Here is a 121,179-nt window from a genome sequence, read left to right on the forward strand (position 1 = left end):
CTCTCCTGCAAGCAGCCTCGGGGGCCCAGACAATTTGGGTAACCAGGATCTAAATGGGGTTTTAGATGCATTCATATAGAGGGTTTTCAAAAATATTTATTTCTTTGGCTGCACTGAGTCATAGTCAGGGCACTCAGGATCTTCAATCTTCTTTGTGGTTGGACAGCTCTTAGCTGTGGTATGTGGGATCTAGTTTCCTAACCTGGGATCAAACTCAGGCCCCCTGCCTGGGGAGCTCAGAATCTTAGCCAATGGACCATCAGGGAAGTCCCAATATGAAGAGTTTTGATTCTGGGTCTGAAACCAAGGGAGTTTATGGGCTAGTTTGAATTCATCATTTCCTCTGAAGCAGAAAAAGTGAAGTGAGCTTGCTCAGTCGTGTCTGACTCTTTGCGACCCCATGGACTGTAGCCCACCAAGCTCCTCCATCCATGGGATTCTCCAGGCAAGAACACTAGAGTGGGTTGCCATTTCCTTCTCCAGGGGAACTTCCCGACCCAGGGGTCAAACCCGGGTCTCCCGTGTTGCAGGCAGGCACTTTACCCTCTGAGCCACCAGGGAAGCTGTTTTCTCCCAAATCTTGCTGAATTCCCAACCTTTAACACAGCTTTACAAAAACATTGTCATTACTTGTTTACTAGGCAACTCCTAAAAACCATTTGTATTGTGGTTCATGAAGCCAAGGATCTCAGAACCAAAGGGACATCTAGGGGTTCCAGGTCCCAACCTTCATATACCTTTATAAAGTAAAATCTGTACATGGGTGTGTGTGTGTGTAATGAAGCAAATAGGTCTCTTCTAGGTTCTAGGTTACTGAATTAAATAAAATCCTACAAGATATCTTGAATTTATACTTACTGCAACAGGTGGCCATCTGAGAGATACAGGTTCTTATGTTCCTTTCTTCATTTCTCTACTCTCAGTTCAGTTCAGTTCAGTTCAGTCACTCAGTTGTGTCCGACTCTGTGACCCCATGAACCGTAGCACACCAGGCCTCCCCATCCATCACCAACTCCTGGAGTCCACCCAAACCCATGTCCATTGAGCTGGTGATGCCATCCAACCATTTCATCCTCTGTCATCCCCTTCTCCTCCTGCCCTCAATCTTCCCCAGCATCAGGGTCTTTTCAAATGAGTCAGCTCTTCACATCAGGTGGCCAAAGTATCGGAGTTTCAGGTTTAACATCAGTCCTTCCAATGAACACCCAGGACTGATCTCCTTTAGGATGGACTGGTTGGATCTCCTTGCAGTCCAAGGGACATTCAAGAGTCTTCTCCAACACCACAGTTCAAAAGCATCAATTCTTCGGCACTCAGCTTTCTTTATAGTCCAACTCTCACATCCATACATGACCACAGGAAAAACCATAGCCTTGACTAGATGGACCTTTGTTGACAAAGTAATGTCTCTACTTTTTAATATGCTATCTAGGTTGGTCATAACTTTCCTTCCAAGGGGCAAGCGTCTTTTAATTTCATGGCTGCAGTCACCATCTGCAGTGATTTTGGAGCCCAGAAAAATGAAGTCAGCCACTGTTTCTACTGTTTCCTCATCTATTTGCCATGAAGTGATGGGACCAGATGCCACGATCTTAGTTTTCTGAATGTTGAGCCAACATCTTTAAGCCAACTTTTTCACTCTCCTCTTTCATTTTCATCAAGAGGCTCTTTAACTCTTCTTCACTTTCTGCACTAAGGGTGGTGTCATCTGCATATCTGAGGCTATTGATATTTCTCCGGGTAATCTTGATTCCAGCTTGTGCTTCTTCTAGCCCAGCATTTCTCATGATGTCCCTCTACTCTAGGTACACCTAATCTTCTTTGGTCTCAATATTTTATGGTCCAAAAGAGATACTTCCTTTCTCATTATAACATATAAATTATACCAAAAATGGGGGAACCCCATGCAAAGCCACTTTAAAGACATGAAACAGCAGGCATAAATTCAGGGAAGGTTATTATATCCAACAATATCCCTCTGTAGAAACACCTCAAGATCTTGGTATGTTTAAGAGAGAAAAAAGAGAAAGGCTTAACTTGAAAACAACTGAAATATCTAAAGAGTTATAAAAAGTGAGCGAATGTTTATTTAGTAATAAGAATACTGAAGACACAAGCTACATTTTCTTGAATTTTATTCCATTTTAAGGAACCATAGCTACTCAGTCAATACTAAATTACCCAGATATCCAAAATTGTTTTTTGAATTATTATTCTTTAATGGCTGGATAGTATTACCCTCAAAATTCTAATTCTGAATATTTTACATAATGAAGATGAGGATGGAGAATTTACTAAACTCCACATAATATTTACAGAGAAAGTAAATTTAGTATGTGTATACTGAATTTGACCTCTGAAACCATTCTTACCTCTTTCATACTGTCTATATAATGAAGAATGAATTTTCAAGGCTTCTTGTTATTAGAATGGAAGGCCAAGGAGGTAACATATGAAAAAGAAGAGTAAATATTGTTTGATCTCAGGAAGAAAGTTACACCCTCTTCCAAGCTGAAAAAAAATCTGTGAACTAAGGATGGTTGTGATTTATTCAAAGCACTAACCGATTCTCAGCACCCAAGACAATAAACATGGGAGAAAATGAAAATTAAGAATATTATCAATTTATTAATAAGTTTATTACCAAATAAACTTAAGACTAAAGATATTTGGATCAGTCTAACTGAAATATTCATTTTAAAAGAAGGTATTTGCAGAACATGGTGTTACTTAGAAGAGGAAAGACCTTTCATTCTCAGCATGGTACACTTATTCTTTCAAAACACATTTTGAATTAGGCAGTACTTTCTGTTTTGCTTGGTAGAATTGTTCCATGTGAGAAGATCAAGGAAGGTTTAGCTTAAATATATAAATTTTAAAGAACCCATGTTTCAACTATTGAAAAGTCCCACCCTAAGGAAAGTTTCTGCCCAGCTTTTTAAGCATAGGCAGTTAGATTCCATACCAAAAGATAAAGAAATGTGGAGTGTCTGAATAAGTTGACAATATCTGTAATCTAAATGTGAGATGTGGGTATTTTGCTTTGCTGCTTCTTCTTGCAATTTGGGCAAGAAATTTGAAATAGAAGAAAGAAAATTGCTGGGAGAAGATTTATAAAGGGGGACCAGTTTATATTTGCTGTTATAACTAATTTTTCTAACTAATATTTCCCCTCCTGTGCTTTGCAACTAATTGACCTTTAAGCATTGGTTGGTCTTTTAAAAACTGGTTACAAACTTGTGACAAAATTGCAACTCTTAGAAAATATTAATACATTCAAACAGTCAATTCTACATTCTGGCGATAACAAACGTTGCGGTGAATGCTGGAATCTTAAAAAGATTTTTCTTTCTGGAGCAATGCATTTAGCCGGATTTCCGGTGATTAAATGGGTCATCTCCAACAAGAAATGACTGATTGCTCGGGGCATGAGATTTTACTCTATTCCATCGAAGTGACGTTCAGGTGCAGAAAGCTCCACACATGTGACAAACAGAAGTGAGAAAGGAATGAAATGTGAGACGTTGCATTTCCCCACGTGGTCCTTCAGCCCCCTGAAAAAACTGACCTCCGGCGTTGCAGAAAACGGAGGAAGGAAGCCCAGGCAGAGAGAGCAACGTTGGGGATCTTTGAGGGTTCGGCGGAGGCCTGCCCCCTGCCACCGAGGAAGGGCGTCCCAAGCGCTGGTGACCCAAAGAGCTCCACGGGACAGCCGGACTCAGGCGCAGAAGAGCGCGAGGTCTGGCCTCTGCCCTACGGCCGGCGCCCCGGGGAGGAGGGCCCGGGTCTCCTCGGGGACTTGGAAACTTCGGGGCGCTGGATTCCTTTGGCTCTCCTCCTGGGATTGGACCCACTGGCGAGCCAGACTGTTTTCCTGTGCATACGGAGAGAAAAAGCTCCCCCTAGACCTCGTGGGACCTATGCCTCTCTCTTCCCGGGGATGTCTCATGCCGCCCTCACACCTTTTTAGTAATGGGCCTGCGTCGCGGTGGGGCAGGGAAACTACGAGCTCCTGGAAAGCAGGATGCGTGACTACAAAGTGCCGGGTTCCTGGAGCTGCGGGCAGAGGGCGGGCAGAGCAGGGCGGCTGGTCTTGCTGGCCCGGTCCGCTCCCTGCGTGAACTTTGCCAGATGCTCGCGACCCGCGTCCTGCTCCGCGTCCGGGCCCCTCCTTCTCCCCAGCCTCGAGCGCCGCTAACCTGCAGAATGCAGGGCAAAGCAAGCCGGGCCTTGGGGCCCCAAGGCTGTGCAGCTCAAGGAAAGCTGAAGGAGGTTGGGGGCTGGGGCGGGGGTACCAAAATCGGAGCGAGGCCGGTGCAGCCATGACTGTACTGGGCTGGCGTGAGACTCCCAAGGCAGGAAGCCTTTTATAATAATTCCTTTAAATGCTCTTAACTGATAAAGACATAAATGATAAAAGAGAAGGAAGGAGGAGCTCACATTTGTCAGCCAAAGTTAGAGTAACGAGCCTTTTGGCCTGAGCATCCTAAGTTAAGTCTCTCATCACTGTCCGTGACAGGTAATGAGCACTTACTGTGCAGCAACTCTACTGATGCTTGATATGCATCATGCTAAGCCCACGCAGGGTCTTCAAATGTGAGCTTTCCCCACGTTTTCAGGAACACTGCAAGGTAGCTGTGACATAGATGGTTTTCAAAAAGTCTGGAGAGCTTCGTGACCATTACAAAGGCGTGATCTCGCACAGAAAAAGGTTGTACAATTCTACCTGCATGTCTGGAGTCAGATCTAGGTTTTGAAACTTAGGAAAAAAATGGACCAAAGTCAAAGGCTTGGTGCTGCCTGTGGAAAGACCAGGAAGACTCCAAAGGCCATTTCTATCATGGTTATTGTTCATTAAAAAAAAAAAAAGTTTGAACGTGTAAAATTATTTCCATTTAGTCAAAGAATTACAACTACAGCTGAGTAAACCCGCAGTCAATATATGTATTCATATCCTAAGGAAAAATACAGAAAATCGGTGAAACAGTGATTGTGAAAGGTAGTGAGTGGTTTCCTGTGCCCGTAGTGGGTAGCCAGCATGAGTCTGTGTATTGGAAAACACAAGAAAGCATGCTTAACAAGAAGGAAGACTACTTTGGAAATGTTTGTAGGTGAAAATGTTGAAATTGTCAGATGAAGTCTAGCATTATCGTCAAGGAAGACACGGAGCAGGAGGATACAGATGCAATAATATTTCCCGTATAAGTTTAACTCTTCTAGTAATCCTGCCTCCCACCCTCACCCCCAAATTCGCTACACTACAGTGGCAGCTGACAGTGTTTGGGGTTGTCAGGCAGAGGTAATCGAGCTTCAGAGCTCTTTGCTTAAATAAAAGTTGATTAGTAGATTCCCGAGTGTCCCAGGATGGGCACGTTGGCAAAAAGCTGGGAGGAGAGGGAGACTCGCACACTGCCCAGCTTTCCGTTGCTTCTACTGCCGTTTACTGTCGCCCTGCCAGCTCCAAGGCGGCAGCCGCGCTCCCATCTCCAGAGCTATTGCGGCTGTTTCAGGGTTTAAGACACAGGAGGAATTCCAAGTCCCTGAGCACTGAGAGTTTCCCTGGCTCCAGCTAAACCTGGCTGGGAGAGGAAACAACACAGCCGCCAATTTGACCCTGCCCGAACCGAAGTGAAAACACCTCTTGCAACCACCCCCCACACACACACCCACACACCCACCCGGTTCTCGTCGGGGGAAGATGCAGGATCTGCCCCATAGGCTGCACCCCACACACTTCCCCCGGCTGGGGCAGGTGAAGTCTCTGAAGAATTTGGAGATTGTTGCGGCACCGCTGCTGTTCCGGCCCGCAGCCGGCGGATGGGGGCGTATCGCTCCCTGGAGTCTCGCAGGCCTGAGCCGCAGCTGGGCGGACGCTGGGAAGACAGGTGTGTGCTGCCCAACCCCGGAGCACCGGGAAGCGTCTGGGAACGAGATAGGAACGCCCGGGGGCTAGTCCGTCGGGAGGAATCATCTGGCATTCAAACAGCTCCCGGGTCTGTTGCTGCAGATCGGTCCGCGCCGCGGGAGCCAGAGGAGAGCCAGGCCAGACCCGCCAGACGCGCACGCCACCCAGCGCCGCCTGGCGCAGGTCTCAGCCCGGCGTTCCTTCCCTCCATCAGGCAGAACACTTGGCGCGTCTGTTTTTGTTCTCTAGTGTGGGCCTCCACAGGAACCGCAATGCGGTCCTTACCTCCCTTTTCTCAGCTTCTGGAGCGGTACCCGGCACACAGAAGTTCAGTAAAATAATGGTTCGTTCATTTACAAAGTATTTGTTGAGCGCCCACTATGTGTCGATGTGCCGAGTAAGGATACAGAAGTGAACAACACAGACAAGGCATCTGGCCTTAGCAAGCTTTATTTCCAGTTGGTTGAATTAATGAAAAAAGGATCAAGTATCAAGAGCAGCTGCAGCAAAGATTCTGCCTCTGAACAACCTTTCCATTGATCACCTCATAAAGGACAGGAAGGGAAAACAGGACAAAGGAGATAAACACTAGAACCATCCGCTCCTTAGGGTCTCTAGGAATGATTGAAGAGATCTTCTTTAATGTATTCTGTGGGCAAATTCACCGACTTTCTCGTATTTAGTGCTAAGGTCTGTATCTTTGCCTCCTCCAGAACTTGTATATTGAAACCTAGGGTCCAATGTGATGGGTGGAGCCTTAAGAAAGTGGTAGGTCATGAGGGTGGAGCTCTCCTGAATGGGGTTGGTGCTCTTATAAGAAACACTCCAGAGACCACCTTCCCCTTCTGCCATGTGAAGACACAGAGGAAAACTGCCTATGACCCAAGAAAAGGGTTCTCAACAGACATAATTCTGTCTGTAGTCTTGATCACGGACTTCTCAGATTCTAGAACTGCAAGAAATAAATGTTTGTTGTTTTTAGGCCACCCAGTTTATGGTATTTTGTTACAGAAGCCCAAATGGACTGATGTTCAGTATATTTTCCATACTGAAGACAGAACTCTGTCTTTGAGTTTTAAACAAAATCTATCATTTTAGTCTCAAGGAAAACTCAAAGAAGACAAGTATTAATAAGGTGAATAAAAAGGGAGATGAGTATTCAAGCAGTCCAATGATTAGAAACAAAAAGAATGGTAGGCTTAATTTACACCAAGCCTCATTTTCCCTTCTCACAAAGAAATATTTTGAATTTAATTCATGTGAACTAGGGCTTCCCTGGTGGCTCAGACAGTAGAAAATCTGCTGCAATGTAGGAAACCAGGGTTCAGTCCCTGGGTCTGGAAGATCTCCTGGAGAAGGGAATGGCTACCCACTCAAGTATTCTTGCTTGGAGAATTCCATGGACAGAGGAGCCTGGCAGGCTACAGTCCATGGGGTCACAGAGTTGGACACAACTGAGCAACTAACACACACATGTGAACTATCCACTGTTTTTTTTTTTTTAAACATAGATCAAGATCTGCCAAGTAAAGGAATTCAGTTCAGTTCAATACAGTCACTCAGTCGTGTCCGAGTCCTTGCGACCCCATGAATGGCAGCACACCAGGCCTCCCTGTCCATCACCAACTCCCGGAGTTCACTCAAACTCATGTCCATCAAGTTGATGATACCATCCAGCCATCTCATCCTCTGTCATCCCCTTCTCCTCCTGCCCCCAATCCCTCCAGCATCAGGGTCTTTTCCAATGAGTCAACTCTTCGCATGAGGTGGCCAAAGTGTTGGAGTTTCAGCTTCAGCCTCAGTCCTTCGAATGAACAGCCAGGGCTGATCTCCTTTAGGATGGACTGGTTGGATCTCCTTGCAGTCCAAGGGACTCTCAAGTAAATGAGTTCGAATCATAAAATAAGTACATCCTGATAAGCTTGCCCTGAAGGGCATGTCGTTATTTGATAATACTCAGTACTCTTCTCCCTCTTAAGCTACTTTAGCTTTGAAAAGACCTGCTGGTCTGTGTTCTGTGCATAAGTCTTATTTATAAAGGGGACTGAGTGACAACACAGAGAGGTCAGTGCACTGCAAGAAAAGTTTAACGTTTCTCACAATTCCCCTAGAAACAGAAGGGACAGCTCATCACACAGCCACAGAACAAACACCAGATTTTTATCATGAAGCAAAGGCAGGAGTGTGCAATATGTTTAGGCCGGACATTTTATTAGGGTTCTTATGGGAAAGGTAAGGTCAGGCAGCATGAACAGTTTAGGAATGGCTAGTTTGAAGAGTGTCCTTGAGTTTTAGGCTATAGCTGAAATGGGAGAAAGCATTTCAGGACGCAGCCGAGAATAGGCTTTTCTGTGTTGGCACAGAAAGAATTCAGCAAGAGGCAGTGACAGGTAAGGAAAAAGTTTAGTAGTATAGGAAATCATGTGAGATTTACAAGCAGGCAGGTGAGGGAGTGCTGCCCAAGAGCTTAGTAGGCTACAGTTTTATAGTCAAAGGAAAAGTGAGGAGGTGGAGAAGACCAGCTTACTCATTCTTAAGTAGATGTCAAGCTCCATCATTAGTTCCCTCTCCACATCAGATGGGGAAGTTTCCTTGTCCCTACATGGTCAAAATGGGATTGTCATGGCACAATCAAAATAAGCAAAAAAGTGGTGACATATACTAAAATATGGTAAATCATCTCAGGTTTCAATATAATGTCACCTTCTCCTTATATTTTCGTTTTTAGTGTATGCAGAGGAGCATGTCCTAGGAATCATTAACTTACTGCCTTTGCTGGGCAGGATATGGGTCTCATTCCACCATTGTTTTATTTTATTTTTTTCTTTTTTGGCTGTGGCACAGGCTTGCAGGTTCCTAGCTCCCTGATCAGGGACCGAATCCATGCCCTTGGCAGTGAAAGCGTGGAGTAGGGGACAACCAGGGAATTTCCCTGGAGGATTTTTTATTTCCTTCATTTGCTTTGTATTTTATATTTTATTATATTATTATTATTATTTTACTTTACAATATTATATTGGTTTTGCCATATATCAACATCAATCTACCACGGGTGTACACGTGTTCCCAATCCTGAACCCCCCTCCCACCTCCCTCCCCATACCATCCCTCTGGGTCATCCCAGTGCACCAACCCCAAGCATCCTGTATCCTGCATCGAACCTAGACTGGAGATTCATTTCTTATATGATATTATACATGTTTCAATGCCATTCTCCCAAATCATCCCACTCCACCATTGTTTTATTGCTTTGGGTCATGAGACTTATGGCTCCCTGGCATGGTTTTGTTAAGCAAACGTGCTTTCTTGAGTGATCCTTAACTTATGAGGGTCTATCATACATTTTTTTTTCTTTTTCAAAAATAATATTTACTTATTTACCTATTTGGCTGTGCTGGGTCTTAGTTCCAGCACGTATTATAGATCTTCAGTTGCAGCATGTGGAATCTTTAGTTGCAGTATCCAAACTCTTAGTGATGTTATGTAAGATCTACTTCCCTAAACAGGGATCAAACCTAGACTTTCTGCTTTGGGAGTTCAGAGTCTTAGCCACTGGACCACCAGGGAAGTCCCATCCCATACTTTTTTCTTTACTTATGTTTCCCTAGTGGGATTACTTATTGAATTGCTGTACTTTGTCCCTTTATTCTGTTCCTATGATGGGGTGGTCCTTATTGCCTGGCACCTAACCCTGTGGTGATTAAGGCACAGGAATATGGGCCAGATAGCAAAGGTATGATGGCTCTGGATTCATTAGTTTACATATCAAGGGCATACATCTTGTTGGATCCTTGGCACTCCCTAAGAATTAGCTAGCCCTGATGGAGCAGTCTCTTCCCAGCCACAAAGATTATTTAAGATGTCAAAATGTCATACAGAAAAATTTTAAATATGATTAATGCAACTGGGGTAAGAAGAAGGGGCAGAAGTTTCCTGTGGTCTTTTGAACAGTTTGCCCCTGTGTTCTGGGCAGCATACTTTCTTCTCTTTGGTGCCAGAAAATTACTTTGGAAACTGATTGGTTTGGGTGAAAGAGAGATGAAATCAAATGATAAATGCCAAAGAATAGGTTCAGAGAAGTAGAATCCAATGAAAGGATGAAGTTATCAGCCAGACTTATGGTGGGCTGTTGAGCTAGGTTTACACCATAACCAATTCAGTCAGTATAGCAGAGGTTAAATGGACTTCTTGAGCTTAGAATTTGAGACTGTAAAGCCTTTCATTTGTTCAACAAATCATGTTTTCCAAAGATCACCTCCATATGTTGTCCAACATTGGAAAGCAGGCCCAGCTGGTATTGTTATCCTGACTTGTTTTTTTCATGGTAAAGACTGCTTTATTGATGGCAGTTAGTACAAGTCAATAAATACTGACTCAAAGAACTCAGTTGTGTATCAGATTTACTGGTCCACACAGAGCTAAATGGAATTGAACCAACTGATTGCTGGGAAGATAAACTGAAGTCAGTCCTGCTTTTTGGGAAATGAAACCACAGCCAGCTGATATATGGCATCTGCTGTTTCACCAACTATAAGAACCATGGTGGTTCTATATAGGAGGGCATCAGCTATCCTACCCTTCAGATGCACTGGAATTCCATGATCCTCCTGAAACAGCTTTTGTTTTGCTGGAAGCTTATTTCCAAACTGCCTGCGTAAAGCAGTACTTATGGTCCTCTTAGTAATCTAATGGAGAGATAGAAGATTCCATAGCATCTTGGCTCGGCTACTGCTCACCAACCGTGATAACTGACCATCAAGAACCATTATTCTGAGTCTAAAGCTGAGCCTCCAATAAGTAATTTGTCCAAGGCCACATAGTTAATAGAAGAGCTCTTGTTAACATCTGGGTCTATTGTTCTATTCAGTGCTTTGCCCACTATTCATGAACAGTATAGTTCTGTTTCAACAAGGACATTTAAAAATTAATCATAAGTATTTATTGAGGAATCTTTAGTAAAGTGTTCAGTACTGTGTGAGGGCCTGTGGGAGTGTGATATTTGCTGGTCCTTAATATGTTCAGTGTTGACAAGTACTTGGTTTGTCCCTTCTTGGCACTATTTATATAATACAGAAGTCATACCCACTCCAGACATGCAGACTGGTGTTGCATTCTGGCTCCACCATACTACATTTGTAGACCTGAGCTGGTTGTTTAACTTTTCAGCCTATTTGCTTATCCATAAAAAGAGCCTAATACTACCACTTAATAGGCATGTCAATAGGATTAAGTAAAATATATACATGTAATTATTATTAACTATAGTTTTGGGTAGCTGAATTTGATTTCACAAGATAGAAAATCAGGAATTGATGACCCAGCAGTTGAATGGGATTTTTTTTTAAAATGTGAATATTCACAAATTTTCATGTTATCCTTGCACAGGGGCCATGCTAATCTCTATATCATTCCAATTTTAGTATATATGTTGCTGAAGCAAGCACTAAATGAGGATTTCTGTATTAAAAAATGTGCATTGAGAAGACTGCTCATATTAAAAATGTTTCTAATCATTATTAAATGTACAATGTGTAATGAGAGATAGCATTAGAGTATGAACTCACCAAATTCAAGTATTTTATAATATTGTGTTAATTTCTACTGAACAAAAACAATACATGTATATATATATATGTGTGTGTTAGTCACTCGGTTGTGTCTGACTTTTTGCACCCCCATGGATTGTAGCCCACCAGGTTCCTCTGTCCATGGCATTCTCCAGACAAGAATACTGGTGTTCATAGCCATTCCCTTCTCCAGGGGATCTTTCTGACTCAGGTATCAAACTTGGGTCTCTTGCATCGCAGGTAGATTCTTTACTGTCTGTGCCACCAAGGAAGCCCTATATACATACACCTATATATATTCTTTTAAAATATTTGTTTATATTTTTATTTATTTATATAAATATATTTTATATTCTTTCCCACTATGATTTATCACAAGGAAAACTTTTAGATCAAATTATACAAGGCATTTCTCTTATTGGCCATGGATCCCTGAATCTCTTGCCCCCAGTGTTGCCTTAATCATCTCTTATTAAATAAATAGCTCCCATAAGATCATTTAAAGTTTTTCACTATGCTCTGTATTCCATGATTTCCTCCCTTGTATCACATTAGAGAGAGAGAGAAAAAAGTAAAATTCAGTAATGTTTTTCTTTCTCCATTTTTTCCTATCCCTATTTATCCATTGTTTTATAATTAACACAAAAATCATTTTTCAAGTTCAGTTCCAGAGGATGAGATGACTGGATGGCATCAGCAACTCAATGGACATAAGTCTGAGCAAACTCCAGGAGATAGTGAAGGACGGGGAAGCCTGGCATGCTGAAGTCAGTCCATGAGGTTGTAAAAAGTCAGACATGACTTAGCAGCTGAATAATAACAAAGTTCAGTTCCAACCATTTCTCTAAGTTGAAAATTTAAAGAGATCATGCTATTTCCCCCCTTTTCAGCATTTTAAAGTCTTAAAGAAAAGTTTTGAGGCTGTTTCCTCAAAGAATATATAAAAAGTATAATTTATGCTTCCTAATTTCAACTCACAAATAGTTTTTATTCAATTTTCCGAGAAGAACAAATAAAATCAGTGTGGTATAATGTGATGGAAGTGTCTAGCTGAGAATTTCAACAACAGAACTTACTTTGGAAAGCTTCCCAGAGTAAATAACACTTCAGAGAGTCAGTACAAGATTGGCCATTTCCTCTTGCCCTGGGACACTCTGTGCTTATAGAATGTGCTTACCATATTTTGTCCTAATCCTCCTTCTCTCTCCTTGTCAGTTAGGATGATCTTGTCTGTGGGTATTAGAAATGGCAACTGAAAGTTGTTTAAACAATAAAGGGACATTATTTCCACATAACAGGAAGTCTGGAGGCAGTTTTTTGAGGGTGGGTTAATTCCACAACGAACCAGTTTTTTTCCCCTGTCTTAGTTTTGTCATTCTTAGCCTGACTGCCTTCTCCTCATAATCATAACACACCCGTCTCACCATATATATCACAGAGAGAAGTTTCTCAGACTTGGCACTACTGGCACTTTGGGATGGATAATTCAGCGTTGTTGCACATACAGCATTGCAGGATATTTAACAACATACCTGGCCTCTACCTAATAGATGCCCTTAGCACCCACCTCATAGTTGTGACAAACAAAAACATCTGCAGATATTGCCAAATATTCCATGAGGTCAAAATAAACCCCGAAAGTTCCATCTTATGAATAGTGGGAAGTATGTGCATGTATTGTTTGGAATTCTTCAGTAAGGAGGATTTATCTCTTTTTACCCATTTATTTATTCAAACATATATTTGTATCAATATGGATTCGGGTATATTTATTTTATTTTTTTGGCTACAATAGTACACTATTTTGTTGTTGCTATTGCTCCAGCCTTTCCACCTTAGGTTACTGGGGTCTTTTTCAAGTTGACTGCTGTGTCCTTTTGATACATTTCCTTCCTTCTTTTTCATTTTTGCTCACTTCCTTCCTTACTGGTAGTATGAATTAGGATCATCTTGCATTTTCCCTGCCCAGCCTTATAACTGGCTATTTCTCCAAGGATCCTGGGTTCCTTTTATTGGAGAACAGTATTTGGAAACTAAGATCTGGTGTGAGTGTCCTGCTTGCAATTGGGGCGTCACTGCTCCTAGCTTCTCTCAGCAGGTAGAACTAGGAAACATATATATGTATACTAACACCTGTGTACAAACATATCTATGATTATTTTATATCTGTTTGTGTATATAATGAGCTAAACAGAGTTAATTCTCTGATCTTTAACTCTAATTCATTACCATAGAGTTCAGTCTATCTGTTCTCCGTTGATTATCTGTAACTTCTTTATCTGATAGTAAGAAATCTGGCTCCCATTAGCTACTATCCATTTACTTATTTGTTCAACCTCAGCATACATGCAAAGCATATTCAGAATTATTAGCCTATATTCTTATGAAAAACGGATGTACAAACCAGAGTACAATGTTTCTACGGTTCTTTTTGTTTTTGACTTTACAGTCTCCAGTGGAGTACATTTTTTATTCAGAATGTTAATACAGAAAGAGAGCCCACAAAAATTTTTGCCCAAGAATCCATATCTTAGCAGCAGCCTTGTTCTGTCTCACTAATCCCATTATAACTTTGTGTGCATATTCTTCCACAGTTTTTCCTTGTTCAAACTTAAATACATATCTGCTACTGCTAAGTCACTTCAGTCGTGTCCGACTCTGTGTGACCCCATAGATGGCAGCCCACCAGGATCCCCCGTCCCTGGGATTCTCCAGGCAAGAACACTGGAGTGGGTTGCCATTTCCTTCTCCAGTGCAGGAAAGGGAAAAGTGAAAGTGAAGATGCTCAGTCGTGTCCGACTCTTCGTGACCCCATGGACTGCAACCTACCAGGCTCCTCCATCCATGGGATTTTCCAGGCAAGAGTACTGGAGTGGGTTGCCACTGCCTTCTCCATACATAATACATAATACATATACACTGTATATGTATTATAAATACATATACAGTCATATAAATACATGTATATGTACATTAGTTCTACAAAATATTTTGGTCTGGAAGTGAAGCTTGAGAAATACAATGTTTGATGGCTCCCACGGTAAAGCATCTGCCCGCAACGCGGGAGACCTGGGTTCGTTTCCTGGGTCGGGAAAGTCCCCTGGAGAAGGAAACGGCAATCCACCCCAGCACTCTTGCCTGGAAAATTCCAGGGATGGAGGAGCCTGACAGGCTCCAGTCCATGGAGTCGCAAAGAGTCGGACACCACTGAGCAACTTCACTTCACTTCACTTCCCGATCCCCATCCCCGCCACAGGTAAACTCTAAAACAGTCAAGGTTAGGGATCATCCTCTTAGCCAGTCATGGTAATTCTAATCAGGACTGCCCCTGGCTGTATGGTGTGGAATCCCTGAAAAATATGTTTTTTGTGTTACCTCTACGTATATGAATAAACCAGAATAAAAAAGGTGCATGAAATAGAGTGGAAGCTAAGTTCAAAGTTCACGATGTAAAGAAAAGATGAAGAGCACAAAAATTAGCTACAGTGAGCAGAGACTATGAAGTAGACAGAGAATGGAGGGAACTACACAGGCTAGCTGGAAACAAGAAAACATAAGAAAGAAGTAAGCCTCCATGAAAAGATGCTCAAGTTTGCTAATTATTAGAGAAACTACTGCAATGAAGTACCACCTCACACCAGTCAGAATGGCCATCATTAAAATGTCTGCAAATAAAATATGCTGGAGTGGGTGTGAAGAAAAGGGAACCCTCCTACACTGTTGGTGGGAATGTAAGTTGGTGAAGCCACGATGGAAAACAGTATAGAGGTTCCTCAGAAAACTGAAAATAGAATTACCATATGACCCAGCTCACTCCTTGGCATATATCCAGACAAAACTATAAAAAGATACAGGCACTCCTATGTTCATAGCAGCAGTATTCACAATAGCCAAGATGCGGAAACAACCTTAATGTCCATCAACAGATGAATGGAGAAAGAAGATGTGATCCATATTTACAACAGAGTACTACTCAGCCATAAAAAGAATAAAATATCTGCAGCAACATGGTTGCAACTAGAGATTATCATGTTAAGTGAAGTAAGTCAGAGAAAGACAAATACCATGTGATATCACTTATATGTGGAATCTAAAATCACACAAGAGAACCTATCTATGAAACAGATTCACAGACATAGACACAGACTTGTTGCCAAGGGGGATGGAGCTGGGGAGGAAGATATAGTGGGAGGTTGGGTTTAGCAGATGTAAGCTATTACATATAGAGTGGATAAACAACATGATCCTACTGTATAGCAGAGGGAAATATATTCAGTATCCTATAATAAACCATAATGGAAAAGTATTTTTTAAAAAAGAAGGTATGCCCTGGGATTTCTTTGGAGGGAATGATGCGAAAGCTGAAGCTCCAGTACTTTGGCCACCTCATGCGAAGAGTTGACTCATTGGAAAAGACTGATGCTGGGAGAGATTGGGGGCAGAAGGAGAAGGGGACGACAGAGGACGAGATGGCTGGATGGCATCACCGACTCGATGGACGCAAGTCTGAGTGAACTCCGCGAGTTGGTGATGGACAGGGAGGCCTGGCGTGCTGCGATTCATGGGGTCGCAAGGAGTTGGACACGACTGAGCGACTGAACTGAACTGAACTGAACTGATGTATATGTATAACTAAATCACTCTGCTGTACGGCAGAAATTAACATAACATTGTAAATCACCTATATTTCAACTTTTTAAGCAAGTCTAAAATGAAACCTAGTTTAAAAAGATAATTAAAAAAGAAGTATGCCTCAATCTTGCATAGTTTTCTAGTTATGGTTCTATTGTCAATTCATGTTTCTTTGTATAGTGAACTGTACATTTCTGAAAGGAACATTAGCAATCAAAAGAGTCTAATTAAAACACACAAATTTGAAAAAAGAATGAATGAAAAGATTCATTCATTGAAGGAAATTAGCCAGTGTTCCAGGAGTAAAGGATGTGATGGGAGCAATTAGGAGAGCCTTTCAGTCCACAGCCAGACTGTGAGATCCATTCTGAGTATGAGTTTGAAAAATATATTAAAGTCAGATTTCAATCATTTGGGAAGATTACTGAGACAGATGGATTTCTTCAGAGTTTTACAATCTGGCTTTTATTCTCACAGATTCAGAAACCTGAGCTGCCATTCTACCAAGTCTAGACCATCTCTTAGGTGTGGACACACATTAACCAAACACACAGAAATTCATATGTTAAAAAGCCAGTATAAATTTGTTAATCTATGAGGATAATAATAATTGCCAAATTGACCAAATACTTTTGTTCACTACTTAGAGCATTATGTTTCTATAGGCAAATCCATGTGAAAAGCCAAATTATTACTGGAGGACTACTTAGTAAGTGAAAGTGAAAGTGAAGTTGCTCAGTTGTGTCCGACTCTTTGCAACCCCATGGGCTGTAGCCTACCAGCTCCTCCCTCCATGGGATTCTCCAGGCAAGAGTACTGGAGCGGGTTGCCATTTCCTTCTCTAGGGGATCTTCCCGACCCAGGGATCAAACCTGGGTCTTCCGCATTCCAGGCGGAATTATTTCCTCAGGGCAAGAATTCTTAAAAAGATAATTTTTTTCTTCAAGCTTTCTCTGGAGTCTAAAGAATATTGTGACCACATTGTCAAAAATAATATTTTTCTCTGATCATAGTTTTATAGCCAGAATTTAGACCAGACAGTGCTCAAGTTGGTCCTTATAACAAGAGCAGATTGGTCCCAGCAGGGATTGTCCCTCTAGGGAAGTGAGGGTCTTAGTTTGATCAGCCCCAGGCTGTTAATTACAGAAGGAAGTCCTAGACATAAGGGAACTTTAGTCCATTTTCCTATCCTATTGTCAATAAATATCTAATATTTTAGGCCATTTTTCTTGTCACAGCTATAGATTGACCAGTCGAAAAAAAAAATCTGTTTTTCCAAGGGGTTCCCAGGTGGAGTGTGGAACCTTAGAATGAGCAATTCCCATATTAGCTCAAGCAGTATGTACCAGATGTCTGCACACTCAAACCAAACCAAACCACAACTTCACCAGGCAGGAGTCACACTCCAAATTCGTCTGCACTCCCCAAGAATGGGCACAAGGGGCCGCTGCTGGTACCAAAGCTCTGGTTCCTCGTGGAGTCCAGTTGAAGGAAGGAAGTCCACTCTGGGTCCCTTCGTGGTCGCAATAACTGTTGACTAAAAAAGATGTACCACTTGAGAGTGGCAAGTTAAGTTTTACTGGGGACAAAATGAGGACTGCAGCCGGGGAGGCAGCATCTCAGATAGCTCTGAGAGACTTCTCCAAAATGGCAGTGGGGGGAAGTCAATATATAAGATTCTGGAGAAGGTAGAGTTCAATACCACAAAGCACTCATTTTACAAAGGTTTTTTGTTAGTTATAAGAATCAGTAGGAGCCAGGGCTATTAAGCTATATCACTCCGAGGCATCGCTTCCATTCTAAGGCCATACCTGTTGAAGAGCCTAGATACTTAAGTCCATGAGCCAGGGCCATTGAATAATTGGAAGGCATTACAGAAGTCAGAATAGTGCACCCCATCCAAAGATGTCCACATCCTAATCCTCAAACACCTGTGAATAAGTTAGGTCCAGGGTCCTCAACCCCCTGTTATGAACCAGGCACATAATGGGAGGTGAGTGGGTGGGCCAGCGATCAAATCTTGAGTTACAGGGCAAAGGAAAATTGAGTCTGAAAATGGAGTTGAGATTGCTAATAGGTTGAATTTAAAATAAAGAATCCAGCTTATTCAGGTGCAAACAACGTAATAATCACAGAGTATTTTAAATGCAGAAAAGGGAGGCAGAAGAGTCACTGTCAGAGTGATGCTATGTGAGTCAATTGGCCATTGCTGGCTTTGAAAATGAAAGGGGGCTGTGAGCTACGGTATGTGGGCAACCTTTAGAAGTTGGAAAAGACAAGAAAAAATTCTCCTCTAGAGCTTTTAGGCAGGAACACAGTCCCGGTGACCCTGTGACTTTAGCCCCAATGACAGACCCATGAATTTAGGATTTCTGACCACCAGAACTGTAAAATAATAAATGTGTGCTGTTTCACATCACCAAGTTTATGGTCATTTGTTATAGCAGCAATAGTAAACTCAAACACGCACCTTGCCAAATTTGATCTTTCTGACATCCATTTACATATTTCAGAAATTTCCTTTCCTTAAATACCTTCTTTCTTAAGAAAAATAATACAGTAACTTGGTGTAAACTTTTAGTTAAAATCACAATTCAGACAGGCTTCTGTAATTGGTTCATGCTGGCTAGGCTTAGCATGTTTATTATTTAGATATTTTTTTGTTCCGGAGGATCTTCTTGGGAATGTTCCGTTTCTTGGTCCTGGGTGTAGGGTAAGGGAGTTAGAGAAGACGAGGTTCGGAAAAAGGAGACCAGCACTTTACAGGAATAGATCACCTTTAATGAGGCAAGAAGGGGCATCAGTCAGATTAGTGAGCTACTGCACTAACCCAAGAAAAGAGTAAGTATATTACAGGCTGCTGCTGCTGCTGCTAAGTCACTTCAGTCGTGTTCGACTCTGTGCAACCCCATAGATGGCAGCCCGCCAGGCTCCTCCATTCCAGGGATTCTCCAGGCAAGAACACTGGAGTGGGTTGCCATTTCCTTCTCCAATGCATGAAAGTGAAGAGTGAAAGTGAAGACGCTCAGTCATGTCCGACTCTTCGAGACCCCACGGACTGCAGCCTACCCGGTTCCTCTGTCCATGGGATTTTCCAGGCAAGAACACTGGAGTAGGTTGCCATTTCCTTCTCCATTATACAGGCATATATGTGGAAATCTACTGTCTTAAGGGGGCCTGTTCTTCTCCAGGGTTGTTCAGAGTTGTTATCTCTTAAATGGCTGGGGCAAGGAATTCTGAAGATTGGGCAGAGGTTGGGACCAGCTGGGAGCTGGGCGTAATCAACCTTAAGTAAGTGAAGTCGCTCAGTTGTGTCCGACTCTTTGCAACCCCATGGACTGTAGCCTACCAGGCTCCTCTGTCCATGGGATTTTTCAGGCAATAGTACTGGAGTGGACTGCCATTTCCTTCTCCAGGAGAGGATCTTCCCAACCCAGGGACTGAACCCGGGTCTCCTGCATTGTAGACAGACGCTTTACCATCTGAGCCACCAGGTACTGTAAAAATTTTTTTCCTTTGTTGTGAGAGTTCTTTGTTTTGCATAGAATGGTGGGGAGGACGTGGCGGGGAGTTTTGAGCGGTGTAACTTTCCTTCACTGGGAATCTTCAGACTGATTTAATATCAGTGAGTTCAAATTATATGTGTAGTAAGGACTGAGAAAGAATATTCCTAAACTTATAAAGGAAATTTAAGTATCAGAGAAAAAAAAAAAAAGCCGCGAGCAAACTTACATGGCTTTTGCATCCAGATAAGCTGGGGTATTTAGATATTTTAACAGCTTTCGTAAATTGCTGCATTCCACCAGAGATATCCTAAACTAGTTTTTCAGTTCAGTTAGGTTCAGTCACTCAGTCCTGTCAGACTCTTTGCGATCCCATGAATCACAACACATCAGGCCTCCTTGTTCATCACCAACTCCAGGAGTTCACTCAAACTCATGTCCATCGAGTCGGTGATGCCATCCAGCCATCTCATCCTCTGTCGTCCCCTTCTCCTCCTGCCCCCAATCCCTCCCAGCATCGAAGTCTTTTCCAATGAGTCAACTCTTTGCATGAGGTGGCCAAAGTATTGGATTTCAGCTTCAGCATCAGTCTTTCCAATGAACAGCCAGCACTGATCTCCTTTAGGATGGACTGGTTGGACCTCCCTGCAGTCCAAGGGACTCTCGAGTCTTCTCCAACACCACAGTTCAAAAGTATCAATTCTTCGGTGCTCAGCTTTCTTCACAGTCCAATTTTCACATCCATACATGACCACTGGAAAACATAGCCTTGACTAGATGGACCTTTGTTGACAAAGTAATATCTCTGCTTTTCAATATACTATCTAGGTTGGTCATAATTTTCCTTCCAAGGAGTAAGCGTCTTTTAATTTCATGGCTGCAATCACCCTCTGCACCATTTGATTTTGACCTAAATCAAATCCCTTATGATTATACAGTGGAAGTGAGAAATAGATTTAAGGAACTAGATCTGATAGAGTGCCTGATGAACTATGGACAGAGGTTCATGACATTGTACAGGAGACAGGGATCAAGACCATCCCCATGGAAAAGAAATGCAAAAAAAGCAAAATGTCTGCCTGAGGAGGCCTTACAAATAGCTGTTAGAAGAGAAGTGAAAAGCAAAGGAGAAAAGGAAAGATATAAGCATCTGAATGCAGAGTTCCAAAGAATAGCAAGGAGAGATAAGAAAGCCTTCCTCAGAGATCAATGCAAAGAAACAGAGGAAAACAACAGAATGGGAAAGACTTGAGATCTCTTCAAGAAAATTAGAGATACCAAGGGAACATTTCATGCAAAGATGGGCTTGATAAAGGACAGAAATGGTATGGGCCTAACAGAAGCAGAAGATATTAAGAAGAGGTGGCAAGAATATACAGAAGAACTGTACCCAAAAGATCTTCACAACCAAGATAATCACGATGGTGTGATCACTCACCTAGAGCCAGACATCCTGGAATGTGAAGTCAAGTGGGCCTTAGGAAGCATCACTATGAACAAAGCTAGTGGAGGTGATGGAATTCCAGTTGAGCTATTTCAAATCCTGAAAGATGATGCTGTGAAAGTGCTGCACTCAATATGCCAACAAATTTGGAAAACTGAGCAGTGGCCACAGGACTGGAAAATCTGAGTTTTCATTCCAATCCCAAAGAAAGGCAATGCCAAAGAATGCTCTAACTACTGCACAATTGCACTCATCTCACACACTAGTGAAGTAACGCTCAAAATTCTCCAAACCAGGCTTCAGCAGTACATGAACCATGAACTTCCTGATGTTCAAGCTGGTTTTAGAAAAGGCAGAGGAACCAGAGATCAAATTGCCAACATCCACTGGATCATGGAAAAAGCAAAAGAGTTCCAGAAAAACATCTATTTCTGCTTTATTGACTATGCCAAAGCCTTTGACTGTGTGGATCACAAGAAACTGTGGAAAATTCTGAAAGAGATGGGAATACCAGGCCCCCTGACCTGCCTCTTGAGAAACCTATATGCAGGTCAGGAAGCAACAGCTAGAATTGGACATGGAACAACAGACTGGTTCCAAATAGGGAAAGGAGTACGTCAAGGCTGTATATTGTCACCTTGCTTATTTAACTTATATGCAGAGTACATCATGAGAAACGCTGGGCTGGAAGAAGCATAAGCTGGAATCAAGATTGCCAGGAGAAATATCAATAACCTCAGATATACAGATGACACCACCCTTATGGCAGAAAGTGAAGAGGAACTAAAAAGCCTCTTGATGAAAGTGAAAGAGAAGAGCGAAAAAGTTGGCTTAAAGCTCAACATTCAGAAAACGAAGATCATGGCATCTGGTCCCATCACTTCATGGGAAATAGATGGGGAAACAGTGGAAACTAGTTTTTGGTTCAAGCCAATTCAATTAAACCTACATTTATGGGGTCCCTCAAAGATGATTTACCTTTGAACTAATGAAGCCTAAGCTGATGCTCCTGACTTGCAGGGCCACTGAGAAAACTGAGGGATGCTGGGCATTTAGACGCTGGAGTTCTGGGTAGGAAGCAGAAACCAGGTTGTACACAGGAAGTATTTCTATGTGGCATTCTGGTAAACTGCCTGAAAGTTCACAGAAGGAAGGGACCTGAATCTCCTAGCTTCTAGTAATTTGTCGTAATCTCTTTTTGCATTGTTTCGCAGTCACTTCATTCCAAAAGAACTCCATTAAGAACCTATTTGGCTTGTTAGGTTTTGAGGCCAAGTGAAAGTGTCAAAGTCGCTCAGTCGTGTCCGACTGTTTGCGATCCCATGGATTATACAGTCCATAGAATTCTCCAGGCCAGAATACTGGAGTGGGTAGCCTTTCCCTTCTCCAGGGGATCTTCCAAACACAGGGATCGAACCCAGGTCTCCCGCATTGCGGCTGGATCCGTTACCAGCTGAGCCACAAGGGAAGCCCTTTGAAGCCAAAATTAACTTTATTTCTCTTTCCAAACACAGGAGAAAGAACAGAAGTCAGGAAGTCGTATAGTTTAATACAAAGCCACTGTGCTGCTTTGGAAGCCTGTAAGATGGGAGTAAAGTTAACCCGAACAAGGGACGGTTTCCCCATCCCACCCCTTCTCCGTGAATCCTAGCTGCCACAGACGCACGAGCCGCGCGGGCTCTAGGCCGGAAATGACGAAAACCTCTCGCGATACTCTCCCAACTGCCGCGAGACTTCGTGAGAGTCAGTTCCCGACTCCTTTTTCAGTGTGCGCAAGGGCTATCTCCTCCCCGCCTCTTTCCTCCGCTACCGCGGGGAGGGCCGGAACTTCCATGCGTAGGAACTGGTTTGTACAGCAGAGTGTTGCCGGCCGGCGTCAAGAAGAATAGGGTGCTATCTTCCTCTCACCGTCGCCGCCGCGGAGCGGAGCCGAGTCCATCAGATCAAGGAGCGCGGTGACCGGGAGGGTTGGGTCTATGGTCGCTCCGCGCTCCGCTCCGCCGGCTGGTGCTTTTTTATCAGGCCAAGCTGTGTTCCATGGCAGGGAACTTTTGGCAGAGCTCCCACTAGTAAGTGATCTTCCGTTTTCTCCGGGCCTGGCTCTTGGAGGTGCTGGGTGTACGGGGCCTGCGACTCCTTTTGGCCTGGATCTCGGCCCCTGTCCGGAGCGCCGCGGAGGCTCCAGGGAGGCGGCGGCCGGAGGCGGGATGTGCTTTTTCTTCGGCGACTCTCCTCACCGCGCCCCGTTGGCCGGGTTTTGGAGTGGTAGAGAATTTCTTGGCGGGGGAGGGTAAGAGGGATTGCGTCTCCGGAGGAGGAAGGTTCGAGAGTTTTAGCTTCTGATTTTTGGTTTAGCTAGGCCGAGGTTGGGGGCAGGGGAGAGGCGGGGCTGGCGAGGGTTGGGATATGGGATGGACACAGGTATGGGAAGTGTGACAGTTCAGAACTGTGAGGCTGGCTTCTCAGGACAGTTGTGGTTCGATCTCGCCTGATATTTGTAAAGTAGGTTGGCATCAGTAATCGTTTATCATTCTTCTGTGTTGAGTGGATTGTTACTCCAAGGAAAGGAGGGAGTCAGGCTTGTTTCTGCTTATGAACCGCATTCTGCCACTGTCTTTAAGCCTATATGGTTTTTATGTTTGTAAGTTATAGATCAATTGCTCTCAACATTTGTCCATTTCGTTAGTCTGTGTCTCATGTTTTGTTTTAAAAGTGTATTTTCTAGAGACTTTACCAATATCTTTAACGTGTTTTCCAGAATAAGTTTTTGTTGACGTCTGTACCGTGGAAGAACTAGAGTAATATTGAAAGCATTTCTCCCTAAATACATTTGTGTAAGCAGATAGGACGATGGTGATGGGACTAATTGAACTTTGGGTAGGCTGTACAGTGTATAGTTGAAAGACACAGAACTTGATGATACCTTAGTGTAAATACTTTTTCATGCGAAGAGAGCATAAGTAAATTTTGAGTGTGAGGATGGATTCCTATATTATTCAATTGGTATTTTAGCCGTTTGCACTAGAAAAAAAGAAACAATGGGCTTTAAAACCTATTTTCAGAAAAGCAGGTTTTCTTGCTGTAAGTGGTTCTGTGGAGATGAATGGCTATAGAAGCTTTACTTCCGATCATATTTAATTTGCACTGTATTCACTGACTGAAATATTTGCTTGGGCAAAATTAAAATATGGAAAATTTCTGTAGTGAAGTAGTAGTATTCTGGTTAACTTTGAAAGAAGCTGAAAAAATTGACAGGGAGCCAGTTGTTGATTATCAGAAGTTACAGGCCTTTTTCAACTTAAAAAAAAGAAGTTTGACCCTTTGATAAGTCTTCTCATTATGCTTTCATTTACTGTTGGCTTATTAAAAAGGGGCCAGGATGTATTTTATAAAATCAATTATTTTTTCACTTTTCAAATATAAAATTAAATGTGCTGTTTTTAAAACTGTCCTTGCCTTCCTAATCAAATAGTCCTGGAGGAAGGGGCCACTTTATCTTACTCAGATCCCTTGGGAATCATGGAGTCCCTGATCTGCAAAAGGTAACAAATATGAAAGACAAGACAAGCAATTCAGGAAAAACAAAAAGATGATGAAAGCCATTGTTTTAGGTGATTTTGGTGAAAGAGGAAGATTGATATGATTTTTCATGGCTTAAAATCGCCCTTTAACATTAACTGCTGCTAGCAGCAGTTAAAAAATGGATAAGATTGCTGTTATCAGCATGGCAGTTTTTGTTTCCTTCAGTAACATAGGAAATAATGGTGAATCTTACAATCATGTGTAATTTTAAATTTGAGAATATGTGGCGTTAACTGGTTTGTCTTCCATGCTGTGTGCTGTGAAGAAAAACAGTTGTTTGTGGAATTTATCTTTTTAAATATTTGAAATGACTGTGGAGAAGAAATGGATGATTTTGAAACAGAGACACTGGTAGTATTTTTCAGGAAGTTAAGTAGAACACAATACATTCTTTGACCATGATGCAGTAAAACTAGAAGGACACTAGACATTTGCTGGTTGACTGAAATAATGACAAAAACTAAAACTACAAAACCAACTCTGGATACTTTACTATAGCAAAGAGAGCATTTAAAATACACTTACATATTATCTAGGAAATAGTATAATGAGATTAATATGTATTCATATCTTTGGGATGTGGCCAAAGCCAAATTTATAAGAAAGTTAACATCTTGAATAACTGAAAAAGAATAAAAATTATATATTTTACTTCAGAATATTAAAAAGGAAACAGTGAAATAAACCTAAGAAAAACAGGCATAATAAAGGTAACACTGATATTGAAAAGGAAAAAAACCGTCAAATTATAAGAGCTGCCTCTTTGGAAGGGAAAACCAAAACAGTAGACTAAACTATGCTACTGAATATAGGGGAAAAGGAATGGTCAGTTCAGTCCCTCAGTCGTGTCTGACTCTTTGTGACCCCATGGACTGTAGCGCTGCTAGGGTTCTCTGTCCATAACCAACTCCTGGAGCTTGCTCAAACTCATGTCCATCCAGTCGGTGATGTAGGAATACAAAATTAGGTAGGAGAAAAGTAAGTAATCACAGATGTACCTTTGGGTTATCTTCATTTTCAAAGTAAATTTTAAAGCCAGAACAAAGTTATCAGAGAGCTACTTCTTTAAAAATTGCTCCAGGCCCACATTATTTCATAGGTAAATTTTTACCCACTTTCAAGACGATCTGCCATTAAAGTTGTTCCAATTCACATGAAAAGTTTTCTGGTTCTCTTGAGGCCATGGTAACACAGATAAAAATCTAGCAAATGTAGCAACAGCAGTGATCACTTTTGAATATTGATGTAAATGTAAATTACTATCAAACAGAGTCCCACATTACATTAAAAGTATAAAAAATGACACTGGTTTTATTGTAGAAATTAGTCAATATTAGGAAATCTGTTAGTAAACAGTGAAGGCATTAAAAAGACCTAATAAAATTCATTTTTTTTTCAACATTCATTCTTGACTAAAGCTCTTACTAAAACAGAAATAGGATGGTAATGTCATGAATACATATCAGAGCATTAATGGTGAAACATTAGGAAAATTAGGATGCCTCTTTAAAGTTGTTCTGAATGTGCTACTATTAATGTCATTAGTAGGATGCTCGTGCTTGTGCTTAGTGACGTCAGTCGTGTCTGACTGTTTGCGACCCGGTGGACTGTAGCCTGCCAAGCTCCTCTGTCCATGAGATTATCCATGGACAGTTCATTCATTCTCCAAGAATACTGGAGTGGGCTGCCATGGCCTTCTCCATGGGATCTTCCACCATTCAGGGATGGAACCCGGGTCTCCTGCATTGCAGGTGGATTCTTTACTCCTGAGCCACTGGGGAGGCCCAATTAGTAGGATAATGAAACATGACAAAATGATAAATACAAGGAGATAAAATTAACTAGAAAATGTAATTAATTGAAACATTATTAGAAATAATAAAGGTTTGATAAAAATGACCAGTTAACAAAATTTAAAAATTGAAAACTTTCTTTTACTGTTGATGGAAAAAAATAATTTACAGTGTAACAGAAAATATAAACTACTCAAGAATAAATTTAAATGTGTAAGACTTATAGAAGTAGAACATAAAGATTTTAATAAATGAAGTTTGAATGCTAGCATTGTAAGGGTATAATTTCTCCCTAATTGACCTTTAAATATAATGCAATCCCAAACAAAATTTTGTATGAATTTCCTTTTAGGGGATGTGATATAATGATTCTAAAGTTTGTGTTTTAGAATAATATATAATAGAATTGCCAGAAATCTTCTGAAGAATAGTAGCAAGAGGTTTTTTCCATACCAGATTTTAATTACTTGATTTTGTATGTTTTAAATTTGGAGAAGGGACTGACAACCCAGTCCAGTATTCTTGCCTGGAGAACCCCATGGACAGAGGAGCTTGGTGGGCTACGCAGTCCATGGGGTTGCAAAGAGTCAGACATGACTGAGCAACTAAGCATATATGTTTTAAAATAATATGGTTTCCCCTGTGGCTCAGAGGGTAAAGAATCCACCAGCAATGCAGGAGACAGGAGATGCGGGTTCAATACCTGAGTTGGGAAGATCTTCTGGAGGAGGAAATGGCATCTTACTCCAATATTCTTGCCTGAAAAATCCCATGGACAGAGGAGCCTAGCAGGCTAAAATCCATGGATTGCAAAGAGTCAGAAATGACTGAATGACTAAGCACAATATATTTTAAAATAGCATGGCATAAGAACAAGAAAAACAAATTAAAAAGAAGAAATTATAAAGATCCAAATATAATGATAGAATTATACCCTGAAATTCTGATGACATTTGAATAACCATTTAACAAAACATTTAGCTGGATCCTTACTTTATACCCTATATCAGTTTCCAGATGGATCACAAAACCTGAAAGAAAAACGCCTTAGGGGTATTAGAAAATATGTAGAAATGATGTTGAAGCTGAAACTCCAATACTTTGGCCACCTGATGCGAAGAGCTGACTCATTTGAAAAGACCCTGATGCTGGGAAAGATTTCGGGTGGGAGGAGAAGGGGACGACAGAGGATGGGATGGTTGGATGGCATCACCGACTCGATGGACATGGGTTTGGGTGGACTCCAGGAGGTGGTGATGGACAGGGAGGCCTGGTGTGCTGTGGTTCATGGGGTCGCAAAGAGTCGGACATGACTGAGCGACTGAACTGAACTGGAAATTTTTTTGTAAGTCATTTTGTGTCAGGGAACGCCTTCCCGTGTGTGACAAACATAAAATCAAAGTAAAATGTAAATAAATTTGAATAAATATATGATTCAAATTTCTGTATCACAAATCATTAAATATTGAGAAATCATGCTAAACTTGGGGAATGTCTAGAGCATATTTGACAAAGAAATGATTTTTTAATCCATAATATACAAATTTTAGATCATAAGACTATCTGAATCATAAAAAAGATGACCATAATTCTATTAGAAAAATGGTCATGTAAGAATTCAGTTCAGTCGCTCAGTTTTAGAATTACAGTGTACCAAAGAACTTTATTAAATCAATAAAGGTTTTACCTTAGAAGTAAATTTAAATAAAACAGTGAAATACTAATTTGCCTTAAAGTTGTAAATTATGTAAAAGATAGGTAGTGGGAAGAAAGGACAACAGAAGACTGTCTAAAGGCTGTCTGGCTTCCTTATCATCTCAGGACTCTAAATACTCTAACAGCTGTCCAGTGCTGGTGATTCCAGTGGACTGTATCTCTGTAAAAAAACACAATTTTGCCTTTTTATAATTCTGTTTGAGAAAGTTGGAAGTTTAATTAGCTTTCCAATCAACCAAATTTCTGCATTTGAGTCATCATATTTTAAGTGTTACTGTGGCTTCAAAGCAGAGAAGGCAATGGCACCCCACTCCAGTACTCTTGCCTGGAAAATCCCATGGACGGAGGAGCCTGGTAGGCTGCAGTCCATGGGGTCGCTAAGAGTCGAACACGACTCAGCGACTTCACTTTCACTTTTCACTTTCATGCATTGGAGAAGGAAATGGCAACCCACTCCAGTGTTCTTGCCTGGAGAATCCCAGGGACGGGGGAGCCTGGTGGGCTGCCATCTATGGGGTCGCACAGAGTCGGACACGACTGAAGTGACTTAGTAGTAGTAGTGGCTTCAAAGAAGCTATTGTTTCTGAAGTAGTGGGTTTTGATTGAGTTGGCTGTTTTTAAAAAACTGTTTGGATTTTAATTGTGATGCAAAAGTTATAGTAACGAACATTTGGTTTTGTACAGACATTATTTCCACTCTGGTGGATAAGCTCAAGAAAGGTCATATCCCAAACTAGTTGTGTATAAAATTTGCTTGTTTACAGTAGGAACAGCTTTGTTTTGAATAGGTATCTTACCTAGCAATAAATTAAGCACATTTCTTCCCTTGAAATTATTGTTAATTCTGTCTGTAGATCAACAAAGTTAAAAGGCCCAAGTATTTTTTAAAAATACTGTGTAATGAACTATTAAAAGATTTTAAAACTTTAAAAAATAAAAGGTAGTAACCTGTTGGGTCAAGTATTTTATGACACACTCATGTCTCTTGTGTGAATGGAAACTGCTGTGGGAGGCCAGCTGACAATGCATATCTAAATTACCAGCAAAACTGACCCGTTAGTTCTACTTTTAAGAATTTATTCCATATATTAATCAAATATACAAGGGTGCATTACAGATGTTCCTTAGAGCATTACTTGTAATAGTGGAAAAAATAACTTACATGCCTATCAATAAGGATTAACTAAATAATGATCCATCATCATGACATGCAACAGTTTAAAGGGATGCTGAATAACAAATTCACTGACATAAAACTTTCAGGACATAGTGAGTAACAAAAGCATGTTGTAGAGTATTTTGTGGGATCATGTCAATTGCCTGTCTATTTAAAAATAGACTAGGCAGGAGGAGGAAAATATTAGTAAAATAAATTCTGAAGCAATAACATGAATGGAATTTGTGAAGTGGGATACTCTAGTTAGTCATGAACAACTGAAAAAAGATGTACTTCAAATCTTAGGCACCATCGGATAGTTTCTTTGTCACTAAGAAAGTGTAAATATTACTGCCTATTAAAATGCTAGGCAAGAATAGTGACGAGATGGGGGTGGGGAGAGACAGATCAGTAGACTGAGAAGGAGGGGATAAAAGAGCAGATTTTTTTTAGGGCATATTTACATTTATTAGTGAGATCATTCTCAGTATCAGTGTTCCAAGAAATGTGAAAAATACTGTTTTTAAAGGTTACTTGTATTCTGTACTTCTCACAATATTAGCAGCCTGTTCAATCTTAGAATATTTTATATAACTTTGTTAGTGAATTTTCTATGAAATGTCTGAATCTTTGCCTTTTTTAGTTTACAATGGATTTTGGATAAACAAGATCTGTTGAAGGAACGCCAAAAAGATTTAAAGTTTCTCTCGGAAGAAGAGTATTGGAAATTACAGATATTTTTTACAAATGGTAAACTTCCCTTTTAATTGGTTGAAATGGTGTGGTTGGTTACCTCTGAATTAAATGTTTTTCTGTAGTAATTTGTGATGTACTGTTTTAGTCCCTATTTTACATTTTTATTTGCATGTATCTTCTTTTTTACAATTTATATATCATTTTAAAAGTAAAGTCTTTTGTGAATCTTACATGTCAGAGACCCTCAAGACAGTCCAAAAGTATTAATTTCCCAAAGCTTTTATAATGTATCATTAAACTTAATTTAAGACTGGCTAAAGCAGAGTACTTTGAGGATAAATGATTATTTGGATTGGCATCCCTTATTGGTCGTTCCTGTCTTACAAATATGCTTTAGGATTTAGTGTTAGAAGGTCCTTGTTCTGCCACACGATAGCTTTGTCACAGAGTCTTTATTACTCTCTGTCCACTCTTATTGCAAAACTACCTCTCTGTTGTTTTGAGGGTTCATTTTGGGTTTTTTATCAGCTTTATTAAGTAATTGTTATAATGCTGACAAGTGTCTAATGATATCAAAAGCATTAAAAACACTTAGCAGGTAGAAGGGAAATAATCATTCAATCTCCTTGATTCAAGAATAGTTTTTACTGTGAGATAATTTCTGTTTGTTATTGTTTATGTGTAGCTATATATTTTTAAAGAAATTTGCAGCCCTAGTAGTAGACCACTGTGATCCAAGTAGAGCTGTACAGCATGTATAGGTTTTTCTCTTTGTTAAAATGAATATAGTCATCATTTAACAAGTAAATTATTGTTAAATGTTAATTATATCAGAAATACATTTAACTTTATTTCTCTTTTAGTTATCCAAGCATTAGGTGAACATCTTAAATTAAGACAACAAGTTATTGCCACTGCTACGGTCTATTTCAAGAGATTCTATGCAAGGTAGGGATGTGTTATTTTGGAAATATTTTATGTATATTTTAAATCCTTATCTAATGTTGATGACCTTATATAAGTGAATTATGTGTTTGCCAGAGTTATTTTTTCCCATATAAATATTTTCTATATGAAATGTTTTCATGTATGTTTTCTGTATGAATGACATTTACCTTCATTTAATCATATTTTAGGTATTCTCTGAAAAGTATAGATCCTGTATTAATGGCTCCTACATGTGTGTTTTTGGCATCCAAAGTAGAGGTATGAAATACTTTTCTGTTCTTCATCAAAGTACAGTCAACGTATATTGGTTAATCTATTCCAGTTTTCACATTACCTGTGTAAAAATAATAACAGATGGTGACTTATATAAAATACTGAAATTTGTACGGGATCAAAGAAATATCTTCTGCCTCTAAGACATTTATTGTTTGGCACTAAGGCGCATTGCATACATGCTATAGCTTGTCTGCTGTAAGCTGAGAACGTTCTTCCTTTTCCTCTGCCTGCGTCCTGAGTTCTGCTGTTTTCCCTTCTTGCCTCCTGATTGGCTGCCTAGTGGGTTGTGGGGAAAGCAGGCATTGGGGTGGTTATAGGTATTATATGCTTTCTAACGAAGAATGGTTTGGGTGAGGGAAAGAGAAAGATCAGAACTTTCAGCTAAGACCAAATCTCTGTTCACCTTACTTAGCCTTTACAGTATTTTTGAGAGAGTTCAGCTAAAATCCAGATAACAAGGCAGATATAATTAACTGGTTTTTATAATAATCCATTGTAATCTTTAGTAATATGAATCCTTTATATTATATTTTTATTTTTAGATGCTGTGTTTAGAATAGTAATTGTATTTCTGAATACTGAATGGAATTTAATTGTAAGTGGTAATTTAAGGAGGTAGAACCAACTCTGTTTCTAAGTTCTTTAATGGAAAAGAAGGTGTTTATAAAAGGCCTGTGTTATGGGGTGGCTTTTCCAAATATTACCATGTAATGGAATGTATCTGAAGGACAACCAGTGTGGGAAACTAAGACAGAAATCTTTATAAACTTCGTGTAGATTAACTAGAGTTTTAATTTGTCTTCTTTGTTAGATATCTTTTGTTACATGATTTACTGAATAGAACTCTTATAATAATTTACTAAGTGAAAGTTTTTGCCTGAAGAATTTTGGGTAGAATTATCCTGGAAGATGATGTATTCTTTCATATTTGGTTATAGCATTAAAAAAAATCTTTTAACTTTGACCAAATCTTTCTATGTTTTGTCCAGTTGTGTGAGAACTGTATTGAAATGTCATTTAAGAAATGTCTCAGGCATTTAAATTTCAGTTTCATTTATTACGGCTTGAAGTTTATATGAAACATATACTACAGGCATACATGGGTTCAAACACAATTAGATAAGGATGTAGGTTGAAGGTTTTTGGACAGGCTCTCATAGTTAGTTTCTTTTTTTGACTAAGGAACCAATTCTTGATTTTTAAGTTTTAAAATGAAGCTTTGGGGAAATCGCTGGTGGTCCAGTGGTTTGGACTCCATACTGTCACTTCCGAGGGCCTGGGTTGGATCCCTGGTCAGGGAACTAAGATCCCGCAGGCTGTACTGTGCAGCCAGAAAAAAAAAAAAGAATACAGCCTTTTAACTTTATAAGGTTAGCTACAAATTAATTAAGACTATGTAAGGTAGATCACCTCATAAACCTTTTAGTTATTTTTACAGCAGGGGTATATTAAGTTCAGAGAATAAATAGGAACTAGTGTCCAAAGTCTTAAGGCCATACCATGGAAAGGAATTTGAGTCCAGAAAACTGGCACTGTCACTTTAGGGCTTGGTTTCTACTTTGGTGGTAGTGGTGGTTTAGTAGCTAAGTCCTGTCTGCCTCTTGTGATCCTATGGACTGTAGCCTGTCAGGCTCCTCTGTCCGTGGGATTCTCCAGGCAAGAATTCCTGGAGTGGGTTGCCATTTCCTTCTACAAGGGATCTTCCCAACCCAGGAATCGAACCCAGGTCTCCTGCATTGCAGGCAGATGATTTACCAACTGAGCTATTTACTTTGGTACCTTCCAATAATAATAAATTATAAAATTATTTAAGCATTTGTGTTTAAAGTAATTTTAAAGAAAGGTCATAAATTTAGATGTTTAAGTACATCATTCCTTTGCAAACATCGGAGAAACATAGGAAATACTCTGTTTTAATAGACTTCAGATATACTTAGGTTCATTGGGTTACTGTGTACTTATTTAGTCTCATTTACTTTTCTTTGTCTAGGAATTTGGAGTAGTCTCAAATACAAGATTGATTGCTGCTGCTACTTCTGTATGTAAGTGCAAAAATTATATCCTGCTTTAAAATTGTAATTCTGAAGAAGGCTGCATAGGACATAGATGTTTTGCAGTTTATGAGAGCTATGAGAGATTAGTTGGATCTATTAAATCTCTTGAGGTGAGGTTATTACTTTGAATACTAAAAATGGATAGTTACTGTTGATCTAAAAACATCAGTTCTGTGGCTCTTAATTGTATAATTAGGGTAAAGAAAATATTTATTTTTCAGTTTTATTATACTTTATTGCTCCATAATGACTAGCTATTGTGTTACTTTTGTGGGTGAAATAAACTATTTCTTTAGCAATTGTAATTATGTCTTTGATGGAGATTATGTGTTTTTCCTCCATATGGGAAAATATGGTGCAGGGAAATATGCTGACTCTTTAGTCCTAGAGCTGATTCTAAGCACCAGTTTGGGTCTAAGCAGCAGCTATGTAACTTTGAGCAAGTTGCTCCACCTTTTGGACTTAGTTTTTTATCTAAAAAGATGGGGTTTATCTACCTGTGAGTGATGGAATTAAAGGAAATAACATTGTGAAGTACTGTACACAAGGTAATAACAGTGTTATCTTATGCTCCATCTTCCTAGGTTAAGCCAAAAGATATCACCTAACAAAAGCTAATTTTTTTTTTTTTTTTTCTCCTGTGATCTTACACAGAAGAGGCAGAAGGTGTTTTAAGTTTCTGAGCCAAGGTTTCATATTATGGGGTCATTCCCTTTTCTGAAAAGAGTGTATTAATATAATTGAATCTTTTCCATGTCATGTCTTATTTTGAGGATAGAAGAGTAATAATCAGTGTTGCCATAGAGTTTAATACACCAAATATATCCCAGTGATGAAGTATTAAATTGTCATCTGGAAAATCAGTATTATTAAAAAATTGAAAATGACTGCAAGGAAATCTACCAGAATATTAGCAGTGCTCATCTCTGAGTAGATTATAGGTGCCTTATTTTCTTCTTACTTTAGTTAGTCTCTGTTATCCAGATTTTTTAGAAGGTGTATATTTTTAAAAATGTAAAATACTTATTTCCAAGCTTTTTTTTTTTCTAATAGTGTATTATATGGCCCAGACAGCTTAGGTTTCAGATTTCAGCTCAAGTGCTTTTGACATGCAAATTAAGCAAAATATAACCTCTCTGTTATATGAGTATATTAATAACATCTATGTCATAGGGTTGTTGAGAGGATCAAATAAGTGAATATTAATAAAGCTCTTAGAACCATGCTTTGCTCAGTGTGTTATTAGTAGTTTCCTAGGGCAGCCATAACAATGCCAGAGCCTGCATGATTTAAACAACATTTATTTATTTTCTCAGGATTTTGGAAGCTGGAAATCTAAGATTAGGGTGTCAACAAGTTAGATTCTATTAAGGCCTCTTCCTGGCTAGCAGATGCCTACGTTATTGCCGTGTGCTCACATGCCCCTTTCTCTGTGTGTGTACATCCCTAGTATTTCTTCCTTTGTAAGGATACCGCTCTTATAGTATTAAGGCCCCATGCTTATGATCTCATTTAACCTTAACTGCCTCTTTAAATGCCCTGTCTCAAAATCTAGTCTAGGGCTTCAAAATGTAAATTTGGTGGGGAGGGACATTATTTAGCCCATAGTACTCAGTAAACTGGTGACTGTCATCATGCTCATCAACAGCAGCATCAGTCATCACTGGAAAACACCACACTGGATGCAGTGGTGGATAGAAAAATAAGTACAAAGAATTTCAGGACAAGAAAATAAGACATCAATATACAAATACTAATACAGAAGGAAATAAGTGGCATAAAAGAGGAACAGAGGGTGCAGTGAATGTTTTACGTGGGAAAAGATGATTTGTTAGATGAATCCAAAAAAGACTTAAATAGAATTTGATAAAGAATTTGTACCCAAGGAAATGCAGGGGAAAGACAATCTAGGAACACTGAACAGTTCAGTTAATAAATATATGGAAAAGCTAATGAGTTACATTTGCCGAATGGTGAGTAAAGAAATAGTGGGAAAATAGCACTACCTGACTAAGGCCAGATAATAGATGGCCTTCAGTGAGGAATCTGTAGCTTGTTCTTTGTCAGTGGTGGTACCTTTCATAGCTTTTTTTTTCAACATGAGGGTGATTCCAGAATTGTGTGTTGGGAAGTGATTTTGGCAGAATTATGTAAGATGAATTGGAAGAGAGCTTGAGTGTAAGTCGATGGACAAATTTTGAAGTTTTTTATGTGATACGGCATGGATGAATCTTGAGGATACTATGATAGGTGAAATAAGCCAGTCATAAAAAGGTAAATCTGTGTGACTCCACTTACATGAGGTAATTATAGTAATCAAATTAATAGAGATGGAAAGTAGAATAGTGGCTGCCAGGGGCTGGAGGGAGGGAGAGAAAGGGGGCGTTATTGTCTAATGAAAACGGGGTTTCAGTTTCGCAGGAGAAAGCGTTTTGGAGATGAAGTGTACCTGCATGCATGCTCAGTCACTTCAGTCATGTCCAGCTCTTTGTGACTCTGCTGACCGTAGCCCGCCAGGCTCCTCTGTCTGTGGGATTCTCTAGGCGAACACTGGAGTGGGTTGCCATGTCCTTCTCCAGGGGATCTTGCCAACCCAGGGATCGAACCCTTGTCTCTTATGTCTCTGGTCCTGGGAGACAGGTTCTTACCACTAGGGAAGCCCATACAACATTGCAGATGTAATTAATACTACTGAACTGTATACTTAAAAAGAGTTAAAGATGGTAAATTATATGTAATCTATATTTTATCACAATTCAAAAGCCACCAGGAGTTTCCCAGAGAACCAGTGGTTAGAACTTGGAGCTTTCACTGCTGGGGCCCAGGTTCAGTCCCTGGTCAGGGAAGTAAGATTCCACATGGCATGCAGCCTGGCCAAAAAATTTATTTAAAAAACAAAGAAAGCAGAGAGGGATTTATAAATCTTAGAAACTTTAATAGGTGATAATTTTCAAGTTATTAATAACTAAAAGGAGAGGAAAGGAAAGGTTAAGTAGACAATTCCTAATGTCAAGTTTAAATGGCTTAAGATTTCAAATCTTGACAGAAGTTATCTATCCAAATTAGCTGTTAGAATACTCAATTCCTACCATTTTTGAGGAGACAAAGGATTGATTAACTGTTTTCATTTGTACTTTTTTGGTGACTAAGTAGTAACTGTGTGTGTATGTGTGTGTGTGTGTAGTTTTAAAGAAAATCCTAGAGACCTTTGCATGTATATTCATGATTTTATTAAAATGTATCATTTGATTAAAAAATACATATTATAAAATGTTTAGAATGTTCAGATCAGTAAAAATCCTTAAATCTCAGAGATAACCACTGTTAACATTTTTTGGTTGTATTATCCTTCTAAAATTTATATATACAGTTTACCTTGAATAACATAGGGGATCGGCACACCAACTCTGCTACGTTGAGAAATCTGCATATAGAACCTTGGCTCATATAGTACTTACTTACTGGAAAAATCCATGTATGTGTAGACACAGTTCATATCTGTGTTGTTCAAGGATCAGCTGTGCTGTGCTTAGTTGCTCAGTTGTGTCCAACTCTTTGTGGCCCCATGGACTGTAGCCCACCAGGCTCCTCTGTCCATGAGGATTCTCCAGGGCCTTCCTCCAGGGGATCTTCCCAACTCAGGGATTAAACCCACATCTCCCACATTGCAGGCAGATTGTTTACCGTCTGAACCACCAGGGAAGCCCATGGTCAACTGTATATATTTACAAATATATAGATACTTGTAAACAAATATATAGATACTTGTAAACACATATACAACTCTTGTTCCTTTTAAGCTAAATTACTAAAGAATATAGCAATACCATTCTAGAGCTGAAAAGATTTTAGAAATGATAAAAGCCATTGATTTTTTTCCCATTTCCTTAATTTTTTAAGCAGCAGAATCCTGTCTTAATATATTAAATATATCATTGAAACTCTCTAATTGTAATTTGGATGGGGTCCTAGAGCTTTCTGCCTCTCAGTCTTTCCCATTGCCTGAGAAAGGAAGAAAAATCTGCATCTCTAAGCATCCTCGAGTTCTTACTAAAAATGATTTAGCTCTACCATCAATATTTTACACTGTATTAAAAAAGTTTGTGTTAATGAACTCCCCATTTTCTCAGTTTAAGTTTTTTTGTTTGTTTTCTCAGTGAAAACTAGATTTTCATATGCCTTTCCAAAGGAATTTCCTTATAAGATGAACCATGTAAGTATATTGTATAAAATAAAACTACTTGTCAAAGCTGTATATATAAACTATACCTCCATTTTATATTAAAATAAACTGAATAGTCTCCTAGAAATGGCAATTTAAAATTGTACGAGAATGTGGACTTTATTTCTAAATTAAAGCTAACTTGCTTCTACCATAAAAAAAAAATAATTTATAGTTGTCGTTATTAACCCTGGGTACCCATTAAATCACATTGGGAGCTTTTTTTAATAATACTGATGTCAGGGGCTGTCTGGAAAAGATGAATTTCTATTGCCATTTTAATAGAAATATTCTTTTTCCACCTTGCAAGGGTTTTTTTTTTTTTTTCCTCTTTAAATTGTATTTTTGTTTCATTTTAGTACTCTCTTCTATTATTGATTTGTAACAAGAATGATATTTAAGTGGAGATAATTGTGTTTTTGCATTTGTTGAGTGGAAAGTGTATTGTAAAATCTGAAGTTTATACAGGATATTTTAAATAAAAACAAGTAATAAGAATGCTTATATGAGACTGGCTTTTCCTTACAAGAAATAAAATGTCTCATAATCACAGTTGCATGCATTGTGTAAAAAGTAATTTTTTATAGCATATATTCATTTTGACATAAGCTATTGTTTTCTTAAAAATATTTTAGAACTTTTAATAGCTATACATTCTTAAGTTAAACTAAGGCTCAAATTAATTTGCTTTCATGTTGACATTTATAATCTTTTCCAAACAGGTATTAGAATGTGAATTCTATCTTTTAGAATTAATGGTAAGTATATTTATTCCTTATGATTAATAGAGTAAAACTTACTTTCAAATTTAGTGAAGTCATAAATTTAAAGAAATAATTGTAGGGAGGTGCATTTTAAAACCATCTGAGTAATATGTGATGGTAAACCATAGTTCCTAGTGGCGTCATCACCTGTATGCTCTTGGAAGCCTGTACAGTTGTATATCTTACTTAGGATGGGAAGTGTTTTCTGTTCTATAGTAACTATAATAGGATTACAATCAAACCAGTCAGGACAGTAAACCACTGTAAATTATTTGCACAGTTTGTGTATATGTGTGGGGTTATTTAAAGATAGATTATGTCTTTGGCAGAATTCTGCTCCACCAGTTGGGAATTATGGATTTATAGGCTAATAAGAGGTTTCAGTGTGTTGCAGATGTGACACTTTGAGTCTCTAAGGGAATGGATGCTGACTGACTGCCAACCGATTTACCAAGGTATATTCCAGAGAGAGCACTGCCTTCACTGTTATAGTAGAGTTTAGGGCTGCCATGCTGCTTGCTTAAGAGAATAAGAGGGAAGCAAGCATGAGTTAGAAAAAAAATACATTTTGAAATATACTATTAAAAATCAGTTGGGTAATGATAAGGTTTTTGTGCTATAATAAATCTGTTTTTATACATACACATTTTTTAAACTGTTTCTAGGATTGTTGCTTGATAGTGTATCATCCTTATAGACCTTTGCTCCAGTATGTGCAGGACATGGGCCAAGAAGACATGTTGCTTCCCCTTGCATGGTAATTAGAACAGAAGTTATTCATAGTGTAACATGTTATTAGCTAGGAAGGTTGACAATTAAATATGAAATTTAGCATTTTTAAAGTAAGTAAACCGTGCCCCAAGATATTTTATGTTAAGTGAAATATCTGCTTATTGAATTTTAATAACTATATGGGAATAAATGCTAAAATGATAAAGATCTTTAAATTATTTATTTGATGGATATTTCCATTAAAATTTGATTCTTATGAAAAACAGACTGTTTAAATGAAAGTTAAGATTTTATCTTTAAACAATAATGGAATATATAACTGAATCACTATGCTGTACAGAAGAAATGAACACTGATTTCAACTATACTTCAGTAAAATAAATTTTAAAATGTTATCTTTAATCAGAATATTTTGGGTGGTATTCAACATACATATTAATATTTTGTATAATTTCTAGTTTCCTAACTGATTTTCTAATTTTAGAAAAAATTTTATCTGTTAAAAAATTTATTGTGAAGTTTTAAAAATTTAAATATATTTAACTGTAATTTTATTCAATAAATTGGCTTATTGTCACATTCATGTTATCCATCTTTTTCCTTTGATGTTTTCACCTTTATGTCTGTTAAAGTAATATAAAAGAGATATAAATATATACAGATAGGGAAAATCTGGCCCTCTCTGGAGGGAAATGTACAATCATATGAAGTAGTGATATTATGATTTACATTTCTATAGGAGGATAGTGAATGATACCTACAGAACGGATCTTTGCCTACTGTATCCTCCTTTCATGATAGCTTTAGGTATGTAAACGTGGTATACCTTTATTAGCTAAATCATTATAAACCTATGTAGGTCATCCTAAAAGAAATTCCACGCTATTGTGCTTTATGTTTTTATGTCCCTTGAAGTAATAGACTATTCCTTGCATGTGAGCTTTCAATAATACGAACTGCAACTGTCACAGATCAGGATTATTTCCCCCCCACCCCCCTTTTTTGGTAAGTTTTGTTTTTTAATTGCTTGAAATAATTTTAACCAGTATCTGAGTTTTTCGGCAGAGAAGTTTGGAATTAAGGCTTTTAACATTAGTTGATATTTATATAAAATTAAGTCTTTGCTTTCTTGAGCCCAGTTAAGTCCTCAGAGGTCAAGTAAAGGAGCCTTTTGTGGTCCTTAGTGCCTTGCTGGAGGGAAAGTTAGCCACCATTCTGTCAGTTTTATCTGTGAAAGGCAGTACTGTCATGATTACTAATAAAACAGATGGTTTTAGGTTTAAACTTCCTTTAATTTACATTTGTGGGAAAATTACCTAACCCTTTCTGAGTTTGTTTCCTTAATTATAAAATGTGGGCGGTACTAAAAACTGTATAAATTTGTTACAAGAATTAAACAAGCTTTCTTTTAAATAATGCCTGCCATATATTAGGGACTTGTTAGTTTCTGTTTCCTTTCTGTCTTCATTTCCATAACTCTTGTCTTCTTGATTTCCTCCTTATTCTTTTACCAGTTCAGACTTATTTTCATTGGTTTCTCTATATTCAGTTACCCCTTTAATGTTTATGTTTCTCAGCCTTCTTACATGAGGGATGGCAAAAAGGTTATATTTTAGAGTACTGGAGGCTCGCTGGAAGTCCTGTGTTTGGAAGGATTCTGAAGTGGCATCTGGGTTCAGTGGGGAGCAATGCTGAGATCTGCATGGGTAGGAAGGCTGTGTGCCACATCCTTGTCATCCATGCTGTTTTGTTCTTCCTCGGGCAGGCTCATTGATTCTGCTGTCTCTCTGTGTTGAAACATTTAAATTTCTTTATTCAGCCAAGATTTGCTCCTGAACTGGTCTTTATATCAAACTGTGCCTTTTGGATAGCTTCCTTCGGCATCTTACTGGCCCTCAGACTCTTGAACAACAGTTTGCTCCAAAATATACTTTTGAATGTCTTTGTTATGTTGATGAAGAGGACTATTTAGTTGGAAATCCAGTAGTTAGGCTCTTTTATCTCCCTCGATACCTACTTCTAGCTGGTAACCAACACCTATTGTGTCTCTCTTTAGTAATCTCATAGCTATCTTCTCATTTTTATCCAGATTATTATAGCTATCTCCTTCCTGACTAATTGGCTTCCAGCATCCCTGTTCTCAGAGAGCCAGTCTGTCCTCCACACTTGAGCAGGGCTAGAGGTTCTCAACCAGGGATAATGTTGCTCCCCACAGGATGTGTGGCAGTGTCTGAAGATGGTTTTGGTCATGACAGCTGGGGTGGGATGCTCCTGGCTTCTAGTGAGTAGAAGCCAGGGATGCTGCTAAGCATCCTGCACTGCATAGGGCAGTCTTACAGAATTGTCCAGTTCATAAAGTCAGTAGTGCTGAGATTTAGAATCTGAGCTGGAAAGAACTTTTTTAAAATGCAGAATTTGTGCTCCAATTAAATCTTTCAGTGCTGCTCCCAGTTCAGTTCAGTTCAGTTGCTCATTTGTGTCCGACTCTGTGCGACCCTATGGACTGTAGCATGCCAGGCCTGCCTGTCGATCACCAACTCCCAGAGTTCACTCAAACTCATGCCCATTGAGTAGGTGATGCCATCCAGCCGTCTCATCCTCTGTCCTCCCCTTCTCCTCCTGCCGCCAATCCCTCCCAGCATCAGAGTCTTTTCCAGTGAATCAACTCTTCCCATGAGGTGGCCAAAGTACTGGAGTTTCAGTCTCAGCATCAGTCCTTCCAATGAACACCCAGGACTGGTCTCCTTTAGGATGGACTGGTTGGATCTCCCTGCAGTCCAAGGAACTCTCAAGAGTCTTCTCCAACATCACGGTTCAAAAACATCAGTTCTTCAGCACTCAGCTTTCTTTGTAGTCCCAACTCTCATCCATACATGACTAGTGGAAAAACCACAGCTTTGACTAGACGGACCTTTGTTGTCAAAGTAATATCTCTGCTTATTAATATGTTGTCTAGGTTGGTCATAACTTTTCTTCCAAGGAGCAAGCATCTTGTAATTTCATGGCTGCAATCACCATCTGCAGTGATTTTGGAGCCCCAAAATATAAAGTCTATCATTGTTTATACTATTTGCTTATCTATTTGCCATGAAGTAATGGGACTGGATACCATGATCCTAGTTTTCTGAATGTTAAATTTTAAGCCAGCTTTTTCACTGTCTTTCACTTTCATCAAGAGGCTCTTTAGTTCTGCTTTGCTTTCTGCCATAAGGGTACATCATCTGCATATCTGAGGTTATTGATATTACCCCTGACAGTCTTGATTCCAGCTTGTGCTTCATCTAGCCCAGTGTTTCTCATGATGTACTTTGCATATAAGTTCAATAAGCATGGTGACAATATACAGCCTTGATGTACTCCTTTCCCTATTCGGAACCAGTCTGTTGTTCCATGTCCAGTTCTAACTGTTGCTTCCTGACCCGCATATAGATTTCTCAAGAGGCAGGTCAGGTGGTCTGGTATTCCCATCTCTTTTAGAATTTTCTACAGTTTATTGTGATCCACACAGTCAAAGGCTTTGGCATAGTCAATAAAGTAGAAATAGATATTTTTCTGGAACTCTGTTGCTTTTTCGATGATCCAATGGTGTTGGCAGTGTTGGCAGTTTGATTCCAACTTCTGGATAAATCCATAGCTTTGTTTTAGCATTTATATACCTGTCATTTCTCTGCTCCACTCCTACCTTTTGTAAAAAGCCAGCTTAGATATCATCTCTTTAGTGACATGCTCCCCAACTTCGTACTCCCCGCATCACCTGAGTCTTTGTTTAGGATGTCTCTGTCCCTAGTTTACTCTGTGTATGCCCTGAAATGGCATTTTCCACCGTATTTTTTTACCTATTTTTATAATTCTGACCTTTGGCCTTTCAGTTCATCTTGGATGAAGCCCTACTTTGTAACTTTGTTTAACTTGGGGCAGCCAGTATGTTGTCTCACATTTGAATTGCTCTTTGCCTAGAATGTCACTCTTAACAAAGTCATATGGTTAACCTGACCAGGGAATATAATATTTAATAAGCCTGTGTGGGATCAGGGTAGGCAGGCTGCTTGGGAAAAATTATAGTAGGCAAAGTTATGATTTAGATTGTCATCTTTGGGCTCTTTCATTATCTTTGTTAGTTTGTATTATAAGCAATGTATATAAATACATTGTATATAGTTCATTACAGTTTTTTTTCCCTCAGCTCTGTTGGATTACAACACTGAATTCTGTATAGAATGCCCAGTTTTCATCTAACTTGATCATATGCTAATGACTTGAAAAAGCAGAAGTAACACTGCTTTTAATTGAAATACCAAAACAGAGTAGTGTTGAAATTTATCATTGCATAGATTGGCTGGTTTTTCTGGTTTGTTTTTCTGTCACTCTGACTTTTGGGTGCATTTTGACCACTACTTTGTACTACTGTTCAGGGATTCTTCCCCTGTGCTGATTTTCTCAGTGGACTTTGTCCTCTCTGACATGCCCTCTCTGACATGCCCTAACTGTCAAGGGAACTGCACCATGACTAGCTCACCTCATGCTCACCATGAGGAGCAGGTGTCAAAAACGTTAAAAACAAAAATTATATATCACCCAGTAATTTTTCCTCCCTGTAAGATTAAATTGATGGGATGGTTATATAATTAATAAATTATATGAATCTGTATAATTTTTAAAAAGAATATAATAAAATACACATAAGTGAATGAATCTTTCTGACTCCATACATTCCATGTGCAGTTAAACATGGAATTTGTGTCTCATTTTCTCTCCAGCTTGCCTGCATGTAGCCTGTGTTGTACAGCAGAAAGATGCCAGACAGTGGTTTGCTGAGCTTTCTGTGGATATGGAGAAGGTAATCTTTAGAATTCCCGTAACTGAATATAAACTTGAACATTTTGAAGTTAATGTCGTATTTATTTACCATGTGCCTAAAATTTCATGATGTCAGCCAGGCAATGAGTACTTTTTGGTTTTAAAAGAAAAAATGTTAAGAAATATGTTGGGAAGAAGAATTGATTTTGACCATTTAGGTTATATTTCTCTTCAGTTTAGGATTACATAGAATGGTAAACTTAGAGTTTGACTGGTTGCAAAGCAGTCTCTTAATTGCCAAAATTATTTTAAAAGCTACCTAGTGACTACTGTAATACTACTGTAAACTCCAGTAACACAGCCTATCTCCTGATAGTGGATTGTTGCCCTTTTTTCTACCTTTTTTGCTGAAATGTTCTAGAATCAGTCCAAGGATAGATTTACTCAGGGGGAAAATAAAGATCTAATTTGGAAACTGGACTTGATAGATTTGTAGCTGCTGGTTTTTGAGCACCTTAACTCATTTGTAGAGTAGTTAGTAGAGAATCAAAACAAAGTCTTTTGTGCACTACCGCTCATTAAATTTTTTGAAACAGTGGTTTTAGAGGAGTTTACTCTGTAGTAGGGCTTCCTAGGTGGCTCGGTAATAAGGAATCTGCCTGCCAATGCAGGAGACACTGGTGTGATCCCTGGGTCAGGAAGATCCCCTGGAGGAGGAAATGGCAACCCACCCCAGTATTCTTGCCTGGAGAATCCTATGGACAGAGGAGCCTGGCAGGTTACAGTCCATTGGGTGGCAAAGAGTTGGATATGACTTGAGAATACATGTGCTCTATAGTGGTATTCTCTTTCATGATTTAGACTTTTGTTCCTAGTACCTCACTGTTTTGTTTTGGTTTCAGATATCAGTAGATAGAAGGAAACCAACAGAAGAGATGGATAAGGATAAGACCTAGCATACATGTGCTTTCACATTTACTGGGATTGACTAACCTAATCTGAAGGATAGAGACTATCTTTTCACTGTTTCCTAAATGATGTCTAGGATATGATGTGTGTTCTTTATATACCAAATGTTGCTTGATATTGCCACTGAGAACTTTTCAAATATTTTCTTCTAGATTTTGGAAATAATCAGGGTTATTTTAAAGTTGTATGAGCAGTGGAAAAATTTTGATGAGAGAAAAGAGATGGCAACTATTCTTAGTAAGATGCCGAAACCAAAACCTCCTCCAAACAGGTACTTTGTAGAGTTTAATTATTGCTTTTATTTAATTATATATTTCATAGGCATTATATTTTTAATAGAGTATGCTATTTTGTTTTTATAAAATGTCTTCTAAAACTTCATGATACGTGTTTTTTTGTGACTTAATATTTTGAAAACATCTCATTTAAAAAAATATATTAATCTGATCATCTGTTAAGTAACTTTTCCTGATATAACGGCAGGTCTATTACAGGTATCCCTCAACATATGGCTATATACTTAAATAAATTTAAACAGAACAGAGATAGGCAAGTCCATTTAAAATTCAGGGATAAAGAATTTTGGAGTAGTTCCATGTCAGTTTCACTCTGTGCCATCTTTTTTCCCCCAGTAGTGGCTGTTAACCCTGTTGATAAAGTTCAGTATCATTTTTCAAAAACTTAGATTATTGATCTGATACTGTAAAGATAAATAATTTTGACTTTCGAGTGACTCAGAGATCCATTGCACATAATATAATTTTGCTAAGTATGAGTTACTTGTGCTGAAAGGGTTTTTTTGTTGTGGTGGGGTTTTTTATGTGTTATATTGTTTTTTAACTGGTTTTTAACTTAATTCATTTAAGTTCAGTGGTTTTCAGATGTCAGTGTACATCAGATCATTTTGTTTAGGGGAAAAAGGTCAGAAGGGAAACTACCCATCTTAATCATTTATCAAGAAAAATAAATAAGTTATATAACATTAAGGTTGATTTGTAGATCTGGTATGTTAAGGTTACCATTTGGAAAAATTAATACTTTTACAAGGAGCTGTTCAAAGCAGTCATTCAAACAGCTGCCTTTGGATGCATTTTTTGCAGAAATTCCCTGAGTGATTCTTCACTAGTTGCAGGGCCTGAAGCTGCAAGATGCTGATGGACAAGATAAGGCAATTATCCTATTGCCACAATTACTGGTATTTTCAGTTTCAGTGTTTAAATATTCAGTGCTTTACAGGAAATTACCATATTTCTTTCTGACTTTTAAAGGTTTGCTGTATTGACCTATGGTTTTATTATGCCTTTGGACAATGATTTTTTGGAAGAACATTTCTTGATTTTCATTATTAGTAGGAATAAGATTTTCCATGTATAATTTAATTTCATAGGAAATTTGTCTAGAAGAATCTCTATGTTGAGTGATACCTGTAATGACAACAAAATACTCTAATTTAAATTTTTGAGTGTGTATGGACACTAACTTCCAGAATGCTTGCTATATGTGTGAGGGCACCAAGTTACATAAGAATAAAAACATAAAACCAAATGTAGTCTTCTGGATTTTAATTTTTCCACATCTGTATCTTATGATTGGAAATGTCTTTGTTTTGTAAAGCTATAGCAAAGAATAACTTTAAAAATTAGTAGCTTACTAGGGTTTTGAAAATGAGTTTTAATTGGTGTAAAATCTCTTTCTTCCCCACTTGAACAGTGAAGGAGAGCAGGGTCCAAATGGAAGTCAGAACTCTAGCTACAGCCAATCTTAAAACATTCCGAAGAATTTCATAGTGGACCAGTTGGAAATAAACCATTGGACAGATTTCAGTAATGTCTTCAATGGAACACAAATGAAAATGAATAGCTTGTTTCTGTCAAGCATATTGGAAAGTGATTTTATTTTTGCAAAATGTTTTCCTTACCTAATTTGATTCTAATACATAATTGATTAAAATCTATTGTTTATGAAAGTTTGCAAAGGTTCTAAGAGGACCTACAGACAGACATACATAGACTTTTGAAAATTAATAGCTTCTGATTAGTGTAATTTTTCTTAATTTGGATAATAGAAATTTTAACTCTTTATTAAGCCAGAAAACATGAAACATAATTTGTTTAAAATTCTCTTTGGTCACTGAATGACCGAAAAAAGGAAATAAGTCAAATAAATGAGGGTCTTTTTTTTTTCCCTCCTTAAGTTAAACTTTAAAATTGTATTTAAGGAATCAAATCTTACAAAATCCTAGAAGGTTTTGGTGATGATGATGATGATGATGATGATTTCAGGGAAATGAATCAATTACCTATGATTTTAAAATGTATTTTATTCAGTAGTTTTGGTATCTTGCCATGGAGGATACTAGCCCAGCCTAGCAGAAAAGTGCAATATGTACAGCATACTTTGACATTTTAAAAGTTATACTGCATAACTATTTTGAAGTGCTGGGCAAACATTAAAAAAACTTACATTTAATTCAATTAATCAGGCATTTTGAAAGCTAATTGGATGAAAACTGTAATATGGTTGAAATTTGGTAACATTTTTGTTATTTTTACTGTGAAGTTTTTAAATGATGTACACACCCTAGTTTATTTTTGTGTCTTAGTGTGGACTTACAGATTTACTACAGGAATCCTGAGCCAGGAACACAGTCAGGTTTCAGGCCAGTTAGATACTGGCTGTTCTTAATTCTCATCTGAGTGTAGGACTTCAGACTCAATGTTATATCAGTGGGACTTTGCTATCTGTAGAAGTTACTAAATTACATGATCGTTTTCTTCAGACTTGAAGGAGAGTGATAAAACTTGGAGTCATAGGATATTGATGTACAATTTAAGGATTAAAAATTTTTATAATTCAGTTGTGAATAATGGATTATGTTGACTTCCTAGTATAAAATTACAAGAATAAAAATACATTCTCCAGCTATATTGGCTAGTGTCTTGAATTTATCTTTTTTGAATCTTCTTTCTGTTTTTGGAGTCTTTCTTCCTTTGGATAAGTATTAAAGCCTTCTATGGTTTATCAAGTAGTAATTTCATTAGTTTATAAACGGACTTTTAGAGTTCTGCTTCCTTGTGGAGAGTATGACATAAGCTGGAAAGAGATTATAAAGTCAGTACCATTGACAAACATTGGTCTCCTAGGATTATGAAATAAGAAAAAAAAGCTCTCCTCAGGTCTGAAGGAATTAAGATTGGGCTTGGGTTGGAAGGGCACAGTGATTATATATATCACAATCATTGACTTAACCCTAATTTTTTTTTTAAGCCTACCTATATTTCTAAAAAGTTTTTAGTTTAAAAATATATATGCCTGGTACTTTTATTTTCAGCCTCTTAAGCAGAAAATGTAAAAAACATACAAGAGTAGATAAAATGTTATAATGAGCCTCCTTAATACCTATCAATTCATGGCCAATTTCATTTTAAACTCCCACCACTTCCTCCAATATGCATATTATTTTGAAGCAAATCTAAAATATTTTGTCGGTAATTATCTTAGTATGTAATCCTAAGAGTAAAATACCTAGAAGAGAATTTGTCAAAATAGTTTTGTAATAATCAAATATCTAGTGTTTATATTTTTAGTTGTCTCCTTAATATCATGAAAATTATTAAATAATTCTACTTAGGATCTAAATATAGACCACATGTGTAATTCATTGATAAATCTTTTAAAATTCTTGGATTCCTCCTTTATTTCATTTCAGAAGTTCCCCATTTTGGTTTGCTGTTCATTAAGAATTTCCCATCATATGTACTTTGCTGATTGTATCTTTGAGGTGCTACTTAACTTGTTCTTTTTAATGGAATGCAATAGCTTGATCAGGTTCAGGCTCAGTTTTTCTTTTTCCTTTATAAACTACTGTATAAAGTATGGATATTTTCCCTCAGGAGGCATATAATGGCTGGTTGGCTCTTCCTTTACTTAGCAGCCATTGAGGATGTGTATTGTTTTTTAAAACTAAGTATTACCGTAGGCTGCATTATTTAGTAAGACAGCCGCTAGCCACATGTGGCTACTGTACACTCAAAATGTGGCTATTCTGAATTGAAGTGTGCTATAAATGTTGAATTTTAATACTTGGTACAAAAGAATGTAAGATATCAAATTTGTTTATAATGATTATATGTTTTAAATGATTTTTTAGATACCTAGGAGTAAATAAAAATATTAAAATTAATTTCACCTCTTTTATCTTTTTAAATGTAAGTAAATTAAAAATCACATAATGGCTTGCATCATAATTCTTTTGGACAGTGTTGCTATAAGACATAAGGAAAATGTCAGATCCAGTTCCATTTTATCTGCTTTTTATTCCTGCTCTAAGAACAACTTTTAGTCATTTCTTTCCTGTTGTGTTACTTCCACATTTTCAAGTAACATGCTTATCACATTTATTGAGCACTTACTTACTATATAACAAGTATATTCTAAGCTCTCTACCTAATGAAGTCATTTAATTTTCAGGCAGCCTTTTCAGAGATGTTCTTGTCCTCAGGAACAGAAAGTTAAGTAATTTACCCAATCACAAGTCAAGAGCTTGGATTTAGTTCAGTTCAGTTGCTCATTCGTGTCCAACTCTTTGCAACCCCATGGACTGCAACATGCCAGGCCTCCCTGTCCATCACCACGCCCAGAGTTTACTCAAACTCATGTCCATTGAGTCAGTGATGCCATCCAGCCATCTCATCCTCTGTTGTCCCTTTCTCTTGCCTTCAATCTTTACCAGCATCAGGGCCTTTTCCAGTGAGTCATTTCTCCAAATCAGGTGGCCAAAGTACTGGAGTTTCAGCTTCAGCATTAGTCCTTACAGTGAATATTCAGGACTGATTTCCTTTAGGATGGACTGGTTGGATCTCCTTGCAGTCCAAGGGACATTCAAGAGTCTTCTCCAACACCACAGTTCAAAAGTATCAGTTCTTCGGCACTCAGCTTTCTTTGTAGTCCAACTCTCACATCCATACATGACCACTGGAAAAACCATAGCTTTGACTAGACGGACCTTTGTTGTCAAAGTAATGTCTCTGCTTATTAATATGCTGTCTAGGTTGGTCATAACTTTTCTTCCAGGGAGCGAGTGTCTTTTAATTTCATGGCTGCAGTCACCATTTGCAATGATTTTGGAGCCCCAGAAATTAAGTGTGTCACTGTTTTTACTGTTTTCCCATCTATTTGCCATGAAGTAATGGGACTAGATGCCATGATCCTAGTTTTCTGAATGTTGAGTTTTAAGCCAACTTTTTCACACTCCTCTTTCACTTTCATCAAGGGGCTCTTTAGTAGTTCTTCGCTTTCTGCCATAAGGGTGGTATCATCTGCATATCCGAAGTTATTGATATTTCTCTAGCAAGCTTCGGTTAGATTTTTATTAAAATCTGGGTAGTGGACTCCAAGGCCCAGGCTCTTAAACACTTCACTTTACTGCCTCCTCTGCTTGCCCTCCAGGTTCTTTTAATTTTTTTCAGTTTTAAATATCATCGCAACTTCCTACTATTGAAGATTTAACTTTCTTGCATACCTCCTATTCTCTATTCCAACTCCCATCCACCCCACCACCACCCTGCCCCCACACTCATTCTACCCTGGGACTTCTACTCCCATCATCCTCCCAGGTAAACTGCATAATTGTTGTTAAACTTACATTCAGTATATATTAAGTATACACAGATAATTTCGTGTTCTGTAGTATTTCCTTTTTATTTGAATATTTTTTGCCTTCTGGAAGCAGGGGTTTTAACTAAAAGTCTGGTATGTTTCTGCAGACTCTTCACCCTGGTGTATTTACCTGTTCCTTGTTGGGTCAAGTACTTCAGCAGCAGTCCACTCTCCATAGTTTTTCTTCTCTGTGAGCTTGTGGCTGTTAATAGCCTCACTTTGTTAATATATATGCCCTAGTAATATTTGTTTTTATATAAATACAATTTGCTTAAAGGCAGCAGAGATTTGAAGAGTCACAATCTGGGGAGGAGGAGAGCTGAGGAGGATGAGCCAACATCAAAAAGTGTATCTGTGTGTGTGTGTATTACATGTATTTTCCATCTTTTCTAGTTCTTGTAGGGAGTTTGCTCAGCTAGAAACTAGACTGATGTGTCAGAAATAGAAGTTCAAGGTGATAACATCACATGTCTACCCCAGATTCTCTAATAGCTCAATAAATTTATTTAGGACAAAAACCAGGTCCTTACAGTTAACTTTCCAGGCCTTACATGTTCTGAGTGACTATATAAATGAGACTAAAAACAGATGGGTCCAAAGAGACAGATGGAAGAAAGCACAAAGTTGTTTTACCACTCATCAGTATATGAGCAAGTATAGGACTTAACATTCTAAAGGTATATACTCATGCTAGTGGGAATCATTTGCATTTAAACTTTCTTCTAATAATATTTTCATTATTTTTAATTGAGATATAATTACAGATAGTTTATCATTTAAAAATGTTCACTTCAGTGAGTTTTGGTAAATGATTATACCTGTGTCGCAGCACCTCAATCAAGATAGAGAGCGCTTCTGTCACCCTAGAAATTTTCCTCCTTATTTTTCTAGTTAATCTCTTATCCTCAACAGAGGCAACCACTGTTCTGATTACTATCCCTATAGATCATATTACCTTTTTAGATTCCAAATTGTATCACTACCATGTTGGTCATAGTGCCATAAGTCTTTGCATATTGTTAATATTTTTCATTGTTTATATTTCACCTATTTTTCATCCCAGATTCTTGGTATTTTAAGGTTAAGTCTGTTTGGTAATCTACCGGTCTAGCTCATAGCCTCTTTGATGAAGAGTATAGAAGCTATGCTGAACACCTGGTCACACATGATGGTTAAGTAATACAAGTGACTGGGTATTTTGGAATATACTATTGAATAATACTAAAATATTTAAAAATTTATTTTAGAATCCCTTTATTTTAGAAACCTTTGTTTCCATGGTGAGTCACATACATTACCTTAATCATCATTAGCCTTTGGAAATAGGCTGGGGGATGTGGTATTCCCAATTCATAGGTGAGAAAAAGATTCAACAAAAAATAACTGACATATACAAACTCCCTTTCCCATTAACCAGTGGTTCCAGGGCTACATTTTTATTCTTTTGCCTATTCCACTATTCTGGGCTGCATGTACACAAGGAAAGGGTCAGCTTATATTCCAAAATTCAATTTTCTTGTTTCTTCTCTGAAAGTTCATAGGTTGCCCATTCCTTCCATCCTCCAGCATAGTGTTGAGCACTAAAAACATACATCAAATAATTAGTGCTCTAACCATTTTTCCTGCTTTACAGCACAAGGTTCACAGGAACTTTAGAGATAAGATGACTTTAGAGATTTAGTAGTGCAATGACTTTTCACCATAATAGTTACATTTGAAGCATATTTAAAGGATCATAGAATGAAAAGTACAGCCAGTCTATAATAGTCTGTACTCTATACTTCCATTAATATAGTGAGTATAAAATTCTTCAGTAGACCAATAAAAATATGCCTAGGAAACACTGCAATACATATCCTAAACCCATTTTTATTGTTAAGCTGCTGCTGCTGCTAAATCGCTTTAGTCGTCTCCGACTGTGCGATTCCATAGACGGCAGCCCACCAGGCTCTGCTGTCCCTGGGCTTCTCCAGGCAAGAACACTGGAGTGGGTTGCCATTTCCTTCTCCAATGCATGAAAGTGAAAAGTGAAAGTGAAGTCACTGAGTCGTGTCCAACTCTTAGCGACCCCATGGACTGCAGCCCACCAGGCTCCTCTGTCCATGGGATTTTCCAGGCAAGAGTACTGGAGTGGGGTGCCATTGCCTTCTCCGTATCCTTAAGCTGCTTACCTGTTAAAGCCCAGAGATACTGCTGTGACCATAGCCTTCTTGCTTCTCACTCCAGCTAAACAAGAAAACACTAGACTGTCAGATTTGGATGGCTTTACTTCTTTGTACTTCTCTTTGAAGTCTTTTGGGTTCATCTGTAGAGCTTCCCCTACATCATCCACTGAAAGAAAATGTTAAGAATTTCGATTAAATTTTAGATACAGTCAATTACTAGATACATGTTTTCTTAACAAATGAGGTTAAAACACATCACTTACATGGTATATTGACAGACCCGGGGATTTTTCCAGACTCATGAATTTCCCATGGCTCTCTAACATCAATTAACATAGTTTTTTTGGACTTCAGGAGGTTTTTAAGTTCCTTATAAGTGACATCTTCACAAATAGTGGTACAAAAATTGAGGCAGCTTCTTTTTATTGACTTCAAACCTGTAAAGAATAAAATAGACTAGCTACCTTCAAAATGACACTGCTATTAATATCTGGAAAGAGTAAGTCAAAGGAGTTTTCCCCACTGTTCAAGTCAGCTCACCATATCAATCTTTTGACTTGACTTCTTACATAAAGTCTCATTTTCATAGTGGAAAGAACAGGGGTTTTAGAGTCAGATAAATCAAGATTCAAATCCTGGCCTGCACATTTAGCTCTGTGACCCTGGGCAGATTACGTAAACTCTCTGGGAGAGTAAAATCAAATATTATTATTTAACTTTTAGAGTTGCTGTGAGGTTTAAGTGATCTGTACAGTACACAATAATCTATTTTCACCTTTCCTTCATGATTTATGCCCATTGTTCCTTCTGAAGGGAACACCTTTCTCGTCTCTACCTGGCACTCTTTAAGCCTCCTTTACCTCACTTACCACTTCCCCTTTGATCAAACACTTCCACTTCTAGGTATCCATTCCTGTAAAATACTTATACACAAAGAAGGGTGTACATATACAAAAAAGCGTGTACAATGATAATTTTTGAAGAACTTTTAATAATAGCAAAGAAACTGGAAACTAAAATATCCATCAATAAGGAACTAGCTTTAGGGTAATTCATAGTTATGGGGTATATGCAGTGGTTAAAAGAGTTTTATGTACTGCCATGAATACCTAAGCTTCTGAATACCTAAGTGAGAAAAAAAATTACAGAAAAGTAAGTGCAGAAGATCACACTATATATTAAATATTTCCCAGTGGCTCAGCTGGTAAAGAACCTGCCTGCCAATGCAGGACATGCAAGAGACACATGATCCCTGGGTTGGGAAGATCCCTGGAGAAGGAAATGGCCACCCACTGCAGTATTCCTGTGTAGAAAATTCCATGGACAGAGGAGCCTAGTAAGTTACAGTCCATGGTGTCACAAAAAGTCGGGCATAACTGAGTGTGCACACACACATAGATTTGTTTAGTTGCTAAGTCATAACTGACTCTTGTGACCCCACTATAGCCCACCAGGCTACTCAGTCCGTGGGATTTCCCAGGCAAGAATACCCAGATTAACATTTCCTACTCCGGGGGATCTTCCAGACCCAGGGATTTAACCCTCATCTCTTGCTTGGCAGGCAGATTTTTTATTGCTGAACCACCTGGGAAGCATGTACATTTATTTAGGTATACTCATATCTGGGGAGAGTATATAAAGGGGTGTGCTTTATTGTTTGTTTTAATATAATTTTTGCTTTATTGTTTAATGAATATAATCATGTATTACAAGTATTTTTTTAATGAAACAGGCACCTTTTCTCTTAACACCTCCAACTCCATCCTTTCCAGTGCAGTCTCACTCGACTGGGTTGTGTATGGTGATGGTTTATTTGTGTCTGTCTTACCCCAAATGGGCTTCCCTGGTGGCTCAGATGGTAAAGAATTTTCCTGCAATGCCAGAGACCTAGGTTTAATCCCTGGGTTGGGAAGATCCCCTGGAGAAGGGAAAGGTACCTACTCCAGTATTCTGGCCGGGAGAATTCCATGGACCCATGGGGTCATAAAGTCAGACACGACTGAGCTACTTTCACCTTTACCCCCAACTGGTGAAGTAAACTGTATCCCAGCAGGATATCTGTCAGATTAGGAGCTCAATAAATGATTGCGGACTAAAGGTAAAACCAAATAACAGAATTTGTATGAATGACACATCTTCAACTACACAGGCTGTACCAAGAGTTACAAGGGACTAACGGGCGGGGAAGTGTTACACGGGAGTCCCTGTATCTTTATCCACAAAAGTTGTTGCTAAAGGAGAGGCAGCATATTAAGCAGAGAGAAGGGACAGGAGGTCTGCTCTGAGTTCTAGACCACCTCCTCCACTAACCACCTCCGCTTCTCTGGCTTCTGTTCGGCCAGTTATGGTACTATTACAGGCCGAACGTGTTATCTAGGTTTGATCAACCCGTGAGTGCTGCTCTCTAGTGGGTCATAAGTAAAACTCGCAAGACGGCTTCTCATTGCGACTCTCCAGGGAAGAAATTGAACACGGCTCATTTCCCTGAGTCGCGAATTGACCTTCATTGCTCAGTCAAGCACCATACCTTTCTGTTCCCACGAGAGCCCCCCTGAAGTCATGTTTACCTGTCTTCGTGTCTGTGGAGAGCAACCCCAGACCCCAGTAGCCCGGAATCTGAAGAAACAAGGACTGTAAGTGGGTGTTACATTCCCAAGGCTCAAGTGTACTGGGTCTGACTTTTAACTGGAAGCCTTAAAGAAGCAAACACTGTCACGAACGCCATCCTTTCCCAGGGGCTCGAGGTTAGGCGTCCTCCCTTTCCCCGGGGACCACTGAGCTCACCCCAAAGTGCAGTCTCCGCAGACCCGAAGACCGTCCGGCAAGTACTCCAGGGCAGCAGGCGCTGCAGCACCATCGCTGCTAACCCCTTCGTTCTCCTGTTTTTTCACTTCCGGCCGCGCGGCGAGCGGTGCCGGGCTCTCGAGCGCCTTCGAGCTAGGCGCTGGCCGAACCCGGTAATGCCACTAGGAGTAATCGCTTTAAAACTTAAAATTTTAATGGGAAAGAAACAGGGTTGGGAAGAAACTGAGGTATGGGCTTTTTTTAAATTTTTTAATTATTTTTTTAAGGAGAGGCAAAGTTTAAAAGTGAAAAGAAAATATAAAAAAGGCAATATTTAAAGGTATAAAGTAAATTCCTCCGGTTTACTTCAAAACAAGGATTCTTATGTATTGGATTAAAGCAAACTTTAACACATGGACACTTTGCTAAGAATCACTCTTAACTCCCATAGCTGACTCAACTGATGTCAGTATTAAGATAATCTCATCTTTTCCTCACTCATGATAATAGTTGACTATATTTGATGATAACATGAATGTGTTCGCTGGTTGGATGGCATCACTGACTTGATGGACATGAGTTTGCGCAAACTGGGAGTTGGTGACGGCCAGGGAAGCCTGGTGTGCTGCAATCCCTGGGATCGCAGAGTAGGACAAGACTGAGCGTCGGAATTGAACTGTGTTAGTTTGCGATTGCTAATGTAACAATTATCACAAATTTATTGACTAAACACAATTTTATTATGTACAGTTTTGTAGGTCAGAAGTCACTTGGTGAAAATTAAGGTGTCAGCAAGTCTGTGGTCCTTCTGAAGGTCCTTCTGAAGGTCTGAAGGTGTCAGCAAGTCTGAAGGTCCTTCTGAAGGGGACAGTTTCTGTACTTAACTTTTACATCTACTGAAGGTTGCCTGAATTCCTCGGCTATTTTTACCCTTTCTCCATCTTCAAAGCCAGCAGTTTGTCATCTTCAGATCTCTCTCTGACTCTGATCTCTGCTTTTGTTGTCACATCCACTTTTCCTAACCTTTTTGCCTCTCTTTCACAAGGAACTTTGATTACAGTGAGACCATTGGGATAATCTTAATCATATGTGCAAAATCTTTTTGCCGTGTAAGCTAGCATAATAATAGGTTCTTGGAATTAGAACACATTGTATGTGGTTGTGGGGAGAGCATATTAAGCCTGTTGGATAAAGTTTCTTATTACCTTGTTTTTATTTTCAACTTGGCTTATTACCTTATTTTTAATTTATTCTCAGTTTTGCTTCCCAAGGATAATGAAAGCCATATTAACTGCAAATTGAGTCACAGTGAAAATTTTAAAAATAAGTTTCCAACTGGCATTATTAAAGTATGAATCCAATGAATAATTTCATGAAGGGTGTACTTTTATTCAGTTTTAATATTTTAACAATTAATAAAACCAGTTCAGATTTCTATACTAATGACATCACTTACAATTATGTTTTTTCCAAGTCATTTGGAGTTTAACCGTAGTCTGTGTGGATTGAATTTGAACTAAGATGTCATTAAATACTGTAGATTCAAGTACTCTCTGTAGCATCCCCATCATAAAGCACAAGTGGAATGGACACAGATATGAAAACGATGTACTTGACTTCAATGAGTCACATTTAATCTAATTTATACTTTTGCAAGAGCATATATTACTAAACAATTATTTTTCAAGTGTTCATTGCTACTTATTTGAGAAATATTTTTCTGTAGGTTTTTTTTCCTGAAGAGATGAATTTGTCCTGTAACCAGCACAGTGCCAAACTTAGTTTATTTAAGAGGCTTAGAGCAAAAAGATTTTGTCAAACAGAAGTACTGATCATTGCTCCTTGAATAAATGTCCCAGGTTCTTCATTCAGAATTAGTGTGAGGGAAGGAAGTAAGGCTTAAAGTGGGATGCAAGGGAGAGAAATCATGTAACTTTTCTGGGAAAGGTCTACTAGTGCTGAGTTGATATCAATCATTCTCAACTCGTTCTATTTTTTGCCACAATGCAGGTGAAAGACAATCGGAAAGGAGAGGATTCTTAAGAGACTTAGCGCTTTTTCCATTTCTTTCTAAATCCACATCAAGCCCCCACATTTTAGATAATTCAGTGAAGAATTAGGAAATTTATTGCCCTTCATGCAACAAATTTTTTTTCAAGAGTTTCTATCAAAACTTGTTTTGACACAGCATTTTCACTGTTAATCATTTATTGAAAATAATCATTTATTGAAAATACCTGCACAAGTGAAGTGAAGTCGCTCAGTCGTGTCCGACTCTTTGCGACCCCATGGACTATAGCCTATCAGGCTCCTCCGTCCATGGGATTTTCCAGGCAAGAGTGCTGGAGTGGATTGCCATTTCCTTCTCCAGCAGACTTTCCCGACCCAGGAATCGAACCCGGGTCTCCCGCATTGCGGGCAGACACTTTACGGTGGGAGCCATCAGGGAAGCCCAAGTACTGCACAAGTACTCACAGATAAATGTACACCAAGAGGGGGCTGATTGGGAAAAAAATGATATATCCATTCATTGGAATTTTAAACAACCAGTAAAAAGAATGAGGTTAGTATGGTGATAAGTTCAAAATATATAATCAAGTGAAAAAGAAAAATCAAGTTGTAGAATAGAAGGTAGACCATAATCTAACCTGACCATGATCTTTTTTAACAAATGGTAATCATATAAAAATGTCATACAAATGCATATCATGTGCAAAGACAATTCCTGAAACTATACACAAGAAACAGCAAATAGAGGAGAGGAAATGTTACCTCTGAGGAAGAGAATGGGAATGTGGAAAGGCGGAAAAGATGAGGAACGTTATATCAAACTCTCATGTATTACTTTTATAATAAAGAATGTACCTTTTAAAACACATGATAAAAGTTTAATATATGTATAGCCTATAGCTTAGCAAAGTACTCCATACATTTCTAGACAACAATGATGGTAAAATTAAGATATTTAACATTATTTGAAATGTATACACAGCAGACCTTAAGCAAACTTGTATTTCTGTTTGATGTTTTGTCATAATGTCTTTTCTTTTCATAATGTGTTGACAATAGCAATAAAAGTATACTTACTAGGTATTATTTAAAGATAATTTCCTTCCTTTGAAGCATCCATCGAATAATAAATTTCACTTTAACTGAAAAGATAAATAATTTGAAGAACATCAGAAACAAAAACAGTGTTAGACAATTTCCCTTAACTCCTGTAAATTTTTACGTGGAGATTGCAATCTCTGGAGATTTGGGTACATCTGCTGGAAATCAAGATAACTTTGGAAATTTGTCATTTTCAAGAAAAATTTAAGTATTGTATCATGATTTGCATAATTCCTGTTTCTTTTTATGAGAGAGAACTTAAAATTTCATATTCTGACTCAGTCCCCTCCTTTTTTTCCTGGTAAATTGGATTCCAGTATATGATATATTTAAAAAACCCCTTTGATTATAGTGTCTTTATTTTTAATTTTGGCTGTGCTGAGTCTTTGTTGCTGTGGGCTTTTCTCTAGTTGCAGCCAGCCAGGGCTACTCTTTAGTTGGGGTTAATGGGTTTCTAATTGAGGTGTCTTCTCTTGCTGCCAAGCAGGGGCTCTAGGGCACATGGGGTTCTGGTTCAAGCTGCTCCTGGTTCAATAGCACAGGTTCAATAGTTGTGGTTAGTTGTGGTTGGTTCAAGGTGCTTAGTTGCTCTGTGGCACTTTGGATCTTCTCTGATCAGGGATAGAACCAGTATCTCCTTTATTGGCAGGCAGATTCTTTACCACTGAACCACCAGGGAAGCCCCTGTAATGCAATTTAGTATTCAAATTATTTAGATTTGCTCGTTTTCAAGTCCTTTTTCCCTCCATGTTCTGTTTCCAATCCAATGTTAAATCATTTATGAAGCAGACATTTTTTACTTTAAAATTACAACACAACCTGGGCTTATTTGTTGAGTATTTTCTTTTTCCCTAGGGGAAAAAAAAATTCCCTACCCTAAAACATGATTATGTACCCCAATACTTAGCACAATGACACATATTTGTATTCAGTTGTATTTGTTGAATGAATGGTTTCCATACACAGAATGCCAACGTCTAATAACTTCCTTGGCCAAGTTCTCTATGTGTAAATAATTGTAAATAATTTAAACTATTTCTTAAGAAATGAACCAAAGTTTTTAAGAGAAAATCAGAGTTTTGGGGGGTTTATTTCTAGTAACTTTTGACTCGTAATCCAAGACTCTCTCCGTAAGGCTACATCTGTCCCTTGGCTGAAGAACTGCTAAAGATTACGAATCTTGTCTCGTAGCGTTTAGCCATAACTAGGGTGGATGTTTGCTACATTATTCAAACAAAATATTTTTCAACCAACTACTTTTACTAAACATGCAAAGTGCAAAACACTTTGAATAATCGAGCTTCAAAGAGGTTTAGGTATAGGTCAGGAAATTTTCAAATGAAGAAGAGAGAACGGCAAGTAAAGCAACAATAATGGAAAAAAGCAAGAAAACATGATAGATTTGACTTAACAGCACGGAAGAGTGTGACGGAGGGAAGTCGGAGGCAGTCTGCGCAGGGTGTCCAGCCACAAGTGGGACTTAAACCCGACTCCGAGAATACGGGAGGTGGGCAAACTCCAAGCCCTATCGGGATCCAATTAGGATCTATTTACGTTACCCTAAGATTAGCTGGGGTCTACCTACTCCTGTATAAGTACGGGAAGCATGTGCGACTGCAGCCCGCAGAGCCGGGTGTCCACGCCCAACTCCGGGTAAGCCGCTACGCGAGGGGCGGTCCCAACTCGTCCGGACGTTGGGGCGGGCACACGAGGCCCCGCCCCTGCCGGCGGGAGGGGCGGCTGCGCAGGCGCAGTCTCATGGGGTTGTGGACGCGGCTGCTCGGCCTGTCAGGGTGAGTTGCGGGTCCGTTGCTGGGTCGCCTAGTTTTCTCCAACTTCGTTTACGCAACCCTGGCCCCTTGTGGCTTGGACGGGCTTGGGAGAGAACCCTCTCCCCGCCTTTCTCGGTCCTTGGGGGCTCCAGGCGGTCACCGAGGGCCATGTGAGAGTGGCGGAGCCGGCAGGGTGTCGGGGCGGCCGCGGGAGGAGCCGGGGAGGCGGGACGGGAGAGGGGCCGCCTCACCTTGACCTAGGGGCGCGGCGACCCAGCAACCTTCCGGCCGCCCTTCCGTGTTCAGCCTCGTGGCGGATTTTCTCTTCGGGAATTTGGGATGTTTTTGTTAAGAGACCAGAGAAAGCGTGTCTTACCAAGGTCTTCTGGCAGCATCATGTAGTATTAGGAACCCTGGAGATGGACTGTCTGGGTCCAGATCGCCATCTATCACTTACTGGCTTTTGGCTTCTGCAAGTCACCTAACTCCTGGTTGTCTTTCTTCAAGTGTAAAATGGGGGAAATAATAGTAACCTACCTCATAAAGTGGTTGGTGCTTGGGAGGATGAAGTGGGTTAATATCGCTGAAGTCCTTAGAACCGAGTGTGATGCACGAAAAAGTGAATGCTAGTCATTTTTTTGAGCCTGGTATCCTTTTGAACCTCTGAACGGAGAAATTTTGTCCCTTTCCTCCCTCCCTCGCACCCTCGCAGAAAGTAATGGCTCAAGAGTAGGAAAATAATTTTTTTTTTCTTTCCTGAGAATATGGGCTTCTACAAGCATGGCCTTAAAAAAAAAAAACATAAATAGTTTAGTTGCACATCCTACATTATGGACAGATATTAGGGTAATGCAGAAGTTGGAAGTTGGCAAGTTTTATTAGGAAATCACCTGAGAAAAATGGCCATAATTTATTTGTGCTGAAAAGACAACATAGCAGGCCTGAGATGGCTGTCCTTAAAAAGGTCTGCTTGCAAGGTTAGCCCTTGCTTGGCTTGCCTGGGAACAATATGGTTTATTCTGTAGAACATAATTTATCCAGAAGTTACTAGCCCCCATAAAAATCCTGCACCTGTGAGTGTGTAATGGGCTTCTGTGAGCAGAAACATTGCACAGACATTACTTATTGGGGGAAGGATGTAGGGTGTTTGACCACTCTTGGGAGGGAGAGAATGGTAAGGAAGGCTGCATTTGGATTGCTCTAGACTTCACCTGTGTGTTTTTCATTATGATAGTCTGTGTGTTCACACTACATTGCTGCAATAAACGTTAGCCATGAGTACACCTATATGCTAGGTCTTGTGAGTCCTTGAGTAAATCTCCACATGTGAGGGTGATCTCAGAACTCTCCAGACACATTATTGATGATATGCAATATGTGAAGCTCTAATAATTGGAATTTTTTTGTAATAATTGGACTTTAATTTTGTCTCTTTTTACCTGAACGGGGAATTGAAAAAGAAAGCTATACAAATGAGTGACTGCTTAATAGTAGGTTACTGTCCAAAATGACTCTATGTTTAGACATATTGCGTGTGTCAGAAAAATCCCTGGAATTGACTACATTGCCACATTTGAGTCAGTGTTTTTGAGAAAAGGCATAGGTCTTTTATAGATTCTAAGTTAAGTATCTGGTTCTTTTGGTTCCTCTGCCAGGATTAGTTATGTATTAATGCTCATCTTTATCAAGAGTTTACCTGTGTGTGCGCGTGTTAGTTGCTCAGTCATGTCTGACTCTGCAATCCCAAGGACAGTAGTCTGCCAGACTCCTCTGTCTGTGAGATTCTCCAGGCAGAAATACTGAAGTGGGTTACCATTTCCTTCTCCAGGAGATATTCCCCACTCAGGGATTGAACCTGGGTCTCTTAAATTGCAAGCAGATTCTTTACCATCTGAGTCACCATGGAAGTTTCAAAGTTTAGCTGTGCGGGGAGTGTAAAAATATGACCAGTTTCTTATGGACCATATTTCTTGGATTCCCTTAATTATGCCCATCTCTTTTTCAGGACATCAAGTTACAATAGTTACAACAATAGTTACAATAGTAAGTGTGTAAGTTTAAGGGTGGAAATATCTGATTTGCAATCTCTTTTGTGTCCTTTCTGTCAGTAAAGTAGAAGACCAGATGATATTTGAAAGAGTAGGGAGAGGAGGAGTTGGAGATTGGGAGAGTGAAAACAATTTCAGATTGCTGTGTAATAAGTTGACCAGAAGTTGTAGATAATGGGATGTCTTGATCTGTTTGCAGTTGTGGTTGTTAATTTAATGGACCCAGTCACCTTTCTTGCAAGACTTTTTCTCTAGCCTCTTTGGATACTGTCATGGAGAACATGGTTAATTGGCTCATCTAGGATTGAGATTGTTAGGGGGGTGACATAGTAGCCATTAGGCTGTGTACACGTATTCTGTTCTTGCTAGGTACATGATAAGGTTGTACGGTTTGTACACCTCCCCTTACTCTCACCCCTCCCTTTCCCCTACCATGTCTATTTGAAATTAAATGTGGCTATATGACTTGTGTTGGCCCGTAAAACATAAGCAGACTTGCACCATTTGCAAGTGAAGCTTGAAGAACCAGCACTAAATTTTCTGCTTCTCTTTCTCCCTTCCCTGCTACAGTGATCATGGAAGGGCTTGTGGAGATGTAGCCTCTTCTCAACCTGGGCATTAAAAGAGAATAGGAGTGGCTGATCAAGCAAGCTGGCAGAATTTGAAGCTGTGGTCAGAGAATGGAATACTCGAATTAGTGATTTTGTGAGGTTGAAATGTAGCCATAAGTTAATGAAGTAGTCTGGAGGGTGAAGGCAGGAATAAATGAAGTGGTCAGAAACTTGGAGGCTTTCTGCATCTCTGTAACCTTGAAGGCATTAATTTATTGCAGTGTTGTTCAATAGTGATGACCCTTGGGCCTAAAGAAATGACTTTTAAAATGGTAAACGCAAAAGCTTCCTTATGTGGAACTTGGTACAACTAAATCAGGATTCAGAATTTATTATTGAATTGAGCGATTGTTCTACCTTGATCAATCGAAGCATATACACAACCATAAAAATTACAGTATAGCTTAGCCGGGTAGCAGCATGATATTAGGTAGGATTTAGGATATGTGTGTGCTTAGTTGCTCAGTTGTGTCCAACTCTTTGTGATCCCCATGCACTGTAGCCCTTCAGACTCCTTCTGTCCTTGGGGATTCTCCAAGCAGGAATGCTGGAGTGGGTTGCTGTGCCCTCCTGCAGGGGATCTTCCCAATCCAGGGACTGAACCCAGCATTGCAGGTGGATTCTTTACCATCTGAGCCATCAGGGAAGCCCATGAATACTGGAGTGGGTAGCCTCTCCCTTCTCTAGGGGAACTTTGATTCAAGAATTGAACTGGAGTCTCTTGCATTGCAGACAGATTCTTTACCAGCTGAGCTACCAGAGATATAGTGGTTTTTAAAACATGCATTAACTTCTATCTAAAACCTTTAGAATTAACTTTGAATTTTTATGAAATATAAGAGATTTCTTAAAAATATATTTAGAGGTAAATAACAGCATGAAGAAAAAATTAAAGTCTGTGTGAGACATTATACAGCTTTGCTGTTGAAAGTGTGGTCTGTGGATCCCAGCAGTGGCTTCCTGTTGGGAGCTTTTTAGACAGGCAGACTCTCAGGTCCTGTGCTAGACTTAAATCAAAATCCACACTTTGAGAGGATTTTGCTAGACTTAAAAATCCACACTCTCCAATGTGACTCATATGCACTGTCCTGATCTCTCAAAAAGTTAGGGTCTTAGGGAGGTGAAACACTATTCTCCATTTCTTGCGGGAAGAACAGCTGTCAATTAGAAGATACTGACATAACCAATTGAATCCTTATTCAAAAAAGCAGACGTTTTGGGTTACCTGAAGAAATTAGAATATGATAAGATATGATATTAGGGAATTACTCTTAATTTTCTTAGAAATGATAATGTAAGTGTATAGGAGAATCTCCTTAAGGAATATATGTTGTCTTCAACTTCTAAATAGTTCAGCAAAAACAGATGTACTCACATACATGTGTAGATATATCTGTGTACGCATTGATATTTAGATAAAACAGATGTGGCAAAATGTTCCAGATATGGACTCTAGATAGTCTATGGTGTTCGTTATACTGTTGTTTCAACTTATGTGACAGTTTAAAATTTTTCATAACTAGAAAATGGGGAAAAAAACACACAAAAAAGGCAAGAGCTTAAAAAGTTGGAAATGTATTTCTCTCTTTGTAGTCCACTGGGTCATACAGTACAGGAAGGGTGGCTGTACTGTGCTTGGCACTTGGCATCCATCCCTGGCATGTTGTGGCTTTTCCAGCTCCCACTGCTTCCTAGCTGGTGAAACAAGAGAAAGGGTGAGATGAGCACAGGAGTCAGAAGTGGCATAAAGTTTATTTTTTTAAATTCACCTGGACATCATACATGTAGGGAACTGTTGGTTAAAGTCAGATGTAATGTGGCATTTGTGTGTTGGTGTAATAAAAATTTCTTTAGTTTCAGCTGATGTTCCCCTGTTTCTCCTCTGTTAATTTACGAGGCTCATTAAACTTGAAGTCATTTTAATATGCATTAAGTAAAATACATACAATTTTTAATTTTGAGGATTAATGTGTTTTTCCCCCCAACCCCCAATCTTTTCAGTAAATAACAGATGCGGGTGAAACAGCCATCCAAAGCTTCACCTGAGAAAGCTAAGAGAAGTAAAAGGCCTCCTATACCTCACGATGAAGACTCGTCAGATGACGTTGCTGGTAAATTATGATGTCTTGCATCCTGAACAGTGTTGCAGAGGACAAATCATACGTGCTTTTAATGAATAAATCCTTTGCTCTTTATTTTAGCCATTTTCTGCGTTACTTCAAAATCAGCTTGTCTATTTCCAGAATATCGTGTTGCCATTTTTGCTGAGATTTTGTTTATTTTTTAAAGTAACTTAGAACTGGCATCTTCTCTTGTTGTTTCTCATGACTATTAGAACTGAGCCCTGAAGCCAGTGAGGTTGGTTGGAAGCCCTTCAGGGGCTTCCTGGTTTTTCTTTCTCTTTAGCCTCATGCCTTGGGTTTTAGCTTCTGAGGATTTTCCTTACTGGCTTTACCAGTTCAGTTCTCCATTTAAAAAAGATGTTTTTAATCTGTTATTTCCATTTTGAGTATTTTTAACTAGGACAGTATTTCAGAACAGATTGCTGAATTGAGGGAAGTCTGAATTATGTCTTTAAATATTTGTTCTGTTAATATGGTGTTCTTCAGGGGTTTGATTATTCTTATAACTCTCTTTTGCCTATCTACCATAGTTACCATTTTTTCTTAAAGCCTCTAAAACTCCTGTTTTCCTTTTCTTGTTGTCTGCTGTTCATTTTTATTTTTTAGTGTGTTCAGCAGTGTCTCTGTCATCTTCTTTTTGGTGTTACCTTTGTTTGATTTATTTTTCCTGAACTCTGCTGGTCACTTCCCTTTGTGTTGCCACTTGAGCCTCAAGTGTTCACTTCTTTTTTTGTGTTTTCCTCTCATGGCAGTGATTGCGCTGCCATTTTTGCTTTTCCTTCCTTCCCTTTTCATATTATCTTAGCACGGAATTTGGGGCTTTGATTTTCTTTGATTACCTATTCTTTCATGTAGAGTTGCCTTTCTTGGGCCAGTTCGGTTTAGAATATTTGTGTAAAAAGGAGGGCTAGAGCACTGCTGAGACCTAACTGTTGAGTTTGAGCCCAGTTAGCCTTTACTTCTTTCCAGCTACCAGGATTATTCAGTCCTGGGCTTTTTCAGAATCCAAATTCTCTCTTCTTTCCAACTGCCGTAGGAATAAGGCTGTTCTCTGCCACTATGGCTTGCATTTTTACTTTCACTTAGTGAATGAGAAATCCCCTTCTTTCATTTCTTCTGAAAACAAAATTGGATAAAGGGGCGCTCCTGCCACTGTTGCTGCAGCACAGAGATGTAGGTTTTGTTCTGTATGCGCAAAGCGTGCATGGTTCTCTGAATCCACTGCTGCGGTGTTCTCTCCACTTCCTTCTCTGCGCAATCCTGTTTGATCTCCACTGCTTTGAGGTGGAAGTCTTCCCGTTTGATTTGTGACTTCGGGCTTCAGCTGTCTCCTGGTTGCTCTGAGAATGAGCTTTGTATTTTTACTTTCTGTTCTTTTTGCCCTTGGATAGTTTTGGGGAGGAGAAAGGGGGAGTGTTGATTTTATGTCACCATTCGCACGCTGGAAGCCCTCCATGTAAAATTTTTATTAATATTTTTAAAATGTGAAGATTTTGATTATTGCTTTTGATTTATGAATGTGAAACAACTATTTGCTTTTAATACATTTTTATATTTTTATTCAGGAATCTCTAGAGGACCTGTTTGTCAAATGAAAATTTGACAGTTATATGATTAAACAACTTGCAGGAAACTGAGGAAATTTACTTATTAACGTAGAAGGATATTTTTTACATTTTCCCTCCTCACAGAAGATAGTAAATACTGTTTAAACACTTATAGGAAAACCTCAGACTTTTAAATTTGTTTATACTTATAAAAAGTATATACAGTTGAGATATTTAAAAGCTAGTAAGTTTAATTTAGGAACCTGCAACCTTTTTATCTTGCATTCACGTATCTCTGAATTCATTAGCAATTTCAGTTTTGTAAGTCTGAGTTGTAGAGTCAGAGACTGGTTAAGTTGTACCTTGGCTACATCTTATACTAGAGATGATTCAAAAGGTGTATGGAGTGATTTTTCCTTAGAATTTTAAAATATAAAAGCTCAAAAACAAAGTGATGACTTTTGGTGAACCATTTCTAGTTCTTATGTGGTCATTTTTATCAGTCTTTCTCTTAACACCTTTTTTCAATGACATGTATGTTTGCTGTTCAACCAAAGGACTTCAGAATTACTTCTTTTATGCCGATTCTTATAACTTGCTTTTGGTGTAAAATTAGAAGTTTTACTCTTTTATCAGATTTACATTTTACTTTTGTTGAAATTATTTATTTTAATTTGTCACATTCTTTGTCTTCAGAATGAAATGGAAGTAATATTTAGTCTCATTAACCAGTAGATAAAAAGGAATGCTTTATGTTCAGAAAGGAAAGTAGGGAAAGTTGAAATGTATATACTTCTGTTTCCCTCTTCAAGGTATTCAGTTTCTGCCTTTGTTGTTTGATTTTGGCAGATAGCTGTAGGTTTAGTATTTGGGACATTTGAGGTGGAGAAATTGAAGAGTTCAGGTATTTAGGAGAAATGGAAGTGTACTGAGCCCTTGGGAGACGAATATGGTTATTTGAAGAATTAACATATATGCTCATTTTGGCCTTTTGTCTCCACACAGTGCACATAGTTGGAATCTGTTATAAAGGATAATTATTGGCCATGCAAAATGTATTTGTTATTTGGGAATATTCATTAAGAAGAATTCAGATAATTCTTGTTCCTGCAAATTATGCCATTGTTTGTTCCTCTCCTTTCTTTCAGCAGTGGTGAAAATAGTATCACAGCAGAGCTAGCCATGGGAAAAGCTTTTACTTGTGTATCTTAGCAGAAAGAAAATATGTTCAAAATGCTTGAGGCATAGTAGCTGCTCAATAAATAATCTTCTTAATTTATTTATTAAACTTTAATTTTTGAACTAATTTTAGATTCGCAGGAAGGTACAAAAGATACGCCATTTACCCTTCATCCAATCTCTTCTGATTTAATATCTTGTATTTCTGTCACACAGCATCAAAACCGGGAAACTGAAATGGGTACAGTCCTTAGAGCTAATTCAGGTTTCACCAGTTGTACATACATGTGTGTGTATGTGTGTGTATAGCTTAATAACGTGTAGCTTTCTATAACCAGCACTGTCAAAATACTTGACTACACACTGGCCACTCTGAGTGCTGCTTATGTATAGCCACACCACTGCTTTCCATCGAAAGTCCCTGGCAACTGCTAATGTGTTCTCCAACTCTATAATTATGTTATTTCACAATCTTTTATAAATGGAATCATACAGTATGTATTCTTTTAAGTTATTTTCTCTTTTGAATCTTCGTGCTTTTTAGTTAATAGTATTTTAATATTGTTGACTTTTGCTTGCTGATGTTCAAATTTTGTTTTGCCTCTTTCAGTAGGTTTCACTTGCCAACATATAAGTCATGCTGTCAGTGTGCATCATGTAAAAAAAGCAATAGCTGAGAACCTGTGGTCAGTTTGCTTGGAATGTTTAAAAGAAAGAAGATTCTGTGATGGACAGCCAATACTTCCTCCTGATATCTGGTTGTGCCTCAAGTGTGGTTTTCAGGTGAGAAAAGTCTCTTTTCTGTGAGAGTTTGTCTTAAATATTTTCCTTAATTGCTCGCTCTGAGTTGGACTGTTGGTAGTGCTTAGAATTTAAGATAAATTTATTCTGTGTTTAGATAGAACTCTCCAAGGCCAAGCACAGAAATGTTTAAGGTAAAGTAAAATGTACATTGTGTTCAGAGAGTTATTGTGCATGGTTTATAAGTATTTTGAAAGGGAATCCAACCTACTTGCAGTAGTTCTCATATGTGGACCCTCCTTTACCTATTTGTATTTACTTAGGAAATGGATCCAAGCCTTTTTAAGAAATCTTTTGGGATTCATTTTCTTCTCTATGAGAAGTGATTTTTCTCTTTTTTGCAGAGTAACTTCTCTTAAGAGCTTAGACGCAACTGATTCTATTAACAAGGGAATTTCTAAATAAAATTAAACGTATATATGTATATTTTTCAAAAAGAGTTATCTTTATTATCTCATATAGAAAGCCAGAAATAGGGTCACTCCTGAGTTAGTTGCTTCAGTGGAAAAAACATAAAAAACTGAGATGTCTTCCATTTTTCTGCTGTGCTATCCTATTCCATGGTTTCAGGATGGTCGAAGATGTTTCATGCATCATGTATCATACAGCAATCCCCAAAGGTCAGAAGGAGGATAAAAAGTACATCCCTTCCTATATGTAAAACTTTTCCAGAAACATATATTAGACTGCCCCTCATGGCACATTGACAGAAATTGAATCTCATTTCTTTACTTACCAGGTGATGGGAGTTACTGTGATTGGTTTGAGTCTCAGTAGTTTTCAGTGGAGTTGGGTGAGGTGTGAGGATATTAGAAGTGTGTGTACAGGGGAGAAGCACTGCTGGCCAGTGAAGATGCTCAGTGTTCCACTGTGCATCACAGAAATGGTATGGAAATTAACTTGGCTCATGCCTGTTTTTACTGTATGACAAGAAGTAAATTAAATTAGCCTCTCTGCAAGAAGTTGAGTTTAATGAGAATCTAAATTGCTTTCTGAAACTTTTTAAAAAAGTTTAAAACAAAACTCCGCCCCCCCACCCCCCACATTTCAGCCATTTGTGTTTTTTTTTAATCTTTTAATTCCTCTGGGGTTCATTAGGTCTTTATCAGTTAACATTCTCATTTACAAAGACCAGTTTACATTAACTGTAGTTATATCTGACATATCAAGGGTGTGCTGCATGCTGCTGCATGCTCAGTCCTGTCCAGCTGTTCGTGACCCCACGGACTATAGCCTGCCATGCTCCTTTGTCTGTGGGAGTTCCCAGGCGAGAATGCTGGAGTGGGTTGCCATTTAAGGATAATTTAGGTTTTGATTAATTTGAAATAAACTTGTATGGAAGTCATACAAATAGTGTTCTATTTATCTTTAGGGATGTGGTAAAAACTCAGAAGGCCAGCATTCACTGAAGCATTTCAAGAGTTGGAGAGCAGAGCTTCACTGTATTATAATTAATCTGAGCACATGGATCATATGGTAAGTTAGATTTGGTTAGTACTTGTAAATATCTGAGTTTTATAAGGTAAGATATCTAAAGCTATTATATCAGCTTGCGCTTTTAAGCCTGAACAGAATCTATAAAATAAGAAAATTAACATTATCCATGAATATAAAATTTAAGTAAGAAAGAAATTTAGTCATATCTCTAGTTTTCTTTAACATTTTCTCTGTACGTTAAAGAAAAATTCTTGCTAGTTGATTTTGCTAAATTAGAATTCCAGAGGAGAAAGTATCAGTTCTTCAGTAGTCAGTTGGTTTGGTGATTCTCTACAGGGGATAGCCTAAGCATGTACAGTTTGTGAAAACTTAAGGATCTCTCAATTTCAGTACTGTGGTCATTTGGGTTGATAACTCTTCATTGTGGAGGGGCCTGTCTCATGAGAGGACAGAGTTAGCCCTGGCCCTTAGCCACTGGGTGCCGAGAGTAGCTTTGCCAGTTGTGATAATCAGAAGTGTCTCACAGCTTTGCCAAATGTCCCCAGGGGTGTGGGTGGGGCAGAACTGCTCCTGTTTGAGAGTCACTTGACATACCCACATCAGCTTCTCCCTTTCCTCTTTCTTTTCATGTCCAGTTCATTCCTGCCTATACCTGAAAGTATATAAATCTGTTCATTTCTCTCTTGAGCCACTGTATCTACCCTGATCTCCTGCTATTCCTGATGCTATCCAATCTGACATTAGACAGAGTGATGTTTTTAAAATGTAAATTGGATCATGGCAACCCTTGCTTAAAAACCTCCCATGGCACTCCATTACACTTAGGATAAGTGACCCAGACTCTTAATTTGAATACTAACGCTCTGTATGAACTGTCCGTGGTTATGTCTGTAGCTGTATCTCATTGCTCTTGCCTCACCCTATGTATTTCCCTTACCCCTTAATTTAAAGACAAAAGTGGATAAATACTAACTTTATTACTTGATGTGTAAAACTACTGAACATGTGTTCATAATATTTGCTTAAAATTTTTTTTTTTTAGGTGTTATGAGTGTGATGAAAAATTATCAACACATTGTAATAAGAAGGTTTTGGCTCAGACAGTTGATTTTCTCCAGAAACATGTTTCTAAAACACAAACAAGTAAGTTAACAGCAATTGCTAAAGAAATTTGTATTAAAGTATAATATTTTATAATTCCTATAAAGAAATGATACATTTATAAAGAGTACTTTGAATTTTAGTGTGACCTCTCATGTGATGTTATCTTGTGTTGTACTTACATAACTAATAATGAGAAGATGGAGAGGATAGTTACTGGATTGTGGGCTTTGGAGTCAAATGGTGCTGAATTTGAATTTCAGTTCCACCTAAATAATTAAATTGTCTGTGTGACTATAACTTCTTATTTGTATGATAATTCTATCAAGTGGGATTGTTGTAACGCTTCGACATGTTCTCTAAAGATTAGGAAGTAATGTGTATAAAAATACATAAATCTCAACACATATTTATGAAATGACATCTGTTATTTGTCATCATCGTAATGCCATCCTGACATTCACTACCTGGAGTTAGGCTAACCTGGCAGATAAGGGCTCAGTTCCCAAAAGATTGCCCTCACATCAGACACTATTTTCGGGCTAGGAGTTCTCAGGCCCTCTGCATTTCTGACCGACTGGCTATCAGGGTGCCCACTATCTTCTTAGTTCAGTAATTTATTGGAATGACCCAGAACATAGGAAAGTGCCATACTTCTGTTTCAATATAGCAGCAACAACAAAAAAAGACACAAATCAGGACTGGCCAAAAGAAAAGATATAAGCTGAGATGTGGGAAGGTAACAGACATGAAGCTTTTGTATCTTCTTCCTGTGGGGTCAGGATGCATCACGCTCCCAGCTCAGTGATGTGTCAATACACCCAGGGTATTGTTAACCAGGGAAGCTCACTGGAGCTTTGGTGTCTGGAGTTTTAGTAGCGTTTCATTGTATAGGCATGGTTGATTGAATCACTGGCCACATGATTTAACTGAGCCTCCAGTATCCCAACCCTCTAATCACACATTTGGTCCTTCTGGTATGGCTGGCCCCCATCCCTAGTCATCTCATTAGTGTACACCCTCTAGAGTCCCACATGAATAAATAAAAAAGATACTTTGCTAACATAAACTATCAAGAGTGGTATGAAGGGCCCACCATAAGTAGAATAGATTCTCCAATCACTCTGGAAATCCAAAGATTTAGAGAGGTCTTCTCAGGAACTTGGAATAAAGAGCAGCCAAATTCTTTATTATGGAAGTGATGTATTACATACTGTATTTTCTTATCTAACGTATAAGCAATATGTAACACATGTTAATATATATTAAGAATATATAGAAAAGCAGTTTCTTCAATCAAAAATGTTAAGTGCCTACCACTTAATACTTTGATATGAAGTGGTAAAACAAAAGCAGTTTTAACTTGTCCTCATGGAGTTTAGAGCATAGGGAGAGAGACAAACATAACACACATGTAACTTCTGATAAGTGCTGCAGAGGAAAGGAACAGATTGCAGTGATATGTGGTCTCATGGTCATAGTGATCAAGAAAGGCTTACGTGGCTGGAATGTGGTTTGCTGGGAGAGAGCAGAATGTGATGAAGTTAAGATACCGTTGTCAGGTCATGAAGGATACCGTAGGGAATTCCATGGTAAAGAATTTTTATTTTATTGGAAAAGTCATGGAAACTGTTAAAGCATTTTAAGTAGAAATGTAGTAGTCATTCTGTCTTTTTAAAAAATAAAGATTACTCTGCCAAATGGAGAATAGACTGTTGTGCATGAAGAGTGGAGGTGGGGAGATCCTTAAAGAGGTTTTTGGGGCAGGGCAGGTAAGAGATGAGGAGGGGTTCTGGTGGATAGTGGTGGACTAGGTGTAATGAGTGAGGGAGAGTAGGAGGCATCAAGTACAGATCTCAGGATTTGGGTTAACAGGGCGAATGGGGATAAACGGCCATGATAATTTTGAAATGCCTTTGGAGCAGGAATTGAACTGCTTAGTAGGTGGCATCAGAAACTGAAAAATTATGTAAAAGTATAGTTTTCAGCTGTGTTTTCTGTAGCCCATTAGAGAATGATTTTTTTTTGAGAATGATTTTTATTAGCTATTGCTCTGAGACAGTAATGGTGAAACACTGGAGGAGGAGCTGGAGAAGGTAAACTCAGGTTCTTGGACAGCAGAAGAAATGATTAATTTTATCACTCACTCATTGGAAAATATGGTGGTTGTAGATATTTAATACTTAGAGAGCAGATGTTGGTCTTGATGGCTCTCTCCTGAAAGCTGCACATTACTTTTGTTGGCCAAAAGAAGAAATGTAGGGACAGGATGGCATGGGTGCCAAAACTACAGTTGTAGAAATTGTTTCATCTGGATTTTTACGTTAGAGCTTCCTTGAGGTTAAGAATAAAGACACTCTGATTCCATTGAATTTTACAGATTTCTTGTGTATTTATTATCACAAAGGATATTGTAAGGTAGGGAGTGTGGAATGGGAGAAAAATCATGGGGGGATTTGGCATTCAAATCTGACTCTCTTCAATCACTAGCTCTTGTTCTTTTATTTCTTTTCTTTTTTTTTAATATAAAATTTATTTGGCTGCACCAGGTCTTAGTTGCGACATGTGGGATCTTTAGTTGCAGCATGTGAAGTCTAGTTCCCTGACCAAGGATCAAACCCAGGCCCCTTGCAGTGATAGTGTGGAGTCTTAACCACTGGACCACCAGGGAAGTCTTGTCTGAGCCTCATTTTCCTCAGCACTTTATCCATCTTTCCCATGAGAAGAGAGGTTGACAAGACCTTTCTTAAGGTTTAAGGTGTGAAATTAAAAAAATAATGATGTAATTCAAATAGAATTTATATTTTGAGTGATATTCACATAGAGTCCTTCAGAAATTCAAAGAGGAATACAGTGTTCAATTGAACTCAGTAGGAATCACGCATGAGTGGATGAGCTGACTTCCAAGTTGGTCCTTAAAGAATAAACTTTGGACAGGTAGAAGACATCATTTCAGGTGGTGAGAAAGAAGTGCTAATGTAAGCTTTAACTGTTTATGGAACCAGGGTAGCACTTGGAATAGGGGAAACAGGTTCTTGAAGGAGTTTGAGAGTGTGTAGAACCTTTAAAGTCAGGGAGAGACATAGTTCTGAATTCAGGGTTTCCAGAAGTTCTAGGTCAAAATGTTATTATCTCTGTGTTCCAAGTTTCAGTAGCTCTTGGGCAAGTTTGATTTAAGATAAGATCCCATGGTATTCTAGAAGTAAGTTTTTTGGGATAGTAATATTATTATAAAATGCTTTACAAATCAAATATGGAAGTTGCTATTGAGGTTTGTAAGAATGCTGGATATGATTATATAGCTATTTTAAATGATAATCATGAAGATTGTGGAAATATAAAAGTGTCTGTATATGGAAACTCAAAAAGACTCTTAAACCGTATACACTGTGTTCAAGTGAAAGGATAAGAGTGACTTAAAAGGAGTCTTTTTATATGTTAAGTAAAAATAACTACTGAGAGGAAAGCCGGTACCTATATGTTAAACATGTTTTTAAGTTACATGATGCCTGGGCTCGTTTCACATCTGATACATCTAGTTCAGCCTCTGTGCTCAGTGAATCTCAACTTTTGTTCCCAGTAGCTCTTTAGACTCTATCAATATTTCTCATACTAGAAATTAAAACTAAAAAAATTAGAATGTTTTTTAATTTTACTGAAAAATAGCAGTAATTCCATGACATGTTAACACAAATATCATATTTTTAGGACAGAGAACTGTTTCCAGAACAACAGAAACCGATCAGTGGGATTGTTTTACATTTTTACAACTCTCTTGAATGTCTGGCTTAATAGAAACAGCTGGATTCTCATAGCTACTTATGCATCCAGTCTGTTCTGATATCACACGGCATGTAGCTGCTGGAAAACTGCTTTGTATAATTGAGAATGAATGAAAGTTAAAAAACCAAATAACATCTTGGGCTTATTACGAAAATACTGTTGAGCTTAAGGATGCTCAAGAGATGGAGGTCATCTTCAGATCCACTTTGAGAACTGCTGAACTAGCACATTTTTGTCCTTGTAGTTTCTGTCTTCCATCTTTTCTTGTCTGAAGGCTTGGCTCAGATCCTACTTCAGTGACACTTTCCCAGTCCTTTGTTTTCTCTCTTCTGTGTAGCCTACATTATAATCTTAACACTTGGTTTTGTGGTGTTCAGCTTTTGTGTGTATCTGTGTCTGATTTTTACAACTGTACATGTCTTGAGGAATGTACCCTGGCTTAACGTTCTTTCTGATTCTCATAGAACTAGGCAGTAAATACTGTTGAACTGAACTGAATTCTTGCATTTTCACCAAAACACCCCTGAATATTATAAAATTATTTGTTCATTCAGTCTTTTAATATAGCTGAGTTTCTACCTTGTGCCAGAAACTGCTAGATGTTGGAGATACAGTAGTGCATGAGACACATCTGCTTCTCAGTTCTGCCATTATTGATCTTTTAGTCAGTGAGGGATATTGACAAGTCATAATTATAATTGCTGCTTAAATAGTGCTGTGATGGAGCAAGTACTGTGGACTATGAGAACACTTTGGAGTGGTATCTAACCTAGAGGATCCAGGAAATTTTTATTTAGAGGAAGAGATTTCTAAGCTGGGAGCTGAAGGCCACCTAAATATTAGCTAAGCAGGGAGCTGAAGGACAGCTAAACATTAGCTAAGCAGAAAGGGAAGGGGAGATAGCTTATTGATGAAGGATCTGTTCAGGGGATTGTATAGCTGCAAGGTTGAGTTTTGTGATGATGGCCATGGTGAGAGGTGAGAATCTGGAGGTAAGTGGAAATACCTATTGAAGGGCCTTCTAAGTTTAGAGTTTATCTTGCAGGCAGTATTGAGCCACTTGTAGGTGCTAAGCAGAGAAGTGGATGATCAGTTACGTATTTTAGAAAGACCACGTACTGTGCAATGGAGATAGATGAGAATGCCCTTGTATGTATACCTGCCCACTCATATGGCAGTGTCATGTTATTTTATGACTCAATCCAGACTTCTAAGGACAATGGTTAACCAGGAGGTAGAGGAATTTGGAGAACAACCAGGTGAAGTCATTGTTATTTGATTCCAACGTAGAGGAATAGTGGGATAGCAAGTTTTTCCTTTTACTCTTTAAAGATTAAACTTCTTTTCAGCTGTGGAAATGGGCAAATTACATTAATACTACATGACTGGTTTAGGTAATTGCATTAAGCAGTTGAGGGAACCCCAGTGCTGGTTCCCAGAAGAATGCTTACAGCTGTGTAGATCTCACATCTGATGCTAGGATTTGCTTTAAAAAAAAAAATCTCCACAACCTCCACCTCAAACACATAGCAGAAAACTAAAAACAACAAATAAAATCTTATAATGAAAAGGTCATATATAACACAAGATTGGAAAAAGAGCAAGAAAACTTTCTTGTGAGACCCACCCAGAAAACCAGAAATATATATTGTTAAAAGTGGGCCAATTTTCTCAGAGGGCTTATTGCTCATTTTGATAGTCTTGTAAATGTCACAGAAATATTCTACAAATATAGGAATTCCTGTCGAAATTGTGTCATTGCATATATGTGAACTAGGCAGATGATAGAGAATCCCGCATACTTTCTAAACCAGTAAATTTGAGTAATACTGATGGGATGCCATTTTCAAAGAACTTAAAGGAGCATAAAACATTATATTCTGTTCAATTAATTAAGCTTATGCTCCTGATGTAAAAAGACATGTTGGTTCTTTGGTTTTATTAAGTTTGTTGTACCTGTTTTTGAAATAAGAAAGTATGTACATTTGGGATCTGAAATAATATATCTGAGTATAAATAATATTGTACCCTTTTACAATAACAATGTATAATGTAATACTTTTTAAAATAAATAATACAGTTCTGCTATCAAGTGACAGTTGTATGCCTAAAATTTGCATTTTTAAAACATAAGTACTAAAAATAGTTATTCCCATATATGAAAGGGGTTAGGGACAAAAAAAATGTTGAACATTTAAAAAAACCACTCGTTACCTGTAGGGATTTCAATCTGGAGTTCCTCTTCTGAATTACAGAACACAGAAAACCACTTGAATGAATTTCCTCAGTTCTCCCAAAAATGGTGCTAACTTGTACCCTTCTGGGTGTAGGGGAAGATGTTAAATTGCATACAGTGGGTACGTAGAGTATTAGGGCTTAATATTTTTTGATGAACCCTTTGAGAATCTCAGGGCTGCTGTAAACTTTAATAAAGCTATAAATTCATACACCAAAGACATCCAGCAATTGATTATATCCAACTTTTACTTGAAAGCAGTAGTCTTCTCTATCACCACTAGCATTTCATCAGTGTCTTAAGTTGTTACACTTAGAAACCTTATCATCCATTGTTAGACAGGTAGCAGATCATAACGGATGTGTGGATTCTGAACCCAGATTGCCCACGTTTGAATCTACTCTGTACAGTTAGCTGTGTGCCTTAGTTTGATCATGATCTTTACAGTGAGGAAAGTTATCAGAGGAGATGATGCTTTCAGATTCTTTTTTTCTGCAAAATAAGTTTGCTTTCCTCATGCCTATAGGACACTCAGGATGCACTAGTGTTCCAGCTCTGGTTTAACCAAGACAGTTCACAAATATTTATGCCTTTGCGAAAAGAGCGACATTTGATATTATTTGGCAACAAATCCACTGTTGGTTGTTTTCAGTTGTATCCTATGATGAGCAAAACTGCATCTCTGTGTATTTGCTTCTGTATTTCTGTAGGTTAAATTTTTTGGAATTTCTGGCCAATTTATAAGCGCATCTTGAATTTTGATTACTGTTGTTAAGCTGCCCTCCGGAAAGACTATGCAAAGGATATAGTTGGCAAGAATTCTCATTTTTCCGTATCTAACTTTCTTTATAGTTTCTAGTGATTTTTTTGGATTTGGTTTTGGGGGTTTGGAGGGAGCAGTAATGAAGTTTTTAGAGTCATTGTTACTAAGTCCACCAGTCTTTTCTGTAACGGTTTTATAGCCTTTGAGGTCATGCTTTGAAAGTCTTTTGTATTCTAAGGTTATAAAGATATTCACTCACTATTTTCTGGTACATTAAGGATTTTTTAAAGTTTATAATTTAATGTCTAGAGTTGGTTTAAAAGGTAGGGAATCTTTGTGTTGGACTCATCTTTATGGTAGCAAAATTTGAGGTACTTAAGATGACTTTTTAGATAGTGTTAGCCAAATTTTGAAAACATTTTTTTTTTCTCTTTATTTTGGCTCTGCTGGTGCTTTAGCCAGAAAATGATGAAGACTTTGTCTAGTTTATTTTTTTTGTTATTGGTGTAGCAGCTTTGTCCTTTTAATTATACCATCCTTCAAAACATCTTGAAGTTCAGCCCTTAGTTGCATTCATTCAGTGTTCATAAAGGAAGAGTTCTTAAAGTGAATATGATCTCAAGTCGCTGCCAGATTGAGAAAGATTTGTTGTCTGTAAAAGCAAAATGATCAGTAATTTTTCTACGTTGGAAGTAATAAATTGCCTTTTATTAAAATGCATACCTGTCCGTAGGTCAGATAATTGTGAGACTGATTCAAACACCCTTGTTTTCAACTAGAACCCTAAACTCGCAGCTGACAGTTTCAGCAAGTAAATGTACATGAATACTTAGTTTCTAAAAGTTTTACCATGATGTAATCATTAATTTCAGGCTAAATTTCTCTATGCTATTCACTGTGTGTCAATTCCTTATACTCCAGTCATAAATCATAGGCAGTTAATTATAAATAATTACAGATAGTGGTACATACAGTATCTGGTACACAGTGGACATTTAATAAAACAATTTTATTTGAACTGTTAGATTTTACATTTATAGTTTACATGTATTTATATAAACTGTTTCATATATAACTGTTCCATTATAAGCATGCTGCTTAGTAAAATGAAAAACGTGCCCTTTAAATAAGATACATATAAATAGTTCTTAGAAAATGTCAGTCCGTTTTCTAGTCCTATTATTGGATCTATTTAATATTCAGGCCTAATAACATAATTAATTTTGAATGTGTTCTCACAGTTACATGTAAAAGTCAACAAAACAGACTCTTGCCACTTGCGCGAAGTAGCTATTTAACCATGAAATAATCTATTTTTATTGCCATTGCCCTGTGGATATGTTCTTCCTGGCAGTGCTGTCCATATTTGGTGGCTCTGCATGGAGAGCCAGGTGGTGCTGAAAAGCATCGCACAGTGAAGCGTGGATATATCTAGGTTTGACATTTGTCATCCCTTACTGCTGAAGGGAAGGGTAAAATCTGGTTTTCCATATGCTTATGCTTTTTTTTGCCTGCAGTTTTGACCAGATGGTCTTATGAACATTGTTTACTTTAAGATGCTATCCCAGATGTTTTGAAAACTGATGGGTAAATGTGATATACAGATACATAAATCATTTGCACTTTATGGTTTAACAAATACTATTTGGCCTTATAAGATTAAAATATAATTTAGTTCTGGAAGTATTTTCCCAAGTGAATAATAAATATAATTTATAGATATATTATATAGTATATATTTATATGGAGATAATATCTATATAGTTTGTTCCCCCAGCCACTCTGTTTTCATAATAAGCTAAAACATGGCAACATTTATTAAGAACGTTAACTAAAGGGAATACTTGTGAGAAGTCATATTTGTTAGGGGTTGAGAACAGTCAAATCTGTACGAATCTTGCCTGCTATTTTTTTGTAATTCTTCTCATTGTGCATAAATCACTGAAGAGAAATTACCTGGCAAAATGACAATGGATTTATAATCAAAAGATTATAATTTTTAATTCTGGGCAAATCACTTAACCAGTTGGAGAATGAGTTTTGTAAAATCACAGCAACAACCTTGCCCCAAAAGACAGGACACTGCTTGGATTTAATTACTCTTTTGTCCTAAATCTCTTAAAAAGCGCTGTGAAGCCATCCAGTGGCAACAGCTACAATGAGAGCCTGAAATCTGCCAATTCTGGACTTCAGTCGGAATATCAGATATAATTAAGAGGTGGACTGCTCCCGTTTGCCAGCCAGGATCGGCATGGGGCTTCCTCTTGTTTGTGTAGTGCTTCTTAAGCACTGGCTGGCTTTTTTCATTTGCTTTACATTTCCTTGCAAGTTTGAATACTGTCTGGCCTTTTCCTGCTTTTCCTTTTCTCTACGCCTGGCCTCTGTACTTCAGCGACCCTCTCCATTGATTGTACCAAGCTTTGTCCCCAGGCTCTACTATGGGATACAATTCTTATCATTTATTTTAATATCTGGAGGACAGGAGAAGAGATCTATTTTACTAGTTCTTTTCTGTGTTAATTCAGAACTCTAGGGTTGGGATTTAAAAACAATTCTTCGTTATCTGGATAACAAATATCCAGTAACAACCAATAGTGTTTAACATAGAAATAAAGGGGAAAACAGGAGTAAAGGGGGAAAAAGCAGGTAATAGAGTTTATGATAAAATGTTGTGTCACAGGGTAAAAGTTGAGTTGAAGGAAAAATCTTTTCTTTGTAATAGATTTGATTAGTGAAAGAAACATCTGAGAACCCACAGATCTATTTTTCTCACTAAGATGTTTTCACATTAGGAAAAAAAGCAGGATCACAAAAACCATGAAGTCAATGTAAAAGGCAAAACTCACATTAGCAATTTAGGAAATCCAGTTAGAAATGAGATAAACTTGAGGGGGAAGTCCCTGGAAAATACAGGAAATGATTAAAGAGAAGAAAGTGAGAACAGACAAACAATGGATGTGACAAATAGCTCATGAAGATGTGGATGTTGGCATGAACAGCAATTTCGGGGGGCTCTCTGGGCTGTTTTTCACACACTTACATAGTGCTTAGCATGCTAGATACTTTGTAAAGCAAGTTTAGCTCATTTAATCCTTATACAAACCATATAAGAAAATATGTTAATCATCCCACTTGATTGATACTGGAGCCCTATAGCTAGAAGCCTTTTCTTTGGCAAAAGTCACAGGTTCCAAGTCAAGCCTAATGTGACCAACAAGGTGTGCCTGATGTCAGTCTGCCAGTACCTGAGACTGAGGTTTCTTTTGATGGTGTTTGTTTCCCACTCCTGTCCCTGAGAAAAGGGCCTCCTCAGCTCCTTTACATCTCCCATAATGCTTTTGTACAGAAGGCCGGGGAGGAGATGTCTTCATTTATTTCATCTTAAGAAGTCATTGGAAAAAAAAAAAAGTCATTGGAAGCATATAAAGCTAAATTTGACTGTATTTGCTGTTTAATGTTGTCGGTTTTAATTTACATTGAGCTTTTAAAATGTATATATTCTCTTCAACATCACACCTCTGTGGAGGATAGAGCAGTCATGAGACATTCTCTTATCTCCATGAATCTGGTTGGAGAAGCAGACAGCCAAGTTAATTAGCAATGCAGTATAGCATGTCAGTATTGCGTGCATGCATGCTAAGTCACTTCAGCTGTATCCAGCTCTTTGAAACCCCATGGACCGCAGCCTGCCAGGCTCCTCTGTGGGATTCTCCAGGCAAAAATACTGGAAGGGGTTGGTTGCCATTTCCCTCTCCAATGTCAGTATTAGGTAAATAAAAAGATAATTGGAAATACTGTAAAATCTGAGAGTTGAAAGGAATATAAAAGAACATCCCTTTAAAATCAGATTTGAGAACTTGGCAGTTTCCTGTCAAACTTCAAATTATAATGATTTAGAAATCTGTTAAATAGATAATAATGTCAGTTCATAAATGTTAGAAATTTTTCTTCATTTTCATAATTATTAAACACGATGAATTGATATAATTTGCAAATCAGTGTTAATTTTGCAAGTCAGTAAGCCCAAAACATGTACTTTACCATACCCTTAAGTATTAGGTATTTTACTTTTTATATTATCTGTGGGGTTCCCCACCCCCAAGCCTCAGGTTCTACATCCTTGGATTCAGCCAACCACAGATCAGAAATATTCCCCCCCAAATTCCAGATACTTGCTAAAAGCAAAACCTGAATTTGCTGTTCACTGGCAACTATTTATTTACATAGCATTTTTATTGTATTAGGTATTATAAGTGATCTGGAGATGATTTAAAGTATATGGGTTGATGTGTGTATGTTACATGCAGATACTGTGCCATTTTATCTAAGAGACTTGAGCATCCATGGATTTTATTTTGACAGTTTCTAATTTATAGAAAACAAGAACTATACCATCCCCAAATTACTACTGTATGGTGTTTTTAAAATTCCATCACATTTCTTCTGTTTATTAATTGGCATTCTTTTGTGAGGAGACTTTTTTTCTTTTATACTCATTTAAAAAGTCTTATCAATTCAGACTCATTCTCATTTTGTTCAGTGAGTAATATTCTTATCAGCACTCTTCTTTATTTTGATATTCAAATTGTTGTAAATTGGACCACTGGAAACCTGTTCAAAATGATGCCTGTGTGTTTTGACATACTCTTCTTTTTTTCTTCTTTGGAGCACTTATTTTCTGGCATAACAAAAATGGTATAGGCTCATTTTGCCTCTTGCTGCCCCAGGTTTAGAATCAGCCTTTTCTTCAAAGAGTCTTCATTTGTTTTAATGGACAATGGTATTTAGAAACCAAGATCTTTTCTGCTTTCTTATTTAAAATTCATTTTAAACTACTTTATTTTTAAATTCATCTGGAATTCTACAGGGAGGTTTGAAGAATGGATATGTATGTATTAAGATGAATTAAAATGAATTGCTTTAGTAGTAGGATACAAAACAAGAGCTACTTATTTCCATTTGTATTCTTGCCCCTCAGAAACACTGATTCAGAGGAAAAATCTTATTTAATTTTAAATAATATATTTAAATTGTATCAAATGATATGTATTTAAAGTCTCATATCCATTGTCTTTTCTCTAACTTAGGTGCGTTTTCTAGAATCATAAAACTTTGTGAAGAAAAATGTGAAACAGGTGAAAAAAATAAGGGAAGAAAAGGTGGCAGTGTAACATCTGTAAAGGGAATTACAAATTTAGGAAATACTTGCTTCTTTAATGCGGTCATGCAGGTAAGAGCCATGGGAAAGCTTTGTAAAATATAAAAGTTTGTTTTAATTTGTGTTTTTTGGCACACCTTGGACATCAAATAGCACACCTTGGACTGCTAAATGTTCGTCTAGAAGTTTGTCTGTTTTCTTTTTGATTGTTTTAGGCTATCTTTAGCAGTTGGACTTCCCTTGTGGCTCAGCTGGTAAAGAATCCACCTGCCATGTGGGAGACCTGGGTTCGATCCCTGGGTTGGGAAGATCCCCTGGAGAAGGGAAAGGCTACCCACTCCAGTATTCTGGCCTGGAGAATTCCATGGACTGTATAGGCCATGGGGTCGCAAAGAGTCAGACATGACTGAGTGACTTTCATTTTCACTTTAGCCATTGTCATACAGTACATATGCCTTCTTTTTCCACAGTGATTCTGCAAGACCTCTGTATTTTACCATGGCTCTGTTAGTGATATTTATTAAATGTAAAATGTATTTAGTTAAATTTTCTTAAAACCTAAAGACATTTTTGCTATATCAGATGATATTTGAAACTCGGAGAGAATATTTATTCTGTGAAATTGGAGGCATATTATAACTGAATCAGAAGATAATACTTTTGTTTTCTTTCAGAATTTGGCACAGTCTTACATTCTTACTGAATTGATGAATGAAATCAAAGAACATGGTACAGAACTCAAGATTGTTCCTTCCTCTGACTCTCAACTGGTGAGAAGTATAATTATCTGGATAATAGCTCATTTTAGATAAGCCAGTGATGTTGCCAAAATCTATCTTCTCAGAGCTATCCATTGAGATGGTAGTCAGAGAATTTGAAAAAATAATTCAAAAACATTTTGTGAAAATAAATAATAAGACTTAAAACTTCTAAAATCAGAGCTTTAAGATATGTTTTGCTTCAAACATCTCATAAGTCAAACAACAGAGAAAATACTGAGGCAGCTCTTGAGTAGACTTACTAGAAAAGACTAAAGCGTTTTGATTTTTGTTGAATGAAACGTCTAAGATTCTTGTTTTATAAAATCTATTATAAAGTTTATAGTTATTGGTAACATTTCCTTAAATACAGCATTTTTTATCCTTTAAAGGTAGATTTAATTTTAATAGTGATCATCTAAAGGTTTTTTGGAGCCTAGTTTGATATTGGTTTTTTTAACTAGTGAGAAAGAGAAAAAGGCAGCCTCTGACACCTGGAAGCTGTCCTGATATCCACAGTTAGGCCATGTTGTTCGCGTGAACCTCACAGAATACCAGCCTCAAGCAAGGTTACTCCAAGACTGTTAAAATGAGACAAAACAAGTCCGCTTTTTGTCTAAACCAAGATTACTCTTCCACTGAGAAGATCCCAGTCACCTTCTCTTGGCCAAAATGAGTCACTGTGACTTCTTTTTTCACTTGTAACAGCTTTATCTTCATTCTGCTGCTGCTGCTGCTAAGTCACTTCAGTCGTGTCCAACTCTGTGGGACCCCACAGACAGCAGCCCACCAGACTCCCCCATTCCTGGGATTCTCCAGGCAAGAACACTGGAGTGGGTTGCCATTTCTCCTTTTATTGAGATATTTCATCATATAAATACCCCCACTTTCTTACAACATCCAACTGAGAGCAGACCTTTTCTGAAATTATTTTCCTTAATTTCTTCCCTAAACCACCCAACTGAAACCCAAATCCTCCATTGGTTCTTTTGAATACCTCTGATTGAGACACTCCATGGTTCCCTGTTATGTGTGTTCCCCCTCAAAACAACAAGTAATGAACCCATCTTGTTCTGCTCCAAGTGTGTTCCTGGTGGTCTTGGAGGGTATTACACTAATAATTAGGATTCCAGTTAGAAATTGATTCGGAGAAGGTGATGGCACCCCACTCCAGTACTCTTGCCTGGAAAATCCCATGGACAGAGGAGCCTGGTAGGCTGCAGTCCATGGGGTCACGAAGAGTCAGACACAACTGAGCAACTTCCCTTTCACTTTTCACTTTCATGCACTGGAGAAGGAAATGGCAACCCACTCCAGTGTTCTTGCCTGGAGAATCCCAGGGACGGGGGAGCCTGGTGGGCTGCCATCTATGGGGTCGCAGAGTCGGACAGGACTGAAGTCACTTAGCAGTAGCAGCAGAAATTGATTTGTCTGTGTGTTTTAGAGGAACAAAGAGTGAAGGTATAGCTCATAATCTGGCTGTTGAAATTCTTAAAAAAGAGCAATTCTAAAACTTATTAGCCCAATGTAGTAACCTTAGATTTTTCTTCCAAAGAAGCAGTTTTGAAAGACACTATGGTTGTATTTTTTGTTGAAAAGTCAAGTCTGTAAACTCACTGCCCTTTCATTCTCTTGAGATTTTTATGGTGGAGCCCAGTTGCCACCTTGGGAGCTAGTGAAGACTGCTTTACAAAATAATGATAGGTGTTTGAAAAGATTTCTGACTAACTGTGATCTGATGTTAGATTTAAGTATTTCACAATTGAAGCTGTGAAGTTAGTATATGGCAGTCAGATATTATAGCTGATCACTGTAGGTTTGTGTCATTCTAAGAGGGAAATTTTCAATCTTAGGTCTTAGTTTTCTAGGACATAATAGTTGACCTGAGTGGTGGGACTATCGGTATAGATCACTGCTCTTTCACCACCTGTTTTCTTTGGGCCTTTGTAATCTGTATGCCTTTTCTTTCTTTTCCATACCTTATTGTGGCTCAAACCACCAGTAATATGTTGAACAGAAGTGATAAATGTCTTCGTCCCCAAATTAGGGAGAAAACACTCAGTACTTCATTATTATTAAGAGTATGCATAAAATAAGTACAAGGTTATGTATTTTGTGACATAATTCCCATTCCTTATTTTATTAGTAAAATATTTGGAAACAGAAGAGTATGGGGTTTTGCTCATAAATGTTTATGATTATTTGTGAATATGTGCAAATAGCAAGTCAATGAGTAATTTTAGGAGAGTACATGAAGGGACAGTTAAAAGCAATGAAAGATTGGTTTTTCACTCTCAAGCTAATAGTTATATAAAGTAAAGGGCAGAGGATATGAGAATACCTATATTTTTCAAGGTAAGGCATTTAATTTCATTTTTTATGTAGTTATCTTGTATATGAGGAAATAAAGCTTTTTAATACACTTGAGATGGTTTAGTCATTTACACAGTATAACTCTCTCTTAGATTTTTAAATCACATTTTATTTTAAAATTGTTTATTTCTGACAAAGAATTGATCCTGTTTTTAAAGGACCCGTTAGTGGTGGAACTTTCAAGCCCTGGACCATTGACCTCAGCCTTGTTCCTGTTTCTTCACAGCATGAAGGAGACTGAAAGAGGACCACTTTCTCCCAAAGTTCTTTTTAATCAGCTTTGTCAGAAGTGGGTACATCTACCATCTTAATATGAATGATCATGAGTTACGAAGCACTAATATGCTCATCTGGGCTTCCCTGGTGGCTTTGATAGTTAAGAGTCTGCCTGTGATGCAAGAGACGTGGTTCGATCCCTGGGTAGGGAAGATCTCCTAGAGCTTAATATGAGTAGTTTGACACTTACTGTGATGTTGCCGTTATGTCTTAGACTACCAAGAGAAAGGGACTTTCCAGGTGGCACTAGTGGTAAGGAACCCACCTGCCAATGCAGAAGACATAAGAGATGCAGGTTTGATCCCCGGGTTGGGAAGATCCCTTGGAGAAGGGAATGGCAACCCACACCAGTATTCTTGCCTGGAGAATCCCATGGACAAGAGGAGCGTGGTGGGCTATAGTCCATAGGGTTAACGAAGAGTTGGACCTGACTGAAAGCCACTTAGCACACATGCAGAGAAGGAACTAACATTTGTTTAGTTGCCGCTGTGTGCTTTATGTAAATTATGTCTCATAATGCTCTGAAGATGTGATTGTTTTCCCCCATTTTATGTATAAGAAAACTGAGACTGCCAGAAGTTGAGTAGCTTCCCTTGCTCCATGTAAGGGTTTAAATAGATGTCTGTCCTGACTCAGAAGCCCATTATGTAATACCATAAAGTAGAAAATTATAGAATTATAAAATCTAAAAGTGCCGTTATAGATCATCTCGCTTAGTTTTCTTATTTTTTAAGATGAGTTTTCAGGCATGCAGAGTTTAAGTAAATTTCCCAAGATATTGCCAATATAGTTAAAAACAAAACCCTTATGTGCCTAGAAATAAACATGTCATAAAGGACCTAGCTTAGCTTTAAAGCATTCATTTATTCTTTCCTAGAAATTTGAAAAAAAAAAGTATGTGTATGTGTGTGTGTGTATGTATATATATATACATATATTCCTAGTTTTGTGATATTCTATGGTGTGTCATGTACCTTGAGGGTGTCCCCAAATTCTCAAGATAAAAGTTCAGAATACTGTACTGTGAAGCTTGACACATTTACGGTACTTGATGTGTAGTCACTGCTTAATAAATGTTAGCTATATTGTTTTCAGTGTCCTGAAGATCTCATCCTCATGGAAACAGTAACCATATTTTGTGCTTCTCTTTATAGAAAAAAGAGTAAATTGAACCTTTGAATATTGAATATATGTTATTTCAAGGTGATTTTAAATAATAGTAATATATTATTGATATAATTACTTTATGTATTTATTTTCCTTTCCTGTTTTGTTTTTAAATCATAGGGCCCCTGCATTTAAAAGTTTTCAACAACAGGACAGTCAGGAGCTTCTTCATTATTTGCTGGATGCAGTGAGGACAGAAGAAACAAAGGTCAGATTTCTCAATGTTTATCACGTATACTCTTTAAGAAGAAGGTACAAAATTGAAGGAATTTTACCAAAATTTTAATGTACAGTTGAAAGTAATTTGACTTTTTAAAAAACTATTTTGTTTATCCTCCTTCCCTTTTTTGCCCTGCCTACCACAAAATTATTTTTTTTAATCATTTTACAGCTCTATTATCCTTTATTAGTTTGTATACTTTGACTATAAATAATAGAAATTAATTAAAACTAGCTTAAATAAAGAAAAAGGAATCTAATATTCCAGATAAATGGGGATATAGGACAGGAAGTTTTTCAGCAATCCAGAAAGTATTCTCCTTTTCCCCCTGGTTTCTCTGGCTCTGTAGATTTTCTTTATGCATGTCTCTGCAGACTGAGTAACTTCTTTGCTTCCCTGTCTGAATGGTAGCTCCTAACTGCCATGGCTTGCATGTTGCAGCTCCACATGTATAAAGATGAACTGGCTGCTTGTGAATCCTAATTTTAAATTCCCAAAAGAGAGAAACCTCATTGTCCCATGTTGGGTTAGAATTCACTCAGGCACTAGAGGATTGGAGTCCCAGCCTCCTGAGTCAGGGTCTGTTGAGTAAAGAAGATCTAGATAGATTTCCCAAACAGTATTTACTGTAACCCTGTCCCTTAATTTAGTGGCTGTTGGTTGACTCTAATATTAAATTAGTTATTTACACCTTTTTTGGTGGGGTCCTATGCAAATAGGATACAGTTTTTCAGAGAAAATGCCAGACATTAAAGATGTCCAGTATACAGTACATATCCCCCATTTCCTCCTTTCTCGCTTGGAGCAGACCCTGCTAATCATTTCATCATCGTTCCACTGAGTCAGGATTCAGTCTCAGAATCATTCTCGACATAGCACTCTGGACAGCTCCTGCCAATCTTAATTGTCGTAACAGGTGAAAATCCTGTTTCCTGTTCAAGGCGAATATATTTCTTCATCTATATGTTAATATGCAGTAGAACAACCAGGTGCAAGTGAAATGCTGATGTGCTTGTGGTAGGTGTTTCTTTTGTTACTATGAAGGGTGGTATCTTTTCTTTTTTAATTCTGCTTTGTTGGAATTGTACATGACATTGTAGTGTTTCTTTATTCTGTATGGCCAGTTTTCAGTGAAGAGACAATCATGGTTCTAATAATTTCTCATAAGTTATCTTAAAGAATGAGTTAGTTACCAAACAGTGTATATTACAGTTCTATCCTTAATTGGCTGTTTATAGGGTATCATATTAAATGAGTTGAATTTCCACTTCATTTTAATGGGGCTTCCCTGGTGGTTCAGATGGTAAAGCATCTGTCTGCAATGCTGGAGACCTGGGTTTGATCCCTGGGTTGGGAAAATCCCCTGAAGAAGGAAATGGCAACCCACTCCAGTACTCTTGCCTGGAAAATCCCATGAACAGAGGAGCCTGGTAGGCTACAGTCCATGGGGTTGCAATGAGTCCCACACGACTGAGCAACTTTACTTTTTACTCACCTACTGTTTAAAATCAGGTCTGTCGCCTCTGAACAGATTGTCATCTCCTCAAGGAATGGTATTCTATGTGCCTTGCACTTAGTAGGTGCTCATTTAATGTTTGTTCAATATGTTGTCTGTGTTTACTCTTTAAATGGACAATTTCATTTACGTATTGAATTGGGAAGAAAACAGTTTCTTAAATGAATAAACTAGCTAGTTTTGGGGAGCATTTGTACTTATTTTGAATATGTTATAATTTGAGTAAACTGTTAAATTGAAGGGTAGTTCTGCATTATGTTTTACCTGTAATTTGTTTTGAAGAAATCAGTTAAGAGTAAGTTTTGGTAACATTAGCACATCCCCCTGAGCTAATAATTCATTATATTTTCTTAGATCTGGAAACTGATACCATGAGTTTGGAGATACAAACTTAAGTGTTTCAGACTACCAAACAAATGATCTAATTCTATACAATACTGCTGATTAAACTTTAATTTTAGGAACTTCCCCTGTGGTTCCATTGCAAGGGATACGAGTTTGAGCCCCAGTTGGGGGACTAAGATCCCACATGCTGCACAGTGTGGCCAAAAAAAAAAAGGTTTAATGTTAATGCTTGATCATCAGTGACTAGTATAAATATACATTTTAAGGTTGCAATTTAAAATGTAACCATAATTATTTCACTATTTGAAAAAGTATTGAATCTGATTTACTAATTGATATTCTTATTGAAGGGATTGATACAATAAGAATTGATATTCTTATGGAAGGGATTGATACAAGGTAGCAAAGTAGAAAGATGCTCTGTGTTAGGAATACTAAATGCATTTTGACCTTCTGAGCCTACAGATGACACAGTAGTTACTTTAGGATTAATTGAAGCCATCAGTTGCTAGAATGATTTTTTTTTCTTTTCCCCTGAGATTTACAGGAATATGTTTACTACATAGTGGCCATGTATCATTGTAATGGAATTAAAAGTCACCTTTTTACAATGTTTTTCTCTGTTGCTATTACAAATAAAATAATAAAATCTATCATTGTAATTTTTTTTTCTATTTTACTTTCATTGATGGCATTCTTTGTTGTAATTATTCTTTTGTCGTAATGATGCGTTGGGATTCACAGTATCTTGAAAACTCAGGCAGTACAGCAGGAAACATTAGTTTTTGAAAGCTCTTATCTTTCTTCCTCTATTGTGAGGCTTTTAGATGGAGTGGCAGAATTAAAATGTCAAGTCTTGGATCTGTTCTGTCTCGTAAGCAAGGCCGGTCGTGCTGGCTGTACAGTGAGCACCCGGGCAGGAGCTGCATTGTCTGGCCTGGGAACTCCGCAGCTGTTAATCGGGCTGCTGTTGTAGTGTGTCAGCGCATGTGTTCTTTGATTGAAGGAAGGCTACAGCGGTATGTCTGCCACCAGACTCTTCCAGTGATGGTTAAAAAACGGCTGACCTCCTTTCATCTTGTTTCACTAAGGTCTTTTTCTTATGACTATGAAGTTGAGGAATATAAGTCCCTCTTGCTGAGCAGAGAGATAAAAGGGATCATTTGTGGAAAAATTGTAAATTTTTTATATGTGAAATAAAGTCAAATTCACAATAAGGGCTTCTTTTATAGGCAGTCTTTTCAGCTTAGAAATATATGCTTCTTGACTTTTTTTCCTTTTAGTTTGAGCTATCACTAAATTAATGGTATTATTACATTTTTATTATCAAAGATTTATCACTTTAATCCATTATTAGGTAACATGCTTTTAAAGGTAGAATAGCTCTGCTAACTTAAATTATGTGTTTTGCATTCTTATTTTTAAAAAGAGTTTAACAAGGAGGTTTGAACTGGTTGAACCTTGATACTGCAAATTGATTAATGTGCTGCAGTTGTTAGTAGCTCTCTGACCAGTCTTTTTTAAAAATCTAAATGGTTCAAAGCACAGCTCTTAACAATGAAAGTTGTAGATGGACCTAAACCCATTTATTTTATTCAACTTGATGAACTACCTTTTAACTAACTTTAACAGTTTAGAGCAGAGAATGTAAATTTGTGGCTAGGATACAATAAAAAAAAGCAAATGTCTAATAGTTTAGAAGTTAAGAATTTAAACAGCTTCATTGTTTTTACTCTTTTAAAAAAGAGTGATATTACAGCTTACATATCAGTGTATGGTAAAGGCTCATTAAAAGTCATGTCTGAATTAGTAAAATGTTCAAATTGTAGAATAAATTTATAGACTTGTAAGTTGAATTAAAGGTCTTTAGTTGCTCGAGAGACTTTTTACAGTTATATCTATAGATGATATTTATAGGTAAACATGGGTATTTATGGCATCTTTCATTTAAGTCCATTGAATATTTCTCTTGCATATCTCTTGCACCATTCTGATTCGCTTCTTTTAGTTCAGTGTTCTCTTTTCAAGGTAAAAAAGTCAAGTTTACCTCAGACAGTATCAAAATGATATCAATTTTCAAGTTTATTGAGTCTGAATTGGAGATTATTTCAATATTTAATAGCTTCTGGGACACATTTCAATTTCCTTCACATGTAAGTATATTTTAGGAGTGAATAACATGGTATGGATTGTTGTATGTTTACTTTTATATCCTACTTTGTATATATTTAAATTTTTAAATCTAACATTAACTTTCAAAATACACTTGAAAGAGAATAGTGAGCAGTTCTAGGAAATACAATGTGCTGATCATAGGCTAGTTAATAAATAGAACTTACTTTCATAATTATTGGGGAGGAATATTAAAAACTAATTATAAAACATATCATACATATGAAAGAACATGTACAAATATAGTTTAAAGCATACTATAAATACTGTTAGCACTCCTCCCTACCACCACCCCCAGAGTTAAAAAATAGATTATTAGTACCATAAAAGCTACCTGTTTCTTTTTTTCAAATACTTCTTCCTCAGCACAGGTAACCACTATTTTGACCTTTACAGAAATCATTCCATAGTTTTGAGAGCTACTTCTGTATGCTTAAAGAATATATTGTTTAGTTTTTGAAAACTGAGTAGCAAGCACAAACTTAACTGCCTTTATTGGATGGTTCCCAAAAGATGAGAGAATCTCTGGAACATAGTCTGGCTTTGGCTTGCCAATTTACAAGACCTCTTTCTGGGAAAGTCAGTAGGCAAGGTCATGAATGTGTTCTGAGTCACACCTGTCAAAGTCAAGGTCAATTAACAGAGATTAAAAGAGACCAGGTACTAGTTCTCATCCCAAAAGGTTGGAGACTGCTCTGTGTTTTCTGCTTCTGAGTTCATCATGGCCCACATCATGACTCTCGGGAATAGGCCCAAGCAGAACAATTCTGGGGTGGTAAATTGTGTCCTCTTCTGATCAAGGTAGCAGAGCAGGAAGAGGAGATGTAACATTAGCAGCTCATTCCCTGTACATTCTGTTCTCAGAGAAAAACATGGTAGAATGGCAGAAGGGATCTTGGTGTCAACAATATGTCCATCTTGTAAGTCTCACTGCCCCAGTCTAGATTGGTTGCCTCCCACATTAGAAGTGCAAGCATCATTCTGAAATTCTTCCTAACTGTCCTCTGGGAATTCTCTCTGACTCTCTTACATGATGTCCCTGCTGTTGCCTGTAAACCACTTTGTTATCTTTCTTTGTTTATGTTCTCATTTGGTGATGTGTGTGTATACATATGTATATTTCCTTTTGATTCTTCAAAAAGTGGCATATACTGATCCATGACCCTGTCTTTTTGAGGTGACATATTGTAGCAACTTTCCATATCAGAAGATAAAAAGTTTCCTTTTTAAAAAAAAACCTGTTCCTTTATAACCAATTCTAACCATTTCCTTATTGATTGTCCCTTATATGTTGTTTCCAGTGTTTTTGCCTTTATGAACAATGCTCTGATGAATAATGTATGTGTGTTATTTCACATGTCTCTAAGTATATCTGTATAAATATAGAAGTGAGCTTTCTGGGTCACATGACACATGCATGTGTAATTTTGATAACTGTTACCAAATTGTCCTCCATAGGCGTACAGTTTTCACTGTGTCAGCAACATAAGTGTTTTTCCATAGCCTCACCAAAAGACTTTTGTACCAAACTTTAACATTTTTGCCAATCTGATAGGTAGAAAATGGTATCTCAGGGTAATTTTAGTGTACGTTTTTCTCTTTATGAATAAAGCCCAATATCTTTTCATTTGTTCTTATTTTTTTTCCCATATTTCTGCTGGGTTTTGATCCTTTGATGATTTCTAAAAGCTTTTTGTGTACTAGAGAGGAAATATGTTACCAAGTTTATCATTTGTGATATGATTTTGCCTATAATGTTGCAATAGCTTTTTTTTAAATGTAATGTTAAACATTTTTTTGTTTTTGAATTTAAAAATCTTAAGTTTTTTTTTTTTAATGGCTTCTGGATATTGAGTCTTAGTTGAAAAGGCATTTTTAATTTACTTCAAGGTTATAAAAGAATTTCCCCATGTTTTCTTCTGATACTTTTATGATTGACTTTTATCTAAATCTTAATCTATTGAAATTTACCCTGTTCCATGATATTTTCATTTTTCCCATTTGGCTGTCCTATAGCTACCCAAACTATATAATATGCTTTCCCCACTAAATTGGTAGCACTCTAATTATACTAACTTCTCATATTATTTGGGTTTTTTCTAAACTTGCCCTTGGTTGTGTTTGCTTATATGTTTAAGTACTAGATTTAACCTTTCAGTTATGAAGATTTTAATGCATTTGGTCAGTCATCTCTTACTACACTTTCCTCTCTGCCCCCAAGTTTTCATTGCTATTCTTATTTATTTTTTCCATATCTGGGTAGAACCTATCTCTCCCTTCAATCTCTCACATTAAAAAAAGAAAAAACTCTAAAATCTATATACTATTGCCATTTTCACTGGAATTATGTTAAATAAATAAATTGGGTGGAAGGTGAATTGAAATGTTCATAATGATAGGACTTATCCAAGAACATGCTGTGTCTTTCCATTTGATCAAATTTTCTTTTGTATCTTTCAATAGTGTTCCTCATTTAGATATTACACATTTGTTTAGTATATTCCTAGCTATTTTATATTTTCAGTTGCTATTATAGTTTATTTTTTGCTATATCTTCTGACAGTTCTGTTTGTGTGAAGGCGATTGACTTCATTATATTTATATATTCCCTGTTAAATTCTCATTATTATAGTAGCTTTTTATTTCATTTAGTTCCTCTGGCTTTTCATCTGCAAATAATTTTCTCTCTTTTATACTTTTATATCTCTGAGATTTATTTTTTGTCAAATACATCAGGAAAACTTTAATACAGTGTTAAATAGTAGTAGTGAATTGGGGGTATTGAGGGATTTGATCTTATTTTTACTCAGTGTATATGATGGCTTATATTAATTAATGTTATTAGATTTCCCTAATATCTCTGTATTGCTAGAATAAAAGCCTCTTGGTCATACTATAATCTTTGTCTGGTTTTTTTTAAATTGTGCAGCTAGCTATATTCTGTTGCTGATATTTTATTTAGAATTTTTTTAGGTGATAGTATATCTGTGTGTACACTCTTGTCAGCTTTTGGTACCAATATTATGCTTCATGAAGATAATTTGATAGCTTCCCTTTTTCTGTGCCCTGGGACATAGCTCTACTGGAGTCTTCTGTGAAATTATTGGAGGTTTGTGTAGGGAATATGAAATTCAGTGACTTTAATGATTTTTTTTTTTCTTCCTTGAAAGCTGGAAAATTTTCTAATGTTTTGGAAAATTATCTATTTTTTTCCCTGAATTTTCAAATATAATTACCTAAGAGTTGAGCAAAGTGGTCTCTCATGATTATTTGCAATCTTTCATTTAGGTGGTGATTCTCCATTTTTGTTATATGTGATGTTATGCTTTTCATGCTTATGTTTTTTTTCATACTTGTCTTGATTTAGATTAGTTGGTGGGTTTATTTATCCCTGGTGCCCAGAAAATCAGCTTTTGATTCATTTATTCTCTTCAATTTCTACTTTTTTCCTCTTAACTCTTTCCTTATACTTGTGTTCAGTTTGATGTCCTTTTCTAAATGTATAAGTTAGCTGCTTAATTCATTTTTAATTCTTTTCAATCGATCTACATATATAAAGCTGTTCTGAAGAGTGAAAAGTATCTTGGATTCTGACATATAAAGTTTTCTTACTCTCTGAGAAGATTGCAGTTCTGTTTAATTTCTCTTTGACATGATAATTTTTTAGCAAAAGATTTATGTATCATTTTCATATCAAGAAATCTAAGTCAAACAGTGGTTTCACATATATGAAAACCTGACTTTGCTTACTACCTTTCCCCTCACCCCACTGTTAAAATGTGAATTAGAGAAGATTAAATTTATCCACTAAGAGGGCTGCAATTAGTGTAAAAGATGATAATTTATTGGCTTAAATAAATCTTTATTTTTGGAATATATTTAGTTTTATTCTGAGAGTTTTTCTTGAGGTTAGATCTTTTCTAAACCAGAAGAGGTGTAGAACCATAAGCCTTATCATTTACTAAGTGCTGCTGATGACTTGAACACATGATTTTCATTGACAACTAAATTCAAATAAAATAAAAATCAAGTTCTGGAGTTGTCTTCTTGTTGTGGACAATATTCTGGACTTTAGTCATGTATATAGATATGTTTATGCATATGTGTGTATATATATATATATGTAAAATAATCTATATGGAGGTCATAGTGACAAATTTAATAGCTTCTTATGTATTACGACTTTCTTTGTAGATAAGAAATTTCATATGGTCTACTTGTTACTTTTTGTCCTGATTAAGGAGTAAATCATCTTAGGGATAGAGTTGGGGAGAGTAAGGGAGGAAGCAAGAGATGGGGAGAGATGGGGGATAGAAGAAAAAAGGAGAACTTATTCTAAACCTGTAAAAAAAAAAATGGGGCTAGACTGCTTGCATTTTGTTGACTGTGAAAAATACTTAAACACAAGAGAGAACCTGTATATAGGAACCTTCACTTATTTGGGGGAGAATCTGGCAACACACAATTATTCATGCATGGAGTTTTAGAACTGGAGTAAAGGATACATTTAACTTTCTAAAAATTCAGTCATTTTAATTTACAGACTAGGGAACTGAGATCCAGTGTATGTTGCTGTTTGAAAATCCTCCAGAGGATGAAGCTTGAATCAGTTGTCACTGAAACCAGATTCTAGTCACAGGAACACAGAATAATGCTTTGAAAGGATACATTCTAGTATAGATTCTTAAGAAATTCTTATTGCTTTGTTTTATAGCGAATACAAGCTGGCATTCTAAAAGCGTTCAACAACCCAACTACTAAAACTGCTGATGATGAAACTAGAAAAAAAGTCAAAGGTATGTTGACAGTTTCACTGTTAAGAGTTTTTTCTAGAAGAAAATATTGTAAGTTTCTTTTTAGCGGGGAAGTGGGAAAGGAACTGAACATTATGTGAACTAATTCTCTGAAGTAATGAGAATTTACTTATTCCTGTGGTGGCAAGATAGTCTAATGGGTCATAGAAAATGTTAGAATCTATGTGAATTTAAAAAAAAACTAGTATCAAATATACAGTTTGACTGATGCACTTAAGAGAAGTATCCTATGGGAGATTTGAAAGGTTGTTGAAAGTAGCAACCTCCCTTGGAAGTTTACTTTTATCATACTGTGTCATTTTTCTATAGTGGATTTATGGATATTGGCTAGTCTTAGCTAGGCTAAATGCTTCAGTGTTCCAGAGATTCCTTCAAGGAAATCATTATTTAAGAGGATACTGTTAAGTCAAGCATACGTGTCTACTCCTAGTGTTGACTCTTCATCAGCCAAAATATGAGGCAGAAACAATGATTAACTAACTGATCAAAGCTGATCATTTATAATGATCAGTATTTAAATGTAGGTTTATATCCCATTTATTAACAATTTATTGTGTCCTATAAATATATTCTTCCTTGAAGTAGTAATTCATTTTTAGAAAATGTTTTAAAATATTATTTCTTACTTTATTTATTCTCTTTTCTAATTCTGTTTTTATAGCATTATATATAAAGCATGTCTATATGAACAAATATAAATACATTAAGCTTGTATATAACAAAACTTTATGTGCAGTTGAAGATTCAAGATTTTAAAAAATAATAGGTTCTTGGGTATTCTCTGTTCTTTTGTTTTGAGATAGTGCCATCTAGTGCATGTTTAGAATAACTTCGTTTTTTCTTTCACTCCTTTTCAGTTTTGTAATCTGACTTATTTTCAATCCCTTGTACAATTTTCCTTAATGAAACATCTTAGTCAAACATAACTTCTAAATAGTTACCATCGTAATTAATAGGTATTTCTTGATATGTCCAGATAAAAACTGCTCTGTCATTCAGTGCTTCAAGTAATGTTTTAAAATGATTTAAATTGTTTGCATGAAATTTGAGGATAGAGAGCCAAAAAGGATGGAAGAGAAATTTGAAAGAGGAGTGAATAGGTTTAAAAAATTTTTTTTTTAATATATTTTCCCCCTTGGTTTACTGTGAGAAATTTCAAACTTCTGTTAGAATAGTGTGAAGCCCACGTGCCTGTGTGCCCATAATCATGCTTAAATTACACTTGATTCATGTTTCATCTGTTCTCCCCCAATTCCATATTATTTTGAATCAAAGCATAGGCATCATTTTCTTTTATTTATAAATATATAAATATGTAACATATAATATATAAATAGAAATAGAATGATTTTAGCATTTTTATGTAACAAGAGTTAAATATATAGCTAAGTTATTAATTTCCATGTTAGTTCTTTATGCTTTGCAGGGTATACTTGTCTTTTACTACTCTGTTGTTTCCACAGTTAGGGTCCTGGCATTTGTAGCCCTAAATCATAATCTCTTTTCTCATCCCTCTGTCTACCTCTAGGTTAGGCACAGAGGCTTTTCAAAGGGCTTAGTGGGAGCAGTTGACTGTGGTATGAACAGTGGTGATTACTCTACTTATTTTACTTCTTAAAGTTTAAGAACAATCAGTTTGTTATTTATTTGAGACTGCAGTAGTTGATAGTCACATTTTCTCTATAGAATTGTAAAGAAAATTATAACATCATATAGTAAAATATATTATTAAATATGGTCCCAGATTATTCAGATTTCTTTTGATTCAACAGAAAAAAAGCCTGTTACATTGTTAGGTTGATGGTTGATATGTTTTTTGCATTAAAAGTATTATTTTTACAGCATATGGAAGAGAAGGTGTGAAAATGAACTTCATAGATCGTATCTTTATTGGTGAATTAACTAGCACGGTCATGTGTGAAGAATGTTCAAATGTAGGTACTTTGGAATTCTCTTCAACACAGACTAGATTATAGTCACATTGTTTTATTGTTTTCTTTCACATGTAATCATCAGCAGTCATTTTTATTTGTGACAGATGACTACATAGTAGTTTTTGAAAGTCTTTAAAAAATATATCCTTCACTGCTAGAAAATAAACATAATGTATAATTTTTTTTAAGTAAATGTTATCTAAATTTTCCTCTTGACACACCTGTGAAGTTCATTTAGCCTATTTTAGTGCTAGCTAGTCATTTGGGTTGAAAATGAAAGAGAAACTTCTGTGAAGAGAGTAACTACGTTAATATCATTATGCATTGCCCTAAATTGTAATCCCAATAGAAATAATTCAATGTAGTGACATAATTTAGACTGATCTTCTTTAAAAGTTTACATTTATATGACTTGTTCAGTTTTTTCTTAAAAAGCAGACTTGACTCATCTTTGAATTTAGTGATAATTTCATTTTGAATGCCATCTGTACTATAACAGCTTCTTAAGGACTGTATAAATTTTTACAGGTTTTTCAATTGCTTGGTAAGGAATATTTCTGGAACTGTATGGCATATAATAGGTTTAAACTTCTGTCAGATTTTAATCATAAAAGAGAGTTTTTATATCTGTCTTCCTATCCCAGATTGTAGAGTATCTTCCCTCTCTAATCTTATAAAATCAGGATTATATATTGTATCTCCTTCAAGCCTATCATAGTGAAGCACAGAATGTGTCATCATGATATTATGGTTGACCCTTGAATGGCATGGGTTTGAACTGCAAGGGCTCACTTATACACAAATTTTTCCAATAGATACTGCTAAAGTCCTACACAATCTGCATTTGGTTGAATCTGCAGATGCAGAATCCCAGATACAAAGCGCCAACTGTGAAGTTATGCTCTAATTTTTGACTATTCAGTGGGATGGGGGTCAGCATTCTTAACCCCCACATTGTTCAATAGTCAGCTCCACTTAGGTTTCTAATATATTCAACGTAGAAGTTGATTTCTTTTTTCATAAACTATAGAGTATCTTTTAAAATAGAATTATCCTGAAGAATCTTCAAAACACAGTCAAGTTCTCTAGCTTTTCTCATGGCTTTTTCTTAACATTTCATATTTTATTTATGTTATGTCATAACATATGTCATATATTATGGCCCCAATTTCACCAAAAATATACTTATATCCTCAGTTAATCAGTTTTATTATATACAGTTTATTTTAAAAGTTACTTTAAATATTCCACATTAGTCATATTAACAGTATTATAAAAGTCAACTGTGTTGCATTTACTGAAGCTTTGGATTATCTTATTTTGATTAACTGCATATGTGTTGCCATGGGGTCACAAAGAGTTGGATACAACTGAGCGACTGAACAAATGTGTTGCTATACCCAATTAAATTACTATTTCTTCCAGGAATGCTTTTTAACTTAAGATTTTAAGTTTTCCTGGGAAGATTTCTTTAAGAGTTTATAAAACTACATTGTTTACATTAGAATTCTAACTGAAGTTTTCAATGTGTTTTCTTTTTAAGATCTCCACGGTGAAAGATCCTTTTATTGATATTTCACTTCCTATAATAGAAGAAAGGGTAAGGAGAAAAACCTTAAGCCTTTTTGTGAAGGACATTTATAAATTCATAATGTAGGCATTTTTGAGTATATTATCAAGTATCTGAGAGTCATGAGTCTTTATATACAGTAATTGAGTTTGTGCAGTGTATTTGATATTGGAGTTTGTATATGTATGAGTGAAGGATGATATAGTTCCTAATCTCAAGGAATTTAAACCCTTATGCTTTATATTTTGAGAATTAACATTTAGGAAATTATATTTCAAGTGTTACAAATATTAAAAAGTATATGATATCCAGAATTTATTTCCTAAAGAAATTTTGTATTATGTACATGCTATCTATATAGGTTTCAAAACCTGTACTTTTGGGAAGAATAAGTAAATATGGAAGTTTACAAGAGACAGATACTGGTCAATACAGTGGCACTGTTACTGTAGAGAATACTCATCAACCCAGAGCCATCAGGAAGCATTCTTCATCTAAAGATATGGTAAGATTATATGCATTTGTGAAACAAATGCTTTTTGAAACATTTTAGTAGGAAAAATTTTTTAAAGTATACAAAAATAGAGAAAAAGGTATAATAACCCTCCATGTGCCCATTTCTCAGTGTCATAGTTGTCATCTCACAGCTAGTCATGTTTTATCTGTCTCACATTTTCCTCCTCCTCATCCTAGGTTATTTTGAAATAAATCCCAACATATATCTAAATGTATGTCTCCAAAAGATGCTTTTTAAAGACAGAACCATTGTATCATTATTGTACCTAAAAATATTTCAAACTTATTGGACAAACATCTAGTCATAATTTTAATTTCTATAATTGAGTCATAAAATATTTGCTTTTGCTTTTTCAAGCATATTTGAATTTAGGATCTTCATCTCATAAATGTCTTTTAATCCACAGATTCCACCTTTTTTTTCTTTGCAATTTATTTGTTGAAGACACGAGATCATTTTTTTCCAGCAGTCTCACCTTCCCACATCAATAGTAATGCATTTTGCATATTGTGGTAGTTCGTTTTGCATGCAGTAATTCATCTAGATGTTCTTAAGAGACGCCTCTGTTCCCTTTGTTTCCTCTCTAAGGCAGTTAGAACTAAAGGCCTAAATAGCTTTAAGTTTGATTATTTAATTTTTTGCAAGAAAACTTTTTCAAGTGATGGTATGTATTTCCCTCAGGAGGTGCATATTACGTTTGATATTTCTTTTCCTGTGATGTTATCAGTAATTGATTACCATTGTCTGATCCACTGTTTCACCAGGGACTCACTAGGGAGGGTGACCATGGTGACTGATGAATAAAGCCATATAAATTTAAAGATATCCATTTGAATTTGCACCTTATTAAAAAAAAATGCTTTTTTACATGATATGATTTATACTAGCTTGGCAAATTGATGTATTACTAGATTTAACTTACTCTGTTCAAAAGTCCTTTAAGGGGCAAAAGTACAGAGATTGTGCAGAGGTTTACACTTGAAAAGCCTCCAGCATAGCACTGTTCCACAAAAGTCCTGTTCCCCACCCATAAATAGGTAACCATTAAGTTGGTTCCTTGTGTAAAAGTTTATTTTTAAATTAAAGCTTTTTGTTAGCATACTGTTCATTGTAGTTTGGGTAGATTTAGGAAATGGATTTCAGAGGTACTAGAAATAGTATTTAAATAATTGTGAAATGTTTAAATAAGACTTACTAGCATTTATTTTCAGTAAGGTCACAAGATTCTTTTCTCTGAAAACACTATCAACTTACAGAATCAGCTAATTCATGGCAGAAAATGTACAAGAAAATCTGGAGAAGATAAAGCTGCTGTCATATACCAGAAAAATGAAAGCCTTGAGGTGAATAGAGACTCTTCATTGTTTGCAAGCGTCATGAACACCGAGTTGACTCTGACTGAAAGCCCTACCGATGGCAGTGAGAAAGAAGACAGCCTTTCTGAAAGTAGCGTTGATGCTGACAGCGAGGCTTCGGAGTCTGAGAGTGCTCCGAAACAGACTTTGTTGTTGAGATCCAGAAGCGGATACTACACGCACACAAATGGACACCCTCACTACCCGTCCAAGAGTGAACCACTCACTAGGGAGGGCAACCATGGTGACGAGGGAGTGGCTGAAGCTATTTCTGAACTTCATTTGAGCAGCACTATAATTCGAGCTAGGGATTTTGACAGAGAAAATCAGCCACTAAGTGTTTCAAATAATTTGTGTTTTTCAGAGGACAAGCATATGGTGTCTCAGAGCCCCCAAAATGCTTTTCAGACCCTTTCTCAGAGCTATATAACCACTTCTAAAGAATGTTCAGTTCAGTCTTGTCTCTATCAGTTTACATCTATGGAATTGCTAATGGGGAATAACAAGCTTCTGTGTGAGAACTGTACTGAGAAGAAACAGAAGTACCAAAAGGAAACCACTTCTGCAGGTAAATATTTAGCTTAACTTTTTTTTTTTTAAGTATTCATGGATTATCTGATAATCAGTAACTAGTGGCTTATAGATCCTACATGGAGGAACCTAAGGACCTGTCACCATACATTGGCTGCTTGAAGTCAGGGGTTGTCTTACTCATATTTGTACCTTAGCATTGAAGACACTTGACTGGGCAAGAGAAATTTTCAATAGAATTTTGTCCAAATAAATTGAAGAACAGGAAGTATCCATCTCTGCCTTGAAAATGCAAATTCACATAATCTTATTTCAGGGAACTAGCTATCTCACTAGACAGACCTTTATTGGCAAAGTAATGTCTCTGCTTTTGAATATGCTGTCTAGGTTGGTCATAACTTTCCTTCCAAGGAGTAAGCGTCTTTTAATTTCATGGCTGCAGTCACCATCTGCAGTGATTTTGGAGCCCCCCAAAATAAAGTCTGACACTGTCTCCACTGTTTCCCCATTTATTTCCCATGAAGTGATGGGACCAGATGCCATGATCTTCGTTTTCTGAATGTTGAGTTTAAGCCAACTTTTTCACTCTCCTCTTTCACTTTCATCAAGAGGCTCTTCACTTTCTGCCATAAGGGTGGTGTCATCTGCATATCTGAGGTTATTGATATTTCTCCTAGCAATCTTGATTCCAGCTTGTGCTTCTTCCAGCCCAGAGTTTCTCATGATGTATTCTGCATTTAAGTTAAATAAGCAGGGTGACAATATACAGCCTTGATGTACTCCTTTTCCTATTTGGAACCAGTCTGTTGTTCCATGTCCAGTTCTAACTGTTGTTTCCTGACCTGCATATAGGTTTCTCAAGAGGCAGTTCAGGTGGTCTGGTATTCCCATCTCTTTCAGAATTTTCCACAGTTGACTGTGATCCACACAGTCAAAGGCTTTGGCATAGTCAATAAAGCAGAAATAGATGTTTTTCTGGAACTCTCTTGCCTTTTCCATGATCCAGTGGATATTGGCAGTTTGATCTCTGGTTCCTCTGCCTTTTCTAAAACCAGCTTGAACATCTGGAAGTTCACGGTTCACGTACTGCTGAAGCCTGGCTTGGAGAATTTTGAGCGTTACTTTACTAGCGTGTGAGATGAGTGCAATTGTGCGATAGTTTGAGCATTCTTTGGCATTGCCTTTCTTTGGAATTGGAAAGAAAACTGACCTTTTCCAGTGCTGTGGCCACTGCTCAGTTTTCCAAATTTGTTGGCATATTGAATGCAGCACTTTCACAGCATCATCTTTCAGGATTTGAAACAGTTCAAGTGGAATTCCATCACCTCCACTAGCTTTGTTCGTAGTGATGCTTTCTAAGGCCCACTTGACTTCACATTCCAGGATGTCTGGCTGTAGATGAGTAATCACACAGTCATGATTATCTTGGTCGTGAAGATCTTTTGGGTACAGTTCTTCTGTGTATTCTTGCCACCTTTTCTTAATATCTTCTGCTTCTGTTAGGTCCATACCATTTCTGTCCTTTATTGAGCCCATCTTTGCATGAAATGTTCCCTTGGTATCTCTAATTTTCTTGAAGAGATCTCTAGTCTTTCCCATCTGTGGTTTTTCCAGTAGTCATGTATGGATGTGAGAGTTGGACTGTGAAGAAAGCTGAGCGCCAAAGAATTGATGCTTTTGAATTGTGGTGTTGGAGAAGACTCTTGAGAGTCCTTTGAACTGCAAGGAGACCCAACCAGTCCATTCTGAAGGAGATCAGTCCTGGGTGTTCTTTGGAAGGAATGATGCTAAAACTGAAACTCCAATACTTTGGCCATCTCATGAGAAGAGTTGACTCATTGGAAAAGACTCTGATGCTGGGAGGGATTGGGGGCAGGAGGAGAAGGGGACGACTGAGGATGAGATGGCTGGATGGCATCACTGACTCAAGGGACATGAGTTTGAGTGAACTCTAGGAGTTGGTGATGGACAGGGAGGCCTGGCATGCTGCAATTCATGGGGTCACAAAGAGTCGGACGCGACTGAGCTACTGAACTGAACTGAGCTATGTGAAGTCTTTCGAGAAATAATTTCTGTAAAACTTAATTGCAACGCCAGTGAGATTAATGTCCTTCACAAAAGTCATATCATGAGATATAAATTTGAAGATTTTAAGTAGTAGTATATTATATAGCTAGCTATATACTATGTTTTGTTGACAAGAGAAAAGTAGAAAAGGTTGATTTGTCAATTAGAAAGTTTTTAGTGTACCTCTAGCCTTGATTAAATGAAGAAAAAATTCTGATTCTTAATGACTGTTTTAAAATGTAGGTTTTATTATTCAGGTATAATGAGCCTAACAGATGAGATGATTGCCACTGAAAAGGTAGTTTATTACTTAAGTGTAGTTCCCAAGAGAAGGGGACACACTAAGACATGCCACCCAGGGTAACAAGGGGAAGCACCAGGGTTGGTCAGGAGACAGAGGGAGCAAGGGGGAAAGTGCAGTCAAGTGCCTTTATTGTGGTTGCCGAGGGAAGGAATGAATGGAGCAGGGCAAAAAGGTTTAGAAGTGAATAATCTGAGGTATAGGGACTGTCTCTAGTGGTCTGGTACCTGGCTCTGGTGTGAGTAGGGCAGGTTAATAGTGACCTAGAGTATCAGAGCCCAGTATAGGAGGTAGTTGGGTAAGGGCTTTGGAAATACATATGAAAGGCACACTGAATTTGTTTACTGTCTAAGAATTAGGCTCTGGAAAAGGCACTTTGCAGTGTCAGCAAGGCCCCGGATGTCAAAGCATCAGAATGAAAATATGATTAATACATTAAAATTAATGTCTAGATGGGAGAGGAAGAAATGCCAGCTTATACTAATCCAAGTTAAATATGCAGTTGGCCTTTGAAATCCTATCACAAGTCTTTCCTAACAACGTCTTATTTTTTTATTAATTTATTTTTAATCGGAAGATAATTGCTTTGTAATGTTGTGTTGATTTCTGCCATACATCAACATGAATCATAGATATACATATGTCCCTTCCCTCTTAAACCTCCCTCCCACCCCGCCCCACCCCTCTACATTGTCACAGAACCCCAGGTTGAGTTCCCTGCATCATAGAGCAGATTCCCACTAGCTATCTATTTTACGTATGTAACAACCTTTTATGGAAGTGTCCCATTGTTCCCATGATACATGATCTTCTTTCACTGCAATGAGTAATGACCCAGTTTTTTCAACTACAAGTATACTGGAAGGCGTTGACATAAGTCACTTCTGGTCTATCAGCTTTCCACCTTCCAGAGCTGTGTTGCAAATGTCACCTCCCCTGTTCTTTGTCCTTATAAGTGTGTGGCTTAAAAATAAAATCCCTTTCATATCATTGGAGTTTTAGGGTTGAGTTGAGCCTCCCAGTAATCAGAAGTCTTAATTTCTTTTCTAACATTTTAAAAAATGTGGTATACTGCTTCTGTTTAAATGTTTACTATACTTTATGGGCAATAATGTATAAGATGTAATTTATAAATAAATTTATTATATTGTATCTTATGCAGAAAAGAAAGCAGAGGGGGTTTATACTAATGCCAGGAAGCAACTGCTCATTTCTGCTGTTCCAGCTATCCTGATTCTCCATCTCAAAAGATTTCATCAGGTAAATTCTCTTTAGTAGTACTATACATATTTTCATCGTATGTTTTGCAGAGCCCTTAGTCTTGTAAGGCTTCCCAGGTGGTGCAGTTGTAAGGTATCCACCTGCTAATGCAGGAGATGCAGGAGACATGGGTTTGATCCCTGGGCCACAAAGATCCCCGGAGGAGGAAATGGCAGCCCCCTCCAGTATTCTTGTCTAGAAAATTCCATAGATAGGGGAGTCTGGCAGGTTACAGTTCATGGGTTGCAAAGAGCTGGACACAACTAGCAACTGAGCGTACACACACAAGTCTTGTACTGTCAAGGATTAGACAGTAATTTATTGAATTTAAAATTTTTCTTGTGAAATTTACTGCTCTTTCAGCCATGATAGCTTATAAGACTTTTCTAAATAAGATTGTCTAATTCACAATATATGAAGATTTAGCTGGTATGGTAGGAACCTCAGTGGTGTGTGTCTGTGAGAGAGAGAGAGTGTGTGTGTAGGTTTGTGTCAGCGGAAAATAGAATTTTTAAGGAACCCTTAGAAGTAGGGAAATAACAAGGTACACATAGCTTTCTGAGGTTTTATCCCAGTGGAGAAAAGAGTGCTTGGGCTGAGTATGGTTGGCTGGGACTAATTGCAAAAAGGTCTGCAAGGCAGGCCTCACTTTTCTAGGATTCTAGTGGGAGAGAACCTATTTTTAAAAGTTTTTCTCCAGTTGGTTATACTTTAATGTCTTCTCTCTCTCTCTCTTTTTTTTTTTTTTTGTATTTGATAAAATGATTTTAAAGTTTCTCCAGAAGAAACTTTAGTAATTAAATACTGTGGTCAGAATTTCAGTGAATTTGAGTACAATTTAAAGTCTGTTGTTATGATATAGGACGAATCTCAAACCAGTTGGGAAGAAGGCTAGGTTATTCTTTAAAGGACTTAAGAAAGGTGTTTGAAATAAAAATTTAGAGCTTCCTTCTAGACCAAATATGTTGATATCAGTACTGTTTTCAGACAGATTTTTTTAATTGTATGAAACATTATTGAAAGACTAGAAGAAAACTTCAGGAAAATTACTAACCTGATCCTTGTGTGAACAATTTTCTAAATATAAAACCATTGAAAGAAATCTCAAGAGATGGAAAGCTTTGATGATATATCTGCAACGTATCAGGTGGGCCACAGATGAACTAGAAGAGATTTTTCTCTGTATCTGCATCCCTACCCATGGAAATTAGATGAAGTTCTTGATTTCCTATAGCCAACATTACAGAAACTCTGTGGAAATGGCCATGGAAAGCGGAAGCAGATGTATTGTGTCTCATTACAGTACATCAGAATGCTAAATGGAAGGTGTATATCTGCAAGGACTTGGTGTGAATTTGCTAGGGTCATGCCAGATTTGAGAATGATATACCACGGTTATTTTATATTTGGTACTTACATCCCTTTTAGGAACAACCTACAGAAGGAGTTCATGCCCTTACAGGGAAATTTTTCTAGACGTCTAGGTACGTCAGGCCTGTATATTGTCACCCTGCTCGTTTAACTTCTATGCAGAGTACATCATGAGAAACGCTAGGCTGGAAGAAGCACAGCTGGAATCAAGATTGCTGGGAGAAATATCAATAACCTCAGATATGCAGATGACACCACCCTTATGGTAGAAAGTGAAGAGGAACTCAAAAGCCTCTTGATGAAAGTGAAAGTGGAGAGTGAAAAAGTTGGCTTAAAGCTCAACATTCAGAAAATGAAGATCATGGTATCTGGTCCCATCATTTCATGGCAAATAGATGGGGAAACAGTGGAAACGGTGTCAGACTTTATTTTTTTAGGCTCCAAAATCATTGCAGATGGTGACTGCAGCCATGAAATTAAAAGACGCTTACTCCTTGGAAGAAAAGTTATGACCAAGCTAGATAGCATATTGAAAAGCAGAGACATTACTTTGCTGACTAAGGGCCGTCTAGTCAAGGCTATGGTTTTTCCAGTGGTCAAGTATGGATGTGAGAGTTGGACTGTGAAGAAAGCTGAGTGCCGAAGAACTGATGCTTTTGAACTGTGGTGTTGGAGAAGACTCTTGAGAGTCCCTTGGACTGCAAGGAGATCCAACCAGTCCATTCTGAAGGAGATCAGCCCTGGGATTTCTTTGGAAGGAATGATGCTAAAGCTGAAACTCCAGTCAGTACTTTGGCCACCTCATGTGAAGAGTTGACTCATAGGAAAAGACTCTGATGCTGGGAGGGGTTGGGGTTAGGAGAGAAGGGGACAGCAGAGGATGAGATGGCTGGATGGCATCACTGCTTCGATGGACGTGAGTCTGGGTAAACTCTGGGAGTTGGTGATGATTAGGGAGGCCTGGTGTGCTGCGATTCATGGGGTCACAAAGAGTTAGACGCGACTGAGCGACTGAACTGAACTGAGGTCCCTTCTTGATCTCAGGCTAGATGTAATGTCTGCAAAGCCACATTCTCATTCCCTGAAACTGTGAAATAGAGGGATCAGAATCTCTAAGCAGTGTCTCTGCTTCTAGCTTTCTTGTGTCTCTGAAAACCTATTTCCCCATACTAATTTTAGAGTTCTATTAGAAACATCCATAGAACCTGAGAGAGCTCAACAAGATGGAGCTCTTTGTCATAAATATAGCAAGTGATTAATATTGAAAATAAATAAAGAGCCCTTAAAGACTGGATGGACATGAGTTTGAGTGAACTCTGGGAGTTGGTGATGGACAGGGAGGCCTGGTGTGCTGCGATTCATGGGGTCACAAAGGATCGGACACGACTGAGCGACTGAACTGAACTGAACTGAAAGATCAATAAGAAAAAGATCAAGACTCTAATAGTAAAATGGTAAAGAACATGAATTGACAGTTCATAGAAGTAAAAAATTCCAAGAAAAAGTGAAAGGAAGTTCCATTCTTTCTAGCAAAACAAATGCAAAATACAATGACAGTGAGATTCCTCTTTTAGCCTGCCCAAAATTGTAAAGATTATAACAGTGTTGACAGAAGTCTATTCTCTTAAGGGTAATTTTTCAACAGCAAAGTACTGTTTGGGGAGGACACATAAGCCTGACATGATCTGACATTGCAGGTATCAGCTGCTTTATAGATATTACCTGATAAGAAAAAAAGGAGGCAAACAAATTGAATTAACAGATTAAGTTTTCCTGATATGACTTCATAATTTCATTTCTGATATCAGGTTAAGACTCCTAAAGATTACTTGAAAATGCAAATCACTGGCAATATTTTGGTCAAAAAATAAGTTTTTTTTTTTCATTAAAGAAAGATAAGAAATAGGCAACAATCTATAGTAAGTGTTATGTGATTAGTATGCAAATAAAAAGACTAGTCATTGAAGTAAGTCATGAAAGCTTTTCATGAAAGGTTGCGTCTGTATTAATTTTGTCTACCCAAATGGGATTCAAGTATCTTCTTATTCTAAAAAGAGTCCATTTTTATTTTTGAGTTTCCTATCCAATATATTTGATGGTCTGTCAGTAAATTTTTATTATTACTTAATACAAATATACATTTTTCAAGGCCTGCCTTTGGATACTAAAAATAGAGAAGGAAGTAGAGTTTCTTAATCAACATGAAGATTCATTTTGATATATATAATATGTAATGTTTACTTTTATTGATAAAATGATTTGGGTGTTCAGGCTTTTTTCTTTTTAATGAATGAATATCACTGAATTTTAGAACTGAACATGACCTAATCTAACGCATTTATACCCATTTTCTGCCTTGATCTAGATAAGGTTGTCTAGAGTCAAGTTAACTGTTAACCAGTCATTGAGTCAGGCCTGTAATACCAGACTCCTGACCCTTCAATTGAGTACATTTTTAGGTAGCATATATGTCAGTAGCTTAGCTTCAGTCACATTGAGTTTATTTTTCAGTGTTCAAATGCACAGTGAAAGTAATTATTTTCATATTGTCTGTGGTAAAAATACCCATGTAAATGAACTATCTTTGCAATAAGTTTATGAAACCTAATTGAGAACTTAGTCATATATCAGTTTTGGATTATTGATGTTTTAATAGCTATGAAGAAACTAACCTTTTGGATTTCCCTTTTGGTTTTAATTAAAATTAACAAACCCAATGATCTATAAATTAAGTTTGTTACAATTTTTTTTTTTGAGGCTGGTTTGAGTCTTCGCAAAGTAAACAGACATGTAGATTTTCCACTTATGCTTGACTTAGCACCATTCTGTTCTGCTACTTGTAAGGTATAGTATATTATTAATATATTTAATTGTCTTGCAAATAATATGCTTTAGAATATCCTATGTATTGTTTATTAGACCATGTCTTTCTCCCTATCTCCTACCCTCTGTCTCTCTTGTCCCCTTCCTCCCTTTCTTCTTCCATCCAACATTTAACACACTGAATATGACTTTTGTCCTTTGGGAGACAGAATAAGTTGAAAAGATGTGTAAAGCATAAGTGAGGCATGATGTTACTGATCAAAGCTGCTTGTAAATGCTGCTAGAGTCAGATAGTTGCTGAGAGAAATAAGCAGACTTTGTGCCCTCTCCTGTTCCTTGTGAATGATGTGCTTAATTGGTAGTAGTTTTAGCATTTGAAGAGTTTTCTTCTCTTTTGTAAACCAGTGTACTAGTGCATTGTCTTTCATGCCATTTCATGTACGTAACTGAGACTAGTGTACTTGCCAACTGAGTACAAATTTAAAATTACTAGTACTTTAATAATCAGACATAGAAAACAAGCTGGTTTATAATTGCTTGTGCTTATATGTGAGAACTAACTGTAAGTGAAATTGATGACTTTACTTTCCATGTGGAAACCACACAGTTCTGGGGTAACTCACATATTGCCCTGTTCACCATTTCTAGTTAACAGTCTGGGTTTAGTGGTACATAAACTTATTGAACTTAATAATTTCAATACATTGATCAGTCAAGACAAAAATATCTTAAATTCAGTTTTTCAGTGAATCCAGTTCGTCTACTGTGGAATACCAGCACTTTTTTGCCAGATGTTTATATTCAGTCTCCGTAGAATTTGATATATTCATAGAACTTGATAATGTGGCAAACAAAATGTCTAGCAAGCTGTGTATTAAACTTACAAAAACATATTTTTTAAAAGTACCTATTATGGAGAATTTCCAACAAACACCAAAGAGAACAGTACAAATGAACCTCTCGCCCCCAGATCCTACCTGTATGGCCAGTCCCACCCCATCCACATACTCATCTACCTCTTCCTTTTATATTAATTTTTTTCTTACATTATTTTGAAGCAAGTATCAGGTATCCTTTCATTCATAAGTCTTTTCCTCTATGCTTCTCTAAAAGATAAGAATTACCCCCTCCCCTCCCTTTTAAACATAACCACAATACACTTTCACGCCAAAAGAATTAGCATTACTTTTTATATCTTCTGGGCTTCCCTAGTGGCTCAGATGGTAGAGTCTGCCTGCAGTGTGGGAGGCCTGGGTTCAATCCCTGGGTCGGGAAGATCCCCTGGAAAACGAAATGGCAATCCACTCCAGTATCCTTGCCTGGAAAATCCCATGGACAGAGGAGCCTGGCAGGCTACAGTCCATGGGGTCACAAAGAATCAGACATGACTGAGGGACTTCACTTCCACTTTCTATCTTCTAGCATACGTATTTCCAATTGTCTAGTAAATTCTTTAAATGAATTAATATCCAAGTAAGGACTACATGTCATGATTGAAAAATCTCTCTCTTAATACATAGTTTCCCTCTCCCATCTCTGCTTCGTACAATTTATTTGTTGAAGAAACTGGATCATCTTTCTGGTAGTTTCATAGAGTTTAGATTTTGATGATTATTCCTTTATCCTCTTGATTTCCTACAAATAGGTAGTTGGATCAAGAGAAGCTTGAATAGATCCTCACCCCACCCCTCAACTTCCACCCCAACCCCTGATAAGGCTGTTTAATAGGGAGTTTCTGTTCTTTCATCAGGTGGCACATAATGCCAGTTCTGTGATGTTAGCAACCAGTGTTGCCCAATGAGTTCATTAACAGTTACAGAATTGTGGTATCCTGTTACTCTTTCTTCATTTATTTACTGGAATACTTCTATATAAAGAGAAATTCCTTTTATCTCTTTAATTATTTTACATTATAGTTCTTTTAGAAAAGGCAGGATAAATGCTCAATTCTTTCCCCATTCTCCTTTTAAGCCAGTTTCAGAATAATGAATTTACTATCATTCTCAAACTGTGATCAGTAAATTTATCATTATGAATTCATGAATTTTAACACACTAAATATGTTTGAATTTACTGCACTCTTCTTTTAATTCATAGTCTAATACATCTAGTGGGTCCATTGTTGGCCACTGAGAGCCTCTTCAGGTTGGCTCCTCGGTTCTTTTGACATGACCCCTGTGGTTGCTCACAGAATGATTATGCCACCAACTGGATGTTCATTTGCTTATTTTAAAATTTTCATTTTTAGGTATTATTACTTAAATTTTTTTTGTTGTTTAATAATTACATAAAGTATTTATGTAGTTCTAAAGTCAAATGTATAAATCAAGGTAAATTCAAAAAGAGTAAGTTTTCTCCATGTCCGTTCTACCTGTTTCTTTCCTTTCTTTAGAGATAACCATTTTTTCAAATTATTATTTATTCATCTATAATTTTAAAAAATATAAACAAATAAGTACATACCTATTATATATGTATATAATATCTCACCTCTTTAATAATTATAGCTTACAAGATGTATCCTTTCTTTCTACTGTATTAACATTGTATCCTGGAGAGTATTTCATAGCAGTGTTTAGAGATAATCTGCACTCCATTTTTAAAACAGCATAATACTCTCTTCTGTGGATGCATTATAGTTTACTCAAGCCGTCCCCAGTTTATGCACTTTTGAGTCTACAGGTTTTTGGTATTACAAATAATCCTGCAATCACTTGTCTGGTGCATGTGTTTTTACATATTGCTCATGATACCTATGAGATAGAGTCCTAGAAAAGGGACTGATAAATCCAAGAGTAATGCACGTGTAGCTTAGCTAAATAGCATGAAATTTTTCTGAATAGAGCTACCCTTTTGCATTCTCACATGTGAGCACTCTTTTTCCCAACAGCCCAGGCAACAGAAAAGGTCAAGTTTTTGCATTTTGCTAGTCTAGTACAGGTGGGCAAGTACCCCAGTATAGTGTTAATTGCTGTTATTTTAAGTAGGATGTACATTTAATTTAATTTTCCTTATAATAAGATTTCACTAAATATTACTAATTAATTTGAGGTTTTTTTTTCTTTGTCTTAAAGAATGTAAGTGTGGGAGGTAAAGTTCTCTATGGTCTCTATGGCGTAGTGGAACATAGCGGCTCAATGAGAGGAGGTCACTACACCGCTTACGTGAAAGTGAGAACACCCTCCAGGAAATTACTGGAACACATCACTGGAAAGAAAAATGTACCTGGTATGCCACCCTAAGTTTGTTTTATTCTTAAAAACAAATTAATTTATTCTTTTTCTGGAAGAAGTAGGTTTTTTAATGGATACTTCATGTGCATTCACTTTGTTAAGTGAGAAATACCTTAAAGAGTACCTAGATAATCTTAAATATCGTAAAACTGTACCCTTCACATCAGGTGAAATGGCATCCAGTTTTTCAAGGTGTTAAGTCATTGTGTTTTGCAGTGGAATAGCATTTTATTTAATAGTATCAGTAGTTTTTGAAGATATACTAGGTCCTCAGAATAGAGCTAGAGTTAAAAATTTGCTTCAGTCATCTATGTATTTCTTTCTTTCTCTTTTAGTGTAAATGCACTTTTCCTTAAATAAGGCTATCTAGTATTTCACTAGATATTTAAATGCTCTTAATATTAATGCTTTGAAAGAGTTCATTTTGGAAGATGTTTAACCCCAAACAGCCTTATGCAATAAAGTCTAACATTAGATACATATAGTTAGTGATAACTTTCGTGTAAAATCAGAACATACTTATTGTAAAATTATACTTCTTTTTGTTTTGTTAGGTTTGAAAGAAGCTGATAGTGAATCAGCAAGCCAGTGGGTCCATGTTAGTGACACTTATGTGCAGGTGGTTCCAGAATCAAGAGCACTTAGTGCACAAGCATACCTTCTTTTTTATGAAAGAATATTATAATTATTTGTTAATTAGTATTGATAATGATTATTTAGGTCACTTTTATTTAAATGCTGCAGTGTTAACCACAATATGCAATGTGCCTTTGTAGTCTTTTCTGTAGGAATAGCATGTTCCTCAAATGTTCCTGAACATTGTTACCATTTTGGTGAATCCTTTTAAAGTAAATTTACTAAATGCATTCAGGGACTTCCCCAGTGGTTCAGTGGTTAAGACTCAGCTTCCACTGCAGGATTGGGTCCCTGGGTAAAGGAACTTAAGCTTCTGCATACCTTGTGGGATGCAGCCAAAAACAAAACAAAGTAAAAACAAAACTAAATGCTTTCAAACTTATATCCTTAAAATAAACATAAACACATGTTTTTAAAAACTTATTTGTCCTGGAAAAGAATAACAGTTCACAATAGTTAACTCCTTTATAATGTGACTTATTGCAGGCATTCAGAAATGATGCTGGCTAAGTCAAATCATTCCTTAGACAGTGTTTCCCAAATGTGACTCACATACCAGTTTTCTGTTTGTGTGTGTGTGTGTGTGTGTGTGTGTGTGTATATCTCCTATGCCATTGTTTATTATTCTTAACCTTATTTTTTAGCCTTTTTAAACCATAGTGTTATTTTGATCATATTCCACATTTTATGTGCTAATTATATTTTTTCTAATAAGTATTAAATGTATAACTATTAAAGAAAAATTGTCCACTCATGTAGCACTCCACTTAAAATCATCTCAGGGCTATCCAGTGGTATATCACCCAGCTGTTTGGGAAACATTGCTATAACATGTGCTGTGCTGTGCTTAGTTACTCAGTTGAGTCCATCTCTTTGTGAACCCCATGAACTGTAGCCCGCCAGGCCCCTCGGTCCATAGGTATTCTCCAGGCAAGAATACTAGAGTGGGTTGTCATGCCCTTCTTCAGAGATCTTCCCAACCCAGGGGTCGAACCCAGGTCTCTTGCATTGCAGGTGGATTTCTTTACTGTCTGAGCCACCAGGGAAGCCCAAGAATACCAGAGTGGGTAGCCTAACCCTTCTCCAGGGGATCTCCCTGACCCAGGAATTGAACCAGGGTCTCCTGCATTGCAAGGGATTCTTTACCAGCTGAGCTATCAGGGAAAGAAGCCCTTTTTGTAACATATACTTATACAATTGGCATAGTGACTTTATCATTTTTTATATGACTCAATCATATAAAAAAGCACCACTGTTACTTCAGTAATATGGATTTACAAATAACATTGATTAGCTTATTGCTTTGAGGTTTTGAAAACTAGAAAAATACTAAAATATTTTATCAACATACTATATTCAGCCTATTCATGATGGAGTTGAGAATAATTTACAGGTGATTAACCAAGATCAAAATGTATTTATAGATAATTGTTACATGTAGAATTGGTAAATAGAAGTTGTTAATTCATATGGAACCATAGGATACTTTTGAAATGTAAATTACCAAATCACATTTGTAAATGATAGGGAATTATATTCTTATACTTAACAGGAAAATATGCATTTTCTAGTTCTGTAGAGCAGTAAATATTAATTATGATTTTGGGGTTTTGAGATCACTTTTTGTCTTTAGTAAGCATCATTAGTAAGTTCAACTAGGTTTTGTTTTTATTTTAATGGACCATTAAGTTGGCATTTCTGATTTTCTTTCAAAATAATTAATATCAAAATGATGATATTTCCCCACACTCCTAGAAAACAAATTATTAAGCTGTCAAAACTTGCCATGAAAATGTTACTATTCCTTAGGCTTAAATGTTTAAAAAATGACTACTTTGGTGTTAGATTATTAAATCAAAACACATAACTGCATGGTTCAAGCATCCTCATCATTAGTGCTCACAAATGATAGTACAGGCAGGTGCTGATTAAGTGCCTGGTGCTAGTTCATTCTCCTGTTGTTAAAGAAGTGGCTATAGATAACATGTGGAAATATTTAACCAAGATTCTGACCCTTCTTAATATTTAAGTGTATATAATATTATCAAGGTTATTAGTGCTGCCTTTTGCTATATGGATGAATGGAATTGTGATTAGTGTTAAAGACAGTAATAATATATGAAATTCAGAGCTTTAAAAAGTCATTGCATAAACTCTTTTTAAGCTGTCAAAATTTCAGTAGTAGTGATTTCCTTGATTTTTAACAGTGAAATGATGGAAAAATATATCTTTATATAAGTTAACCTATAAACTCAGGTTGTATCCTGTAAAGGTGAACAGTGTTTAAAGGTTTTCTCTTTAACTTTAATCCATTAACATTGAAGAGTTCAGTACCAGAGCAGTGAAATCTTTTGGAAAACTATTAGTTAAATCTCTTTATTCAAGTCATCCATCTTGGTAATGATAATTACCAAGATGTAATTGTCACTCGCCCAAATGTAAATGTTAAGTTGCCTCATTTTTCTTCTAGAAAAAATACCATTAAGAGGCATGCAGATTTCTTTGGATGTCACCTGCTTCTTATTTCGTTGATAGGTAGATGGATAGATGAAAAAGAGAAGGAAAGAAACAGGGAAAGGAAAGAATAGAAGAAAGAAGGGGAAGAAATGAGCATTCTTTTCTGTTTCCTCTTGGCTTACCCATTACACATTTAAGTAGAGATGGTGAATAATCCCTGAGGACAAGCATCAAGGAAAGTGCCTAGTTCCTTTTTTCATTGATAGGATGCTAGGACATGAACTAGGGCTCTATTTGTTAATTAGGAGATCTATTAAACTTTATTCTGAATACCAGTTAAGAGTGACTTTTCATTAAGTGATACATTGTAGCTTCAGAATATTAACTGAGTACTCAAGTACTACAGTAGTTTTTATGCTTAACTTCATGTTTATTCATTAAGTATATATTTTATTTAACATCATCCAGGAGTCAGGCACTGGACTGGTACTATTTTAACATCTTTTAAAATGAGGCCTGTGTAAATTTTAGACATTATCTAGAGGTAAGGAGATAACTTTTATTTTCATTTCCATAGTGTTAAATGAGTTAATTCTGATATTTGTTTTTGTTGTTTTTTTTAATGGCCTGAAGTTTATGAATGCTTTGCTTTTCCAGGTCTGCTAGTAATGGAATAAATTTAATTTTGAGATCTAAGAATTGACTAAAAATAGCTTTTGTAATAGAGAAAGTATGTTAAGTTACACATGGATCTACATTTAAATTTTTGCTTTTATTTTGAATATTTCCAAAGCACATTTGCAGGGGTATTAAATTGTGAAGCTAATTTAGTAACAGTAGCTTCCAGATGACCTCAGGAAATAGTACAAATCAGTGAGAATGTTTACAGATCCTCTAAACAACTACCACAGTGTTTGGCCAGATGAATTTAAGAAGTAAGATGAGAGTTTAGCTTTATTTAGAAACTGGCTTACAGTGTATATATAACCTCGGTTTTCCGTCGTTATTCCATATTTAAAATGATAAAGTTTTGACTATATATAAATTATGTGAATATTTTTGACATAACCAAAGTCTATTTATATTTAAGATTTTGTCATGTAATGTTTTTAAAACTGATGTAAAGGCCACCGTTTTGAATGGCCATGGAGAGTGGCATCAGTTCTAAGAGTAGGTGATACCTGTTTTCTTACTGTAAATGTGCCAACAAAGCTATTTTACTATGATATATTTAAGAGCTCTTAGTTCGCATGTGTGAGTTTAGTCAATGATTTTATATGGCATCTGAATAAAATTTCCTGAGGATTAAGCTGTGAAATGTATCAACTTCATCTTATTTTTGAGGTATAAAATAATGTCTTGCCTACTTTATTAAATTCATCCTCAAAATTTGTCTGCATGTTACCTGAAGAAATAAAGCTAAGCCAGATGTGTACAGTAAATGTGATTCTTTATTATCTATTGCATTAAGAAAGACTATTTTTAGATATTTAAATGTTCAGTTCATGTAGAAATGCATAAATTCAAATCTATTTAAAAGATAACTATATTTTTAATTTTGAGTAATAATGATTATATATCATTCCTACTATTTTATCTTTTTCTGCAGTTTTTTTTGAAAATAGCTATGTAACTTATGGAATATTATTTTAATGTTATTATATAAACATGCAAAATAAATATTAAATTCATATTTACTTCATGTTTCAAGACTGGTTCTGGAGTCTTTTCAGTGCACATTATTGACAGAATATTTTGTGTATCAACACTGTATCAGCTTACTTAGCTATATTTAAAATATCCTTCATATTTCAGAAGTTTATTATTTCAAACTAAAATATCTCATGGGCCTCTTTGATTTTGACTGCAGTATGTAACAAGGCTAAGTCTTCATGCTTTCAAGTGTTTCTCAAACTGTTTGAGTTATTTAGGCAGAATAATTCATTAGGAAATATTTTGTCTACCCTTTTTCATTTAACTGTTTTTAGGACACGAAGCTCTTTGAGGTTATATTGAATGTTACAGACCATCCTTCATAAGTATTGAATATCTGCCGTGTGGTAGGCATTGGGGATACAGTACTGACCACAGGAGATAGAAGTCTCTCCAAAAAGTGAGGAAACAGACATTCTAAGGAGTGAAAATTAAGGAAAAGATATTTCAAATGTTAAATGATACAGAGAAAAATCAAGCAGCATTACCCACAGAGCCATATGGGAATTAAGTTCCATGGGATGAAGGATGTTCTAGGGATAAAAGATGGATGATATTAGCCCTGATAGTCCCAAAGAGAAGCTATGAGTGTTGGAGGAAGTGGAAGGTTTTAATTCTGGGGCCGTTTCTGAACTTCTGCTGATGGCAATAGAGAGGCTAGGAAGGGAAATTTTGACATTTATATTTTATTAGAAAGATATATGCCTCAGATTTTTGAATGTAATTTCTGAGGTTCATGGACCCCGTGAAGCCCTTTTAAAACCATTTTTTATATGAGATGTTTAATTAATTAAACATTGGCTGTGCCACACGGCTTGTGGGATTTTTAGTCCCCAGGGATTGAACCCACATCCTCAGCAGTGAAAGTGTGGAGTCCTCAGCAGTGAAAGTGTGGAGTCCTCACCATGGCACCACCAGGGAATTCCCTGAAGCCATTTTCATACATTTTTAAAGTTGTACTCAAGCAGAAATATCTAAAACGTCTGCATCCCCGTATGTATTAGAATAGGCTGGGTTATGCTGTAGTAACAGTGACTTAACACAATAAAAGTTTATTTCTAACAATAAATCCAGGTGCACTGAGGGGAAAAAAAAAAGTTTATTTCCTCCTCATCCAAAGTCCACTAAGAGTCTGGACAATCTGCAGAAGCAACTGTTTGCCAACTGGTGACTGTCATCCTCACTCACTGCGTTCTGGCTCTGTCATTTGAACACCAGGCCTCTTCCCTGTGTCAGGGGAAGAGAACACCAAAGCTCTTGCACCAGCAATTAAGTTCTTCACTTTAGATGTGTTTCGCACACCCGGGTGACCAGAAAGAAGCAGTCACATAGCCCTGTCTGATTGCAAGGAAGAATGGGAAGAAAAGAGTTAAGTCTCCAGGGCTCTGAAGAAAAGGAGAATGGGATTGTGAGTGCACTAAAAGTTTCTCAGAATCTGCCCTCTGGTCACCAGATACTCAGCTCTTCTTTCTGCATGTGGAGCACAGTGACTGTCCTTTCAAGAGATAAGCCCCAGAGTACCATCCACCTTTCCAAAACCAGGCTCTTTGGAAGTGCTATGTCAGGTCTGAATGCTGCTCCCACTGGTCAGGCTGGAGGCCCAGGAAACGAGTATGTTCTGTTTTCTACACACTTACTGTACAGTGGTGAAACCAGTGGAACTATTACCACAATAAACATCCTCGTTCAGAAAGGGGAAGAAGAATGGAGACATTGTCATTACCCTGGCTATGGGAAATATTCATTATCAGCCCTTTCCTCTATTCTCTTAACAATTCACTTCTCCATTGTTCTCTGTGACTCAAACGTCACTGTTTGGCTACATTTGAATGGCTGTTGAGGAGTATGACATCCTTGGAAGTTGCACAGCTTTTTTTTCAGGCTTTTCCTAGATAATTGGGAGCTGAAGTTTTAAAGTTTAGAATAGTCACAAGTTCTGTTAGCTAAGGCTTTGGTTTCTTTTTTCACTATGACTCTTAAAAGCTTAGTAAACCTCTTTGTTCCTGGTCAGATTTATATGCCAATACCATTTTTTTTTTTTTTTTTTTTTGGAGACAAATAGTTCTTGGGTTGGGTGTATTTGTTTGATTTCCTACCTCCATACATTTCTCCTGACGTTATGGCAGGTACCTTCTGTCTATAAGCTTTGATGCGAGAGCCATCCTCTTAACCACATTTTCCTCCTTAGGTATTTTTTTTCCCAAGTGAGAAAAAAAATTAGATTACCCTAATTAACCCATTGAAAATTTCCAAAATAACTATGATGTTTACACCCTTATGTATGATCTTTGCTGCAAGGCTGAGTTTTAATGATCCTTTGTCATTTAACAGGCTTTCTAAAGTTTATCTCCTACTGCTTGGAGTTGAAAATCGCAAACATGAGGCTCGAATTCTGGTTGCCTCTGTTCCCTGATTTCAGCTTTACAAAGTAAGCACTGCTCTCTGAGCTCCGCTCGTTTTTAATAATAGCTTGCCAAATGCATCCAGTAGTACCCAACACACACTTATTTTTCAACTTCTTACCCTGCTCAAATTTCAGTAAATATATTTTCTGCCTCCCAGGTTATTGTGTGTGATAGTTACATTAAATGTTTTACCATTGCATTAAAATCCCATGTTTCTAGTCTCCAATATTAATTTCCTATGTATATCAAATAACTGGTAAGCTGATGCCCCATATTTTCAATATGCCTGATGTCTTCTTCACATCATAAAGCGACAGAGAAATCCTCGATGA

At 37.3% G+C, this 121,179-nt stretch overlaps 3 protein-coding genes, 1 non-coding gene and 1 pseudogene across 13 annotated transcripts; 2 read left to right on the top strand and 3 right to left on the bottom strand.

Annotated features, from left to right (window-relative positions):
- Nucleotides 1–10,368: 10,368 nt before the first annotated feature.
- On the bottom strand, nucleotides 10,369–10,620 carry LOC138445090 (cytochrome c oxidase subunit 7A2, mitochondrial pseudogene; annotated as a pseudogene).
- Nucleotides 10,621–11,245: 625 nt separating this feature from the next.
- On the bottom strand, nucleotides 11,246–11,349 carry LOC138445473 (U6 spliceosomal RNA). Its single transcript, XR_011258905.1, has one exon. It is a non-coding gene; the product is annotated as a U6 spliceosomal RNA (small nuclear RNA).
- Nucleotides 11,350–22,775: 11,426 nt separating this feature from the next.
- Nucleotides 22,776–47,681, top strand: CCNC (cyclin C). Of its 2 annotated transcripts, none has more exons than XM_069599203.1 (12): nucleotides 22,776–23,120; nucleotides 29,942–30,048; nucleotides 30,858–30,942; nucleotides 31,131–31,200; nucleotides 33,209–33,260; nucleotides 37,430–37,485; nucleotides 38,217–38,252; nucleotides 38,924–39,015; nucleotides 39,730–39,797; nucleotides 43,748–43,827; nucleotides 44,909–45,027; nucleotides 46,467–47,681. In XM_069599203.1, the coding sequence occupies exons 1-12, from the start codon at nucleotides 23,089–23,091 to the stop codon at nucleotides 46,519–46,521; spliced, it is 852 nt and encodes a 283-aa protein (XP_069455304.1). In that variant the 5' UTR covers nucleotides 22,776–23,088; the 3' UTR covers nucleotides 46,522–47,681. The 2 variants fall into 2 exon arrangements, with proteins under 2 accessions (XP_069455304.1, XP_069455305.1); XM_069599204.1 differs by having other exon boundaries at nucleotides 22,781–23,120; nucleotides 45,857–47,681.
- A 2,749-nt stretch (nucleotides 47,682–50,430) lies between these two features.
- Nucleotides 50,431–60,139, bottom strand: LOC138445307 (thiosulfate sulfurtransferase/rhodanese-like domain-containing protein 3). Of its 2 annotated transcripts, none has more exons than XM_069599206.1 (6): nucleotides 60,060–60,139; nucleotides 58,451–58,515; nucleotides 55,364–55,545; nucleotides 52,843–53,016; nucleotides 52,586–52,745; nucleotides 50,431–51,994 (listed from the first exon to the last, which is right to left on the bottom strand). In XM_069599206.1, the coding sequence occupies exons 3-6, from the start codon at nucleotides 55,434–55,436 to the stop codon at nucleotides 51,922–51,924; spliced, it is 480 nt and encodes a 159-aa protein (XP_069455307.1). In that variant the 5' UTR covers nucleotides 55,437–55,545; nucleotides 58,451–58,515; nucleotides 60,060–60,139; the 3' UTR covers nucleotides 50,431–51,921. The 2 variants fall into 2 exon arrangements, with proteins under 2 accessions (XP_069455307.1, XP_069455306.1); XM_069599205.1 differs by having other exon boundaries at nucleotides 55,364–55,566.
- A 58-nt stretch (nucleotides 60,140–60,197) lies between these two features.
- USP45 (ubiquitin specific peptidase 45) lies at nucleotides 60,198–116,841 on the top strand. Of its 8 annotated transcripts, none has more exons than XR_011258799.1 (18): nucleotides 60,198–60,267; nucleotides 64,907–65,016; nucleotides 68,365–68,537; nucleotides 69,928–70,031; nucleotides 71,035–71,135; nucleotides 82,963–83,105; nucleotides 83,708–83,803; nucleotides 86,323–86,453; nucleotides 87,728–87,815; nucleotides 96,575–96,656; nucleotides 98,517–98,608; nucleotides 100,152–100,208; nucleotides 100,540–100,683; nucleotides 102,415–102,618; nucleotides 106,112–106,209; nucleotides 110,338–110,424; nucleotides 113,478–113,631; nucleotides 114,191–114,691. XR_011258799.1 is itself a non-coding variant. In XM_069599207.1 (18 exons), the coding sequence occupies exons 2-18, from the start codon at nucleotides 64,917–64,919 to the stop codon at nucleotides 114,319–114,321; spliced, it is 2,448 nt and encodes an 815-aa protein (XP_069455308.1). In that variant the 5' UTR covers nucleotides 60,198–60,267; nucleotides 64,907–64,916; the 3' UTR covers nucleotides 114,322–116,841. The 8 variants fall into 8 exon arrangements, 5 of the variants coding, with proteins under 5 accessions (XP_069455308.1, XP_069455310.1, XP_069455312.1 ...); XM_069599207.1 differs by having other exon boundaries at nucleotides 101,952–102,618; nucleotides 114,191–116,841; XM_069599208.1 differs by having other exon boundaries at nucleotides 60,206–60,267; nucleotides 68,368–68,537; nucleotides 101,952–102,618; nucleotides 114,191–116,841.
- The last annotated feature ends 4,338 nt before the right edge of the window (nucleotides 116,842–121,179 follow it).

Source organism: Ovis canadensis, chromosome 8 (assembly GCF_042477335.2).
Source record: "Ovis canadensis isolate MfBH-ARS-UI-01 breed Bighorn chromosome 8, ARS-UI_OviCan_v2, whole genome shotgun sequence".
In the NCBI taxonomy this organism is placed as follows: domain Eukaryota; kingdom Metazoa; phylum Chordata; class Mammalia; order Artiodactyla; family Bovidae; genus Ovis; species Ovis canadensis.

What these genes read in the sequence shown, in the direction of transcription:
- CCNC (XM_069599203.1), top strand. Translation starts at nt 23,089, where the DNA reads ATGGCAGGGAACTTTTGGCAGAGCTCCCACTA. An exon ending in ACAGATATTTTTTACAAATG is followed by an intron (nt 30,049 to 30,857) that starts GTAAACTTCCCT and finishes TTTCTCTTTTAG; the next exon opens with TTATCCAAGCATTAGGTGAA. An exon ending in ATGTTGCTTCCCCTTGCATG is followed by an intron (nt 39,016 to 39,729) that starts GTAATTAGAACA and finishes ACATTTCTATAG; the next exon opens with GAGGATAGTGAATGATACCT.
- LOC138445307 (XM_069599206.1), bottom strand. Translation starts at nt 55,436, where the DNA reads ATGGTGCTGCAGCGCCTGCTGCCCTGGAGTACTTGCCGGACGGTCTTC. An exon ending in TGCGGAGACTGCACTTTGGG is followed by an intron (nt 53,017 to 55,363) that starts GTGAGCTCAGTG and finishes TATTCTTTACAG; the next exon opens with GTTTGAAGTCAATAAAAAGA. An exon ending in CGGGTCTGTCAATATACCAT is followed by an intron (nt 52,746 to 52,842) that starts GTAAGTGATGTG and finishes ATTTTCTTTCAG; the next exon opens with TGGATGATGTAGGGGAAGCT.
- USP45 (XM_069599207.1), top strand. Translation starts at nt 64,917, where the DNA reads ATGCGGGTGAAACAGCCATCCAAAGCTTCACCTGAGAAAGCTAAGAGA. An exon ending in CTCGTCAGATGACGTTGCTG is followed by an intron (nt 65,017 to 68,364) that starts GTAAATTATGAT and finishes TGCCTCTTTCAG; the next exon opens with TAGGTTTCACTTGCCAACAT. An exon ending in AAAGGAAACCACTTCTGCAG is followed by an intron (nt 102,619 to 106,111) that starts GTAAATATTTAG and finishes TATCTTATGCAG; the next exon opens with AAAAGAAAGCAGAGGGGGTT.